This window comes from Centropristis striata, chromosome 8, assembly GCF_030273125.1.
Source record: "Centropristis striata isolate RG_2023a ecotype Rhode Island chromosome 8, C.striata_1.0, whole genome shotgun sequence".
In the NCBI taxonomy this organism is placed as follows: Eukaryota; Metazoa; Chordata; class Actinopteri; order Perciformes; family Serranidae; genus Centropristis; species Centropristis striata.
In genome coordinates this window covers 9,776,617-9,920,795 of record NC_081524.1, presented here as the reverse complement: position 1 = coordinate 9,920,795, position 144,179 = coordinate 9,776,617, and the positions used below count along the sequence as shown (strand labels likewise).

At 40.3% G+C, this 144,179-nt stretch overlaps 7 protein-coding genes across 10 annotated transcripts in view; 4 read left to right on the top strand and 3 right to left on the bottom strand.

The window, feature by feature from the left end:
* Positions 1–8,850, top strand: part of cops7a (COP9 constitutive photomorphogenic homolog subunit 7A) — a 12,704-nt gene extending 3,854 nt beyond the window's left edge. Inside the window, exons 2-8 of the mRNA XM_059339143.1 lie at positions 1,228–1,350; positions 3,535–3,610; positions 4,352–4,440; positions 5,252–5,454; positions 5,563–5,668; positions 6,620–6,789; positions 8,277–8,850. Coding sequence (XP_059195126.1) covers positions 1,228–1,350; positions 3,535–3,610; positions 4,352–4,440; positions 5,252–5,454; positions 5,563–5,668; positions 6,620–6,789; positions 8,277–8,316 — 807 coding nt within the window. The 3' untranslated portion in view covers positions 8,317–8,850. The remainder of the gene's footprint in view (positions 1–1,227; positions 1,351–3,534; positions 3,611–4,351; positions 4,441–5,251; positions 5,455–5,562; positions 5,669–6,619; positions 6,790–8,276) is intronic.
* A 1,412-nt stretch (positions 8,851–10,262) lies between these two features.
* Positions 10,263–20,412, bottom strand: pianp (PILR alpha associated neural protein). 3 transcript variants are annotated; one of them, XM_059339145.1, is made up of 6 exons: positions 20,254–20,412; positions 19,678–19,734; positions 19,071–19,477; positions 18,596–18,674; positions 12,423–12,569; positions 10,263–11,780 (listed from the first exon to the last, which is right to left on the bottom strand). In XM_059339145.1, exons 2-6 carry the CDS (start codon positions 19,686–19,688, stop codon positions 11,759–11,761), a joined length of 666 nt encoding a protein of 221 aa, XP_059195128.1. In that variant the 5' UTR covers positions 19,689–19,734; positions 20,254–20,412; the 3' UTR covers positions 10,263–11,758. The 3 variants fall into 3 exon arrangements, with proteins under 3 accessions (XP_059195128.1, XP_059195129.1, XP_059195130.1); XM_059339146.1 differs by lacking the exon at positions 20,254–20,412 and adding an exon at positions 19,984–20,157; XM_059339147.1 differs by lacking the exons at positions 10,263–11,780; positions 12,423–12,569 and adding an exon at positions 12,587–13,132 and having other exon boundaries at positions 20,254–20,409.
* Positions 20,413–20,804: 392 nt separating this feature from the next.
* si:ch211-154o6.3 (uncharacterized protein LOC563854 homolog) lies at positions 20,805–34,255 on the bottom strand. Its single transcript, XM_059339142.1, has 13 exons — positions 33,870–34,255; positions 31,401–31,519; positions 30,725–30,966; positions 24,908–25,031; positions 24,507–24,628; positions 23,841–23,927; positions 23,569–23,658; positions 23,159–23,247; positions 22,238–22,460; positions 21,994–22,116; positions 21,681–21,846; positions 21,377–21,465; positions 20,805–21,187 (listed from the first exon to the last, which is right to left on the bottom strand). Exons 1-13 carry the CDS (start codon positions 33,957–33,959, stop codon positions 21,090–21,092), a joined length of 1,662 nt encoding a protein of 553 aa, XP_059195125.1. The 5' UTR covers positions 33,960–34,255; the 3' UTR covers positions 20,805–21,089.
* Positions 34,256–36,460: 2,205 nt separating this feature from the next.
* On the top strand, positions 36,461–47,413 carry znf384b (zinc finger protein 384 b). 2 transcript variants are annotated; one of them, XM_059339820.1, is made up of 12 exons: positions 36,461–36,751; positions 37,526–37,654; positions 38,654–38,721; positions 38,827–39,043; positions 39,599–39,712; positions 42,070–42,230; positions 42,321–42,409; positions 43,108–43,332; positions 45,342–45,509; positions 45,648–45,726; positions 45,824–45,982; positions 46,127–47,413. In XM_059339820.1, exons 3-12 carry the CDS (start codon positions 38,659–38,661, stop codon positions 46,487–46,489), a joined length of 1,638 nt encoding a protein of 545 aa, XP_059195803.1. In that variant the 5' UTR covers positions 36,461–36,751; positions 37,526–37,654; positions 38,654–38,658; the 3' UTR covers positions 46,490–47,413. The 2 variants fall into 2 exon arrangements, with proteins under 2 accessions (XP_059195803.1, XP_059195804.1); XM_059339821.1 differs by lacking the exon at positions 43,108–43,332.
* A 917-nt stretch (positions 47,414–48,330) lies between these two features.
* On the top strand, positions 48,331–59,824 carry gnl1 (guanine nucleotide binding protein-like 1). Its single transcript, XM_059339857.1, has 12 exons — positions 48,331–48,538; positions 50,390–50,534; positions 51,030–51,166; positions 51,292–51,443; positions 52,972–53,043; positions 54,064–54,256; positions 54,461–54,559; positions 54,700–54,882; positions 55,366–55,544; positions 55,798–55,981; positions 56,836–56,976; positions 57,091–59,824. Exons 1-12 carry the CDS (start codon positions 48,466–48,468, stop codon positions 57,354–57,356), a joined length of 1,824 nt encoding a protein of 607 aa, XP_059195840.1. The 5' UTR covers positions 48,331–48,465; the 3' UTR covers positions 57,357–59,824.
* Positions 59,825–70,928: 11,104 nt separating this feature from the next.
* ddr1 (discoidin domain receptor tyrosine kinase 1) lies at positions 70,929–131,849 on the top strand. Its single transcript, XM_059338576.1, has 20 exons — positions 70,929–71,259; positions 89,296–89,453; positions 93,347–93,449; positions 97,797–97,872; positions 99,160–99,312; positions 100,593–100,740; positions 102,854–102,965; positions 110,048–110,234; positions 115,111–115,357; positions 117,410–117,562; positions 118,217–118,273; positions 119,357–119,523; positions 120,514–120,721; positions 121,759–121,878; positions 123,326–123,627; positions 123,716–123,843; positions 125,032–125,229; positions 125,812–126,079; positions 127,735–127,884; positions 129,723–131,849. Exons 2-20 carry the CDS (start codon positions 89,354–89,356, stop codon positions 129,861–129,863), a joined length of 3,018 nt encoding a protein of 1,005 aa, XP_059194559.1. The 5' UTR covers positions 70,929–71,259; positions 89,296–89,353; the 3' UTR covers positions 129,864–131,849.
* Positions 131,850–133,172: 1,323 nt separating this feature from the next.
* On the bottom strand, positions 133,173–141,796 carry flot1b (flotillin 1b). Its single transcript, XM_059338577.1, has 13 exons — positions 141,660–141,796; positions 140,806–140,856; positions 140,317–140,392; positions 139,937–140,027; positions 139,143–139,286; positions 138,512–138,631; positions 138,019–138,114; positions 137,139–137,291; positions 136,432–136,613; positions 136,244–136,289; positions 135,954–136,091; positions 134,796–134,960; positions 133,173–134,711 (listed from the first exon to the last, which is right to left on the bottom strand). Exons 2-13 carry the CDS (start codon positions 140,846–140,848, stop codon positions 134,682–134,684), a joined length of 1,284 nt encoding a protein of 427 aa, XP_059194560.1. The 5' UTR covers positions 140,849–140,856; positions 141,660–141,796; the 3' UTR covers positions 133,173–134,681.
* Between the last annotated feature and the right edge of the window lie 2,383 nt (positions 141,797–144,179).

The following is a 144,179-nucleotide window of genomic DNA, read 5'->3' as shown; positions in this document are numbered from 1 at the left end:
TCAGACCAAGGTACCGATTCAATAAATTGTTTTTGTTTGTTTGTTTGCTTGCTTGCTTGTTTCAGGATTCACTTTCTGGGGCTGTACAGAATAGATAAAAGCTCCTTTCATACCGTTTACATTCAAATTTTAAATGAGCTGCAAAGCTTCTTTGTCTTTTTTTTCCGCTTGTCTGTTCATTCAAATCTGGTATTTCTGTACAGTTGCAGATAAAGATTTTTGTGATCAAAACATTTACAACAACTCCAGAGAGTTATTAAGCCCAGAAGTCAACATTTATTGGAATAAAGATGCAATGCGAATATAATCATTTCCAAAATTCACAACATGTTTTTATCTAAATTCCTATTCTGTTCAATCCATATTTGTTGGCATAAAGCTTTTTTATAACATTTTCACTGCAGTCAAAAACAAAGGGAGGCATGCACCTGTATTGATGAGAAACTGATGAGGTATATAGATTAATGAAATTTGATTTAAAACAAAAAAGACTAACTCATTTAATCAGATGAACCACTTTAATTAAATTGAGGATTTGGGTTTTTGTTTTTAAGGCTGATGATGTTTTAAAATATTACGACAGACAGTCAAAGCTTCATACAAACCCCTCAATAGAAGCTTTGAATGTAAAAACAAAAAGACATTCAGTACAGCCCCACTAAATATCTGCTTTAGACTCAGGCAGCTTCCTGTTACTGCTAGGTAATTATTCTGATGTTGCCTTCAGCCCAAAGTGCATTTGCATCGTGTCTCTATGCAGGGAAGCTGTTTTGATGAATATACATGCCCTGCTTCGCATTCATTTCACTTGTTGCCGGCATTGCTGCTACCTAGTGCAGCTTCTCTCTGCCTATCTGAGTAGCTCTCCAGGTAATTTGAGGGTTAAGTGGTTCGGTCAAGAGTACTTGGCTGCGAGACGGTAAATGAAAAGGAAGTATTGTATGTTCAGTTCTTTGTATTTTCAACAAGTGGTTGGACTAGGGTCATGACAAAGACCCCTCCATCCTAGTGTTCACTGGTAGGGCTTTGAGATTGTTCAGTGTTTACGGAAGATTGTGACATGATGTCCCGAGCTGCAATTTTTCAGAGAGCCAAGGCGGTAACGGATGTAATTTCCTTGATTTTTATCTGCACTTTCTACACAACTCTCCTGCTCTTGTGTGTCTCTTATGTAGCACTTTTGTCTCACCTGCTAACCTCTTTGTCTCCCGTGTCCCCTGGCATCAGATGGAGGTGGAGCAGCTCCTGTCTCTGTCAGGCTCAGCACTGGCCCAGGCTGTCAGCTCTCTGCTGGAGACCCCAGGCCTCTACGTCTTCTCTGACATCCTGGAGCTGCCTAATGTCAGAGAGGTAAACACACCCTCGCTCGCACTTCATCTTCCTCACCCTTTGTGTCTTTCGGGACCTTTTCAGACCTGACATGAAAAAATTCCATCTTAATCACAACTAGACAGTTAATCTCACAGGTGTTAATGTATCCAAGACATGAGGAGAATCTGATCAGCCTCCACGGGAGCACATTGTTAGTGCAGAATTATCACAAGTGTATTTCCTAACCAAACTAGACCACATTTATCATCTATGCACGTGGTAATATGTATACATTTTTGTGCATCGATGACGTAATCAAAGTCACGACTCGTCTCCCAATTAACACATCTATATAGAGAGAGTTCTCGGCCACGATGCTGTTATCAGTTTCATCACTAACATATTACGTTTGTTGTATGTTGAACTTGCATGAGAATACGTAGTTAACACTCTATTTTGGAAGTGAAAGGCTGCTGTTCCAGTAGAGCAGGATTGTGCTGCACCATTGTTCAATTTTTTTAAAAGAAAAGCCCTGAAAAGGAGAGAGAGAATGGAGGTATTTACTAAGGATTTGTGTCCCTTTTTATGCACTGAACATCCAAATTTCATTTGTTTTTATTTACTAAAAGACTGCACCAATGTTTTGTGCTGGTAAATTGAGAAAAGCTGTTGAGGAAAGCATTCAGGCAACATTTCTTCAACACAAAGCTATACCTCTCAGTTTCACTCAGTGGTCTTCTGCTTCAATAAGTGTTTTTGCTGAACTGTAATGGCTCATAGCAGGTCCAGTCAGTTATTTGCTTACTGCAATAATGGAGTCAGAGATCTCCCGCATTCATTTTTATAACTCATTTGATCCCTGACCTGAACATAAATGAGAGATAATTTCACAGAATTTGTTTGCATTAAGGTCTTCTTAGTGAAAGAAAAAATCAGCTAAGCATGCCTGTATTGAGCTAATGTTATTATAACAGGGTAGTTAACCTTGGTAACAGACGTGCTGCTCTGTTGGGACGCAGCGGCACTCCAATGTCAAATACGTTGCATTTCTGGAGTTTAAGCCCAGATCTCTTCAGCCTATTGCTGCTGTTTACACCCTGAAATTATCATTTAACCTACGTTAGTAGCAATTGGGGTTAGTTTTTATTTTTATTATGCAATTAAACAGAATACGTTTGATTGAGAGAAAAACTTTCCACACTGTAATCAAAATTTCGTCAAATAAATATATGATTAAAAATGTATTATTGTGTATCTAAAACCTTTGTTTACAAATGCATATACTTTTGATTCCAAAAGTTTTGCTTGTTGGTGAGCTAAATCTTGTGGGTGGGACTTATGCTGAATGATATAAGGCATGTCTTTATTGACTTGTCTCAATCAGAATGACTGCTTGGCATTCCGCCACTGTTAGAAAGCGGGAGAGTTAGCAAAGGAAGCAGGAGTGATGCTGCCAAGCTATCACTCTGATCGAGACTGGCAAATAGATACATGTCTGACACCTTTCAGCGTAGGTCCTGACCACAAGAATCAGCCCAACAGGAAGCAAAACTTCTGGATTTCAAAACAAAACATTTGTAAACCAGAGTTTTTGATCTGCAATAATACATTTTTAATCACAAATTTATTTGAACAGTTCGCTGTCAAGCCCTCACACTGTTTGATTGCATAATAAAGACCCAAAAGTAACCCCATACAAGAAGCACTGTTGTTATCTTTCTTTGTGAAATAAAGCCACGCTTTGGATTATTTCTTCCTCTGCGCCATGACTCTCTCTTGTTGCTTGAAGTTTCCAGCATCATTGTTTTGCAATGTGCAACTGGCAGAAAACAGGTCAGAGCCAATAAAGGGAATTTATAAGCTCAGATGCATAAGATTTCCAATGGATCAGAACATTTGGAACCAGTTCTCAATTCCCATCCCTGATGGAAGTTATACCTCTATTGTTTGAATCTGTTGTCAGATCAGAAAGGATCTGGAGACAGATTCTGATGCACAGTGTGAATGTAACCCTCCTCAGATTAGTCCAAATATGTCTGAATATAACTGGTCAGGTTTTCATGTGTTCTCTCTCTCTCTTACTCTCACTGAGTCTCAGCAGGGTCGCTCCTCAGATGTACAAAGATAAAATGCAGTTGTACACTTTTCATGTAGAGAGTCTCATTACTTCTTTTTTCTGCCACATCATTTTTTCTTTCCCCTCATTTTCCCTCTACACCACAGCTGGAGAATGGCCCTCATGCACCGATGTACCAGCTCCTGAACCTCTTTGCCTATGGAACCTACTGCGACTACAAAGGTATTGCAGTGGCAGCACAGTGTAAATAAATAATAGGGTGTCCCTGCAACTCTTTTATTATGAGCTGTATTTCCTTGCTGCAAGCCAGGCACCTTGACACACAACACCCTCACCTGAGGCACTGCAGGCTAGTTATTTACCGACAAAATTACTGGTGTGCTTTTATCTGTTTTGTGCAACTTTTTATTTAGTGTTCTGATTGGCTGGTGATTGTGTGTGTTGCAGCAGTGCTGGCACAAATGAACAACAAACTAATCTTTTGTGATTTAATTTGCCGTCTGTGTGAAGCGTCGGCAAGCTTCAACAAGAAGTGGAATGTTAATTATGTCTAATTTTATGCCGAACATCAACCAATAGCCTGGAAAAAGAATTTAGCCTACTTTATTCTTCCTTTCCCTTTTGAGTCACGCCGACAGGGAGCACATTCACTTTCACAGAGCTGTGTAGTGGAGCCCTTACAGGAGCTGTCAGAGCTGCTGTCTCGGAGGGTGTGAGTCTTGTCACCAAGGGAGCATGGCAGCAGGAGACACAGTCGCTGGAGACCGACTTCCTCCAGACTCTGTTCTCTGACTGCTTAAAGAGCTCCACACTCACCTGCATGTCCCCGTTTAACATTATACATCAAAGTAATAAGTAGTGTCCTGATTTATATTTGACCGTTTGACCCTCAGAGAAATGACACTTTCACACTGTTCTCGTACTTTTTTACTGATTCTGTCTTCTTTTTATCTGCTGCTGTAGAGAGAGCAGCCTCTCTTCCCGAGTTGACCCCACCACAGAGAAACAAACTTCGCCATCTGTCCATCATCAGCCTGGCATCCAACCTCAAGGTACTGCTTCACTCTTCTCTCTGTTCACATTTCACGGAAAAGTGCACAGGAACTGTGTACGTGACTCAGAAATAAAAAAAACAAATATCATTTTTTGCAGCCACCATATTGCCAGAGGCTTCATAAAGCAAGATAATAATGATGTGTTAACAATTCTGCTTTTAGATATGGCACGTAATTCAATTTCTTCAAAAGGTTTATGTGAGGTTGGCTGTGATTTTAAGCTTGTGGCTGTTTTTATATCAGCTCATTTAGAATTACAGAAACGGACAAGCCTTTCAGTCTCAAGTTTCTTAAGAAAGAGTTACCAGCACAGACGCTGGCGCTCATAGACTTCCCACCCCTTCCCTCCATGTGCATGATAAAGTATTTAATGTTCTTTTATTAAGGCATCTCTCATTCGCACCTTTCAACCATACTGCACATCTCCTTATGCCCTTTTCTTTCTCGGCTCCTAATAAATAATTGATTCATTATTCTCACCAGCTCTGTCCCTTTTTTTTCAACTTAATCTCACTTTCTACTACCATTGCTTCTTTCACTTTTGCTCCTGTTTTTCTCTTTAATATGTCACTGCTTTCCCTGCATGTGGGCCTGATCTCTCTAATTGCCCAGTGGAGGATTGTTAAATTCAAAACACTCCTTTCATTTTCCTCTGGCAGTGACATTTAGACAAATAGGCAATTTCACTGTCACATTTTTGTCTTTTTCCATCAAACAGTTGAAGTGGAATCAAATTATCTGCCTCTATACCTTAGGTTTAAAAAAGAAGAGAATATGAAAAGTCTCTTGTCTTTTTTTCCCCCCTCAGTGCCTGCCGTACTCGTTGCTCCTGCAGCAGCTGGAGCTGAAGAATGTGCGGGAGCTTGAGGACCTGCTGATTGACGCCGTGTACTGTGACATCATCCAGGGCAAACTGGACCAGAGGAACCAGCAGGTGGAAGTAGACTGCAGCGTGGGTCGTGACCTCGGCCCCAATGAGCTCCCAAACATAGTCAACACGCTGCAGGAGTGGTCAGTTTTCACCTGTGTCTGTGCACACACTTTAGATTATTTATGTCTCAATTATCTGTTTTTCTAACTCACAATCTCAACCCTTCATACCTTTCTCCTCTCTCTCAGGTGCACAGGCTGTGAGGCAGTGCTGTGCGGTATTGAGGAGCAGGTCTCGAGGGCAAATCAATACAGAGAGAGCCAGTTAAAGGTCAAAGTCCAAGTGGAAACAGAGGTTAGTTTCATCTCTTCAGCCTATAGCTCTTTCACTCCTTAACCCAAGAAAATCTAGTAAATGTGAGTCTTCCCTCTTCAGCATCTGTTTCTCTGCTTCCAGCTTCTTGTGATCTTTTAGTTTCCTCCTGATTACATTATTTTTTTGCATCTCGTTTGAGGGTAAACTCATCCAGCAGCGTGTTCATACCTCTAACTTTAAAGTATAAAAATGCTGCTGTGTGTGTTTGCCCTCAAACCTGACTATTTGATGGAATGTTATATACATTTTACACCAAGAAATATACGCTAATAATTATTATTATATTCATAATAATTTGACCTGAATTAAGAAAGTAAACATGTAGTCACTGTTTCTGTAATCAAAAGAAAAAAAATTCACATATTTTACAAAGAAATAAAATTCCAAATTCGCTTGCCATTTGGCATTTAGAGTCAGTCTCTCCAATACAATTCAAGATCCCATCTCCTTCTTCCACACAACCTGACTATTTGTTTAAGACGGACTTTTCCAATTTAGGTTGGAGTTTCAGCGCGACTGACATTTTAGGGGCAGCACCTTCAGTAATAAGTCCTCCGTAATATAGCGGTTGGCGTGGTGCATCATTTTGAAAGGTGGAGCAAATTATACCGGCTTACTATTAGGGCTGTAAATTGTGGGTTTCACCACAACACAATATTAAAGTCAGCCGCAGCAAGACTTTGATTTGGTACAATTCAGGGGCCTGCAATTGATAAAAACAACAGGGTTATTGTCAAAATAAAAGCGTATATTAAAGACGGCGATATGTATTGATGTTTGAGCATACTTCATAGATTAAATATAATCAAAGTCAAAATATCAGTCGTTACACCCCTACTGACTATGGTATGATAGTTTATATGCTATTGTCCTGGAAGTCAGCACTGCTCGGTTATTTAACATTTTAACCGGTCTTCACTTTTCCGTCAGGTTTCAAACCTACAGAAAACGTTAAAGGCCAGCGCCGCCTCTCCATCGTCAGGCCCCGCCCCTGCCGGAGCCGCCTCCAATCAGGACGCAGACCAGCCCGCTGAGCCACGAGACCCCGCCTCCTCTCAGGAGCCACGACAACCAGGCAAAAAAAGTTCAAAGGTGAAAGGGTGAGTAAAGAATAAAACATTTTTGCCCTGGTTGTTTTAAATTTTAAGGCATTTACAGACCACTTTTTTACCCCCATTGATTGTGTTTAATCAAGCAAATATCTTGGATTTTGGGGGCACTTTTGGATTCTGGTGTTGATTGTTTGACACTGCGTGTGACATTACGCTTTGTTTTGAGTGTGCAGAGGTACGTGGCTACACCCCGGGAGGCAGAAAAGTGTTTTCCACATGAATAAAGTTTTCTGAATTTTAAGCCTTTTTAAACAAAAGCAACAAACCATTTTCATGAAAATTGCATTCACAAAGCATGACCAAACATTTCAGAAATTGAATACATAAAATATTTTTGGCCATGTAGAATAATACACTGAAATTGTTTTATTCAGAATTGTTGGAGCGCAGTTCACGCTATTTATTCCAGTAAGTCACAAAATTGGAACAAAAAGACTGCAAGAGGAGTTTTTTTCCATTAGGTTTCTGTTATTGCTGCTTCTCCTTTTGTTCTGTACAACACTTTGTTACTGTGGCCTCTGAAAGGTGCTTTATAAACAAGAATGTACCTAGTTATAAACAGAGCATTATAGACCAGTACTTCAAACACTGAATTGAAGCCATTAGTCCAATGTTCTTTTAAAGAGCAAAGTTAATTCAACACAGAACCACTGTTTCTATTTTTTCAATAAACATTTAAAAGCCAGCTGCTGGTGTAAGTGGTTTTTCCGTGTGTGTGCGTGTGTGTGCATGAAGTAGCTTTATTATCACATGCACATCAGTGTTTTGCAGCGGTGTTCTCACCCTGCTATCAGGGACTCTCTTCCTGTTCTGCTTCTATCCGGCCCAATTACCGATGGATAATTTCACATCTGTCCTGGATTGTAAAATGTCACTGGATGTACAAAATGCCCCACATGCTCTCCTTCTGAAAGAACCGCTCTCCCCTCCAGTGATCAGACGAGAGGCTCCGCTCCTCTGCTGTTTATGTTGTTGTGGCGGTGCAGAAAGCAGTGATTATTTTCTGGCTGCCTGTCGTCGTATTTCGGTGAAGCATGGAGCCCTATAATTTTCATCGCTCAGTGCTGCACTTCATTCAAATGAAGATCCACTTAATGTTTAGAAATCCAAATTAATGATAGCTTAACCTCAATCCTCGAATTAAAAATGAGTTTTGACACCATTTCTTTATAAAGCCGTTGAAGGGATGGGACTGATAGTGCAGCAGTTATTATTAGAAATAGGTTCTTTGTGAAAAATGATTGTTTAATTTGCAGAAATAGAAAATCCACAGAGATCAATTTCAGTGCAAAAATGCTAAATACTGACATAGGATTTTTTTTAACACAAAGACACTGTTGCACTGAGATTGCATCAGTAATCTGATGGTTTAGTAGTGCGAGTGAAAAGTAAACATGTAATTACAGTATTTTTGATAAATCCAACACATAGTACCAATGCAGTGTTTCATACTGGGTTTTTTTGTCTCCACTCAGGCTGCGTGGCAGTGGGAAGATCTGGTCCAAGTCCAACTGAAGACAAGACACTGAGACGTGAAGGCACTGATGGACACTCTCACTGATTAACGGACACATGTTGACGGACAAACGGATGTTCACGGACACCCTCGTCTCACACACGCATCACAATAAAACCAGGAAACTTCATTGGGATCTTTTTTTTTTTTGTCACCAAATCTCACCTTGATGGATTCAGAAACACAGAGCAGCTGATGGAAAAAGACAGGTGTGACATCCACTAATGCAGTTGTTAATAGCCTAAATGGCAGACTGTCAATGCTCTCACACACACACACACACACACACACACACACACACACACACACACACACACACCTCTAACACATTTTAACACATGAAGTCTGCAACAGGAGTCAGCTGCCTTTGACCAGAAACAGGATCAGTGTACGTGTGTATCTCTTTTGGTTTAAAAATGTTCTTTTAGATTGATTCTATGTTGCTTTGTATTTTTTTTTTCTCTCTGCTGAGTTGAGACATGTACAAAATCAGAATATAAATTGTTGGGAAATAAAGCGAAGCCCTGTACTTACCCTGACTCTCTCATTAATGTCACTGTCACTTCTTTTATTAAAACGCACTTCAAAGTGCATCTCTGGAGGGTGCACAGCTAAATGTTAACTCGCAGAAGGGGGCTACCCGTTAGGAGGTCAAGCCATTAATTAGGGCATGTCCCTAAAGAGACTAATGTATTATAGAGCCGAGGCTTCCCCTGTGCGCAACCAGCATGGCTACACACACATCCACACACACACAAAGTGCATTCATATTTCATATGCGTATGTTTTGCCCAGAGCTTCTATTTCAATGTCAAAATTGTCTGTTGAAATTGCCTGCCACCCTCCCTTGTACCTCCATCATGCAGTCAAAATTGCCTTCATCATGCCCGCCCTGTCCATCGCTCACTCTTTTGATTCTGTTTTGTCTAAATTCTGCACTCTTCATCCTTCATGACATTAATGGTGGCAATTATCTGACCAGCAGCAACATTAAAAGGGAACTAGACAGGGGGAATTATGATCCTGTTTCATTTAACCCCACATATTTCTCCCCCCCTCCTCCCTCCAACATTCCTCCCATCTCTATAAATAGTGGTGTTAATTTCATTCAGTGTGATTGAGCTTCATTGGTTCATAGTTTTTACCAGATTGGAGCTGTGATTTCTAACAGCTGTTCACCTCTCAAAGTGTTTGTTAGTGAAATGAGGGTAATGTGTAATGTGGCGATAAAGTGGCAGGTGAGTCGTGTGTGTTTATTATAAGTGTGAGCGTGTGAGTGATGAGTCCGCATACGTGAGTTCACACCTAACTTCTGCATTAGTGTTTGTTGTTTGCCCGTCGCAGTTGCAGATTGCTGCAGCGTCTGCTGCTACGTGTCTCATAACTAGACGGTCATTAAAACTTCCAAGTGGAACGAAGCCAATCAATTAGTTTGATTGATCAGTAAAATGCCCAGAGGAGATGGAAACAGTAGCGGTGCAGCAGACTGGTGGAGAATCTCAATACGCATGAGTGCCAGTTCTCCTCTGGCGCCTGTCTTGATTTTATTGACATTTGTTTGAAAAACTGTACACAGAGGAAATTCTTGCTTAGCATCGTGTTAATCTTTTTGAAGCGAGAGGAATCCATATGAGGTGAGGAGATAAGGAAAAGCTTCAAACACAAGCTGCCGCCTTATTCTTAGCCCCCTTTTCAGCTGCTCTTCACTGGTATATAAAAACATGATTGGCACATGCAGGACTTTTTAATGCCAAGCCCATGGTTCAAAATCAGTGCGAGCCGGTGGACTAAATGTTCACTTCAGGGAGAAAAAGATTAGGATACAGCGGTAGCTATTAAAATGCACAGTGTAAGCTTTGTCCTTCACATAAAGCATTGCTGATCGCACGGCTCCCAGGGGGGAATTCATTCAACATGCATAGAAATAAACAGATAGACGCAAAGCTAAAACGCCAGTGTTGAGTCTTTATTGAACTTCCATGGTACAGAAAGACCACATTTCTACAGGAATGCTACTAAAAATCACAAAGACTGGATATCCGGAGGATTGCACGAGCCACGCATGATGCCACCAGCACTATGTCTGAAGTGGAAATGTGTGTAAGTGGGGGGTCATGTCTCAAAGCTGCTTAGAAAAAGTTGCCAAACACAAACTGACATTTTGGCTTTGAAAGGTTCTATAAGACATCACTCACTGATAGATAAAATAGACATTTATAAATAATAGATTTAAAGCTACTCTCACAGGTTTTCTTACTGTATACATGCAGATTCATTGGATTGACAGAAATGATGCTGCTTGATCTACTACTTTCCTTTGGTGAAACCAAGACAGTCGATATAAGTGACTTGAAACATGATATGAAGGGAAATTATGGTGGTTTTGTTTTCCAGATTGAAATACTTGGCTGTCAGGTGGAAAAAAAATCCTTGTTGTGGTAACATCAGTCCTTTGATCAGTTCACAGATGCTCATTTCCATCAGGACATAAATCTGTCTTTGTTGTGTACCATCCAAAACCTTTGGGAATCATTGATTTTCAACAGGAATGCCTCTTCCATCCATTCCCGCTCTGAATATTTTATCTCCACCATTGGAAGTACTCTATGCTTAACACACAGTCCAGCAAGAACAGAGGATGCTCACAAAGGCTTGACAAAGAGGTGAACGTCAGCCAGATAATTAAGAAAACAAATCATGAGGAAAAACTGAAACAAAACAGACTCCTCTACACGCTGCGGAGGAAAAAAGCCACACTATTTGCATTTCAGGCGCCCAAAGCGGGGAATAAACAGCAGTTTTTGGAGCGTGACATGTTAAACACATTGCCTGTTGGCTACAGCCGTGCCAAACAGCTTTGTGAAATACCCCGTTCAGTGTTTGGAGATGCTGAGAATGGCTCTTTAACCATTTGTGAACCAGATACAAGCTTGCTGAACTAAACTCAATTTGAGTGTGTTTTCATGAAAGAACAGTCTGCTGGATTAGAATGAATACTGAACTGCTTCACATGTGCAGCTGAATCACTGGAAACAGCTGTGGAAGCACAGGTAGGGTATTTTAGGGGTAATGGGATGTTGCAGGTCTGTTAAACTGCTTGTTTGTGAATTAGTCATGGCGGGTCCAGGCGCGGAGCTCGGGGCCATACAGGGGATAGAAAACGGAGCAGGTTACAGTGACGCAGAGCCACATGAAAGAAATTTATACCAAGCACAGAGGAAGGGAGGAAGGAAGGAAGGAGGGAGCAGCAGGGAGATGTGTTTGGGTTTTTCAGACCTCGGGGAAGCCAGGGAGTTTTGTGATGGCTGCATACCTGGGACCCCTGGATTCATTTCACAGTTTCAGAGAAAATAAAACGGCGCTGCGGGCACACCCCCTGGTCCTGTTGATGTTCCTCCTCAGGCCCCGCAGAAATGTTTACCATATGGAAAAACAGTCACCTCAGAGGTTCACAACTGGGATCCTGACACAGCAAGAGACAGAGAAGAAGAAGAAGAAGAAGAGTGAGAGAAAAAAAACAAGAGTTGGGGAGTGTTTAGGGAAGCTTTGGGAGTTCTGATGATGGGAGGAAAGACAGAAGAGGAGAGGAGAAGTGGAGCAGGGGGGCCTGAAGCTGGAAAAGTGGTGTAGACGCAAACGGAAAGCAGCATCGCAGGGGACTGAGAGGGCGGCGCGGGGTAGGGGGGGGAGACGGAAGAGAAGGAGGAAGAGGAGGAAGGTGGAGGAAAAGCTGATGGGGGGGAGGAAGTGAGAGGGAGCACTGGAGTACAGCACTATAATTATCCTGATTGAGATTAACTTTAAATACCCTCGAATAAAAGCATCATTTCATGGACGGCGGCTGGGCCCATTATGACTCATCTGGAGAGGGAGTTTAAAACACTGATACATCTTTCAGCAGCACCAACACTCCAGGCCTGAATACTCCTCAGAGAGTGCCACTACTGTCCAGTTATATATTTCATCCTTATAATGCTTCTGCACACACACACACACACACGTGGGGAAGCAAACTTGAATCCAGAGGTGCACATTAACTCACACATGCACATCAGACACACACACACACTTATGACTGTGCAGAGGTGGTGAGGCGACTCATTACCTCTCCCTGTCGGTGAAGGAGGAGGAGGTGCTGTGCAACGTCTGCCGGCTGTCCTCCGAAGCGAGGGAGCGAGGGAGAGCGAGGGAGAGTGGGGGGGCCACGCCACGGGAAAGCGGGGGTGGATGCTGGGAACAGCTGCGATCGTAACTGGGAGAGAAGGATAGTGACACAGATAGATGAAGAAGGAGATGGAGAAGGGAGAGGGGGAGGCAAGAAAATTAGGGGAGATAGTGGAAAAGGGTTAAGAGTGGAACGGGGGAGGAAGGAGGGGAGGGACAGACGAGGGGAGGAAAGATGCAGACAGAGGAATGGGAAAGGATGGGAATTAAAGAAAAAAGAGACCAAGAAGAAGAGGGACAGGAATAGAAACAGAGATGAAAGGACTCAAAGAAAGTTGAGAGAGACAGATAAGAGTAAAAGAAGGTTGCAGAGGAAGAGACAGAGAGCAGGACATGATAGAGAAGGGTGAAATTAAAGGAGATAGACGGAGACAAAGATAAGGAGGAAAATAGCAGAATAAAGAGAAAAGACAGAGGGGGGACAGACAGAGAAACAAAGTCAGAGAGCATCAAGAACAGCCGAGCCATTTAGCATCAGCGAACACATTACTCTGCCACTGTGAGAGAGAATTAGTGCACTCATCGGACTCATTAAAACGCTGTCAGAGGGGAGAGGGAGGCAGAGCGAGAAATGGGGGAAGGAGACAGGCACTGTGGGGAGGGGGGGGGGGGGGGGGGGGGAGTCAGAAGGCGGGAGGTGGAAAGGATGCAACAAGGCAAAGAAATGGACAGAAGGGTGACACATCAAAGAGGGCACATGCCATTATTGCAGTAAGGAGGGTGAGGACACATATAGATGTAACTGTCGATATTGGCCTTTCACAGACATATCACATCTATCTGTATCAGCATGTTGTCTGGTAGCTGCTTGGGTGGATTTCAATTCTGAAAAGAAAATCAATCGAAATTAACTTGTAGGTTCAATTATCAAAATTAGATGCAGGATCAGCGAAATGGGAAATTTGATCACACAGTCTCAGTGTGGTACGTTCCAGAAAAATAGTCCACTCATGACACACTTTTTTTTTTTTATAATTTGAAAAAGCGCATGACAGTTGTCAGAGCCTACAACCAGTGACCTGTTGATCTTTACCAGACTAAACAGTCTAACAATGGTAACAATTTTGGAGAAGCTATACTATTATAGAGGTGCATCTCAATAAATTAGAATATCATAGAAAAGTTTATTTATGTCAGTAATTAAATTCAAAAAGTGGAAACAACACATTATATAGATCCATTACACACAGAATGAAACATTTTGTGTCTTAATTTATTTAATTTCTTCTAATTATGATGGCTTACATTTAATGAAGACCTAAAAGTCAGTGTCTCAAAACATTTAATATTACAAAAGACAAATTTTAAAAAGTATGTTTGATATGGAAATGTTGGCCTCTGAAAAGTATGTCCTCTTTATGGCCTCTATATGCACTCAATACTTGGTTGAGGTTATTTGACTTGAACTACTGGAAATGGACTTTTCCATCATATTCTAAAGTATTGAGATGCACCTGTATGTAACAACATATTATATTATGGCTATTTTTTAGCATTTTTTTGGATACTAAAGTGTGACCTTTTTTGACCTTTTTGTGACGTATATAGTTTGGTGTTTTTTTTTATATTTTTCGACACAATATACTATTATATGTATCAACATAATATAATATGGCAAATTCTAGCATTTTCTGGGCATACTATAGTATGTTGGTTTTTTTATTTTTGTGGACATACTATACGATTATATGTAACAAGAACAAATATGGCAGTTTAGCACTTTTTGGCATACAAAAGTATGACCTTTTTTCACATTTTTCAACATACCATAGTATTATATCTATCAACAAACTATAATATGGCCATTTTTTTTTACATACTATAGTGTGGCGTTTTTTGTTGTTGTTGTTGTTGTTGTTGTTGTTGTTGTTTTACATTTTTCTACATACTATGCTACTTTATGTAACAACAGACTGTAATTGGGCCTTTTTCAGCATTTTTGGGGCATATTACACTATGACCTTTTTTCGACATGTTTCAACATACTATAGTATGGCGGTGTTTTTTTTTTCAATAGTTCCCTTAATATGTGTCGATATGAAAACTTGTTTAGAGAATATATGGTGCAGAAAATGATGCTTAGGATGCTTTAGAAACAGTACTAGCTATTTATTTTTATTTAATTTATCCTTTATTTAAATTGTCAGCAATTGACTGATACTGAACATATACTCATGTTTATTTAGCTGTTTATTTACTGTTTTCCAAGGAAAAAGAAATAAAAGCTGCAAAAAGTCACTTGTTTAAGAAAACAGCCTGTTGAGTACATTTGTGGAGTCATATATGTGTAAAATTGATGCATAATCCAGTAAGAAAAGGTCTATTTTCATTCCAGCTCAAAAATTCACAAAGTCAGTCACCATATCGGTAAGTGGTGAATATTTCCCCACTAAGATCGGTACCATATCGGGCTCAAAATCCCATATCAGTCGGGCTCAAGATGACACAGCTGAGAGTCACAGGTTCAGGCTCTTAAGAATACTTTGACGCACAACAAAGCTGTTCTCGCAGCCATAAAAAAGCCATCCTGCACCCTCATCTTCCCTCAGTAACACCTGTCCTCCTCTGCCTGACTCCTCTCCATATGCACACACACACAAACATGCACACAAACATCGTCACGCTTGACAACATTAGCCACACTGACGATTTTAAGGCTGGGAAAATCACTGAGCACATATGCTGCTCTTCTATAATCATAATGAACTGGACGGTGGCCAATTTCCACTATAGGCTATCATTTCAGTCCATCTGTACCCCCCCTCCCGCCCTCTCTCCATCTAACACATGGTGTTATTTACACATTTATGACACTGAAGCACGAGCCAGTCTATAGAGAGGTTCTGCTGCCATGTCTCCAGCCTCGCATCCCTGTGATTCTCACTTTTGTAAGGCCACTTTGGATCCACCAGCAGCAGCGTGGGTCTTCCTTCCACGGCAGGGGCTGGTGGAGTAAGTTATCGAAACAACAGCGAGGGCCAGTCTCAGAAACAGAGAGAAAAGAGGGCTTTATCGTGTATCAGCTCACAGCAAGCTGGAGGATTATCTGTGGATCAGCAGTCGGACTGGCGGTGCTGGGAGAGATAGGAGACTGGTGAGGGAGATAAGAGGAGCACCAGCTGTGCAAAGACAGGCTGCGTTAGAGCAAGGCAATGATGATAACTGGAAGGAAGCGTAGAACCCGAAAGAAGACGGGGGACACAGGTATTCGGAGAAAGAAGGAAAAAAAAACCTGCGAGGCAAAGGGAAAGGAGGCCCAAGTGGGAGGAGAAAGGCAGGGAGGGTTAGGGAGAGAGCGGGGGGAGATAATGTAGGAGTGTGGGAGCAAAACTGAGATTAAGAGAGAGTATGAAAAAGAGATATGAAGGAGAACAAATTATACAGATTCAGGCAATGAAATGATAAATTATGATACAATGGAAATGTGGGTAAGATGAGCAGATAAGAGGATTACAGTGAGGGGGAGGGGAGTAAAAGTATAAATGGGTGAGACAAGAAGTGAGAGAGATTGACAAAAAAAGAGTGTGAGATGCCGGAAGAGAAGGAGAGAGGAATCCCTGGGGTCAAATAAACTAGGTGTTATTGGTTTGATCAGCAGAGCGTGGAAGTGCTCCACTACATCACATAGATGACTCTCCATTTCCAGCTAATGGCCAATGTGTGCGGCGAGCACTTCCTACAAGGCCTGAACACATACAGAACCCCCACCCCTGTGTTAACATGCTCCGAGAGCCTTAATGGCCGACACCAGTGAAGCCATGTTATTGCTCCAGTCTGTGAGGCAGCAGATCTGTTTGTGCTCCCAGTTCCTCCCTAATGGCATAAGTGAATGTTTAATCATTGCAACTCTAATGGCACTAAATGGCACATCTGTGCCAAATGTGACTTTCAGGACAACAAGTGTTGTTAATAAAGTCATTAGTACGCAATTAGTCAGCTCTCACTTTAGGCAAGAACCCGTACACATATGACGTAATAGTGAATAACAGGCGCGCAGACATGACAGACAGACCTGCATGCACCTGCAAGCACATCTGCAACTGTCAAGGTCTCATCTGCACTAAACATCGACACATCTGGCCTCTACACGCCTGGAATAACCCAGAAATTTTCATCTTAACTCATCAGTGCGTAGAAAGGAGGCACATCTCCAATATCCAGTACAAAAATAGGAAATGATTGACTCTTTTATTCCCAATTTTCAAGATGCGGTAAACTCCAACAGCCCTGACTAATCTCCAAATCAGTTGTTCCTAACATATTTTACTACACACCTCTTCAGCGTTTGGATATGTCCACAGATTATAACCAAGTCAAAAAAACACTGATTAGTGCCCTATAAAATTGTCTTAGTATTAAAGAAGTACAATTATCCAGATAAAAACACGATTCATACACCTCTTCCAAAGTCAATTTAAAGCACTTTTCAAGCTTTAAAAGCTGTGGTAAAAAACAAAACAAATTTGTATACAGTGCATGCTGTATATATAGTATTCTAATTATTTCATCTCATCACATAAAATGTTATTGTGCGATTGACCACCAAAAGTATGTTTTGTGACATTCTACAGAAAGGTGACAGATTTAAGGAAAAACACAACAAAGTTTCATGTTTCAAAATGCGTCATCTGTTTATAAGTATACTTGGCATCTTATATAACCTCAATTTAAAGCAGTTTCAAGCACTTCAGTCAAAATCCAAGCACTTGAAAACACCACATTAAATTCAAGTGTTCAGCACCTGTAGTAACCCAGGAAAAAGCAACGACTGGACTGAAGTGTGAACAAAGAAACCTGATTTTGTGTCACAGATTTATGTTTGTTGTGCTTTCCTATCTAATTTATAATCTCATGTCCCTTTAGGGGGGTCCTGACCCTTCAGTGAACCTCTGCTCCTAATAAATTCACAGGTGACCTCAACACGTCTCTGCTTAAAATGAGGCATGTTATTCTAAAAACATCAATTTTCTCACAACAAATGTAATGCAGTTTTCATTTAACCTCAAACTCTGTCTTAAAGAGCCATATTTAGAAATCCAAAATGCCGTTATATAAAGGGAGGCATCTTGTATTGAAGCTCACGCTGGTCTGCATCTCGCTGTGTGTTCTTAAAATAATAAATTGTGTAATCCACAACTTTTACCACAAAAAAAGAAAACCCTTTGAATCAGGAGAACCAGTACTGCCCTCCTGCTGCGGGACAGGTGTTCAGGTTCAGACACGGAAAATTTGCTGATCATTCACTCTAATTCAGCGATGCCCACTTCATATTTATGTGGCCACACACACACACACACACACACACACACACACACACACACACAAGTTTGCTCAGCTATCCTTCAAAGTACATTGCAGTGATGTCCATTCATTGTGATCAGCTTAACTCAAACCATAACCTTAACCATAACCAGTTCATCCCGAACCTTAACCTCACCAGGACATCAAAAAATGACATTTTGCTGCATTAGGATTATGCTTTGGTTTACTACTGGCCTAGCGAGGTGGGTGTTTATATTGAAAAGAGGACATGACATTGACATACATTAATTTCCTTGTGACTAACTCTAATCCTTACTCATAACCGCAAACCTCAGCCTCACGTTAAACCAAGTCTTTACAATGTAATATAATGATTTATCCTAATGGGAATTTTCAATTGTCCCCTTAACGAAGGCGAGTCCCCACAACGTGACTGTGCAAACAGATAGTCCCCATAACATGAGTAATATATGCGCACCGCACACACATGCACACACATTAGGTGGACTCGGGGGAAGAGCAGGGAGACCAAATGTTTAAAAACAAAACTGCCTACTAAGGTGTCCTTTTAGTAGAGAAAACGTGATATAGTGCCCCACAGGGTGTCCTTGTATGGAGAAAGCATGATACAGTGCCCTCTAGGGTGCCTTCTAGTGTAAAAATAAATAAATAAATAAATTAAAAAAAAAAACATTTTGAAAACGAAGAAAAGGCAATCCATATAGGCTGATTCATGCAAGAAAACTTTTTTCACACACACTATATTTTGCAGGAGAAAGTTTAGGTTCCTACCACAGTTTGGCTGTAATGACGACTGCCGTCAGGATGAGCACCGAAGAGATGGTCACGGTGACGTAGAACTGAGGGTCCACTGTAACACACACACACACACACACACACACACACACACACACACACACACATACTCGTGCAATTACTCTCAGACCATGTGCATGTATAATTGTATCCAGAACAAAAGCAATGAGTGAAGCCAGCTGAAACATGACATTGGCCTCCAACTATAACACCACTCCGATGACGGCTCCTCTGTATCTTGCATTTTGACAGCGGCCAATTCCTCCCTGAGAGTGATGAGAACTTTATTAGGCATTCCCCGCCACAGACACAGCCGGCTGCACACAGCAGCCTTCACCGTGGTGACAGCTAATTCCCTGGAGGACTTGTGGTATGTGTGTGTGTTCACATGGACTGCAGCTCGTGGCCACCTTTATTTAGAAATCCTTCATGTGCATCTCCTGATGCCCACCTTCCTCAGGCTCTGTCTCCTCCGCCTCCGTCCCTCCATCCTCCACTCCCTCGCGGTCCTTAGACTCCAGCGGCGACTCCTCTCGGGGCTGCATGCTCGCAGGCCAGTCTGACCTGGCGGTGCTGGCCTCCTGCGGGCTGCCATGCTGGTGCAGTTGGTCAGTCTCCTGGCTGGAGAGAAAGTGGTAGGTCTCATCCTCCAGAGGCTGCGTGGGACCCCACACCACCGCCCACAGAGGCGTAGGAGTGACCTGGGCCGTGACGGACAGCTGGACAGACAGGGCGTCCACCTGCTCCTCTCCCTCACTGTCGTCACGGTTGCAGGTGGAGGGCAGTGACACCAGAGCAAGCAGGAGGAGGGAGACGAGGCAGCGGAGGGCAGTCAGTCGTGCGACAGGAGAGATGGAGCTGGAAGAGAAGTGGAGGAGAAAGAATGAGAGGTGGTGAAGTGGCAGAGAAGTTATCTGAGAAAATGCCTTGTCCACAGGCGTCCTGCACGACCTCATCAGCTCAGAAATTGATTCTCGTGCCAGCCATCACTCAGAATGACATTTTATGCATCTGCACCCCATACATCCCTCCTTCACCTCAGTTACTATCCATCTTACCATCTCTCCATCGCTTCGCTCTGTTCACTGAGACTCCGCTCCTCCGATCATCTCTCTCTGTAAGATAGGACAGACAGGCAGGAGAGAGGGAGAGAAAGGGGAGGGTCCAGCTTTTCTCTTTTTATGTTGTCAGATAAAAAAACAACATGTAAACATAGACAACAACAGGAGTACTGGCAGAACGCCAACTCAATAAAAAGCATCCACAAACTCCCCTGGGCTTTTTAAATTTAATGCTCAATTATGCGCCACATGTTTATACAGAAAACACATCTGCATTCAAAAATAACCCCCAGAAGTACATACTCGTGTCCGCTCTGCTCCCTCACACACGTTTACAGTGCACACACCTGAGCACGGTACATTAATCATCATTAAAAGCGTCACGCGTGGAGCCAATACTCTATGTGACACTTTGAGCAAAGAGAGGCAACTTCCCATCCACAGCTGCTGCCTAAATGCCACAGAAATGTCACTTAGAGACACACGAGCACGCCGGGAGACGGACACAAACACACACACGCACAGACACACACACACACACGCGCTCCGACACATATCAGTTATCATGCCTACCTCTGGCAGTGGAGAGAGGGAATGAGAGAGGGAGACAGAGAGAAAGGGGGAGATACAGAGAGCAAGTGAGAGGAAAAAAAGCATCGGTTGCCTTAGCGACTGAGACATGTAGAGTCTGCGAGAGTAAGAGAGGAGAGAGAGAGCGATGTAGGGAGGGCAAGAGACTGTAGGAAAGAGATTTAAATGCTAATTATGTGTTTTGTTTTTTTTATAATAAAAAAACTGGTTCAATTAAATGGACGCAGAGGAAAAGAAATGAATTTGACGAGGCAAACAGAAAATGATACTGAAGACGACATTGGTAAGCTCATTTTAGAGGCGGGAGGTTAAAAAAAAACTCTTCAATTATGTTTACAAAAACAGGCAAGGACACCCCAGAGAGATAGAGAGAAATACAGACAGCAAAGAGGAGGTGGAGGAGGAGGAGGAGAAAGGAATGAGGGGAATAAAGATGGAAAAAAATTTAATTTACTCAGGTTGAAGCCGGTAGAGCCGGGCGATGAACTGGTGTTTGAAGAAGAGGCAGGGTCAGATTGAAAGGGGTGTAAAAAAGAGACAACAAGAGATGCAAATTTGGAGGTGAGAGTCACAGGATGACAGCTTTATTTCATGTGGATATAATATTTACATAGAAAACAATCAGCCTATCACTCACGCATACATATACACATACTTGCTGTCTGCATCCATACAACCCCCCCCCCCCCCTCCTTATGACTCTGACACTCAGTCTGTCACACTTCACTCCCCTGCACCCTCCCTCGCTGTCACTCCCTCCCTCTCATTTCCTCTTCATGGCTCCAGGCCGTGATGTCCTCAGCATGAGAAACCAGCACTCACTGGAGAACGCAGCGAAACCAGGAGCCGGACCCTCCATCCTCTGTGGACCGGCTGTCTTTTCCTTCACCGTTGTCATCATCATCATCGTCATAATCTAAAAATTTGACAAGGAGGTCATGAGGATTCGTCACAACATGCATCAGAGTGGAAATTAACATGGTAGTGAAGTCTGCAATTACATGGTTACTCATTAAGCGTGCCAGTCAGTAAATGAAGACATGAAAATGTGTGAAATTGCAGTGTGTGTGTGTGTGTGTGTGTGTGTTTGTGTGTGTTTGTGTACCGTCAGTCTCCTCGTCATCTTCTGTGTCTCCCTCTGACTCCAGCAGACAGGACTCCAGCCGGCTGTCTCTCCTCACTGTGACATCACCCCTTCCACATGCACACACACCATTAATTAAACACCTAATATCAATAGAGGTGTGTGTCAAAATCAGTTATATTCATTAGCACCGTATAAATCCCAGTATAGCTTTAGAATTAGCTGTGCAGTTGACCTTGGAAGAAATATGCAAATAAGAAATATAATTGAGTAGTTTAGATTAAAAATCTTCTTCTTTTTTTAACTGAGTAGTGTTGATATGTACCTCTGCTTTCCAGATCTGGGGAGCTGCTCCCATACAATGAGGTTGTGACCTCCAGTGACCCACCGGTGGTCTCCGCTCCCTGTAGTCCAAGCGGCAAAACAGAGGATTCTGGGAGCATCGGGCCAGGTCAGAGAGGCCAAGTACCGACACTGAGGCAGCGAGAATACTAGAGGGAGTAGAGAGATGAAAGGAGTTGAGGTCAACAGAGGAAAACAAAGTGCTTTCGATTTGGTCTTAAGTCCTTATTGTGCTTTCACTCTCTCAGAGTGGAGCGAGTTACTCGTGGTTGCACATGGTTTACTCTGCGACTCACAATTTAGCGAGGTCTCTCCATTCGCCAGATCATAGCAGGAGCCAATTAGGAGGCCTCCTGTCTGGTGAACACAATCTGTTACTCCGGTGATGCTGTTGTGATTGGTCAGTCTGGACATGGCTCCTGTGATAATTGGACAGATGTTAGGTGGAAGAATTATGCAAATGTTCCTTCAGCTACCTTCCTTTTTTCCATCATCCTGACACACACAAACACACTCTGCACATCCAATTCCAGAGCTCACCGGTCCTCCAGTGCAGGATCTTGAGCCAGGCTCGACCGTAAGCCAGGAACACTCTGTCTCCCCGCGGGCTGAGGGTCAGGCGCCCCTCCGGACCCCCTCCGCAGCCCGTGACCTGTCCGTCCCAGTGATGCAGCAGCCTCAGGGGGTCTCGAGCCGAACACCGGTTCTCCCACACAGACACCCCTCCCTCGGCCGAGGCACTGAACACCAGCGGACCCTGAGACTGTGGAGGGCACAGAAGGCATGGTTGTCATGGTGATCTGAGTCTTTACCCAGTGCGTGTGTGTGTATTTGTGTGTGTGTGTGTCTGTGCGTGTGTGTGTGTGTGTGTGTGTGTGTGTGTGTGTGTGAGATAGATACACAGAAAAAGAGAGAGAGCGTATGTATGTTTGTGTAAATGGAAGTGTGTGAACAGTTTGAAAACGTACGTTTCTGAGCCGCTGTTGGTTATAAATGGATTTTGCGCTTTGCATGATAAACAACAAAGAGGATGACAATGATGTGCTACGCTTTAATGCTTTAGGCATATTTTGATGATTGCAAATTGAAAAAAAAATGCTCATATGCAGCTCTGGATTTCAATATTCATAAAAAGCCTTTTTGCTCAAAATATGTACAGTATGATTTCTAAAATTGGCTGAGCTCCACAGCTTACATCTCAACAAATATCTTTGATTTGGAAGCAATAAACAAGGAAAGCTTCTGTGAGGATAAATGTAGCTGTTTGATTACCTGAGGAAGGGCTTTTTCACAAATTACTAATCACAACATCTAAAAACCACTTTAGACAGCTTCTTCAGAGAGAGAGGCATTTGTTTGTGTGTCAGCCTTTAAAAATAGGCTGAACATGAGAATGAAAACAGCTTGAGCGCCCTGAGTGTGGACAGCACATCGTGGCACATAGGTGAGTGACCCACCCACCTGGATGGAGGTGACTGCTTCCCGGTGAGCGTTGATTGACTGGCAGTTATCGAAAGTGTGCCAGCTCCAGGCTTGAACTTTCCCTCCGTCTGAGGGGTGACAGAGTGTGAGGTTAACATGTGCCGACAGGCGGCTGGCAGTCATTATTGTTGGTCACGGTCGACCCACCTGAGCCTGACTGCCTAATCTGTGTGCCTCCATCTCTCTGATTCAGCCCGATAGCCCTGCGCTCCCCTCACTAACTCCCTGGCAGATGATGCTGACATATTAGTAAAGATGAAGTCTCCTCCAAAGCACAAACATGTACAAGAATAGATATAGATACAGATACGATGTGAAGCTACTATGTCTAACTCCAATTATTCTGTTCGCTGTGTCACTAGCTCTTATACTTCTACACAAAAACACACCTGATCCGGTGATGATGTAGCCGTCTTCCTCTGGCACAAAGCAGAGCGCAGTCACAGCGTTGAACGTGTAGATAGACTTTACACACTGCCCTGGAGGTGATGGGAAAATTCTAATTTAATTGGCAGGACACAGACCACCAGTCACACAGGCATACATTGATTACGATGCACTCACACACAAACACGTTTCCCAGACAGAGCCCCGAGGCCCTGTCTACCTTAATATATATATATGTATATGTATCTGTGTGTGCTTGTGTGGTTAAGCGTACCAATGCTCAAGGCCCAGATCTTCACATAGCAGTCTGCAGAGCCACTCAAAATAAACCTCTCCTTGTCGGACAAAGACAGGGACCAGGCTGTGGAGAGGGCAAACACAGACAGAAGAGCGGGAGGGGACAGAGAAGGAGGGGGGGGGGGGGGGGGGAGGAATGGGGATCAGAAAAAGAGAGAGAGAGAGAGAGAGAGAGAGAGAGAGAAGAGGACACAAAGATTAAGCTGACAAGAAGCTGTAAATAAGTGATGATGTACAAAAAGAGGACCGATTGCAAGACAGAGGTAAAGAGACATGTTTCTTTTTTTCTTTTTAAAGAAACAAATAATTATGTGTAGGTACACAGTGTGACTATAAGTTGCACTGAGCTGAATCATCTATCGCTGCACTTCTCCACTTGGTATTTTAAGTTGAGGAAGCAGGTGGGGAGGGAGTGTAGGAGGAGAGCCGGAGAGGGCGTTGGAGTTCAAGTGATGGAAGGCTGCCTGCTTCAGACAGACAGTGAACTCTCTAAAGTGTCTGCTGAGGTTATCTCTCACTGGGGTTGATCTGATGAACTGCTCCTATAATTACCAGACTGCAGGACACGGGTATTACTCAGCTGCAGACGGCGCTCATGTTAGGATATGGATGTGTGTGTGTGTGTGTGTGTGTGTGCCCTCACCCAGCCTCTTGCAGTACTCAGGGGGAGGCGCAGACAGACAGGTGACCCCCCCAGTGTGACCCCCCAAGTTCTTGTGCTCCGTTGCAGTGGGAACATGCCACACCTTAACTGTCGTGTCTCGGCTGGGGAGAGAGAGAGAAAAGGTGGGGGGTGGGTGTGAGATGGACGAAGTGAGAAAGAGAGGATGCCGGAAGGTAGAAAGAGAGTGTGAGAAGGTGAAAACAAGCAAAGTTAAAAGCCGTTCGACATAAATCGCGAGAGATTTGCGCCGAGCCATCAGGGCAGGGGGAAGAAAAACAAATATGTCAGACAGCGAGAGAGAGGAGAGGGAGCATATTAAGTGATAAATTAGGTGAAATGTTCACTTTGCGCATCCATTATGCAAATCAGGCCTGCTTTACCTTCCAGAAACCACCAGGTTGTCAACAGCAACCACACAGGTGACTATGTCGTTGTGACCCTCCAACAGCCTCAAGCGAAACTTTGCCTTCTCCCAAGACGATTTGAGGGATGCAAATTCAGCCTCTGTAAAGGAAATGATTTGTCCAATTAGCAGTGTTGACTCATCAGCACCCCAGCTTGTTAATCTACACAGTTCTTCATTATGGATTTGTCTGCCACGGCGAAGCGTGGGGCTGATTTAGCTCCAAGGATGCAAAACGTGGGTCCTGTCTGCAGGGAAGCAAGTGCAGCCTGTTGGTTTTAACACTGGCAGCCACCCTCGGGGCAAACACGCATAATCTGATTTTAGATGTTAACAAAAAATTAGGGCAATGCATTGTGCTCCTAACTGCCTGTGATACGTTCCCCAGTTATCTTGTGAAATTAGATATTTTACAGAGGAAAACTATATGTGCCATATCGTGGTCCAAGGTCAGCACTCACACCGACTCTTTTCCATGGTTACTGTCTACTCCCTGGATGTAATATCTTCACAATGCTCTCATAGTGTATAATGCTGTATATAAAACAGACCCTGTGACCTTATTCATATTTGCTGTCATCTGCATACATATAATACCACAGAGAAGCATTTTATAAAAGGGTAAAAAACTTCAAATGAAATTTATAAGCTTTAGTTTGCAGATGTCCACAGGTATGGATGAGATTAATACAAATAAAAGTCTCTTTATCTGTGTCTGTTTTTATCAAAAAAGAGCTTAAGGCTGCAGATACTATCAAGATATGTTAGAGCTAGAATACTGGGGACTCTCCTCTGAAATCCATTTAAATTGTACTGTTAGTTCCACCTGGTATGTGTCTCTATTAATTATAATTTACCTAATTAACCGAAGCATTACAAAAATGTCTTGGGACACTTTAGGTATGGGAGTTGGTTTTGCTGGTCCTCCTATATTTCTTTAGGTTGTAATTGTTGCTGTTAGAGATGCATGATTAACTATCAGGCAATAATGGGAATATGTTATCTTATCGGCATGAGTCATGAGAAGAAAGGTAATTATTGGCTATGGGGATTTGCTGAAAGAAGGCCATACGTGCATCCCTAATTATTATATAATATTCCAATTATTCGGAGATACACTTTTGTCTTGCAGGCTTGAATCTGGCGTGCAACTCTTCTGTGTGGAGTTTGCATGTTCTCTCCGGTTTCCTCCCACAGTCCAAAGACATGCAGCTTAGGTTTGATTGGTGACTCTAAATTGCCCGTAGGAGTGAATGAGAGCTGGGATGGTCGTCTGTCTCTATGTGTCAGCCCTGTGATAGCGTGTCCAGGGTGTACTCTGCATCTCACTGAATGTCAACCGGGATTGGCTCCAGCCCCCCGCAACCCGAGTTTGGATAAGAGGTTAAAGATAATGAACGAATGAGTTCTGATTATTAAATTATGGCTGGTAAAGAGTCAGATTTCTTTTCATTTACTTAACAACCTCATACCTGTGTACATACATGTGTCGGAACCAATCTCAATATGGTGTACGCTCTAAAAATATTGTACAGATGCTGGTGCCAAGAGTGAGAACTGAGTTAAGTACACTGCATAAAAAGGTGTGTCTAAAAACAAGATAAAAACACTAAATCTGAGGGAAATTATCTTGCTGCATGGACAGATAATTTCACTTGACAATATTTCTTAAATTAAGATTAAGTTAAATCTAGAAATATGCATGTTGTACGCTTAAAATAAGAAATTAACTCTTAAAACAAAATAAATTAGAGCTGCAAGCAGCGATGAACTGGCCTGGGCAGAATGCACTGCAAATTATTTGTTTCTTACCAAGATAAAAAAAAAACCTTTCGAGTATTAGAAAATGTTTCTTGTTTTAAGAGTTAATTTCTTATTTTAAGCGTTCTGTTAGAGCATGGAGGCCTTAGAGCCTTCCCCCGCTCACCCGGGTTCTTTTTTCTAAACTTGGTCTTACAAACCACTCAGAATAAATGAATAAAGTGAACCATTTATTGAAAGAATAATAGCCAAATGGAATGCTCAGCGCTGGACTCTGCAATGTGATCTCGATGGCACCACAAGACAGAGTGATTACAAATTTTACAGTCCTCTTCTTGGGTTGGGCACACCCGGTCCATTTGGGTGGGCTTTTTAACGCAATTGGTCAATTTTTTTATGGGATGCTTTCGGTTGCCCCCCTTAACCGTGCATCTGGGGATTTGACATCTCCTTGACCTTTCAAATCTATATGTGTGTTTGTTTTCTGCTGAAGCTTTCATCCTATCTCTCCTCCCTATCCTGCTTCCCATCACAGCCCAGGCCTGAGGTGAACTCCTACACATGCCTTCTGTTTGAACTTAAGTAACCCGGTCATAATTTAGAAACTCAGCCAATCTGAATATATTCTTTATTCCTACAATACCCTCTGTTGACGTGATTTAATCACTTCATAAAAAAATATAGTGATGTGTTAAACCTGCCAGGGGCTAGGCAAGCAGCAGGTCAATGTCTTGGCCTTCAGTGTCTTGTGCCGCGCCCTCCGGCACCTCCAGCCGATTCACCACTGACTTGCCACCTCCCTACCAAAGCAGGCCTGCAGTATGTGTAAGCGTGTGTGTGTGCAGCACAGCTTAATGCACAGAGTGTGTCAGCGTGTACATATAATTCTCCTAACTCAGCGATAACCTCAGCTACGTGTAGATCAGCCCTATATCTGTAAATGTGTTAACATTATCTTCGCAAGTATAAGCAGCAAACTGAAAAAGGGGCGGGGAGTGATCTTCATCAGATGTCTTCACCTCGGTCTGAGGCCATCTTTCTCCAAACTGTGACAAGAAAGCTGGGCCTAAGCCCAAAACGCTGTTTTTGTGGAGGACAGACCCCAATTGGTTTGAGCAAGAAAAGATAGAACTATTGCTATTTACAGTGTTTTAAATTCTGCAGTATCTCAGGTTGTTTTATTTGTTTTTTTTATTCCACAACAATATATATATTTAAGTAACGACTAAAGGTCCTCTGAATTAGTTTTTAGAGTGCACCTTGGTGCAATCTTCTCCTTCATCTATTTAGGTACAACACGTCTTAACTATGACAGCACTCATGCCACCTGAGCTGGCTGTCAATATATCTAACACCATACGATGTAGGACAGGGTGTTAAGTTCATGTGTGGAAGCATTCAAGGCTGTGACTGGTAGTTTAACAAATTTCCTAAATTCCCATCTATTAATTTGAAACTAAGGTGCAAAACTCCTCCCCACCCAGCTGAGAGAATGAATACACAGCATGGCCACCGAGTCAGAGCCAGTTGTCTTACTGTAGTGTGTTGTTTGTATTAAAGGTGTGTCTATGAGCTACTAAACTTAAACAAGATAACACATTGTGAAAACCACACCACACTGTCTCAGGCCTGAAGAACTACAGTGGAAAAAAACAAAACAAAACAAAAAAACACATTGGCTATTCTGTCTTCTTATCATTATTCAAATATAATACTAGTGAAGGGGAAAGTTACATTTTCTCTGCACAGCATTATAATTATCCAAATGTAACAATATCCCCCTGTTGACATGATCTCATCATGTTAATCAAACACAGGTCAACACAAACTGTATGTATGCACAAATGTGTAAGCAGTTACTTCGTTGCAGTTGAGCAGCAAACTTTCTTCATTGCACAGGCGTTTAGAAATCCATAAACAGTTTTAATGTGTAAGTATAATATAATATAATAATAATATATATATATTTTTGGTATCGCTTTATATTAAGGTCCTTGTAATAACCATTAATTAACAAGTAATAAGGCCCTTATAAGTCCTTACAAGATGCTTATTAACATTATTGTCTGTTTGTAAGCTTATATAAGTGTTAATAATGGCATTACAAACACCCTTTATGTCTTTGCCATGCCTTTATTAATCTTATTTTGTTTGCTTATTGATATTAGAATATACTTTATTGCTCATCTATTATAAGTTAACTATAAGTTAACTATGCTTTTTGCAACTACCGGATCTAAAGCGAGAACAATGCCTTATTACTTCTTAAAATCTTCATTACTCCACTGATTACAATTCTATAGTAAACATTTTCTCTAATAAGACCGACGTGATGTAAATACATTCTATATGTAGCCTTCGGCAAATTCACCAACTATAATCCCTCCGTAAAAACCCAATCTCACAAGCTTTCCCAACTTCAAAACTGCAACTTCAACTGCATGCCACGGCTGGCCCCGATACCACCAAACAACACAAACCCTGCCCACATCCTCCAAGCATACACTTAATGTCAATCATAAAGTCTGCTTTAACAGCAATAATGGCTTCTGGCGATTTTACTCTATCTACATTATAATTCTGCTTTTCTGTTCTTAATATTAACTTATTGTTTATTCTTAACACTCCAAATACAAGCAAATGATGTGTGCAAATGTGACTTACATCAGTCACTAATCCACTGTTTATCTTCCTATCAGTTATATTTATAAAAAAATATTAGGCCTATAAATTAGTGTTGCACTACCATTAGTTATTCTACTAGGCTTTTTTAAATTAATGGGTAGAAACCCAAACTAAACATTACAACAACAGTACTAACACATTTAGCAGTTTTCAACAAATCAATGTTTAAGTCACCACATACAAAAACACCTGTTTTCATATAATTTAGAGATAATATTGTTAAAATGATGGAGGCAGGAGCCCGGTGCAGTGCAAATGCAACTATTTCTTTCTTTCAAACTTAATTTCAATTGTTACACAGTCCAGTGAATTATCAAGCTAATTTTTTTTTATATTGTTGAAGGTAACCTTTATTTTAGTTAAGTTATAGGACTTGAAACTGTCTGAACTGATCACAACAAATCAACAAATCAATTTAAAGGACAAAGAAATCTCTTTCCTTGGCCAATGTGACTGCTTCATATAAGTTGGCTACTGATGCTCACTCAGTGTTGTTGTGATGGCTGGCTTTGTATGTAATTGTTTATGATCACTGTGTTTAAACGTTGTAACTTGTCTCTTTTTAAGCTGCTTTCTTGGCCAGGTCACTCTTGGAAAAGAGATTTTTTAATCTCAATGAGGCTTTTACCTGGTGAAATAAAGGAAATATATATATATCCTTTATTTAACCAGGTGGGTATTGTTACAGTAGGTGGAGCTTGCACCTTTAAAGTCGTTTTTGATGCACCAATAAACACAGAGAAGTAGAAAAGCAAAAAAGCCAAACATGAAGTAGCCGGTGTGGATGTTATGACTTGTAGTCGATAAAAGCCTTTATCTATGCATTGTGTATCTGACACATTGACATGTCTGATTTGACAAATTGTGTCAAAATACTTTTATTTGAATTCTTCTCTATAAAAGCCAAAATATGTTTGTGAGGTTTTGTTTTCATGTACTTCACAGAGAAAAATAAAAGAACATTTGAAGAGTCAGAACTGTTCTTTGTTTTTTATTGTTTTAACAATAGTCTGTTGGCTTTGGTTTGGTCAGATCTATGAAATATTGAATCACTACATCTCGGCTTTTCTTTTACCTCGGGCATGAATAAACTTCAGGTTATGAACTTCTTTTTTGGACGACAAAAAAATGTGGAATATCAGTATCGGTTGGGGGAAAAATCCATACTGTGCATCCCTGTATAATACATGAGCTTTTTAAAAAAACTTGGCAAATATTAATGGTGACAAGCTATTTTCAAGCTTCAGATTCAGGGTGTCCTACTTCACATATCTCCATTATGACTGTACTTTTAACTGTTTTGTGAATAAACTGAACTGATAATAGTAATTCTCTTAATTATTCCCACCTTCTTGCTGCAGTTGCTGCTCCGTGTCAGAGTCAGGGCAGCTTCTTGATTGGTCTCGGCACTGATCTGACACCTTGGCCGGCTCTGTCCTTTCCCGCTGTCTGCCTATCTCTGCTCCCCCTCCTGTTACCCTCTGCCTGGCAGCCGGCGCTGGCGTTGCTTGAGCTTTGGACTCCTCTTCTCCCCTAAGGATCTTGGAGGCTGGAGGCGTTTGTGATGGAAGGGCCTCAGGGGCATCCTCCCTATGCCAGTGCAGAAAAGCAAGAGCTGAATGAATAATCAAGATGCGAACGCCACACGGCGTCCTGTGCGACAGGGAGAGTACCTATAAAGAATCTTCAAGTTCCACACAAACAAATACTTCACTTCTTAATGAGCTGCTAGTCTGTATTAGAAAGAGTGTTTAATTCAATCTGATGTTAATAAGCTGCTTCCAATTATCTGCCCTGAGGGCCTTTAATAGGGAGGATGGCATCCCTGAATGATGTTTACATGACACATTATGAACAGTGAAAAGTTCCCATTTTACTAAAGCGTGACAGTATTTGACCTCCAGTGCGTTTCGATACACATATAAAAAAGATCAAAGGCTTCAAAGTGAATGTTGTTGCTTTTGAAGAATTATGTTTCTCTCCATCTGCCCCCTCTTGCTGCTACCTCTCCCTCACTTCCTTACACTTGTCTTTTCATCTTCTCCTTTTTTCCGTATCCCACAATCCCCAGAGTTTGCTGCGGGCTAGAAAGCTGCAGCTGAAGCTCAGCCAATCTGGAACGCAGCTCCTCCTTCCTGGAGATCTGAGAGGGAAGAAGGCACAAGATTGGTTGTAACCCAAGCCACTAAATCCACAAGTTGTTTATATGCACAACCAACATACTGAGCCTGTCTTGATTTATTAAGCTGCAACTGGCAACATGCGCCGTACTCCTGTCTGATTGTGAGTTATGAAAGATGCATGAATGAATGAATCGGGTTTGTCAACTTGATATAAAGTGGCTGTTTTCTCCTTTAAAGGAGCACTCCGCCAGATTTGCACAGAGAAGTCCTGCAGTTAGAGTAGCTCATTAAATATATGATGTGTTTTGTGGCTCTGGTGCAGCTTTGTTTCAGGGAAACTTTGCCAATTTTCAGCCATCTTTGTGTCATTGCAGTGTGGGAAGTAGAAGCAGATGATCAGTGTTTGGCTTCCCTCCATGTTGTCAGCGCCCGAGGCTCTCCGCTCAGTTACTGGCAAAAGTCCGCCAGATTACTTTTTGTAATGGTGATTTCATCAGTGTTGACTCCGCTTTTTCATTTATTTATTTTGCAGAAATATCTGACCAATTAGTAGGCAGGGAGGTGAAACAAGACAGGACTGAGTTGCATTGTGGGAAATGAGGGAGCCAATGTTTGACCCTTAGTGGAGACTAAGAAGTTATATTCTATATTGTTGGGTAGTTTAGTTTGTAAAAAAATACATCATATTTCATAAAAGTCTTATATGTTTTCGATGTGAAACTTCAATTGGACGAATGCAGTTAGGTGAAAAGTAAAATATTAACCTCTAAAATGTAGTGGTATTAAGTAGCATAAACTGGAAATACTCATGCTACGTACAAATACAGCAAAATTGTCCTTAAGGACAGTACATCTCTGTAAAAGTACTTAGTTATTTTTCACCACTTTAAAATCCATGTATTTTCCCCCAAACATGTGAAATCTGTCTTTATGTTATTCTAAAATGAAGAAAATCTATTGTTAAAAAGTAATGTATAACACTTCAAAAAAGTTTCAATAAAATAATAATTTATACATATCTTTCTTTTTTTTCAAACATGTAGCTACAACCCCACTTCAATGGAAACAAAGTCTTAATGGACTTCAAATTTACACACTTCAAGTGCACAAATGCAGACACAATAATAATAATAATAAAAATAATTAAACAATTTAAAACGAGGTACGAAGACACTATTTTCCAGAGGTACATGGATGAGGGAGATGTTGGGTAGCACCAAGTGTTATGAGGATACTGTGTTTATTTATTTTGATCTTTTTTGACACTGGTTGTCATTTTGTGTTGTTGTTTCTTTTCCTTGTGTTGTTGTTTCTTCTCCTTTCGTATGTATGTGTGCGTGTGTTTGTATGTATGCATATGTGGGCACGTGTATGTATGTATGTATGTATAATTACGCTGTACTGGTAAATTATATTTATGTTTTTGTAATACAAGACATGTTTAGACAAGGATTTTAACTTGTCATATTTAAGGAGAGGGGGTGGGAGTTTATAAGTTTTACTTCTTCTCACTCCTTTTTGAATATGTATTCTACATGTCATGTTAAATAATTTGTCTGACTCTTTTATTATTATTATTATTATTTTGTTTTCATATTCGAAATAAACTTAAATCATTCATTCAATCAATCAATCAATCAATCAATTAATATGTTTAATATACCTTTCTAGGGGATACTTAGGGGAACTTCTACACAGAATTGGATCATGGGAACTACACCAGTAACCTTCACCACCAAATGATCCTCAGCTGTTCATGCCTGCAGCAACACTGTGTGCATTTATTTCCCTGTTTCCAATTAGGTGCTGTAAGGGCAGTGCAGTAAAGTAAAAACTCTGTTGTATGGCATGGCCATAACTTACAGAATTCACATACTGAGGCTCTCCAGAAGTTCCTGATCATTATTTTTGTCCTGATGCTCAACGTGAAAGCCTCTTATCTCCCAAACTCCTCGGGCAACAGCTGTCAAATTATTCATTCTAACCATTATCCTTAATTCATGTTAATCACGTAGTTTTTCTTCTTCTTCGCCATATCAACACTGCTATTCCTACTTTAAGATGCCTGACTTCATAACTGTGGAGCCTCACAGAGCACCATTAAAACATCTTTATTTAAACACGTGGCTGCTGTGTGTCAAATCTGATTTAGTGTAACACTTTCATGGTGTATGAATATGAAGCTAGTGAATGTTCTCTACCCTGTGTCAGCTGGCGGAGATGGATATTTGTTCTAATGTTTCTTATTCAGACTGATTGCTCTCATAACCTGTTGTTACACCTGAGGGAAATCTATTCAGGATTTGCAAAAGTCGCACAGATTACATACACATTGGGACAAAAAAAAAGGCAGATGAAGTGTTTCTGTACCTTGAATCTCTCCTCTGAGGTCAGACTGATTTTTATTTCCAGATTTCCAATCTGTCTCAACTTCTTCTGCAGCTTCCTCACCTCCCCCATCTGAAACTCTGGGCTTGTCTAAAGAGCCGCGGGCTAACTAACGTTATAAACTGCCTGGCAGACTCAAAGAAAGTATCAAAGAAGCAACATTTGCCTCTTAATGAAAAGTCCAGAGAGGTTTGAATGGATAAAAACAGAGCAGACGGTTCGGCGGTGTTGGAGAGACGTGTCGCCGGATGTTGACGATACATTAGACGTGTATAACTGTCCTTACAGCGACACCATGTGGCAGGGTACAGTACTGCAGAGAAAAACGGTTAACAATAAACATAATTATACCGTTCATTTACCGTTTCTACCGGTAAATGTACGCTATTGTGTACGGTTTTATATGATTAATATAGTTCATTCACGAAACAAAAGTCTAAATGAGTAAAAGTCGCTCTGTCAACTGACAACGATGCTGCCTTCAAGTGCTTCTCCCTCAAGTCGTAAATGAGAGTGAGAATCAACACAATAAAACAAAGCAATAATGGCTGTTTTTCGGTGCGATTAGGAAGCAAGGTGAACAGGAGAAAAAGTGTCATAGGGAAGCCGTTTATGCTTCAATAATTTACATTTTATTGCCACCCTCTGACTTGTGCATTAATAATTTAATATTTATAGTTATAGTTTATAACAGTAAGTCGTTTTGAGTCCGTATATTTTCTTTTGTCTGTATGTTTTGCTAATTTTTTTCCTAGTACAATGCTTAACACCATGTGTGAGATTTTCTTAACCATACACCAGTGATGGGTATATTATATTTATTTATTCATAAGAAACTAGTAGTTTATTGTGCACATTTAGAGGGACTATATTGCACTGTCTAATCCAAAATGGAACTAAATGTGCAGCAAATAAATGCACCATTTACTCGAGTGAAAAATAAGAAAAATCAACACATTTGAGAAGCTGGACGCATTTATTGTTTGGCTTTTTTTTTTTTTAATTGTTTTATAGTTATATCATACAGTGAATAAAATGCTATATACATGCACATACATAAAAGTAATAACAACAATAACATAAAATAAATTAATAAAATGTATCAATATATCAATAAACTGAGTAATAATTGCAGATCTAGTCATCAGTATCAAGGTATCACAAGCCAAAGGAATGGAAACTATTCTCTTACTGGCTCTGTCTCCGGGGCCCCTCCGTCTAATCCCTCAGATTTAAGGCTGGATTACCATTGGGGGAAACAACCCTGGGGCTCCAGAGCCTCAGGGACCCAAAGGCCAAAACTAAAATGGTCTGGGAGATCTGGGGCTCCCTGGCGGGGGTATCCAGCCCTGCATGGACCCCTGGGTTTATGTGTGAGGGGGATAAGGACTAACAGAATTAAGATTCATTTGAGAGTCTGAAGGAAGCCATTTTAAGGTGCAAATTAGTGATTTCAGGGCACATGAGTAAGCATCATATGAATCCAATGCATTTTAAAGTTAGTAGTTTACCTATTATTATAATTCTGTTTCTATTATTATGTATTAACTATTTTTTTGTTTCCTCTCTTTAAAATAAAATATTCTATTTTAAGAGCATTTTTTTATGTTTGTCAATGTGGAGCTAATTCTAGATACTTCGGAGGCTATTGTAATAGAACTGTATTGTATATTCTAAGCATATAATTTGTTTATATAATATTGGTTTTATGTAATAATGTAAACAAAATTTCCTCTAAAATGTAGTGGTCTTGAAGTAACGTGGCAAAAAAATTGTAAATACTCAAGTAAAGTATAAGTATGCTAAATTGTACTTTAGTACAGTACTTAAGTTAATATACGTAATTACGTTCCATGAATTGTAATTTTGGGGAACTAATTATATTTGTAAAATTCTCATGACCCTGACATTTACAGCACTCTTACTTCTGAGAGCACATGAACGCAGCATACTGGCTGCTGCGCGTACAACTTGAAGCTCAAATATAACACACTGAAGATATTTTTCACTTATTTTGTTCTTGCCCTTTCCCAACTAAATTATGGGAAGATATTTGTAACCTGATTTATTTTTCGATTTAACCTAATTTGTCCCTGTGCTTTGGTTTCACTGACTTTCCTTTTGCAAAAGAAAAAAAATACTATATCATCAAGAAAAACAATAATCATCAATCTTATGATACAGTTAGCCAAATTGCATATCCATAAATGTCGTTACGTTAATCAAAAACCTATCTTTCTTATCTTTAAAAATGAAAACAAAGAATATATTGAGTCTGTTTAGAAATCTACCAACATGAAAGCTATAAAAACTTGGAATTTATGTACACTTTACAATGTTTTTGTATGAGGGCTTGCCTGTGTCTGTATTGTTGAAACCCCCTGACGGCGTTTTATTGGTGTATTGTCTTGTATTGCACCATGTTGCTTCAATAAAGTTAAAAAAAAAAAAAAAAAAAAAAAAAGCTCAAATATAAAAAAGTAAAAGCAAAAAAATAAAATAGACAGATGTGGTCAAAATCCCTATTTATTTATAATTTAACTGATGTAGTAAAGATAAATAAAAAACAGCGGGCAGAGAACATGTTCAATTTTAAGGATTTATTTTAATTAACTGCCCCTCAGTTACAGGAAGTGACGTCAACACACACACTCCTTTTGTCTGACGACTTTATCCGGAGGAAGTGAAGCGAGGCAGCTGCTTCACCGGAGGGAAAAAAAACTAAAAAAAAAAAAAAAAAAAAAAAAAGCGAAGAGGCAAAAAAACTTCACTGGTTTGCAGGAATTTGGACAGATTTGGAAACTGTGTCCAAATTGTCCCGAGCTCCGGGAGTTCCGCGGAGGGAGACGGACTCGTCGCCGCCGGTAAACGCCACTATTCTCCATGCAGTCGGTAGTAATTTTTGGTAGATTTGCATGACTCTGCTGCCTCCTCTCCACCCGTCCACAGCCGGAAGTCTGTGAGGATGGTCTATTGGTTTTTTTCCTTCGCTACAGTTTTTTTTTATCCTTTGGTTTTTTTTTTTTGCTTTGCTTGTTATTTTTTTCCCAAGCAGCTGCAGGAGGGCACCACATACACACTGTGTTGTCTGCGAGCTAACTGTATGTTAATCAGCACGTCGGGCCTGATTAACTACAAGATGCAAGGAGCCGAAATGGAGTCCTTCTGTTGAGCTACGGCTTATTGTAAACAGTGCATTTATCTAAGAGTGGCTCTGCATCAAACTTAGGTTTAGGTTTGCTGTTATTGTAGTCTATTCAGCGTGATGTGGGTCTGTTGAGCCAACTTCTAGCTAAAAGGCTGAATATGCTGTAAATAGCCTACTACAAAATTGAGATCAGTTATTGTATGTTGGTGCTAAAAACACATTAAATCCACATATTACTGTTGAAGTCCACTAAAGTTCAACATTACATTATTTAATCGATGTAAGTAGGAACATGTAGGCTTACGAATTTGCCAATCCAAAGGCTATCTTAATCTCAGAGATCAGCATGTTATTTTTGTTTTTCAAACCACATGGATGGCTCTCTTCCCACCGCGCCTCCTCTTAATTAATCAGTTATTACACCTTTATAATCCCTCAGGTCGTTCAGTCTACACTTTTATGTTTACTTGTTTATTTGTTTTGATTGGAGGTTTGCCAGTAGGATCCTGCAGGAGTGCATGACCACCCAGGCAAAGTGAGCAACTGCCCCAAGAGCCCCGCACCTCCAGGGGCCCACAACAACACAACCCCAGCTTCACTGTGTGGCAATTAGTTTCTGGTAAGATATTTTGGCATTTTATAGAAGAAAAACAGTGAGCCAGCATGCACAATATCAGGAGCATGAAAATGAATCAGCTAAATGGAATTCAGCCATTATCATTTTACTGTAATTCTGTCTGGGAATATTAACTGTCAGTTTAATCAGCATCATGACACGTTATAGGCCTGACAGGTATACTTTTCTGAATATTTCTGCATTAATAACAAATGACTAAACCTATGTTATATATTGTGTTGACTTGTGTACTTACATTATCCCAAATGTTCCAACAATTTTCAAACCCAGTTAAATCTGTAATTTTAATTAAGCAAATGGTGCGTTTAATTTAGTAGCCATTAACACTTTGCACATGCATCAGTGGTGCTGTTGTCTGCCAGAACCTGCTATTAATGGACTTTTTAATCCAGTTTCAAGCCCCATTTTTATGATGTACTTTTTTTTAGATTGTGGTTGTTTCTCCCTATATATTTTGACCGGGTGAAGGATTTTAGTCATCGGATGTCTGGATCTTAAGTTATCAGAGAAAAAAGCCAAGCTGAAGCTTAGCTGGCAGCTCCTGCAGGATGTAATTTTTCACCTAAATAGCTTCAGATTCAGAACATTGATTTTTAAAGGTAAACTGCTTTATCCAATGTTTTAACCGGTTATAATCAGCTCCTCTGTGTGTTTCCGAGAGGAGGAGACCTCTGTGGATGATTCCCAGTAAAATCCTCCTGAAAGATGAACACTAAAGAAATCATAACCAAGGCCATGTCAATCAAGTTGGGAATGATATAACAGGTTACACTTCTTTGTAAATGTTGTGGTTAAGGGTGTGGGATGTTTTTAGCACTTTAGTTTACATAAGGGTAATATAAATAAAGTTGGATCGTGCCTTGCGCTGTTGGTTATGTTTTTGCATTATGTTTAAGACCTACTTATGACTGAAAAGTAATTAGTTGTAATACTTCATACTTCATACTGTAATTAACTGTTGCTGCTTGTGTGTCATTGCAGAAATAATGGAAGACGCACATTTTAATTCATCGTATTTCTGGTCTCCCATCCCCACTGTACCAGGACAGGTGAGTCTAGGCAAAATAATATGTCGTTTCTTCAGGATTTACATGAAGAAGAAGCCTCTTCTGAGAGTCTAGTCTGCTTAGTAAAAATGTCCTCTCTCCTGACAGATTGAAAGTGCCATGTACCTGAACAAGGTGAAAGAGCAACAGGAAAAGAATGCTTCCTTCTCTTCTTCGTCCCACTACCAAACAGCTCTTCTCACCATCCCAACTCCTGGGGCAAAGACAGATGGAGGTGGGCAGGCTGGTAGTGGGGCACACCTCCACCCTGCTCACAGCACCCAGAACATGCTGTCCGTCCCCTCCACAGGCATCATGACAGCAGGTGAGTCTATCTCGGCGTGCAGAAGCCTCTGGATCTCTCTCAGCTTGACACTAATACATCCACAATACAGGACATGATGATCAAAGTACAACCTAAAACATTGAAGGTTTAGGACGGATTAAGTTTTAAATCTTGAACCATAAAAAAACAGCGATGCATTAAATTATTTCGTTCATGAGAACAAATTAAAATTCTAGTTACCTCTAAGCAGCTCTCTGGGCTAAGAGCACACATTGCCAGTTGAGCAACTGTGGGTAAAATGAACACCTGTGAGTCTTCATTTGCACAACAACCTTAGGGCTTTCTTTCAAATAATGTAACAGTATTGCTTTGCTGTCACACTCTTTTGTCTCAACACTTCCAGCTTTACATTTTTAAAACAGAATACCAGGGAATTCTAGAGAAACACTGAACCTCAAGGACAGACTGTAATCATGGGGAGAGCACCTTCCACAAGGATACACTTTGTTTTCTTGGATCTTTGGATCTATTCTAATGTGTGATTTATGTGTGGTTTATTCATTTATTTTGTCTCCTTCGTCACTTTCTATGAAGCGGGTCTGGTCATCACAACTCCTCAGGGAACTCTAGTGTCTCCCACCTCCTCTCAGTCGTTTGTCTCTGGTCATCCAGCAGCAACCATGATTGTTTCAGCACTCCATTCAGCAGGTAAAACACACACAATGACACACAAATCATGTGATGTATGTAGCACATGGACCTAAAATATAATGCTTGAATAAGATTGCTTTAGTCGATTAGAAATTTGACTTTTTGCTCAAAAACCTATGAGCTCTATTTGTCAACAAAATCATAAGTCTAAGTCAACTCAGGATTTCTTCCTCTGTCTTCTCTTATTAAATTGAAGTAAGTCAATTTAAACATCAACGTTTCTTTAAGGCATGTGACACCTGTAGTTTGTTTGGCCCCGGTCTGATTCAGTTCATGAGTTTGTTCCCCATGGTTTGGTTTCTTTTTACACAGAAAAAAACCCAAATAAACCAAAATGCATCACTACATACAGGTAAATCTCAATAAATTAGAATATCATAGAAAAGTTCATTTATGTCAGTAATAAAATTCAAAAAGTGGAAATAACACATTATATAGATCCAGTACACACAGAATGAAACATTTCACATCTTAATTTATTAAATTTCTTCTAATTATATTGATTAAAGCTTACATTAAATGAAGACCTAAAATTCAGTGTCTCAAAACATTTAATATTGCAAAATACCAATTTTAAAAAGTATGTTTAATATGGAAATGTTGGCCTCTGAAAAGTATGTCCATCTCTATGACTCAATACTTGGTTGGGGCTATTGAACTTGAATTACTGGAAATTGACTTTTCGATCATATTCTAAAGTATTGAGATGCACCTGTACATCATAAAAAATGTTCACTCTGTTTATTGATCAGATGTGTCAGGGGTGGGATTAAAAAATGAAATACAGGAAAAAGCTCTGGATGAGTGCATATTTCTGTGAGAGAACCATTGCTCTCCAGCCAGCATTTATTACTACTGCATGAGCTGCAAGAGTATGCAAAGTACGCCTGGCTACAGGAACTGTTTAACTCAAACTTGCGGCAGAGTAGAAAGATAGATAGATAGATAGATAGATAGATAGATAGATGTACTTTATTTATCCCAAGCTGGGAAATTACAGTGTAGCAACAGCATTACACACAGAGACAATAACAACACAATTAAATAATTAAATAAAAAGAACAACCTAGGCATACTTCAAGCAATAAAATATAAAAATACAATAAAATGTAATGTAAAAATACAAATAAAGTGTCTAAAGAAGGAGTATGTATTAAGGAGTAGAATTCCAGTGCAGAATAAATATGAATATGCAGTATAAAAATGTTGGTGCTATGAAACAAATAAGGTGCAATGAACAGTGTGCATAAAAAACACATAAAGTGCATAACGACGGTATGTAATGAACAGAGTACAGCTGGTAGTTGGGTCGAATTGACATCAGTTTATGTTCTCAACAAGCAAACCAAACTGAAGCATACTATAGTTTGTTTATAACCAGACTGAGGCCAGCTTGACGAGGTGTTCCCTGTCAGGTTACAAATTCGCTTTTCAGTTAATTTAGTTCGGTTGTTTGTGTCTGCACACAACTGCAACTGCTATGTTCCCACCTGCCCAAACGAAACACGCCAAGTGCTAAACTAAACACTCGAGGGCTCGATTCAAATGAGCTAACCAAGGCAGGTGTGGGAAAAAAAAAAATGCCCTCATATGCATGTGACGCCTCGACTACTTTTAAGAATGTAAACTGTCAACACTATATTATAGCATCACTAATGGCCATATCCTGACTGAAAGTAGCATTTTCACAAATGTCAGTGTTTACTGTGTTTTGTAGGAATACATATTTGCTTATGTGGGACTAACCTTTTCAATCAGCGGAATGAAAAATAAATTGCATCTTAAGTCGACATCACATTCTTCTTTTAGTGATTTGGAACATTATCCGACGTGTTTGTGTCTGTGAGTGTCCTCACTTTGCTTTGAGAAAGAAAATAAATGTAGATTTTGTTCGGTTTGATCTTAATGATATCTCTGAGTTATGAACCCAATTGAGCACTTCTCTTTAAAGCACAGATTGCTCTCAGGAGTTAGAAAGCAATAAAACCAGAAAATGAGCAGCTAATGATTTAATTTCTCTTAAGGCGTTGTCAGAATCGTATGGTTCTTCGCCTTGAAGTGAAAGAGAATAAATAAAAATGAAAGAAAAAACATCTTCCCCATGCAGGAGATGCTGTCACAGATTTCTTATAAAATATTGGGACATGTCTGCTTTTTTATTTATCCAAAATTGTTCATACTTAACTGTTAAGTAAGAAAAAGCCACATTTTTCAACATGATGTCCTCAATCATTCAAGTCAGTTCCTGTAGCATATTTTTATTTTTGGTTTGATGACAGCTTACTGCCAGATGTAGAAAACTGTTAATTTACAGACAAGCTTCTCTTAACCTGCTGCTGTTGATGATGGTGTAGTAGACAAAAAAGAAGGGGACGGGCCGCCCCATGTGGTCGTGATGCCAACACCCTCCAAACGAGGCAGAAAGAAAAAGGCGACAACGCTGGCCAGGGTGGGACCTGTGGGCGGACCAACAAATGAAACTCTGATACTGGCTCATCTGACAGCTGGCGGCCAGGTAAGAAAGTACAGATGTAGAAAGGGAAATCTAATAATAAAACGGATCATAAAAGGTTGACCAAATAGCTTTGACTTTTGTCTTTGACAGCTGGCATCTGTGCATCATCCTGGAGACCCATATGAACTGTCAAACGAAGAGGAAGACCACGGCCCCAAAGACAGCACTAAGACATACAGGTACGCTGCCAAACAACACAACAGCACCTGCCGTGTCTCCCCATTTCTCCTCGCTGTAGCTGTGGAATGCAAACACACCTGTTCCTCTGTGTCCTCTCAAAATCAAGATAGAGATGTTGAGCTTTCATAGATAAACTACGCGCTGCTGATCTGCCACACACACACACATACACCTCTTCTAAACACACTTCACTGCATGTTGTGGCAGAACATGCCTGCTTTATAGTGGACGGTTGATTCCTTCTCTTAATGTATTTGAGATACAAATACATCAGTGCTTCATAGACTCTCTCTGCGGTCTGGACATGAATGGCAACCTTTCCTCTTTGTCTTTATATAGCATGCTCTTTGAGTTGTAAACTCTCAAACACGCTTGTGTCCTGCTCTTTCACTTTTTATAGTATCTGCGTACCTTTCCCTGTCAGTTTTCACTGATTTCTCCCTTGGCATCTTTCCCTGTGTTTACCCCTCCCCCTTCTATCTGTCATTAATTTATCTTATATTATTCATTTTCCTTTTTATTGTGAGTTTCATTTTCTGTCATCTTGTTTTTTTTTCTGTGGGTCAATGCTTCATTCCTCTGTCTCCACCTTTTTATGTCCTTTTTTCCCCCCTTTCTCCATCATCTTCTTCTGTCCCTCTCCTTCCTTCTTGTTCTTCCATCCTGCCCTCCCATTTCTGTGTCTCTCCGCCTGTAGGTGCCGGATGTGTGCGGCGACCTTCCTCAGTAAGTCTGACATGCAGATCCACTCCAAGTCGCACACAGAGGCCAAACCTCACAAGTGTCCTCACTGCGCCAAGTCATTCGCCAACTCCAGCTACCTGGCCCAGCACATCCGCATCCACAGCGGGGCCAAGCCTTACACCTGCTCCTACTGCCAGAAATCTTTCAGGCAGCTCAGTCATTTACAGCAGCACACACGGTACTGCAGACCCCTCCTCCCCTGTTACTGAGCACGTACCATATTCCCCTGTCCTCTTAACTTGTCCTGCCAAGTCCCCTTTTCAAAGCCCAGACTCCGATCGTCTTCCTCCTCCTGGGGAAGACGTTGGAGTGGTGTGCAGAAGCATATTTCTCTGCCATGTAAAAGTTGGCTCTTATGCTACCAGTTCCATCCAGAAGTGACCTTTTCAGGAAATTAGAATTCAAATAACGACTTAAGAATATTTTCCATAAGTTATACAGTAAATCAGAATGGCCATTTGCAATGCATGGATCTCTGTTATATTAATAGATATAATGATTTTTTTTATGAAGCATTTTTACCTCTTTTTTTTTTCATTTTTGTGTGCACACGCTTGCTTCTCTCTGTATTTGTTTGCTTTGCATTTTCATTGTGTTTTCCCACTTTACATGTTTCTTTTGTCTGCATGTTCTGTCATTTCTCCTGCCAGTGCTTCAACAGAAACACACACATTTAGAAAAAACATCTTGAAATTAAAGCAGACCTTGCGTCCATTGTGCTTCCCCATACAACCCATTGTGTTATTGTTTGGTATACTTCCTTATCAGCGCTTTTTCTTACATTCTCCATTGAATGGCAATGTGCGACAGATAGAAAAACCATTATTCTGCTCTGCTTTCCTGCCCTCTGCTTAATTTGTAGTCATGTGTTGCTGTTCTTTTTGGCTGTCATCAAATAAACTTACAGTCATTTCTGGAGGAAATTTGATCTAAATGGATGCATTTTTTCGAAACCTTCAAATTACAATGATTACATATAATATTATATGTTCTTCTGTTTAAATCCAAATCATACAGGGCACAAGGATATATGTAAAAGGACAGAGAAAACTATTCACTCTTTTGCTTGCATTTGGATGTGTGATGTTGTGATAACATGTGAATTTAAAGGAATAAATGAATAATAAGGCCGCGTTCAGACCAGATCAGGCAGTGCAGCAAAAACACAAGTAATCCTGTTCATCTGAGAAAAAACGAAACTGTGTGCTTCCTGCAACGAGCTCCAGCACAACTCTGTCTTTTCTTGTCTAGCTGCTGTGAAATGAACTTGGCTGCCTTCAAGTGCCTTTGGAAATGTCTGGATTATAAAAACGCTGTCGCTAACTGTACACAAAATGACCGCTGCTGATCATAAATTAACCAGCATCGCTAACTGTGCACAGTGTCCGATGCTTGTTGTAAACTTGTTGCTAAGTGAACACATTGCTACTGCAGCACATACATGCTGTACTGCTACAGAGCTAACTGTTTAGCCTATTAGCACTGTGCTACTGGGCATGTCGTTCCGCGGTGCCGGATCGGCTATGAAAGGGCAGAATATCACGCCTTCACAGGATCACTATCAATGCCCTAAGGCGAAGAGCCGCCACAGATCTTTCAAGCAATATAGCGGGACATTTGCGGGACCGCACTATGAAAGGGGCTTATGTTTCTTGTCGCTTGTGACTACTCGCTACTTTGCCAGCTTTTAAAAAGGGTGCGTGTTGTTGTGGCGTCGAGTACTACGTCACATCCCGCTTACCATTCTCTCCAATCAGAAAACAGGCTTTTTCAGGGGAGAAAAATGGCCCTGCTCTTTGACAGGGCCAAAAAAGGCCAGTCAAACAGCCGCTCGGGAAGGCTCACATTCAAATTAGGGGCGTTTCGCCAAGTGAGACCCGCCTCATTCTGGGTATTCGACTATAGCGGCTATTAGGGGTGACACTCGCCAAAACTGCACAACCCTGTAGCTGATCACTGCACCGCCGGATCTGTTGTGAACGTGGCCAAAGTGAAAGTGTTTTTGTTAACAGTTGCCAAATCTTTAATTTTTCCAGTCTTTTGACTTGTCTGGAGTTGCCTTCCTGGCAGGTTTTGATAAATTTAGGGAATCACTTTGCAATACAGTATTATGTGTTTGTTTCTTTCCTCAGTCTACTTTTACAATCCTGTTTCTTTCTCTCTCCCCCTTCTGTCTGCCTTCATCAGGAACCACACAGAGTCAAAGCCTCATAAGTGTCCCCATTGTACCAAGTCATTTGCCAACTCCAGCTACCTGGCCCAACATGTCCGTATCCACACGGGAGTGAAACCCTACACCTGCGCCTTCTGCCAAAAGTGCTTCAGACAGCTCAGTCATCTTCAGCAGCACAACAGGTAAATGAGTCACTGGTCTTGGGTTTCTCAAGTGCCTCTGTGTCTTTCTGCGGTCAGGTTAGATCACCATGAAAGTGATAGGAGTCTGTGTATGTATACAGTATGTCTGTATGTGTTTGTCCATGTTTTTTTATTCAGGATTCACACCGGAGATCGGCCGTACAAGTGCATCCACCCAGGCTGTGAGAAATCCTTTACGCAACTCTCAAATTTACAGGTATGAAAGAGTTTTTCTCTGGTACAGAGAGTGCATGTAATATGTTGGTTATTACCTGTTAAACTTTTGGGGTTTTTCAATAACCATGTCTTCTCAGTCCCACCGACGTCAACACAACAAGGACAAGCCCTACAAGTGCACCAACTGCAATAAAGGATACGTAGATTCAGCGAGCCTCGAGGTGCACATGTCCACACACACAGTCAAGCACGCAAGGATCTACTCATGTGGTCTCTGCAATCGCACTTATACCTCAGTAAGACAAATGTCCATTTCTGAAGAGCATTTCTACATGAAACACTATGATTCGCCGCACTGGCAACAGACGCCTGGCAGCTATTTTACACAGTGTAGTCATGTGTCCACTGTCTCCCCTCTACCTATCCTCCCCTCATCTCAGGAGACGTATCTGGTGAAACACATGGAGAAACACAACCCAGATCAGCTGACTTCACCAGCAGCACAGGCGGCACAACAGAACCAGAACCAAAGCCAGGCTCAGGCTGGAGCTCAGAGCCGGGTAGAGAGCGCAGATGGAGGATCGGGCCGAGGCGGGAGCGGAGGAGCGAGCAACCAGCAGGGACAGAGCAATTACGCCCAGACAGAAACCATCGCCTGTCCCTTTGACCTGCACCAGTTTAAGACAGTGTCTGCCAGTGACATCCAGTACAAACCTGTCACTGTGGGTGACATTGCTTCTCACAAGGACCTCTGTCTCACTGTGTCGGCATCCTCCATTCAAGTGGAGCACCTCAACTCTTAGAGGTGATCACAGGAGGCAGGTTGGGGTGGGGGAAGTAAAATAAATTCAAGAAATTGAGGACAGAGAGTCAAAGGATAAAAGCAATACTATGGTGATACCAGAACTTTGGAACACTTGACTGTGCCTGAACGATGGTTTGTGACGGGCGGGACAAACGATATGGTGACACAGTATACTGGAGACTATAATTTTGTTTTATTTTTTTAGTTTGTCTTTTTTCTTTCTGCCTTGTTTGATTTGTTTTCCTTTTGCTTAGCTGTCCTGTCTGGGTAGGAAGTGCATGTAAAGGCTGCAATAAAGTGTGTTTCAGTCCATCACACTGATGGTTTTATGATAGGAAGAGAGTCAAAGTGTTTCTCTTCATTGATGTTTTATCACCTCCTGCTCTTCCCTACAAATACAATCTTGGCCATAGCAATTTATGGTCTCCTTGTTGATAAAATTGGTAGTTGACTGTGAAGGTAAATTTTTATACTTTCATACAGAGACTTTCAGTTTTTACATCAGTGTTATTACCTCTACAATGCTGTAAAATACATGCCCGTAATTCTTTTAACCTTAAAAGGGACGTAGAGGTCATTTCCTTTTCGGGAAAGAGAAAATATCAATCAAGTATATATAGATATACAATATATATACTACCAGTTTATAAAGGATGATTGTGTGTTTAAAGGATGTGGTAATCCATATAACCTATTTAGACCCATTCGCAGGCCTTCACATGACAAGTGATGGTTCACGTTTCATGTAATCCTATTGTACTGCTTTGTGTGTATGCCCTTAAAGTAATGTTATCCAAATGTGTTCTTGCTATTATACTTCCACGATAATAATGTTTATGATACTTCTTTATAGACATACTGACACATCTGAAATTTGTCTCTTTTTTTCCGGCATATGATACAATAAATCCTCTGAAATGTTTCTCATTGGTGTTTTTTTCCTTATGTCTAATGCCAAATTAATAATTTCCTTATGTACAATAGTGGCTTCATGATAGGACATTGATGTAGGGCTGTTTCAATTTGTCAGAAAATAATGGAAATGCCCATAACAATTTCCCAAAGCTGAAGTTGACCTTTTAAATTTCAGGCTAAAAGCCAAAGATTCAATATCAGATATTCACAAGGTGTGTTTTTTTTTTGTTTGCCATTTTGGCTTAGGAAAATAAAATTTAAAAAAGCAGTTGAACAATAGGTTGTTTCAGCCCTACATTCCTTACATGTAAATATATTTTTTGTCAAGAAACAATGTATTACCAGGATATTGCACACATATATTTAACACCTGAGATGCTCCCGGACCCGTGGATGGTTATTTTTAATTATGTGCTAATACTCGAGACAAAAGTAAAAAAATAAAAAAAGTGTATTTGGCAAATGTTGAGACTTGCAATTTCACCACATTTTAGATGATTGATTTTCGTTTTTTATTTATGTATAGACTAGAAATCATATTTTCTATATATTTTTCAGTATTTGGTAATATCGTCAAGAATATCGTTATCACAAAAATACCCTGAAATATTGTGATATTGTTTTGGGGCCAGCCCTACTACTGTGCATCCAGGTATATGTTTTGTTTTTAGCATGTCTGCTCTGCAGGAATGTGAAAATTTGTGAGGTGTTTACAAAAATGGACTGTACCATTAAGGAGGAGGGATACTTACTGTCAGTTTTAACAACATTACCTTGCTACATGTGTATTAACGTGCTCAGAGTGAATCTATTTACCCATCATAAAGTCACCTCTAAATAATATAATCCAGAAGATTGTATACTCGGGCAGTTAGCAAACGCTGAAAAGTGGTCTCGTCCACCATTCTCTGCGGTCTGCAGTGGATATGGCGTCACTGAAAAGTGTAGGAGTCGAGAAACTTCACCCATGTAAATAACGTCAAGAAGAAAGCAGTGTGACAAGCTGTAGATAGCAATACGCAGTACAGCTGTATATATTAACCAGCTTGCTTTATAACTATGCCCCGGAAAAAGCCATTTAGCAACAAACAGAAGAAGAAACAGCTACAAGTCAAACGGGAGAGAAAGAGAGGTAACTACATTTGCCGTTAGCGTTACCATGCTAACGTTAGCAGTTAGCTAACGGTTCTTGCTCCACGGCTAAATGTAGCAGTTAGCAGTTAGTTAAACGTCTAAAGTCCAGGAGATTTGGTTCAAATTTGTCAACTTCCTCTGCATTCATTTCTGTCTGTGTTTAGCATCTTTCAGTCTGTCCTTACATCACATGCATGGCTCCTTTTTCTCTACACAAACTTGGCTATCAGTCAGATTTTTCATTTTATTTTAAATAACTAAGTATAAAGCTGCCATGAACCCAAAATTCAAACAAAAGACACAGGTTTCTATGGAAATGTACCTTTTTTTTAACCCTTTATACACACAAAAACAGCAGAAAAAATAATAAAACTACAAAACAGTCAATTTGCATGTAAATTGAAAATAGTAATAGTTATCATTGTAGAAAGAAAATTCACATTTTAAAAATGTTCTAGAAACATATATGGCACACTGAAAGCTCCTATGATTGCACCTTCAACTGGCATTCTCAGCTTGTTTACATATCATATAGAAATAAAGTTATTACTGTAAATAAAACGTGTATTTCCAATAAATAGATACTCCAGAGGGTTAAGCAGCAAACCGTCTGTGTCTGTGTTGGGTTAGTAAGGTTTTTATTTAAAACAGCAGACCACTTATTAAGCCTGTAAAATAAACCTCCACGTTTCTTTTACTTAGCTGTTCTAACGAGCAGTGTGACATAACTTGCCTTCAGACTAAATGGCTGTAAATAGTACAACATTCACTGGCTTGCAAGTTTGTTACAAATAGGTCAAATAATGGCTTAAAGCTGATCATTTTGATTCATAGTCCTTAATAATACAAGTTTCAAATTAGCAAAGGCCATGAGGTAGTGTATTTTCACTTGCTGATCAGTTTCAAAACAGCATTTATGAGTGAACAGATGTTGGCTCAAAGATTTCAGTTTAATTCGTAAAACATGTTTTGTGCTACTGGAAATCTGAAGTTAAAGAACTGTTAATTTGAAGGAATAATATGTCACACATAGCCTGGCTATGTCACACACATACCTTAAAATGTATTTAGGCCTTCATGGGTTCAACCATGCCATGACTTATAAGAAAGTAATTCAAACCCAAGGCAGTCTGTTAAGTGTTAAAGGGACAGTTCATCCAAAAATCACAAATTTGTTTTTGTGTTGTTTGTTTTTCCTCTTCCTCGTAGTGCTATTTATCATCTAGATTATTTTGGCTTGACTTACTGTGTGTTGGAGATGCCGACCATAGGGATGTCTTCTCTCTAATATAATATAACTATATGTCACTTTGCTTGTGGTACTCAAAGCGTCAAAAGAACATTTGAAAAACTCAACAGCGTTGTCTCTTTCCAGAAATTTAGAGGCCCAGGTTACTCAAGGTAATCCTCAGACGTTGTGAAGAAAATAATTAGGGCCCGAGCAGGCAACGACCTGCGAGGTCCCTATTGTATTTCGAATGATTATTTATTTGTACATGAAACTGCTCACAGCAATGTCTGTGGATTATCTTAAATAACAAGGGCATGATATCTGGAACATTGTAATTTGACATTGCTGCTTGGTTTTTCAAATGTATGTTTTTGTGCTTTGATCACCACCAAGTCAAGTACTATTTTGAATAAACTTCCTTTGTTTACTCTCAAACATCCAATGTCAATCAAGCGATGTCTTCTCATACATTTCTCACATTTCGTCCTGGTTTGGGACTTACCTTCGGCGCACCTGATTTAAAGCATATCTGTGACAGCCAATATGAGTGAAAAAAGTAGATATATGATGTAGGATGTGTGTCTATGTTTGACTGTGATCCCTGACCTTGACTCCCAGGTGACACGGGATCAGGGCCGAGCAGCCGCAATGCCAGCGTGGAGCGAGGAGATCGACAGTCGGACACCTCAGACAGTGAGACCACAGATGTTAGGAGAATAAATCAACAGCCCTTCGGCAGAGAAGGTAGATACGATCCCAATAGGTGAGTTGTCAGTATCATCACTAATACTTCTTTTAAATCATTTTCATTACAAGAATGGTATTGTGAAAGATGTAAGATTTTTCTGTGACAGATGCATGTTGTGCATTATGTGTCTGTTCTTTGACAGTCCATGGTGCCTCAAATGCATTGGTTGGGGCAGCAGGAGGATGCTTGAATGGATAGTAAAGTGGCTACTCTAAGGAAAAAGAGGCCTGTTCTTTAGACTGTTTTTTAGCAATTCTAAATTGTTGGAAAGCTTGTTCTTAATTGCTCTAAATTTGCTGTAGAAAATACTATACTGTTTATTGTCAATGTTCTGATCTAACTTTGACTGACATGTATGATGATGTATATGATACATTTGTTTCTTCAGTGTGTGTTGTCAGATCTAGAGCAGGTGAATGCATGTTCTGAAAATGATTTAAAATATAATTTTTTTAGCTATAGCAACCCAAGGCTAGGCTTTCCCTATTGATGGCACCCTACTGTCTTCAGGTTCCGACTGCACTTTGAGAAAGAGAGTAAAGAGGACGTCGAAAAGAGGAAGAAGTTGGCCAGGGAGAAAGTACTGCAGCCAGTCTCGGATAAAGAACATGAGACCAGCATAGAAGACCTCTACCCCTCAGAGAAAGGTCTGGCTGTGTTTCTTTTAATGCTTTCCACATGACGGACTCAAAATAAGACAAACAGATGAGCAGAGTAGGTTAATGGAGTGGGTCACTGCTTGACACACTGAAATTTAATTATTCACTGCCAGGTCTTGGTTTCCCACGACGGCCGTCCTGGAGTTATGAGATGACACGAGAGAACCTGCTGAGGAAAGAGGAGAAGTCGTACAGAGAATACCTGGATGACCTGCACTCCAGAAACCCAGCTGGCTCTCTCAGCCACTTTGAGCACAATCTGGAGGTAAGTTACTTAATTTGCACACGCTTGAGGGTTTTTAAACCATAAAAGTGCTTAACCTAAGCCTGTTCTTGACTTATTTCCCTCAATCATTTTTGCTGGTTGTGTGTACATGCATGTATCTTTTGTAAAAGCGCACCAGAGACCATTTTATTAATAGTTTCGTTTTATATATTTAGGATTTAACTAGAATATTGTTTTCATGTAACAATTCTAATGTCTGCATATTCTTAAAAAATAATTTGCTCTTTGAAGTCGTATTGCATTGTTATGCTATTATTTTTATTTTTTTATGGTCAGTAAAATCATTTATTGAACTCATTTCTGGGACAATATATTGTCTCACAAAAATAGTTATCATGACAGGGCTGACTGGATCAGAAACTAATTTTCTCTTCTTTACTTTTTGAATGATACAGCTTAAGTTTTTGTTTTCCAAGTTCCGACATTGTGTCAGCAAGCTAAACTCAGACAAAAGTGAAATTTTTACCAGACTTGTTGTCATTTTGCACATTGCCAAAAACACAACAGGTGCTAATGTATATTAAATGCCCTAGTTCATATAATTTGTCTGCCTATGTCCTAGAAGAAATCTTCATTTTATTCTATGAACTAAATCACCCAGTAATAAAGGTCAGACCTTAACAAATTTCTGGTGATCTTAGATTAGTTGCATTATTAATGTTCTCGAATGTACACTCTTGCTTTTGACCCTCTTTGCCCTCAGTATTAATTGTTTTCTTCAGTGGAGAGCAGTAGGTTTATCATGCAGCCAAAGAACCCTTTTTATTATATGAGATCCAGGTTTTAAAAGCTCAGACTGCCAGCACCTTTTCTGTGCAAAATGAGTATTTATAAATCCTGTTAAACCCTTTGACAACAGAAACCAGGATGAAGTAATCCTTCTTTTATGAGTTGCCTGTAAACTGATGATTACCCTGCAGACTTGCCTTGCCACTATCCTCTTAACACAACTGTTCAGGCTGTTTTGCAGCATATAACTCCAGGACCCACCATGAACTGAATATTTAATTGTGGCAACTTTGGATCATGTGGGAATCTGTAAGAATTTTAGTACAAGCCTGTGTATTGTCTGGTATTTTCCACTGGGGACTAAGTACCATTGCATGCTGTAATATTGCTCAGTTTTGCTCAGGCTGCGAAAATGGTAACACTATTTTTCAAAATCAGAAACCCTGCAGATCATTTAATTTCAAAGCGTGGGCTGAGCTCAGGAGGCACATCAGAGCAGAAGCAGCTTGAGCAGCTGGTGGTGTAATAAGTGACTCTCAGTAATCTAGAGATGATGGCTTTTTAAGTGGAGCTGAGGATCAAAATGATGCCTGTTTGACTGAATATTATTATTAAAGTATTAAAATGGAGCATTACATTAAATAGAATAATAAAAAATCTTATTAATGTAGATGAAAAAAATCCTAATCTTTTACTATTCTTTCCTGATGAGCTGTAATGCCGGATAAGAACAAAAATTGTGAATTCACACACGCACTTGTTTTTTCTTTTTCTTTAGACATGGAGGCAGTTATGGAGAGTGTTGGAGATGTCAGACGTCATCCTGCTCATCGTGGACATCAGGCACCCGGTAGGTGATCTTGTAAACGAAAGCCTGCAGGACGGATCAGACCACTAGATGGAGACACAGTCAACATCCATCTCAATATTTTTTATATTTATCTGACACACATTTTCACAATTTGGTCATCTAAAGTAAGTGTTTACATTATAAGAGACTTTATTTTTTATACTGGCAGGACACATGTATAATGCTGTTAAAGGAAAGTGTCAATGCAAATTAAAAGTGATAACAAGATGGAGAAGAAGATGGTTATTACTGAACACAGAAGCAGATTTGGAGGCAAAGTCAATGAAGACATTGAGAAAATTATCAAATCTGGTACATGTACTTAAACACAAACTTGATTATTACTAAGTCCATGCTTTTAGAAGAAGTAGTATTTATTTATTGATTTATTCTAACCAGTTTATTAATTTGATTTCAGTACACAGTATCAGTAATATGATAATCAAGATATTCCTCTTTGCAAAAAAAAAAAATCACTACAGTAATATAAATGCAGTGATCATCAAGGGATGATAAGATAGACAAGATTAAAAAGTTGTTAGCACAAAGTCACATTTTTAGCTTATTTGAAGATAAATACATTTAAACATGGTTAAACATATTATATGGAAAAGGCTGTTCAGGTGAGCAGTCTCCCATATTTCACATCAACCATTTGTCAAGTGTCACATTAACTGTTATTTATATATGTATATTTTTGTAGTATTGTTGATAAAAGTAGGACAAGAACAGTTTCTGCCTTAAAGGTTGGTCTGTGTAATTTACGACTCATGATTTAATTCCAAGTTAAAATTAAACACGTTTTTCTCCAGCCCCTGACATACTTCTAACTTTTATGCCAGATATAATTAATCTGATGTGAATTCACTTCCTCAATTTAGAGTTTCCAGTATTAATGTTAAGCTAAAAGAAGCACAACTTGTCTCATTCCTATTAATAAGGATGTGATCTAGTGGTTTATTTGTTGAATAGGCTATAATTACTATTTTAATAAGAGCTATTCTTATTCAAACCACTCAGGTGCTGCAGTTCCCTCCAGCTCTGTACCACTACATCACAGGAGATCTGCAGAAGCAGGTGGTCCTCGTGTTGAACAAAGCCGACCTGTGTCCTCCCCCACTGGTGATCGCCTGGAAACACTACATGACCTCCCAGTTCCCCCACCTGCAAATAGTCTGCTTTACCTCCCACCCGGGACAGCCCTACAGCACAGGTGAGGAGTGAGAGAATGAGAGAGAGTAGGGGCAGGGAGACAGTGATGAGAAATGAAGAGGACTGAAAATATAACATCAGACAGACATTGAAATTGAAATAAACCTGCCACTCAGTGAATTTATATGAGTGCAATATCACCAGAATAACCCGACAGGCTCTCGTTGCGATGAGAATAACCATCTGTCTGTCTGCTGACTTGTAGTGCTTCAGAAGAAGCGGATGAGAAGGAAGGCTGACTGGAGTCACGCTGGCGGTCCTTTAGATATCCTGAAGGCCTGTCAGGACATCACAGCAGGGAAAGGTGGGTGTCTGTCCCTTCGTACTCTATCATGCTCATGATTAAGCCATAATAACTCTGTCAGCTGTCAACTCTGCAAACTTGACTCTTAGCGTATTCACATTTGTGCTGATCCTTTAAATGTTACCTCTTGTGTTTCAAAGTTGACCTATCCAGCTGGGAGCAGAAGATTAAGAGAGATGCTGTTGCTGAGCGACTGGATGGCGAACCGCCTGACGAAGGAGCAGAGTCGGTGCTGATGGAGCACCATACTGACAGCACTATGGAGATGAGCAGCCCATCCCAGGAGCTGTACAAAGATGGGGTTCTCACACTGGGCTGCATAGGTATGCATCTGAGTTTTCACTGAGAAATTGAATTTCTTTAAATTATTCCAGAACAAAATCTTGCAAAGAAAAGCAGTTTCTATCAAACTTCTCAGCTGAATTTAATAGAAACTTTGTTGTGATGTTATGTTTTCTGTTCGGTGTGTTTGTGTGTGGATTTAAATCACGGGGCGGATATAGAAAATGTTTTTCACTTTAGTTTACATTGTGAGATAGGGAAAATGTGCTGCTTTCATGTGCTGTAAGAATAGTCAGAAAAATGAAAATGTGGATGCCCCCATAATCTGAACGTTGCATTACAAGATAGGGTATGCCTCTGTGGAGGTCTTAGTCTCTGAGTGCCCTTCTTTTTTTTTTTAAATTGCATCAAAACAATAAACACCTTTCTCTCCAATCCTGGACAATTTCAGGCAAAACTGAATTAGGAATTTAATTTGTAGATATTAAAGACTGATCCTAAACCCATCCTTTTCTTTCCCACAGGCTTTCCAAATGTTGGTAAGTCCTCAGTTATAAACAGCCTGGTGGGGAGGAAGGTGGTGAGTGTGTCTCGAACCCCAGGCCACACCAAATACTTCCAGACCTACTACCTCACCCCGACAGTGAAACTCTGTGACTGCCCTGGACTGGTTTTTCCCTCCCGTGTCAATAAACAGTTGCAGGTAAGACCAACATTTTTCTGTACTTGAGGTCAAACGTAACTTTTATTTATAAACTTTGTCTTGAAGAGCTCACTCGCACACCTTTGGGAAGATGGATTATTGATTTTATACATTCCCATTTGTTCTCTTCAAATGCTAATTTTTGCAAGCTATGTCTATGCCGTTTAAAATAAATTGGGCTCTCTTTGATTATTCTCATTGATCTTTTTCTTTCTCCCTCTTGTCTTTTATTTTGGCCAATTATTTTCTCTAGATTCTGGCGGGCATATACCCGGTGTCTCAGCTGCAGGAGCCCTACAGCTCAGTTGGTTATCTGTGTGAAAGGACTCCATTCCTCTCAGTGCTGAAGCTCAAACATCCCAGTTTGCTGGATCAGAAACCTCATGAAAAACAGGATCCTGAAGAGCACAGCTGGACTGCCTGGGATGTGTGTGAGGGTAAGTGTATTGCTGGTGCCAGCCACCTTTCAGGTAGTTGTTTTTTGGGGGGATCATGTCTGCACAGTTACTTACATACCACACCACAACCTCAGCTCCCCCAAAATATTGAGCTGCACCTGGATCCACAACGGATACAGATCACTGTGGAGCCACAGACTTAATACAAACCAGTAAAATGGTTGGAAAGCAAACTAAAATAAGAAACTGGAGGAAGCCTTTTTTGAGGAATGTTGGCAGAAGTCGAGTCATACAAACACATTTCTTTAACCTGTAAGGACAGGACTGATAAATATATGATAAAGTGAGGAGACTACTTGGAATGCATGAATAATGTGGGCAGATCATTAGGTAGAGCAAACACAATGTACATAATAGGCACATATGCAGCACAAATACACAATCTGTATGTGTCTGGTAATTAATTTGTTGTTCATGTTAATATAGGGATATAAATTAGATTTTTCTGTGTTAATTTTTAATACATTTTTATATTTTACTTGTTTATTTAATAATCATTAAATTTTTTTCCTTACATTTTTTTTAATATAAAAAAAAGATAGTAATAATAATTAAATAAAAGACTAATTACAAATAGTCAGCTCCTCTAAATTGGCAGCCAAGTTATGTCCAATTCTCCATCAAATATAAATTCACAAGTTAATGCAAAAACAAACACCACAACATGAAAAACAACATGACTTTGAGTCAGTGATGCGCAAGATGTGGTGTCTGTAAAAAAAAAAAAAAAAAAGGACAGATTTTTCCTTTAATTATGGCCAACACCATGTTGTGTTGTACTGTCACTAACACCTGTCATGTCTCTCTCTTCCATCTGTCTCTGCGTTCTTTAGCATGGGCAGACAGGAGAGGCTATAAGACCGCAAAAGCAGCTCGCCACGATGTTTACCGAGCAGCTAACAGTCTCCTGCGGTTGGCAATTGATGGCAGATTGTGCCTCTGCCTCAGACCACCTGGCTACAGCTGCCTGAGAGGTAAAAGAGTCTCTCTTCCATGAGTCATCATTTCAGCTTCAAGTGTATTTGGAAGGTTAAAACAGCAGGTGGTGGGTGGAATTAATTCATATTTGGGTTATTTCTGGTCTACAGAGCACTGGGAAAATCACCCAGACCTGCCGGAGATTATGGCTCTGCAAGGGAGGATGACAGAGGAGGAAGGAACAGGGGAGAGGGACGATGATGACGACGGAGAGTCCAGCACCGAGCCAGAGGAAGAGAGAGACCGGGACGCAGACGATGATGAGGATGGAGATGATGAAGATGAAGGGTTTGGACATCCAAGACGGGAAGAAGATAAGTCATCTGGCTTCACTGTCAACATGTACAATGTCCTTCGGGAAAATGAATGCGAGTAATAATAAGCAGGAAGTTGCAACTTCTGCCCGTTAATCCCAGTGCACTTTTCATTCCTTTTCCCCCCTAAATCTGCATTCCTTCTTATTTTTTTCTTGCATCTCCCCTTCTCATGCCATCACCTTCTCTGTACATTAACATGAACTATTCTAATTAATCCTCCCCATTCCCTTCTCTCTATAATATACAGAGCATATTCATGTACTCCATGCTGTGCCTCTGCTCTGCTTGTTCTTTAGTGTTGCTTCTAGGAATGGGTTTGGTTTGAATTTTTTTTTTTTTCTTTTTTGCATGTAGTTCCTCAGAAGCGAATGAACAAAATAACTTCCCTCAGTCTGGAATAATCAACCAACTGGTTTTCAATCTCTTTATTGATAAGTGACTTCACAGCTGAGATGCCAAAGTTCAGGAAATAGATGATAAAACAAATCAGATGCACTGTCGATATGATGTCATTCACTGGAGAAGCCATTTGGCTCTCAGAGCAGCTGGAGATTTAAGACCATGACTCTTAATCTTCTTTATAGACCATAGTTTGTCACAACTTTGGTTAAAGGGTGTGGGGATGGGATATGGGAGATGCTAAAACCATAAAAGTGGAATGAATTAAAACCAACATTTTTACACACACAGTTCTGCAGTTACCAGTATTACGGTTTTCATTTACATGAACTTGGTTTTGATTAAGATAATACTGTGTCCAAGAGTGATATTTTATTTGGTGTGGTTCTACATAGTCAGCAGGAAATTTCTGAAAATGTTTGGGATGGGGGGAGGGGAGGGGGTTGTTGAATCCTGTATTGCTGGATGACGCTGTTTCAGGAATTTAACTTGTAGTGTTTTAACTACTACAAAAATGATCCTAAGATGCTGATGGAAATCTACAGTATTTAGTGCAGGGTTTTGGTTACATTCATTCAGCAGGTTTATATGCTAATGGCAGTACAGGGGGTTTGATCCAACAGAGACTGCTTAACAATCAGCTACAGGAATAGGACATTTTGGGGAAACTGCTCTCTTCCTGAGAGTTAGATGAGAAGATTGATGCCACTCCTGTAATGGAGATGAAAAGTTAGCTTAGCACAAGGACTGGAAATGGGAGGAAGCAGCTCGCCAATCTCTGTCCAAAGGCAGCAAAGAATTCCTACACGGCCACTAATTACCACATTATTATCTTGTTTGTGTAAGCTGTACAAAAACTAAAGTGTACAAATGATACATTGTGGTTTTAGACTCCAGGAAGTTACAGCCCCCGGCAAAGAAAAAGTCCAGCACAAACTCCTAGGAAAACCACAATACATGATTTTACGCTTGGTTTGCTTTGTATGGAATAAACGAATGAGATGTAATGTGTTAATTAGTGCGTTTTAAACAGTGTTCCAAATTGTTTAAAACACATGAATTAAAATATGGTGTTTTCAAGGTTTAAAGAGTTTGAAACTGTTTTATAATTTTAAATTTAGGTCATATAGGATGTCAGGCCTACGTAGGAACAGGTGAAACATTTCTAAATATGATATTATATTTTTGAATTAGTCACCCTTTTGTAGAATGCTGCCATGGGACAAAATTTGGGTTGTTTATGATGCAATAACATTTGATTTAATGTGATGAAGATTTGATCAGTGTTGGAAAAGCTCGAAAAGGCTTTAATTTCACTTTTGGCGGAACCCTATTTAAAGGTGTTTCTATATTTACCGTTCAGATCTTCTCACCTAACTCTACATAGGAGTAAATAAGTTTGTATTTACCTGAATGTCAGACTATTCCTTTAACCACACAGAAAGAGAGACTGGCCATCTTAGCTTCCATCTGTCCATCATTATAAATATCATTACACACTCCATCTGTGCTGTTTTAAGAACTATAACTTCAACAGTGTTCAATGTCAAGGTCAGAACTTGTGATGCTGTTCGGACACCTGCACACCATACATAACATCAGTAAAAATCTTCAGTTGAAATTAGAAAAACTGACATCTTTGCTGTTTGACCGGTCTCTCTATCTCTCTCTCTCTCTCTCTTTCTCTCTCGCTCTCTCGCTCTCTCTCTCTCTCTCTCTCTCTCTCTCTCTCTCTTACTTACTGTGTGATGGCCCCGCTACAATCCTGAGTGCTGTATTATTGTGTGCTGTTGTCGTTCCTCATTTGTGTGTACACTGAGGGAACAGCACCGTGCTGTGTTACTGTGTAATGCATCACACTGCAGACACATGCAGTCATTTCTACCATTGGTACAGTGTAAAACACTTCTTCAACACCACCATGCTGTTTGAAACACGACAGACTTTAAGTTGTGTTGATGTGAATTTTATTTTATTTTTTGGAAATAATAACACTGACAGCGTCTGGAGAGTGTAGTGTGAAGGCTTGAGGTGTGTTCAGGCTATTTGCTGCATTCCTCATTTCATTCCTAGTACGCCTAATGATGACTGGACTGCTTTCTGCAATAAAAGAAAATAATCCTCTAAACCATATGTGACCGTTTTTTGTATTTTTTTTAAAGACATCTTTAATATATCTGCATGTTGTCAGGGAAATATTGTTCAGTAATGAACCCTATATGACTTCCTGTTTCATGAAAAATACACACACCATGCCAACTGCCACTTATTTCAAATGCACAAGTGAGAACAGATGACGTGTGAACTTTCCTTCAAATTTGAGAGGAGATTTGTGATCAAAGTGGACAGCTTGGACATGTTTGGATGAGCTTTGTCAGACTAATTAGACTGTGCACTGCCTGAATGCCAAATAGACAGATATAAATGAATTCCGTGGAGATCTTAGTGCTTTATGGTTTAAGTTGTCTTGTAATTAGTTAGGGGACTTCCTTTTACCAAAGACAGATAATTACTACGATGAGATTTGCTGATACTGCTGCACCATATTCCGATCTAATTAAAGTCCTCCCAACTACTTAATCGTTAAATTTCCAGATGGGTAATATTTGAAGCAGATAGCATGAAATGAAGTAAAATGTACCCAACCACAAAATCATTAAGGTATAATTGAAGTCATTAGCAAGCTTGAGCTCTTTTGGAATAATTATAGGTAAATTGAGCCATTTAATTACATGTAAAACTAATGTTATACTAAATATGTGTGTATATTGAGGCACTGTAATATGATCACTGAGGACCAGGTACTAACCTGCTTTTTGCCTAATGCATTATGGGATTTCAACCTAACCTGTGTGGGAGGTATAGAAAAGGAGGGATGCACAGTCCAAAATTAAAACCTACTAGCTTCTGTAGCTAAAACTCTATTCTAGTGCAATCATCTCAACATTTATTTTACGGCTTAATTTACTAGTTACCTTGAAGAGTGAGATTATTTATACAAAGTATGACTCAACAAAAACTATGTATTTTTATGGACTAAATCAGCACTACCTTAACCATCTCCAACATTAGGGATGTTAACATATTAGTGCAATAATCATTTTAATCCGGATATATAATGAATATTCTGAAATGCCTCATTTTGCCTAATGAGGACTTTTACATTTGGTACTTTAAGTATAATTTGAAAGAAAATACATTTGTACTTTTAAAGTAAAATTTCTGAATGCGGTAACAATACTTTTGTATTCAGTAGTGGAGGATGTCTTCGGATCCTTTACTTTTTAGTAAAAGTACTAATATCACTGTACGAATACTCCATTACAGAGGAAATAAAAAATGCAAATAAACCTCTGACCTATTAAAAATAATTCTTGAAATTACTTCTAAATAGTTGAATGAATATAAATAGCTGCCAATTTATTATCAATTGACTACAGCTGTGCTCTTAAATAAAGTTTTCAGTAATTTAATCTACATTAAACAGTTATCTTATAAACAATATTTTAAATGTTCTTTATATGTTTTGCATGTAAAAATCGTAAGTAAAGTATCTAATAACTTGCGTATCTAATAACTTAAGCTGTAAAATAATTGTAATGGAGTAAAAAATACAATATTCCCCTCAATTGTCGTGGAGTAGACGTGTAAAGTGGCAGGAAAAGAACAATGAGAGTTTGTAGTTTGTGACATTCACCGCGCGGGTTATTATTTTTTCTTAAGTAAAAGATCTGAGATCTTCTTCCTCCAATGACCAGAGTATAATATATTGTAGAAAATGATTAAAAAGGATTGCATTATTGTTATTATTCTAATCGATGCTTGAAGCACACTGCATGTGATTTATCTTCCCTCATAAGAGGTGCCTGATCCTTCAAGAGGAGAATCAACAGCCTCTTGAAAAGATGCAGCTGTGGGATAAACTGCTAGTTGCTTTTATTATAATGGTGTTTGTTTACCAAAGCACTTCCAAATTTCATTTTCATTCCCTCTGTGTGTCTTACATGACTACATTTAATAAAGCCGGCTATGCTTCAGTGGATGAGAGTGGCTCAAACAATAAAACACACCTCCAAGCGTTGTCCACTGCACCGCTGCTTTTATTAACTGCAAAACATATGGAATAAATTATCACCTCTCCCAGCCTCTAATGAAACCATTTTCATAGTCATGTGTTAAAAACATGAAACATACCCTTGAGATTAATGTCTCATATGAGTGCTGTCTGTCCCTATCATTAACGGATGACAGTGTTTGTCAAATTATTCACACTCTTGACGCCTATCCAATCCTCTTGTCAGAGGAAATCTGGCTGCTGCTATTATCTCATTATGTTTATCGTGACCCATTGGGCACCATTCATGAACGAGCTGAGACGGTATGACGATAATCACCACTGAGGAGTGCCATAAATCATTATTTACGGGATGGAAGTGGGTGGAAATCCCCTCATCTTGCATAATTTGGATTCGGTGCCAACTTGTATGGTGCTCACAGATGCTATTTGCTGACTAGATAAACTCAGAGGAGGGAAAAGAGGAATCATCTGGAATTGTTTCCGATTGGCAGCCGGAGCCATGAGCTGCTTAATTTCCCCAGCTAGAGCTCTAACTATGTTGTGGCCCTCAAACCTGTATGGCAGTAATTACAGCCAGACAAAGACCCAGATTTACTGGAGCATGACACCATAAATTTAAAAACTGTTAATTAAATTCTGCTGTGTTAAATATCTTCGCTGCCAGTATTGGTCACGCCAAAAATGCCCATGTGGTTTGAATATGATCTTTCCCTTTTTTTTTCCTTCTTGGAAAGCTTTCTCATGACGCAATCAGGTTGTTGTGGGGACTCTTGCCCTCTGTCCCCTCCACCTCCCCCCCTCTCTCTCTTTTATTTGGCCCGTTCCTGCTCCCTGTGTGACCCCGGCTAACATGTGGGTGAGACCGGGGCGTAATGAATTGGTTTCATATGAGAGCCGGAGCATAAGCAGAGCAGAAAAATTCATTAGTCTGGTTTTATACGGTCCCCTGGGCGCCGCAGACACGCACACTCACTCACATACACTCACACACACACGCAGGTGAGATAGGGGGTGAGGGTGGGAGTTTGTAAAAAAGCAATCAGGATGAGAGAGCAACAATAGCCGCAAGTGTGTGAGCGTTTCCTTTAAAGACGAAAACTAAACTCAAATGTCCCAGTTGGCTTTATAGAAACAACCAAACTGCAGTTTAAGTCTCATTATAGTAAATTATAGTTCTACATCTCAGCTGGCAGGTACACCTCTGTGGTCACTAGAGGGCTATCAAAGCCAGCATTAGTGTGAGTCTGTCTCTGCTGCAGTTAATAGTCAGGTGCACCACAGGCTTTTCATTAGTGCTGCTAATGGTGTGAGTGTGCAGTATATCTGATGCATGATATTACAGCCATGTTCAGTGTTATCATGTACGTTTAGAGGTGGGGTCACAAACTATCATAAAGGTCACATGTTCAGAACTTTTAGTCAATTAAAAGTAATAGTACACAAGTTAAAGATTAATTCTTTTCTGACAGTTAAAATGTCCTCTGTGACTGGTTTGTTATATATGACATGACTGGATTGTTAACATTTATGTAACAATGTAACATAAGCAGGATTAAACTGTTGCAGCTGGTCCAGGTGGGGCTAGTTTAAACAACTTTAAATTAAAGCTGTTTAACGTATTCATTTTAAACTATATAATCATCTCAGTTTATTATACATTTGATAGTATCAACAGTACCAGAGCTATGAGAAGAAAATCTGATTTTCAACCCAAGAAATAATACTTATAAAGCAATAATGCCATCTAGAATATGTAAACCTACACGAAAAGAAAAACACTAAAGAATAGTAATTTTAATTTTAAAATGTGTGTATTATTGTTTTTTTTTCTTAAAAAAAGAGAAAAAAAAAGATCCTTAACAGTCATGGGGGATGTAATCTTTCTTTGTAAATTATAGAATAATTTGTTCTGATATGTTTTATCTTTAATATATTGTATTTTATATGACTGTCATATGTTTTCATGTAAAATCTTAATCTGAAAAGAAAACAAAATAGTAACATCAGCTGTTATATAAATGTAGTGGAGAACAATGTACAATATTATATTTTGTAATATTTGTGTCACGTTCACACAGATCACAGATCAGCTTCCACAGCGGCAGTGAACATTGTTGTTGTTTACTCTTCAAGTGCTTCTGGAATTTTGACCTCTCCACACAATTTCTCTCTCAATGTACCTTGTTAGGAGGTGAAGTTGTGTCAGAAATCCTCATTCTGCTGTGTTACACTTTTCACTCATACAGAGACCACACACACACACACACACACACACACACACACACACACACACACACACACACACACACACACACACATACACACTCTGATTTACAGCTTGGGCAGTTGTCCCTCCGGTCAGCGTCCTGGTGCTCCAGCAGCGCTGTGGGAGGTGACGAGGCCTCGGCCCTGAAGATTGAATGTCCTCCTCAGCTTCTTCTCATGTTGGTTTCCTCTACCATCATCTGCTGTAGTGAAAGGTAAAAAAGTAAATTTACTCAAATACTATAGGTAACTACAATCTGACGCCACTTGTACTATAGTTGAATATCTCCTTTTTATGCCATTACATTTCAGATTTTATGTGTATTGTCGTTTTATTTATCTTATGTTTCTTTTACTCCATGTTTTATCTGTACTTTCCCCTCCAGCTTTTGTAGAATGATTCATCATTATGTAATCTAATATTGCCTAATTATGTCCCTTTTTTCTGCAGAACAAGCACTTTTTCGTAACTCGAAAGGGCTCTGGGATCTTCTTCAATTATTGATAATCTGGCAAGGCCACAGATTCTTAAAAAATGTGAGAATCTGAGGGATTTTTCTCTGTCAGGCCAGATGTGTTGACAATACAAGTGCTGGGTGGTTTAAACAAATCATCATCACAAAATGACTCAGCCAGGTGAGGACCACACCTATACTTTGTGATAATGATTCCATAAACTGAGGAAAAAAGCAGGTGATCAACGCTTGGCAAACTGTCCCAGCAGCATGTCAGCATGAGGTAAACTCAGAAACAATATTTGCCACAGCGAGCGTTCAACACGATGTGTACAGAGCAGCTTTCCCATATTCCTCCTGCAGAGGGTCGCAGTATGGCAGCTGGGTTTGTTTGTTCAGAGGACTTGTGCTTGAGTGTGGAAAGGGCCTGCTCTCTGTTTGACATAGAGCTCTCCAAAACACAAAGCACTGCCAATGCAAACTCAAAGGGATTCAGAATTTTATAGTTCATTTATACTGTAAATAGTCTCGGCTTTATGTATTTTAATTGTTACATTGTGGTGTTTCTCTGCCTGCTGGTGCATGAATGAGACCTCTCTGGCTTGTGTGTTTGTCTGTGACCCTGTTTGTGAGTTGGAGCCCATGTGTCAATAGGTATTTTTAGCACCACCTCTCACTGGATTGCAATGGCACCCATTCGCACCCCTCTGAGTCCCCCGCCCTCCCCTCCACCTCCTCCACCACCCTCCTCATCCACCCACCCCGTCCTCAGCAGCTTCCAATCCGCCACAGCATTCACTCTCACTGGAAGGAGCCAGCAACAGTCTGCCTGAAAGTTTTTTCTTGTTTGTTTTTTAAAGTGAGGCAGTTTGAGAGCCAACAGTGGAGACGGGAAGCAGATCAGACTTGGGTTACCATGGCGATAAAGTCCTCAGGCACGGCGTTTAAAATTGCTCCAGTATATTAGCTGAGTTTTGTTTCTCCCCTGGGTTTCGTCCAATTTGAATATTAATTAAAATAATTAAAGGATAGCTATAATTATATGTCTTAACACTCACACACAGATTGTGGGAACATGACATGGCTGTTTGCGGCAGCGATCAGCCAAGTTAAACTACTGTTTGAGCTAAAGACCAGGGGGTGTGGAAAGGCTAAACATGTAATTGGTAAAGACTGTCGGTTGGAGGTCCAGACAAAGAAGATCAGAGCACATCCGATGGTGGTTATACTGCGTGGTTCCCAAAGCTCTATTGTTAGCAACGCAGAGAGATTGGAGAAGAAAAGGAGGCCATTCATTCAGTGGTTGGCTCAGACAGGTGAGGAGGGAAGGGGTGAGGAAAAGGGAAGTCAAATCCTAGAGGGGCACAGTTTGAACAGAGGGCGACAGTTGTAGAGGAGCCTCCCAAATGCCATAGCACAGGCTGAAGTCCGCCTCACTGTCAGATGTGTGTGTTCATGTATACAGAGGGGATTTCTGACGGGGGGAGAGAAACCTGACACCCAAAAAGATCCTGCATCCCCCCCCTCCTCCCTCCTCCACCTCCAGCCACGAGGAAGAGGAGGCACAAGTGCGCTGCTACAGCTGAGAGGGTCTCCAGGGACTCCTGACTGTGTGAGGGGTCATCTCAAGCCCCCCTCCTCCCCACACCGACACCCGACAGTCCCACCCCACCTCATCCTCTCTCTCTCTCTCCCTCTCTCTCTCTCTCTCTCTCTCCACATTCCCCTGACAACACTGAGCTCATCACACTTCACACACATCCAGCTGCGTGATCACAAGGACACTACAGGCAGGATCGGATTTATCCAGGAGATACTCGAGTCCGCACGACGTCCGCCAGGAAATGTATCTCTTCAGTGTGAAAGTACTTTCCTGTGGTTTCAAAAGAGTGAAAAGAATGCTTGAATACAGTATTATTTCCTTTTAAAAGATCATTAAATCACAAAAAACAAACATGAGAAAAGTTTTATTGGAATGAGTCATGAATGATAATGAATCAAGTGTGAATCATCACTTTAAATGAAGACCATGAGGCACTAGAAGCCTTTTCTAACATGACTAGTATTACCTAGGGGCCTCTAGTAATTTGTTATAACTGTGGAGGTCGTCTGTGATCGTAATCCTGCACAATATGCCATGTCCGTAATTTTTCAAGTGAAAATTCCCCCACAATTACCAACTAAATTTAGCCCAAACACAGAGGTCATAATATAATATAATACTAGTCTCATGCAAATAGGGCTTAGAATGCTGTGCTTTTTTCTGATCAAATTGTGCAATTAATTCGTTATTTGTTTATTTTTGACCGCCCATAGTATTAGTATGACATCTTTTATAATAACATTAGCTTAAAATTGTATTTCTCATGCCCATCTTTCTAATTGCCTGCCAGTCAAAACATCATTTATCATCACATCATAAGCTGTCAGTGTTGACCTGGTAATGGCCACAGAGCTGCTCTGGTTTTAAAGACATCTTGCCTGTTGGGTCCCAGCCATAAGATTATGCTATTTGAGGAGCCTAGGTATTGAAAAGATTGTAAGAAGAATTTTCTAATGAAGATATATGAGCAATACGAAAACAGAAGAAAAAAAACAGGGCACAAACAGAGACGACAGAAAAGGTAGAGAGCTCTGTGGAAAGTGAGAGGAGCTGACACGACCGTTTTCCTCACTGAACACCTAAAAGGAGAGTAAAAAGAGAGCTCCGTGGCTGTGGCAACCACCCTGACCCCCACCCAGGAACCTCCCCCTGAGGCAGGCGCTGACCCTGCGACCCCTGACACCTCCAGCGCTCCCAGATCCTCTCCAGGGGCCAATCAAATACAACTCGCTCCAGGCCTGTGACACTGATACTGACAGAGCACAGACAAGTCGCAGTAAACAGACATTGGGGGGGAACACAGGGCTGCATGTAGAGCTGGACATTTACACAGACACACACTCTCACACATACACACATGTATGTTTAAATCAAACCTCAACCTCAGGTCACACTTGCTTGTGAAAAAAGAAGGTATTTTGTGGTAAAAGGAGCTGAGGGGCTCTCCGGAGGTTTCGTTGACCATTGCAAATTGGAGACATTTATTGGTTTTGGGTATTCCCAGTGAAAAAGAGGCTGGTGGAGAAGTTTCAGGGGGTAGTATGCCTGGTATGTGGTTTTACGCCCGGTTCCCAACATACTGCAAGCTTCGCATTCTGCAACTGATCTGTGTTGTCTGAACCCTGCAGCCCTGCACAGCTGTCAGACCACGACAGAGGGTGGACAGGCTGTGTGTGTGTGTGTGTGTGTGTCTTGTTCCATGCCTTTGAGTTGAACACTTCCATTTCTAACTCAGATGTGTGTGTTTTTTGAGTATAGTGATGCAAGAGAGGTGATAAATTCAGGCTGCGTATTCAAAATGACAGGCAATAGATCATCTGTCATCCCTCCTGTATAGAAATGTTGGATGAAAATGTTAATTTCCTGCTGAAAGCAGGGACGTTTTTTAAAAAGTAAAGACTTTCTTTAACTTTTAACACACTTTTCATTCGGTTGAAATCCTTCTTTCTTCTTCTTGACAGACTATTGATGTTTCGGACAACTCATTCTTCTTCATTCTCCTTATCTTTCCTTACCTATCACGCAGAGTGCTTTCTTGTCCTCGCTGACTCATAAAGTGCTACACAACTTGAACTTCTCTCTTTCTATCTCTGTTTGTCCCTCTCTCTCTCTCTCTCTCTGAGTGAATTCCTCACAGGATCAGACCTGCTTTTTATGCTCCACTGGTTTTCACTCAAAGCGAGAATGAGTAGAGAGGGAGGAGGGAAAAAAGAGGGGCTTAGTGACAACAAACTAAAACTCTACAGAGAAACTGAGCATATTTTTTGAAAAAAGAAGAATAGCAATATACAATGAGAATGTAAAGGGAAAGTGAGATATACAAAGAATAGGAGGGAGGAGACACAGGATAGAGAGGAAATAATAGTGAAAAAGGTCATAATTTCTGCCAGGGGATTTGCAGTTGCCCAGACAACGAACAAAAGCAGAGCCAGTTGGACGATGTGCACAACAGAAAAGGCTGAAAAGAGAAAGGAAAGGCTCTGTGGAGAGAGACAGAGAGACAGAGAGAGAGAGAGAGAGAGACACACACACACAGAGACAGAGAGAGAGAGAGAACAAGAGCTGAGAACGACTGTGCTCATCAGTAGGATAATTTCTGGGAATCAGTTAACGTCATGGATAATAACTCTCAAACATTCACAATGATCTCTTTATCATCCCTTTAACTTCGTCTTAAAATCAGCACTCTTTTTATTTGTTTACACTATTGAGAAAATGAGGTTTAGAAAAAAATCAGCACCATTATGAAAAAGGCTCAAGAGAACCAGAAAACATTAATAAATCATGATCACATCGCGGCTAAAGAGAGAGAAAAACTCTGCTCGCAAGATTAGTTTTTATGTATAGGACTGAAGGAGGGAGGCTTAACCATTAAACACAAAGAGAAAGAGAGAGAGAGAGAGAGAAATGAGTGCTTTGGTTTGGTGTAGCTCTGAATTGAAAAGTGGTGAGAGAATGTTAATGATATGCAGAGAGAATGAGGCCAGGCCAGATGAAAGTCCAGCTAAAGTCTTATTAAAGAGAGAAGGAGAGAGGGAGGGAAGAAAGGAGAGGGGGTGAAGGGGTGAGGATGGGAAAGTGGAGGGGGTGGGTTTGTGTAAAGATTGCCTTAATGGAGCAGAAACAGAAGGAAAGTCGGGATTAAGAGAATAAATCAATAAAATCTAATAAAATTGACTGACAAATTGGAAATATGGTGATTTTGTGTGCATGCAGAGCAACTTATGCAGCTTTTGTACTTTAATGTTCTATTTCTGGTCACATTTTAGCAGTCATAAAAATGAATACATGGGAAAAACATGCATGAATAAATATGGATTTGCAGTAGCTGCGACTACAAATGTGCATGCATCCAATGAATTTTGCATTGACACACACACACAACCTCACAAACACTTGACATCCACGCCAAATTTCAGCTATAAAGGGTGTAAACTGGACACTTTTTGTGGACAAACCAACCGACAGATTGAGTTATGGAGCTGCTGGTTGCAGGTAAAAACATGCATTAACACACACTCATGTTAGTTCTGGGGAAAAATGCATGGGATCAGTAGTGGAAGATGTTTTTAGATCATTAATTTAAGTAAAAGTAGCAACATTAAACTTTAAAAACACTCCAGTACAAGTGAAAGTCCTGCATTCAAAATCTACCTGAAGTATATTGTAGAAGTGTTATTAAAAATGTACTTCAAGTATCAAGTACTCCACATGCAGAATATCAGCTTTTTAGTATGCAAAATGAAATGTACAGCAGTCAAAATGTACTTAGTTACTTTCCAACACTGCATGGCCCTTTGCTGACTTTATTTCAGTCAAAAACATTTCACTTATCGACAAAACCGCCTCATTTCAAGAGATTCACAAAACAATCTGTACATGTGCAAATTGAAACACGCACACAAAAGTGAACATTAGGCAGCAGAGAGTATCAGTGTTCCTTCTCCCCTGTTTATCCAAGGCGGAGCTCAGACTTTGTTAAATGACCTTTATTGTCCCTGGCTGCTGATTGAGCGCCAGCTAAAGTTTCCCTCCTCTCAGTCAGGCAAGTACCAACACATACTGTAACTCCTGCACAGCCTTTATTCCTCCAGCCTGTGTGTCTCTGACTGTTTCAACTTTTGATGTACACCAGCATAAACATACACACACATGTGGCTCTTTTAAAACATGAATTCCCATTCCACTCCTGCTTTGCCTCAGGGTCCCATATCAACAGCTCTCCCTGTTCCAGCTCCAGTGCTGTTTTACAGCAAAGCCTTCAATCTGAGTCATTATAGCCCAGGGGCAGTAATGGTATACAGTTACACCACCAATACTCTGTAATAAAGTTTCCTTTAGAGGTAAATACCGAGGTACAGAGCTGTGTCTCCACATTAAATGACCCAGGCCAGATGCAGAGAGGCAGAACAGATCATTTAAGTGAGTTTACAAGTTTATATTATCAAAGAATCCGTTTTAAAACAGCAAAGCGACTTTTTCTTACATGCAAAGGGTTAACAAGGTGAAAGCAGTCTGCGTGCTGCTGTATCATATGTCATATTCCCCAAATCTCAGCGTTCCTGTAACAAAGAAACTCCCATCGCCCCCAAACGGCTTCACGTTGAATTTAATTCTACAGTGTTGTTAGGGTCACAGCTCCCGCCCACAGGCAGCTCTGATTGGACGCTGCTCCTGCTGGAATATTCAATCAGACACCTTGCTCGGGGCTGTGATTGGACACAGCCGGTGCAGTTATGTAAATGAGCACCTGGTGGCGCCTGCTGGCCCGGCTGCTGAGCCCGGACTGAGGTTAGAGCTGACGGGGCTCAGATTCATAGAGGGGCCGAGGAGCAGGGACCCTGGACGGTTTCTCGCTCTCTTTTCTTTTATATTCTCCCTCATTGTGGACAAGTTTTTAAAACAACAAGAGTGTTCAGTGAGAGTCAGGCTGCGGGTTTAATATAATAAAATACCAGCCGGTGCGTTCAGCAGTTTTCGGATAAATTGTTGTTTTCCGAGTTTGGACAGAGGTCGTTCACTGAGCGCAACAACTGCTCCACAGCAGCGTTTGGATTATTCAGCGGACTTGTGTTGTTCAGGACAAAACACACTTTGTCTGACAGAGACTTCGTGTAAAAGTTTGGACTGCTGTCAACGCGCACTTCTCTGTGTCTTTTTAGGTAAGTACGGAACTCCTTTTAAACGCTCCGCGCGTTTCTCCTCCGTAGTCCATAATAAGCGGCTATAATAATATTACAGCGGATATTTCCAGCTGTCTGTCTGTGTGTATGTCTGTCTGTGTGTATGTCTGTGTGTCTGTCTGTGGCTTGGCGTCTACAAGTCTCGGTGTGAGGCGGGCACGGCAGCTCTGGACGCCGGCCACCGACTGCTGGGAAGCGCTTATGAGGTGTAAGTTGCGCCCGGGGTCTCTGCACGTTTGCGTGGCAGATACATAGTGGCATTTATACTGCGTAGCTGAAATATTCTGACAGTGTACATCATGGTCCAGACTCAGTTCAAACTGATCAACATCTTGCTAAATGTATACCCTTGGCAGCAGAGGAAACATTGTTCAAAGTCCTCACTTGTGCCAGACCGTTGCTTCCACACATTTATCTTTTGTTTCTTCCATCCTGCTCGGGATCATCCCTAATCTTTCCCCAGTCTGATGGGCACAAACCAATATGGGGTTGGTTGTCATCAGTCATGCCTCTCTTCGCAGTCTGCTAAACTCATTCACCTCATTCACAGAAACACACACCAGCCTCACAAGTCAAACAAAAGTGTTACTTATTGACATTCTGGGCTTTAAATCTTGATGAATGGGTGTGTAAAATGTCCAATGTTTAGACCTCCAAGCATCCAGGTGTTGGTCATCACACCCATCATTAACCCTGTGGCCTCACAGCACCACAGGTGACCTCCAATGAGACCATCCTGCTCTGGTTTCATTCACCTCTGGCCTTAGATGTTGCTGTTCTTCCTTTTGGGAGCTAATCAGTTACCAGAACTGAACCTGGAAACATAGCAGGGTGGTTCAAGGCTGGAGAACCAGTGTTGATACAGAAAACATTGTCAAACTCTGAGGAGCTGCCAAAAGGTTTGGACTTTGAACTGAATGCACATTTTGAGTTTTTTATGAGTCAGATGAAAGAGATAGTGAGAGTGAATCAATCATGAGGTTTAATAAATGCAACGCGTCTTCCCTGTGAACGGGATGGTGCAGGAATCAATAAAAAGTTCTGCTGAGAAACTGCATATTTTCAGCTTTTCTGCCTCAGTTTGTTTGTGTCAGGAATAGATAGAGGTGAAAATGTGGGCGTTATTGCATGTGTTTCTGTTGCCAGCTTGTTCCTGTGTGTTTGTGCATGCCTTAGTGCCTGCAGAGAGGCGGAGGTGGCCTGATGGAGGAGTTAACAATGGGCTTCAGTAGGTGTGCAGTGCAGCGGGCAGTCACCTTTCCCACCACATGAAATTCTGTAGTTTGCTGGCTGGGGGGACTGAGCAGGCAGTCCAGAGGAGGTGTAGCATTGTTAGACTGTTAGGAGGAGGAGGCGGGGGTGCCTGTGCTATTTGCCAATAGACAGAGAGGCAATAAAAGGCAATTTTCTCTCTCCCCATCCCTCCCTCTCTGACTCCGTAGCAAAGGCAGGGGCATAAAGTGAGGAGGGTACACAGTCCCTCACGACAAACACAGGTCTGCTGGATTTCTGTCTAATGGGCATCTGGCTGCTGAGTCTCCCACAGCATCCCACGGGACCCGTTGGCCCTGCATAGCTGCTTTTTTCTCAGCTGTGCAGTCCAGCAGAGGAGACGCAGAATATATGAAATAGTTGGATAGATCAGTTATGTGAGTATAATTACGCATGCACACACAGTTTTTTTTGTATTGATTTGTCTCTTGGCAGGCTTAGGAGTCAATGACATTAATTGCATAATATCATTTGTGAAGACTTATGCACAGAGCAAAGTAATTTGTCTGCCACTGTCTGTGCGTTTGTTTTGTTTCAGTCTGAAGACATTTTTAGACTCCGCAACAAAAGTCTTGAAATGTTTTTCTCTACAAGACAAGAAACAATTACGTTTTTTTCTTCAGCTTTGTCTTATGTTGTTGTGTGACTCTACATACACACAAACAGAGAAGCAGGATTTGGTCTCCACAATGGGAACACTGGTGTGTGTAGTGTGGTTGATCATTGACCTCAGTCTGTTGTCTGCTATCTGCGTCATTGTTTTGGTGCTTTGTGACTTTGTCTTTGTGTTTCTGGTTGTTGACCATTCTGAAAAGACTCTTAGCAGGTGGATACGAATTCAGAACCAAAAGGCAGATCCTGCACAATAACTGAATTGCATGTCCTGCACAGTCGCCTGATCTTTATGGTGATGTGGCCAATGTGGCTAGTTAACCACAAGAAAGAGCACAATGATGATAATGGTGCTGTCATCCATAAGAACGGCCTTTTATGTGACTTCTCTCACGATAAGCATACATTAGGCTGAAACTCCACTAAATTCTGTGTTTGCTCTTAATTGGCTCCCGACAGACCAAGCAAGAGCAGTGAAAAAAATTCATCTAAGTTCACGGACACGCCACGCTTACTTTCCTCCACTCTCTGTGGTCCCCTTCAAATGGGAAATAAAACCAATTGAAAGCAGGACTCAACTGTCCACCCTGTTTTTCTAAACCAATTTCCCATCAAGTCTAGACAGCTGGACTTTTCAATTGCATTTGGCGAATGTGTGGTCACATGGAGAGCGAGCTCGACGAGACTGTCAGAGGAACCAATTCATCGAGTAATGGGTGGTGACACTTCAAAGCGTGATCTGGGCTGTTCTCAGGCTTTAGTTGTCACTAAGTTCTCAAATCTTTATTTGATTTCCTCTCAGTGAATCTCCAACTCCAAAGTCCTAGCTTCTCTCAGATTAGCCCTCCATCCCACCCTGACATCCTGCATACCTTTGATCCTCTAATTGATCATTCTGACAATCTGTCTCGCTCTCTCTACATCTAACATGGAGCACACACTCTCCCTCTTCATCTTCTATCTCCCTATTTCCTTTGAAGCAGCACTAGATGTTTCATTTATCCTCCTCCCCCTCCTTCCTCCCCTCATCCATCTCACCCTCAGCCAACCTTCTCCTCTCGTCCCTGTGAGTCTCCTCATTTATCTGTTTGCTCTTCCCGTCGACGGTGCCCTGCTTAGATAACAATGTTGCTGCTTGGATGCAAGTGAACTGGGGTTATATTTTGGCTGCTGAGGCTTCTTCAAAGAAATTGTCACACTTTCTTATCAGGGTATCTCAGGACCTTAGCTTGATGCCTCCTGTCTCTGCAAGACTGACTATGTCCCAAACTTAATAGTGAGGTGCTAATGTCTGTCTGTCTGTCTGTCTGTCTGTCTGTCTGTCTGTCTGTCTGTCTGTCTGTCTTTCTTCACACTTGGCGTTTGTATTTCCAAGGACAGACATTGTTAAATTTAAGACTTGCTTTATGTTTTACTATTCACTACTACTTTGACTGGGGCCACAGGCAGTTGCCTCCCTTGCCTAATGACAAAGTCTACCCCTGGTGTTGTTTCCTGTGAACCAGAGTGTATTCACTGCTTTTTCTGACTGTGATTGGGTGCCATTTGGGTGTGTGACACACCTATGTCATGGCAGGTGTATTGTTTAGGACCCAAAGAAGCACAGTGTTCGAGTTTGAAGTTCTTAAGAGGCATGTTTTGAACTGGCACTGCACTGAAATAATACAATTCATTAGGACAAAAGTTTAAAAAATGTAGAAGTTGGCAAAAAACTGCTTCGTAATGTGCAATTTCTCAACAGTGTTACATGTTTTATGACTCTTTAATAATAAAATACTCTCACTAAAAGAGAACTGCACTGATTGCACTGCATTGCACTCCTGTAACGTTGTCAGACTTTGTTGGACAGTTTAAAACAAAAGGATCAAATCTGACGCAGCAACTATCTTTTTTTTATGCATTCTTACTTGTCAAAACCTGGCAAATGAGTGGTTTGCTCTGAGATTTGGGTGTGTGATACACAATGCTGGACATTGGTACTTTGGTAAGTTTTGACTGAAACAACCCAGTAAGAAGTACTACTTTACTGAAATGTCTCTGCATCCTGTTTCCTGTCCGTTTTGTACCCAGATCTAGAAAAAAAGACTTTTTATTGGGTTTTTCGTTGCAGCCAATCACTGTCAGCGCTGCTTCGATTCAGTGCAATGCATCATTGGCCCACCACTGCAGCAGCCAGAACCCCTACAGTCTGCAGTCGAGAGCAGTTTATTTGATGGAGCTGACAGTTCAGTGTGTAATGTATTAAGTAAGTGAGTAAAAATCATTTGGATGAGGAGGAGGAGTGGCGTTTTACACAACTGAATGCTTCCACTCACAGAATGGGTGAAAATAAACAAGGTATCAAATGAGGTACTTTATCTGTACATTTATTGGTACAGGTAGGCCTGTCACGATAATTACTATATTGACTAATCGTTCAATATATAAAAATAGACACGATAGTTTTTACTTGACTCAATATATTGTGTGTACATGCGTGACTTTTTGTGCTTTTTTGTGTTGTGTTTAGAGTAATCCTGCAAATGTTTGACAGGCAGTACGAATTGCTGAAAAAAACCTATATTTCCCAAGTAGCCATTCCAGCTGTTTCTATGTTATTTTAATAATATAATAACAATATAATACATAATGGTTATCTCATTGCAAGCCTGAAAGTCTATTTTATTTGTTTTGGTTGTAGTTTATTTATTTGTTTTGTTTATCTAGGATATTTTAATTATATATTTTTTCCACATTTCAATTCCAATGTTTAATATTCTCAAGATTACTTGAGACTTAAACTTATTATGCTTTAATTTCGTTATAAAACTAAAACAACATCGATACAACAATACTATAATTTATCGTGATAGTTCCTCGCAAAATATATCGTCCTAAAAAATGTGTTATCGTGACAGGCCTAGGTACTGGTATCTACATTTTTACCCAGCTCTGGTTATACTGGGAGCAGCTGAGCCTTGAGCAGCTACTCTCAAACACTTATGAGGAGCAGATCACAGAGGTCTGATAGGTCTCCCTCTGAAGCCTCTGAAGTCTTTATGAAACTTTTATCACATGCAGCAGATCATCTCATCACCGGTAAACACACTTTGATGTGAAAAATTAGTCGATTTGCCCTTCAAACGTTACGATGTTGAGTTAAGTCAATGATCTGATGAGTGCTGGGTTTTAATGGTGAATCCTGTGGGCTGAAACCAACCGTGAATCACGTACTGTTCTTTCACACGTCTCGCCAACAACTGAAAGTCGAAGTTATTGCTTCTGGAAAAAAAAAGACGAACCTTATGAAAGATGGAAACTCTCAGACTTAAAAGCCAGTGTGTGCTCTGTTCTCTCCCCTTCTCCTTCTTTCTTTCTTTTCAGTGTTTTTTTTTCATCTCTGCTCAAATCCTCACACCCTGGTGATGTTTTCTTCTTGAGTTGCGAGCACACACCGTGCCTCTCGCGGCTCAGTATATCACTAATAATTACTAATGGCTCCTGGCAAAGTAAGTGCTTTTGAAACCATCGGAATATGGAAGAAAATTGTGTTGAACATCAAAGGTGGCTTTCTCTTTTAATATTATGTCTTCTCTTCGTGTGGTGAATTTGAAATGTAGTGACATCCGCGCTGAGTGGGGCGGACATGCCTGTCCCTCCCTCCCAGGGGTTTGGAGGGGCATATTAGCATCAGGAAACTGTTGTGTGATGTGTAATTTAGCTCTTTATAGGAGGCTCTTTTTCTGCTGAGAGGGAGGAGGAGGACTGAAAGCGTGATAGAGGTAACGGCCTGTGCCTGAGGCTTTTAACAGCGTGTGTGTTTTGAGAGTGTGGCTAGAGTTTCTGCAAAGCCCAGACTTTAGATTAATCAGGTTACAACACTTTCTGGATCCAAATTTTCTTTTCTGTGAGTGCACTTTTTTTTTTTATTTGCCCGCTGCAGTAGCTAAACATAAAACGGCTCAAAAAGACGTCTGAAAATCTCTTTCTCTCTGCTCAGCTGTCATTCATTAGAAATGAGAAGAAGACATCTGTGAGAGGGCTGGGTTCAGTCTGACTGTTTTTTCTCACTTTGACTCAAAGTGCTGAGTGTTGCTGAACTCATTCCTGTCTGACCTGGTCTCTCTTTCTGCTTCGTTCTGTTTCTCTCCAGGCCATCCCTCCTTCTTTCCCTCCCTCCCTTCTCCTGTTCCCTCTCTCTGTTTCAATAGCTGCTCGTTGGATGAATAATTCTCACCCTCCTGCGGGCAAAGAGTTGCTTTTGTCCCACGGTCGCTTTGTCATCCCCAGCCTCATGGTTTGGATATTGGAGGGAATTTTCCTCCACCATGGCATTCTTCTCCCTGTCTGTCCCTGTTCCTGTATCTCGGTCCGTGGCCGTTTTCTCTCTGCTCATTGTGAGAGTAGCACTGTGCTGTCACATGCCTCTCCTTTCTCCTTTCAGCCCATCCTCCCCTCTCCTTCTCACTTGTTCTCTGACAGGTGGCAGTGGGACTGTGCAAATTAAACTCAGGGAATTGGGCTGCGGCTTCCCATCACACTGCAGCCCTAAAAACGGCCTCGGTGACGTCTTCGATGTCACACCAGAACCATCCGTACACTCTGCTGCCACATATCTGCGAGATTCTCATTATCATTTTTACACCCACACTTTAACTCAGGTCAGACTCCGAACTAATCTTCCCTCGCTGTAGTGGTGAAGGCTCGTTTTCATGCAGCAGCATGAAACTCCAACTTCAAACTTTTTAATGTACGTGAGAAAGGTCTCTCATTAAATCACTTTCACAAGAAAGTGAAATGCCACTCCTTTCATTCCAGACACATTATACAGAGAAAAAAGAGCTGAGAACAGTTAAACTACATGTTCTGACATGTATGAAGCTTCAAGCCCTGAGAACTAAAACTGTGTTCCAGTTTCTGTCAGTCAAAAACCAGTCGCCCCCGAAAAAACTTCTAATACACTGTCTTCTACTGTCGTGCATAAAGAAAGGGCTTCGCTCTGTGATTCACACGATGCAGCTAATGAACTGCCGACTCTGTGCAGATCTCGCTGATTGCTCGAGGTGCTAACAAGGCCTTCACTTGGTGGGATTTTTTTTTTGGTGTTGCATTCACAGTTCTTTCCTTGTCACATTTTAGCCGTCTCAGAACATCTTATTTTGTTTTGTTCTAGTACAGTCTTTTCAGACAGCGTTTCAGCCAGACAACCTCCTTCTGCATTGTTACTGTTATTTATCTGATTAGGCTTCTTTCCTTCTGATTGCCTCTGCAGATGCCATAATATTGGAGCACAATGATACAACTATAATTATAAAAACAATCCAAACCTAATCTTGTGTTTGTACTGCAGGCCTGAAGCTACATAAACACTTTCTGGATCTACCTGGGTGTGTTTTTTTTTATATCTGACTCATGATTGTCAGTGCAAGTGTCAACAGTTTCTCAACAAGCTTTTCATTGGCACATGGACTGAACAAATCAGCTGCCTTGAATGAATAAATGTACAAACAACTGCTCTCAGATCACTGGAACATCGTGGTGCAGACTGCAAAAGAGGTTCTGGATCAACTGTCTTCTGCAGACAACGAATTAGACACATAGACACAAACAGTGGTTTGCTAAGGCAAGACCTGAATGTTTTATACATTTATTATTGTGACTCATTTGCAGTATTTAGCCTGTTGAAAGCTAAAAATAAGTAAAGACCAAACAAACTCATGAACTGCATTTTAGTTTAAGAATTTAAACAATCTGATAGACATGTTCATGCTATGTCCCAAACTTAATAGTGAGCAACAATTGATTTAAAGCCACTATAAATATTCAGAATTTCGACTTAAGATGTATAGTAATTACTTTATTTTACTGTTTTAACAGCTCTACATGATTATTTCATAATTAAGTAGCTTCTGTATATTGTGCTGTTTTGGGATTATTATTATTATTATTATTATTATTATATATTATTATGCTCATATTCATGTTTAAATTTTTCACTTTATTTACCCTAAATATGTTTTTGCTTCAATCGGCAGACTGCTGCTAAATAAGCAGGGAGCTCTGGGCACCGGCAACACAGAGGGAAGCCAAGCGCTTATATACTACCCACACTGTAATGACACAAAGTTTCCCTTTTATAGATTTGTCACCACTATATAAACTGCTCAGGACATTTTAAAGTTAAAATAAACTTTGCCAACGATTTCCCATGAACTACATAATTGAGGCACAGTTTCTAAGTTAGCAAATAAACATCTCTGGCCAATCTTATTATTAATCATATATCCTGTCTGCAATAAGCTAAAGCTGCTCATGTATTTTTCTAGCTCTACCAGGTACAACTGAGCTGCAGCAAACACGTTCACTATGACAGATGCATCATGCAGCCTCCTACAGGCTCAGCCCTCCATCTAGAGGTGCTCTCATATTGATATTGATATTGGAAATGCCTCTGATTCAGCCTGAAATGCTGGATCAGGTATCGACGAGCACACAAGTCTATGCACTGATCCAATATCACAATGTCATGTGTCGTGCCAGATTATTAATGCTACAAAGGAACAGCAACAACACGTGTCAGTCATACCGTGCAGGTGCAAGTCTAAACAGAGATGAGAGAGAAGTGAGAAACCTGGATCTGGAAAAAACAAGTTCTCTGTTGAGAGTTTCACATGTTATTTATTCCTTTACGTTCTTCTTTTTTTTTTTTTAGTTCTGGCTGACTGTCAAACTAGATAGTAAAAGAACGTTTGTTTTTTTAAATCTCAGCCAGGTCATAGAACAATAATGGCAATCATATCACATCCATACATCCATGTCAATTAGAATAGAATATTTTATTTATCATTATGCAATGCATAACAAAATTAAGTGCAATACTCAGTGCAGGAGTATACAAATATGTACTATGTAAAAACACATAGTATAAAACATAAATAAAACAGATATTGTAAAACACAATTGTAACAATTACTTCCTAGGCAGCGCACACATGCACAAAATGAAGCTTACCTTTTTTTTTTACTTGCATCTAAGCCGAAAGAAAGACCAGACAAATTCTGCTGAAGCGACAGAGGTTCTTTTAGCAGGGCTGAAATGTGTTCGTATGCGGATACCTGGGATGTATGCAATGAAAGTACCTCATTTTTCACATCTGAATACTGACAGACATGTATTGAAGAGGAAGTCTAAAGTTTAGATAACTGTAGTCGTGTACAGCTGTAAAAAAAATAATTGGATCAGTACTCGTGTCTGCCGATCTGCAAGTTCAGGTATTGGAATATTTGAACTCCAACTTGATCTTAAATAACCAGCTTTTAAAACCGTGTTCTTGTGTGGTCTCACTTTCATGTGCATTTTTAGTAGAAGTGGGTGAAAAAATCGATAAAACATAGTATTGTTATATTTTGTGTGGCAATATCATATCGATTCAAGGCCGCTAAGTGTCTATATTTTTTAACATATTAATGGAAAATATGAAGTGAATTCTATGGTTCTTAGAATCAGTAAGGCTTCTTGTTTAATTTAAAGGTAAAGTAACTTAATTCCACATTTCCTAGTTGCTGAAAGGGTTGCGCAATTAATTTTGCAAAAGTTGCAACTTGCATTGTTAAAATGCTGCAATTATTGTCGTCCATACATGTTTGATATCAGTTCAGTTCAGTTTGACTGAATACTTTGTTGGTCAGTTGCTTATTCACTCAATTCTTGATTTAATTTAATTTTGTGGACACAAAATGCAGCTAAACAGTTAAATCACAATATATTGTATCGCAATACCATATCGCAAAATGGTTAAAATCACAATAATATTGCATCGTGACTCAAGTATCGGGGCAAAATCGTATCATAGGGCCTCTGCTGATTCCCACCTCTATTATAATCTATATTTTCAGGGTACTATATCCAGTTTATGTTAGTTTTCAACTTGTCTCGGTGTGTGGCTGTGATGTATGCCACCCCCACAAATTGAGTTACTTTCTCCCTTAATGTTTCTTGGGGCCCAACAAAAAAAAGTACAGAAAACCAAAAGAAAAATGTGTTCATGGCTACAACTTTGATGTAATGCTTTGTGTGTCCCCCCCACATTCAAATAGGGTTGTGCGGCTGCTACTGATGAAGGGCATTCTTCATTTGCCAGACCAACCTGTGGTAATCAGTCACCATTTGTCTCTGTCCGCCATGCAGATATGCTGAGCAATGCTGCAACTGGTGTGGACTGAGGGGCCAAGTGGACTCGCTTCCAAGCACAGAGCAGGCAGTGAAGGGAGAAGATGGAAGGTTCCCGCTTTAGTTATGATCGATTTCAGCTTTGTGTAGCTGCATGCTAATGAACCTGACTTTATTACATTCATTTTTTTTCCTTGCCGTTTTTGCACCACCCTCGAGTCTTGGCTCCTGAGCCTCTGCGTTAAACTAACACCGGTGTTAGCTTGTGAATTAGATTTGTGATAAGGTGTGTTGCTGCACCGCGCTGCCCTGCTTTGTCTGTGCCACCAGGAGGTTATTTGAAATTGGGTGTTTTGTGGGTGAAAGCTGAGCTGGTTCAGTGAGTCATATGATGTTCAGCACAACTTGACTATTCCTGGAAACAGGTTTTTTTCATTTACAATCCCCTTACCATGCTTCCTTCAGTGTTTCATCGTGATTCATCACCTCCTTCAGTTATCCTTTAGTCACATGCTCCACTTTCTCCTCTTCTTGTTGCTGCTGTTTAATTTGTTTTTCTGACTCTGCCACCGTCTCTGCCTTCTCCTTCAGCTCTCATTACCCTGTTTAAGTGACTCATTCATTCTTCTCTCCTGCTTCCTCGACCTCTGGTAAAGCTCAAGAAGATCAGATTCCTCAGTAGTGACTGGCACTTCCTTGTATAGATGAATATTGTGACACACAGCTGTGCAATTTGATGACCAAGGATGACCAGGACTATGACCAATAGTCGGGCATATCACCAGCGCCCTGATGTATTATGCATCATTTGTTAATGTCAGTGTAGGTAATTACTAGAAGGGTACCGCCTGTATTTTCAGTTTTAAGAGCAAAGTCTCCAGCCTTCATCTTCACTGACTTAGAGGGGAATAGATTTGTGTTTTCCAAGCCTTGAGTGAAGGAAATATAACTGAGTTATATTTTAATATTCAGCCTAACTAAGCTGAAGGAATTTCTTGATGTAGAAGATGAAAAAAGGAACCCCGTGGACACATTTGTGCAGCCAAACCCTCGCCAGCCTGTCGGCCCCTTGTAGTGGGTCTTCAGTAAAAATAAGGAAACAGTGGCCCCACAGGGATCAGCACTAAATACACACCGTCCCCGAGTCACACCGAAACAAGCCTGTTTACAGGAAAGCCGTGAAATGACCTTGTTTCTGCGGCTGGCAAAGCCTCACCCTTCAAAGTGTTGGGAAGTTTGAAGATTAATTTGTGCTTCCTTCTCTCCAGTACTCAGAGGGTAGTGGTGCGTACGACCTCACCAGCGTCCTCACACACAGGCGGAAATCCAAAACAAAGAGCTCGATACTTTCTGTCTCCCAGCTGCCATTAGTCATGTCTAACAGCAGCAGTGTGTTACTCTATGTCTCTGTCATTGGAGACTCCACACAATGTCGAGAAAGACATAACAGCCAAGAAACAAGACTTTTAACATATAAACTTAAATTCATCTATTTTATAACCCTTGGCCATGTTTTATTTATTCCATTACATTTTAGATACATTTTGTAGCTTTTATGCAACAGTTATTTTCCTGTACAGTCATTGAAAAAAATGGTAGACCACCATTGTTTTCTTCAGTTTCTTGTTCATTGTAATGGATTTTGCCATTTCCCATGGTTTTCTTGATAATGATTTTGGTTATTATCAAGAAAACCATGGAAAATGTCTAGATATCAGCTCTTAAATCAAACTCTTATGAGCTATTTTTGTTGTTATCATTATCATTTGTCCAAACAAATGTACCTTTAGTTGTACCAGGTATTACAATGAACAAGAAACTGAAGAAAACAAGGGTGGTCTAATATTTTTTTTCATGACTGTATATTATAATAGAGGTGGGCATAGCCACTGGGATGTCACCAGTGGTGGAAAAAGTATTCAGATCTCTCACTGAATTAAAAGTACTAATACCACACTGTAAAATTACTCCACTACAAGTAAAAGTCCTAGATTCAAAACTTACTTCGGTAAAAGTACAAAAGTAGCATCATAATGTACTTAAAGCAGCAAAAGTAAAAGTACTCGTTAGGCAGAATGAACCCACTAAGATTTTATATATGACAAATATATTACTTGATTATTATTATTGATGCATTTATGTAAGCAGGGTTTTAATTTCTCAAGATAGGGCTCATTTTAACTACTTAATAAACTTTTATGAGGTTTTTTATTTAAAAGAATGTCTAATCACTCTAAATGAATCACCTTTTTGGGTTAAATCTCCACCTGAAAAGGAACTAAAGTCGGCAGCTACATGTAGTGGAGTAAAAAGTATAAAGTTACATAAAATGAAAATACTCAAGTAGAGTACCTCAGAATTGTACTTAAGTAAATGTACTTATTTAAATCCCACCACTGGAGGTCACCCATCTGTTTGTGGACTACAGTTGACCTTGATTTTGGCATTTTTGTCGGTCACTATCTTGCTTTTTTTGTAACCAGAAGTGCCCATAATTGGGCATAATGGGGCGACGCTGGTTTTACCTTGCACATATCTGCTGTAAAACATCCTTATAATAGGTGATCCATCATAGTAAGCATGCAGTTTTTGTCAGTACTTTTCATCACATTTTAATGCAGGTGAGATAGGAGGGGATTTAAACAGGCTGTTAAAGGACTGATAAATCCTGAAGTTTGTGAATGATGAATGTATAGTTAAATCTCCTTATACTGATAAATGAACTCATGGGCCCGTGGTTTACTATTATTTTCAAATTGTGCAGCATATTCCTCCAAGTCAATGTGTCTAAGATAACAGACACTGATTTCAGACCACTTCAGACATCCTCCTCCTTCCACTCAGGAGCACCATTATCGAGGGTCAAGAGGTGGAATCTGTTGTCAGCTATAAATAACTCAGTTCAATCAGCGATAACAATCCCACTTTTGAATGGAACACTGAAATGGCTTTCAGGAGAGGTCAACAACGACTTCTCTGCCCAGGAAAACTCACAAAGTTTCAAGAAGTCTCACTTCTACAACTCCTACATTGGATCAAGTTGAACCTGTTTCCTCATCTGTTGGTTAGGCAGTGTTAATATTAAACCCAAGAATGCATTGGTTAAATAGGGAATACAGGCAGCAAATTGATGTGTGTCCAGCAGAATGTGTTCTGTATAACAGTCAGGTGGTGGAGAGGAAAAATAATCTCATCCTGTGTGACGCCACATCAGGAGTTTGAGCCCCGACCCTCAGGCAGCGGCCGCAGATTCCCATGAGTCAAGACAAGCAGATACAAACACACTGTCATCCCATAAAGTCAGGGAAAATATTCATAGGGATATTAAAGCCTACTTGTAGGATGATGTTCATGTTGATCTCTTATTATGTTGTTGCCACTGGATGATTCCATTGATGTTTTATTATCTTGATTACAATGCTTTGCTGGTCGTGTTTATGTGACTAACAGATGACAGGATACTATTAGTCATCATGTATTGTTCTTATTGCTGTTCCGATGATTATGCTCCTCTATTGATGTTGTGCTGCTGAGTCTCTTACTCTGACTAATGTATTTCATGTTTGTTTTATGTTGCACTCTTGGCTGCTAAACCCTCTGGCCTTTGGGGACAAATACATTGGAAGGGTTTGTTTTAACAGTAGTCAGACAATGGACCCCTTTTAAAAGATTTAAAGCACATGGTCTAAAGTGCACAGCACAAGTGCATTTGGGGCGTGTCCAAATCCACTTTTGCTAGTTCAGCGGTGCTTAATCTGAGTGCAAAGTAAGGCACTGGGGGCAAAGAGGTTGTATTTAGTCTCTTCATTAATCATCATCATAATCCAATCAGGCTGTCATCTCCCATTCTCTTTAAAAGTGTCTCTCTATCTCTAGGAGAGATACTGGATCTGTCAGGATCTATAACCTTAATTAATGTTCATCTACTCATCAGGATGGTCACACACAGTTCATTTTTATAGATTGAGCTTGTGTGTGTGCAGGGGTTAAAGTGACACCTTCAATTAATAAGTAAATAAACAAACTTTTGTTTAGCTGGTATTTATTCTGCAGCGGTGCACCCAAGTCCATTCTAACATGCTCACAGTAGTCATGTTTCCATCAAGGAATTTCTAGGAATTTGGATGAGAGAAGCTCGATGGAAACACTGAAATTTGATGTGCATAAAAGTTTTTACGCTCGCTTGAGGTGTTTTTTTTTTTGTTTTGTTTTTTTAAATAGTTAATATACTAAACAGGAGATGGAAACACAGTTTCTGGAGAAGTTCTGATGTAGCGAGGATTTAACTCTCATGACTGATCAGCTGTTTCTGCTCTGCCGGTCAAGACGAGCTGACATGAAAGAACAATTATAAGTTGCCCAATTGAATCCAATTCCATTTCCTCTTGTCGGTGGCCAAAGTTGTCCGATTGGCAACCTGTTTTTTGTTGAGTTTTTTCTCTTTCTCACACAATCTGTGCTTCTTCTACTGTTTACTAACGGTTTAGCCTACAGCGATACATTACACTGCCATCTTCTGACCAAAGTATGTTTATGCAGCTTTGTTTATTCGCTCTAAACCAGTTGATGGATACATCCCTAATTCACATTTTCTTCAATGTGACATTTCAAAATTTGCTTCGACTTTAGTGGAAAAACGGCTAATGCCAAAGCTGCAATGCTAATGTTTTGCAGGTTAAGTTCTGTTACCAAAACATTCAGCATAGTAACATTTGTTTATCATCAATTTATAGACAAAGTACAGCTGAGGCTGATGGAATGTCATTAGTTTTTTAACAATTCATGACATCATCTTATAGTCGATTAGATGTTTCAGTCTGAAGGTCCGACTGACAGGTTGATACTGCCTTTCCTCAAACAACTCTCAACCAACATCAGTAGGTTTGGCTGCCAAGAATGATGTTGTTCCAAAGTCATAATGAAGAAATAACAAATCATCGTTAAAGGCGCGTAAGTTTCTGCCGTTTTTAAATATGACTGTTCAGCAGCTCTCTTGAGTCTCGGATGCTGATTATGTAACTGTAACAAAATAAATGAGAACTTAATAATGATTATGATTGATCACCCTCTTACTATAGCTTTCAAGTCTCTGCAAGTCGATTTTATACTGTACCACTGGCACAGTCCTAACTTACGGCTGTCTGGAATGTGATAAATCAGAAAAAGCCGATATTCTCAGCAGTGATGTAAAGCTTACACAGTTTGCAGTTAATGGGCTCAAACATGCAAAACCACCTGAATAATCCTTCGGGCCACTACTGACATATGGACCGGCTTCATTGTACGACTGGAAAGAATAACGAATGCAAACATTTGGTTCCTACACGAGGGTCTCTCTAGAAAAGACGCTAACCAGTGCCAAAGCAGTCCTGCCAGTTTTACACTGAAGCAATCTAATTATAGAGACTCTGGCAAACTGTCTTTAATGATGCAATGGCTGCTAACTGAAAACATTCTCCTGTGTGTCTCTCTGCTCTTGACTCCGTCTCTCCCTCTTGTCAGTTGTGTTTTGTTGTGTGGGACAGAAACAGCAGCTGCTCATAAGTATTCATTAGCCCGGCGTATGGATTAGCTGAGACAAAATGTGAGAGTGTAGATTGGACTCCACACTGTGCTGCCTCCTCCAGAACACAGCAGGTCCTTCTGCCTCTCCCTGAGCTCTAACCACAGCTGTTCAACACCACTTGACTTTTCAAACAACAATGTTCTCGCATGGCTGTGGCAACTTTTGTTCGTGCTCGCCAAAAGCATTTGTCTTCTCTTGTTTAAAACGCCTTCATCTCTTTGTGGCACGTTTCATTTAAGCTTGTTCCCCCCTCCATTGACAAAACAGTTACGAGACGCTGTCAAGGATGTTTGTTGATACCTCGGTGGTTGTTATGGTGATTTGTGGCCTCAGTCATCAGATACTCTGCTTTGATTTTTTTTTGCACACGCAGCTTCGTCCAGTGAGTCTCACATTTAATTTAATTCATTCTGTCATCTGGCATACTCACACACATACTTACTCATTTGGACAACTTGCTAGTTTTTCGTCAATGAGAAAAAAGAGATTTCAGCCTCTCTTTCTCTCCCCGCTTGGAACACATGCACCATGTATCGGTTGCGTTGTGTCTCCCGTTCAGGACAGCTGCACCGGCTCCCTGAGATCTCCTCTGTGCCCATACGCGCCCCACGCACCAATGCATACACACACACCACGCCAGGCCATAAGTCACCCTCTCTACACCACCTCCCTCCTCCCAAACACACACACATGTACCCATGTCATCGCTGCTCTTGTTCCACCGTCTCCACCCTGTTGCGCCTGAGCTAACTCCACTATTCACTCTGTTTCCATACATTCCCCCTCCTCCCCGGCTCCCTCAACGACTCCCCCCGCCACCCCCCTCTCCCTACGATCTTCTGTCACTACAGCTGTGTGTCAGCTGTCGGCCTGTCCCAGTCTAGTCAGAGATGAAGCCGAAACACAGAGGGTCTACAGGGAAGACAGCCTGGCCTCTCTGTCTCTCCCAGCTGTCACTCCCACTTCAGACTTCCACTTATCATGAGGTTTCTTTCCTCCCTCTGGCTTCACCACTGGAAGTCCTCCTCGAACACTTTCTTAAAAAGTAAAATATGCACGAGAGATAGAGCAGTGAAATGTGCTTATTTTTTTTATGTATGATTCACATATTCTACATCACATCTCACATATGCTATATATCTAGAGTTATCCATGTTCTCATACCGTTTTTTTCCTTCCACACACTGATTCCATTACTGGAGCTGGTGTCTCGGCTGATTCGACACAAGTGAGTTCAAGCAGCTATAAGGAACTTTAATTTTGTGTTGAGATGAGCAGCACCTGATGGAAAAAAAGCAAGTGCTGCTAGAAAACCTCCAGAAAATACTGTACCGATTGCTCAACTGCCAGTTTATCACAGTAGCTACACTAAGCTAAAATAAATGCCGTCTAATACAGCAGTCCAGCAATAAATCCTCCTCTCAAGAAGATTATAATGTTCAGCTATTATTAAAACCCTTGTTGATTCAACTTCATGATCATTTGGAGGCTTTAGTTTGTGGTTTCATTGAAGTGTCCACTGAGAGATGTTTCTAATATTTTTTATCCATCCCGTTTATAATGAAGAAGATAAACTAATAACACTCCTCTATAGATCCCAGCACCAAATGACTCCAGCCTCCCAAATGGTCATAAAGTTGTATTAATAAATAAACCGTCAACTGAGTGTTTTAGTAAGTAAGTTTCACTCACTGAACAATGCAACATCAGCAATTAATTTACTTTGCACTAACCTAACACAGACCATGTTTGCATCCCCATTAATTCAAAATACTTTGACATCTGTCCTTCTCTCTCACTCCTCGGCTTTCATTTCTCCGATGCTGCAGCTTTTATCTGTTTGTTATTTATTCCAAACAAGCACTTCAACCGGGCGCTCTAAATATGCTCTCAGCTATTAAGAGAGCGCGGGTTTGAAATCCGTTCGGAACACAGAAGGAATAAGAAATTCTCTGGGAGTAAATGGGGCCGGCTAATTATACCATCTTCAATTACCGAGCTGTTTGTACCCTTTCTGAAGGCAGCAAAGTATTATTGTATCACGACATTCTGCTGCCAGAGAGAAAAACAAATTAGTGTGTGAAAGTGGCCTTTGTTATATGGCTCTGCACTGCTCCTCTGGGGGGGTTGGCCCATTGCTGAGCTCGGCATTCAAGACACAGAGAAACAAATGGCTGTGAGACAGGCTACGTGCTTTGGACTAAGAGGATTTGATTGAGGGAGTTGAGATATTGATGAAGATGCTGAGCCTGTGTGCTCGGCAGCCTCAGGGCTAGATCTCTATGTGCATGTGTAATGTATATGTGGGCGGGAAAATGAAATAATTTGTGGTTTCATGGTGGTTGCTGCAGTTTGTGCAATACAAGATGAGAATCCTAAAGTGGATGTTATTCTAAATATCTGTTTTCCTGCACCAGGTATGCCTGTGGACATCAGCGGGTCCCCGGACAGGTAACCAGGTGTGTTGCTGCTGTCATGGCCTTGCCAACCCTGCGACTGTTCCCTGCCACGGTGGTCACAGTGCTGGTGGCGCTGGTGGCGTCTTCAGGGGACCATGAGTGGCACTTTAACCCAGGTAGGTTCCCGTAAACACACATGCTACTAAAACATCTAAAATGCTGCTGGATAAATTGTCCCCCAAAGTTTTTTTTTATTGTTTTCTCCCCAAAGAACTGTCTCATCCGGAACAGCTTGGCAGTTGGCACATTTCAAGGTTGTTTTTTATTCCCACAAACTCAGACATGATTGAATTTTAAAGCCGTCGTCTCTCTCCTTCTCCTCTCCTCCTCGTGTCCACGGTCGCAGCAATCATCCGTCCTGCTGCTCCGACATTCTCCTCACATTCTCAGATCAGTAAGGCTCATTCTCTGCCCGCTATCAACAGGCTATCCTGTGTCCTCTCCCTGTCTGCCAGCCAGTCGTGTGTAATAGGAGAACGAGATAGCCGCGCGGTCTCCCCCCTTCTGGCTCGCCAGGACCGCTAATGCACAGGCAGCTCATGAAAGTGTCAGTCAAAATGTCAGGGAAGGGAGCGCATGAGGGGTTAGTGAATGAAAGCCAACCAGGTGTAACTAAAGGAGACGGCGTGGTCGACTTTCTGACTGCAGCAGCTACACTCTCAATGAAACTCAGGCTGCAAATGGAGATTATTATTTTAACTATGTGTTTATTAATCATTATGAATGAAAAATCCTTATATTGGAGAAAATTAATCCATCAAATGTTTGGAGTTTCTGCTTTATAAATGACTTAAATGATTATCCTAATTAGAACTGAAACAATCAGTTGATTAATCAGTTGGAGGGGAAAAAACGTGTCTGCCACTACTTTGATGGAAGGTTTAAAGGAAGGAGCGTTTGAATATCAATTAACTCACCCTGTGCTACCTTGAAATCGTGAAGAAAAACGTTTTTCTCGCATGCCTCCAGGGTGGACGGAAAATCCCCACACAAAAGTCCTTGATGAACTGAATTAAATGGTGGCTGCATTCAACAACATCAAAACCATTTTAAAAACTCCTGCAGTATAATCCAAGTCTCATTTATCCAGTTGTGTGCTAAATCCGTACTGTTTCAAACACAAACTGCCTCAGGCTTGCTCAGTTAGGCTTCTTGAACTTATTTATAAATGGATGTTTTGATCTATTTTTCTTGTTGTAAAAAGTGGCCCCCATTTATTGAAATTCATGAAGAAGAGGGCCGCAGGTTCAAATCTGGCCTGCGGCTGTTCTGTTTGGAGTTAGCATGTTCTCCCCGTGTCACGTGGGTTCTCACCGGGTACTCCGGCACATGCACTTAGGTTTAATTGGTAACTCTAAGTTGCCTGTAGGAGTGAATGAGAGTGTGATTGTCTGTCTCTATGTGTCAGCCCTGTGATAGTCTGGAGACCAGGGTGGACCCGCCTCTCTCCCAGTATCAGCTGGGCTCAGCTCCAGCCGCCTGCGACCCGAGTTTGGATTCAAGGATAATGAATGAATGAATGAATGAATGAATCATGGGGCAATGACAGAAAATAGAATTCTAGGTAACACGGGGTGAGCAACTGATATATGACTAGGCCTGTCACAATAACAAATTTATTAGGACGATATATTTTCCCAGAAACTATCACCATAAACGATAGTATCGCTGTATTAATGTCATTTTAGTTTTCTAACAATATTCAGGCATAATAAGTACATCCTTTTCCACAGCAATTTTTAAATCGCAAGATTATTAAACATTGAAATTAAAATGTGAAAAAGAAATGTTAAAGTATCCTGGATAAATAAAACATAAATAAATAAACTACAACTAAATAAAATACAGACTTTTAGGCTCTGTTAACAAAAAATGCACTGAGATAAACATGTATTATCAATATTTTAATATTAAAATAACATAAAAAGCTGGAATGTCTGCTTGGGATTTTTTTCCCGGCAATTCGTACTGCCTGTCAAACATTTGCAGCATTACTTTAAACACAACACAAAAAAGCACAAAAAGTCACACATGTAAACGACAATATATTGAGTCCAGAAAAAAACTATGATGTCCACTTTTAAATATCGAATCCAGCCCCCTGCGACCCAAGTTCGGATAAGTGGTCAAGGATAATGAATAAATGAATGAATGAATGAATGAATGAATGAATTATGGAGGCATGACAGAAAAACTGTCTTCTTCAGGAATTCAAGGTAACATGGGGTGAGAAATTTACATATAACAGGTCATTTCAAGGTTGAAGTATCCCTTTAAGTCATTTCAGGCATGCCAGCAATGTAATGCGTAGATATTCTGCTGAACGATTATTGTAGCTTAGATTGATGGGAAACAGTTGGAGATTGATGAACTGACTGTGGTACACAACACACACACATGAACGCAGAGTTTGTCCTGTTGTAAAAACTGAATCAATCTTGAAGCAGGAAGGTTAAGTGCACGGGCTTCACAGGCTTTATGAAAAATGAAAAAAAAGTCAAGTGAAAGCAAAGGACACAGAGCGACAGACGGAGAGGTGAGAAGATTGCAGATGTCGGGGTGTTGACTGGTGATGTGTGATGATGATGATGTAATAAAATGGGCACCTGTCTGCAGGGCGTGAATCAACTGTGTGTGTCTGTGTATGTGTGTGTGAGTCTGTGTGTGTCTGTGTATATCAGTATGTGTGTCTGTGTATGTGTGTGTGTGAGTCTATGTATGTGTGTGTGTATATATGTGTGTGTGTGTGTGTGTGTCTGTGTCTGTGTGTATGTTTGTCTATGTATATGTGTGTGTGTGTGTGCGTCTGTATATATGTGTGTGTGTGTGTGTGTGTGTGTGTCTGTATATGTGTGTGTGTGTGTGTGTACATGTATGTGTGTGTGTGTGTGTGTGTGTGTGTGAGTCTATGTGTGTGTGTGTGTGTGTGTGTCTGTATATGTGTGTGTGTGTGTGTGTGTGTGTACATGTATGTGTGTGTGTGTGTGTGTGTGTGTGAGTCTATGTATGTGTGTGTGTGTGTGTGTGTGCAGCCATTGGGGTTTTTAGGGTTTGTCATTCAGCCCAACATTCCTGTGCGCTGACTCAATGACAGAAACTGAGTTAGACACCCGGCCCACCCCGCCTCTTTCTGTCACCCTCAGCTTCCCCTCCATATCACTGTCAGTACCCCTTTCCACTTTATCACTACCTCACCCCCCCTCAGCCTCTCACCCCCCCTCTCCACCATCTCATGACTGACTTCAGAGCAGATAGCTGTGTCGTTGGGTAATCCCTGCCTGGGACCACGCTATCTGGATCATTTGATAATGCTGCTGCTGGACCGGGGTCAGCGCCGATATCTGAGACCTGTCTGTGTTCTTTTTAGTCGCCCTTGGTTTCTTTCTCCCTTTTGTTCTCTTCCCGCAAATCTCCGAGCAGTAGTAACTGGAACCGGGGCTGTGCATGATCGCCGGAGCCCTGAGGAGGTGGCTTTGTGTGGGATGGAGAGCTAGAGGGAAAGACTAAAGCAGAACAAAACAGGAAAGGTGTAATCAAAGAAGACATGTCACAGTATCTCACCGGGGGCGCTGGATACATATAGCCTCAGATGAATTTTAATGACTATCTTTGATGTTGTCACTTTTGACAGGACAAAGGGGAATAAGTGCTCCAAAACTCTGCCATTACATTTTAAATAAAGTCATTAGAAACGACTCGACCCAAAAAGATTCTGCAACAATAACAGTCATTTATTGTTCACTTTGGCATTTCTCCTCTCTGTCTGTGTGGCTTATGAAGCATGAAGTCCGGAAGTTTTTCCCAGAGATGACATAACAACATTATGCTCCGTGACCAATGATGGCTGCTGACACTCTAATGGAAATATTAAGTTTCCCTTGGACATGTGCTCCATACGGATGAGAATGATGCTCATTTCTCTCTCTCTCTCTCTCTCTCTCTCTCCAACTTTCTCTTATCTCTCCCTCCTTCTCTCCTCTCTCTTTTCCCCCCAATCTTCCCCCTTCAGCTCAGTGTCGTTACGCCCTGGGTATGGAGGATGGCACCATCCCAGACTCTGACATCACCGCCTCCAGTGCCTGGTCTGACTCCACTGAGGCCAAACACGGAAGGTAGGAAATGTGTGTTACTAATTGCATCACTAAAGACCGAAGTCAGAAGAAAAGCTTGACGCTCTAAACTTCACCTGCTGGTAAATTAACTTAAATACTGTCATGGAAAAAATTATTAGACCACCCTTGTTTTCTTCAATTTTGTACATTTGTTTGGACAAATATGATAATAACAACAAAAATTGCTGAAAATATTTTAATTTAAGGGCTAATATCTAGCCATTTTCCATGGTTTTCTTGAAAATAACCGAAATCATTACCAAGAAAACCATTGAAAATGGCTAGATATCAGCTCTTAAATTAAATTTTTATGAGCTATTTTTGTTGTTATCATTATATTTGTCCAAACAAATGTACCTTTAGTAGTACCGAGCATTTAAATGAACAAGAAAATAAAGAAAACAAAGGTGGTCTAATATTTTTTTCCATGACTCTATATGTTCTTGGGAGCATTGTTCAGAGTGCTATTTCTTCCATCTTGTACATGTTCTTTTGTGCAGCAGCTAGTATTTATCATTCACTAAATACATTACTCTCACCACAGTAATTAAGTGGGTTTCCCTGTGCACTTCCTGTATGTTGTGTGGTTTCAGCATAGAAACCTTCTGCTTAAGAGTAACTCAACACCAGGCTGATCACTCCCAGCAACACTGCTGCTCTGTTGCACCTGTAACCCAACAGTGATGGATTTCTGTGTTGTTTTGTTCCAATTAGACCTCTGCTTCTCACAACCTGCTGGCAGGTTTGAAAAAGATGTTTTCTTTAAAAAAAAAAAAAAAACGATTATCAAAATTGCATCATTTATCAAAACCACCAACTGTAAAAACAGAAACTACCAATGGATATTAATATTTCTGCTGGTCCTTGAATGAATCATGCATAACAAATGCTTCCATCAGGAAAAATAACCAGACTGAAACTTAAAATAGTGATATTTTATCAAAGTCACTTTTGTCTCAAATTGCATCATGTAACCACACACACACACACACACACACACACACACACACACATACACATACACACACACTTAATTCTGCACTCCTCAGTGCATCTGTGGAGCCATGAATTACTTGGCTGAGAAAATTAAACTGAACTGATTAGAGAGGACAATCGAGGTTGTAAAAATGTAAATAGTTCAATATCTATAGCATGTACATTTTCTTTTCAATATTAGTAACACTTGTGGGAAAATTATATATATATATATATATATATATATATATATATATATATATATATAGTCATGGAAAAAAATATTATACCATTGTTTTCTCCTTGCTTTCTTGTTCATTTAATGCCAGGTTCAACTAAAGGTACATTTGTTTGTACAAATATAATGATAACAAAAATAGCTCATAGTTTAGTTTAAGAGCTAATATCTAGCCATTTTCCATTTTTTTCTTGATAATGATTTTGGTTATTATCAAGAAAACCATGGAAAATGGCTAGATATCAGCTCTTAAATTAAACTCTTATGAGCTATTTTTGTTGTTATCATTATATTTGTCCAAACAAATGTACCTTTAGTTCTACCAGGCATTAAAATGAACAATAAATTAAAGAAAACAATGATCTAATTTTATTAGAGAAAGAAATTCTTAAAGAAATTCTCCTTACATCTAGCCATGATTGTGCTGTTTCTATAGAAATGCAGGACCTCTATGTGAAAAATGAGGCCATGTTGAGTACAATGTGGCAGAAGCAAAAAAAAAAAAGAAAAACTCCCTGGAACTGCTTAGTGGTTTAGAGAGTTAGGATCAAATTATCTTTAAAGGTCAATAGCAGTTATTGGATGTGTGCAGCACAGTTATAGATTTCAGAAATTATTATTCTTACCATTCCCGACAGTCGTTCTTTTGTTGTTTTGAGATAAGTCAGTGCAGACTTTTCAAAACAGCTTGCAATTAAACGGCATTACTGTGCAATGACAAGGTAACATTGATATAAATTAGTGCAGACTTGATGTTCACTGAGATGGATTACACAATTACAGATTTAAGAGTGTGTTACTTTATGTTCACACCATACAGAAATAAAAACTGAACCAATATATAACATTGTGAAAGTACAGTCGGATTTCCAAAGCTTAGACTTAAAACATTAACTGTGATGTAAAGTGAATGGTATAGGCATTAATTCAACTTAAACCTGCAAAACCACAGTTATAGCACTTAGCATTTGTCTTGAGTCCTTTGAATCTTAAGGCAATTCACTCTGTTGAATCTGAAGTGATCCTTTAAAACACCAAATTCACACAACAAACGAACAGCTTGAGGCCGTGATAGACCAACAACTCGTGTTCTTCAAGGTAAAATTCCTGTTTTTCTCAATGGAGTCTGGTGGCTTTGAACAGAACATCACAACTTCAGTTCCCTCTCTGTAAACTTAAACAGAGCTGAAGGAAAATACCCTAAATATATACTTATATTTACTTTATTTATAACACATTCTAGTACAGGAACACATGCACATGTCGCTGTGGAAGGGACGTGTTTGTCTGCATGTCTTTTTTTTTTCAGTCTGTTGGCACCACACTTAAGTAATTTGTCCGAGGTTTATTAGATTATGATAGAAGATGATAGTGTGTGTCTTTGTAAAACCCACTGGGTAATTATATTACCACCATTCCTGTCTGGCAGTGAGGTCATATACATGAGAGCCAAGTTAGGCCTGCAACATGGTAAAGCCATGCAGTCGGGGAACGTGTGTGTGTGTGTGTGTGTGTGTGTGTGTGTGTGTGTGTGTGTGTGTGTGTGTGTGTGTGTGTGTGTGTGTGTGTGTGTGTGTGTGTGTGTGTGTGTGTGTGTGTGTGTGTGTGTGTGTGTGTGTGTGTGTGTGTGTGTGTGTGTGTGTGTGTGTGTGTGTGTGTGTGTGTGTGTGTGTGTGTGTGTGTGTGTGTGTGTGTGTGTGTGTGTGTGTGTGTGTGTGTGTGTGTTCATTTGTCTCCCTTGGTCTGTCAGGGCTGGGTCTCTTGGCTGAGTGTCTAACCATGTGGAAACGATTATTAGCCCAAACTGTTTTTTAAGAGACATCGGGGACACGCTGAGAGAGAAAACAGCGGACATAGAAAAAAAAAGCAAACAAGTGAAGGTGGATCACTGTGACGGCGTGCTGAAAGCTGCAGAGAACTTAATTTGAAAACAGGGTTTGAGGGAAGGTGTTGGGTTAAGGGAGGGATTCAGGGCTGGTGGCTGTAATTACTCTCAGGCAGTGAAATATCAACATATTGGTGTGAGGGAGTGGAGAAAAAGTTGGATAGGAAAAAGAGAACTGAGAACAAGGGCTGAGTGAGGAATTGTTGGCAGGTATTTAGGTAGGAAGCAGAAGACAGAGAGAGAGAGAGAGAGAAATAGGAGAAAAATGAGGTTGTTGGCAGAGCAGCAGGCTGTAATGTTAATCCTGCTGGCTGGTGCATGGTGGACCGAACTCTGCCCAGCCACATTCCTCCTCTCTCCCTCCTCATCCTCTGCTCCCTGCTTCATCACGGGACACTTTGTGGAACTCTAATGTGTTGATATCATCTCGCGGTTTCCGGCTGTATGATCTCACCCACCGAGGGGACTGATTGAAATACAAGCGCCACTGTCAGCGTGACCGAGTTGATATAGTGATTTGTTTTGGCGGTCAAAGCAGCAGCCTTTTATTCTGAGAGAAGCCCCACAGTGGTCAGAGCGTGGTTGTGGCCTGGCGTCCGCTCCAAAAGCTCCTCGTACAAGCTGATCCGACTTCAAGGACACACCGAGCCAAGTTTGTGGTCTCCATGTGGCCAGTATGTGGTGGCAGTATGGACTTTTCTTCTCAGGTTGGATTGACGAAGGTCACGCTGAGTGAAAATCTTTTAGTGCTGCGTGTGTGTGGTCATGGCAGGCCCAAGAAACCGCGAGTAAAGACTCGGTCCTGACGTTCTGCACCAGATCTTGTTGTAGGGTTTGAAGAGCTAGTAATTTTCACTCCTTTCATCTCGATTCCTCCCTTCATCTGTTCTCTGTATTTCCCAGCAGTCTCTCTACTGCCTGCTGCGTGCCTTCAGCTACAGCCAGGCTTTCTTCCTTCAGTCAGCATTGCCCAATTTATATATGAATGTTTGGCCGCTGTTGAATCAATATGTATGTTGGTAGAGGAGGGTCAGGCGGTTTGTGTTGGATAGTGTTTGTATTTAATTCTCAGTTGTACCTCTGCAAGCTGCCGGCTCTTGATGTAGTCAGGGTTGTTGTGGATGTGTTTGTATCTCTGCATATGAATGTTTGGGTATAGGACTGGGATTTCGTGAACTTTTCAGTTCTTACTTTTACTTTTTATTTTTTGTTTTGCTGTGCAACATTAATAAGCCTCTGTTTGTCACAGGTTGAGTACTGGAGAGGGCGACGGAGCGTGGTGTCCTGCCGGAGCCGTTTTCCCCAGTGGATCCGAATATCTTCAGGTGAGGCTGTCTGTCTGTTTTCTCTGCTCTGGTTTGCCTTTGACATTTGGAAGCAGTGCTCAGCACAACCACTGTTTATTAAAAGAAAAGCACAATGTCTTTGTTGTTAATTGTTTTTTTTTTATGATTATGAAGCTGATATGAGATGTTGATGATTTCATAAAAGCTTTAATCTTCTCAAGGCCTCACTTTAGAGTGATTCTACAACAGATAATGAGTTGTAAGGCACTAAAGTTGTGCGTTTTTTGGGAAGTACACCTATTTGCATTCATGCTGAGTTATATTAGAAGATTGATACCTCTGTCATATCTTCCTACTAAATCTGAATCTAGAGCCAGCAGGCGCTTAGCATGGCTTAGCGTAAAGACTAAACAGGATGATGTTCTTATCAAAAAAACATAAGCTCCTCAAGTCAACCAGAGAAAAGTAAGGCAAGTTTAACTCCCAACAGCTCACTCCACTTGAGGAGATTCGAGCGCTTCAGCTCCTCCGACAGACAAACCGAAACTCGTACAAAATGAATAAATATTAAAAAAAGTCTAGAAAGACTTTAAAAGGACTTTGGAGTATGTTTTCTCTTTTTGGTGGGTATGGAGGTTTTTGCCCGGACAGCAAAACTTTTCAGATATCTCATGTATACATTTTTTAAAAAACTTTATGACTCTGAGATTCAGATTATCGAAACAAACCTCCAGTCTGTCATAAAGTTTTGATAAAACCCCGTGGTATTAACAGGGCAGTGCAGTTGCAGAACACAACATGTTGTTCAATGCACCACCGCTTCTGTTTAAATAAATAAATAATAAACTTTTGTTAGTAGTCTTGTAGTTCCCTCTATAACGAAGCACATAATAACCATCACTTTCTCTGGTTCACTGAAGTTGCAACCAGTAAATTCATTTGACTGGATCGTAAGAATTAATGGATTGAGTTTTTATTTAATTAACAGTGTGATGACAGCATGCATACTGAAGTGGCCAGAAATGACTTCTATTGGGTTAGCATGCCAACACAGCCCGGACTACAGATTTATTGCGCCGGCAGGAAGGAATAAATAATTAAACAGCAGAAACTAGAATGCGCCTCGCCAGTTTGCAGCCTCCTCTTAAAGGGCACGGCCGGAGATAGCACTGGGACATGCATTTTTCCCAAAATGTCAACCTCTAAATCTAGCCCACATTCAGCTTTTTTGTTTATTTTTCTCTATCTTGTTACTGTATCTCAATCTGTGTCTGTGTATTTTTGTGCGATGTGTGTTTTGATGATGTGTGTTCCTGTGTCCTGCAGATAGACCTGCACCAACTCCACTTCCTGGCTCTGGTTGGAACACAGGGCCGCCACGCTGACGGGCACGGCCGGGAGTTTGCCCGCAGTTATCGGCTCCGTTATTCTCGAGACGGAGTGAAATGGCTCACCTGGAAGGACCGCTGGAGCCACGAGGTGAGCAGGGTCTTTTTGTTTTGTTCACTACAACAGAGCCGGAGACCCCCTCACGTGTTCCCTAATGAAGAGAAGTGACAATTTGAATGTCATTAAATGAGCTTTGGGGGAATCGATGAACTTACAGTTGAGGTTGATGCTCCATTATTGATACGTAACAGCTCAATATCCTGCCCTGTTTAATATAAATGTCTGTGTTAAACACAGAGGGCCTGTGATATTTATCTGCATTTGATTTATTTATGATTTATTCACAAGTGGAGCAGTTTGGCATTGTGCCAGCTAAACTTTGTTGGTAACTTCTCTGTTCAGGCAAAAAGCAGCCTTCAGCCTCAGATTTCATCACAGTTAATATCTTACCTTGAGCTGGTAAAGGCACGATTGGCCCGATTTTGTTCGGTCAATGTCCAGTATTTTCTTGGGTTCTGCACTTGTACTAGGCCTGTCATGATAGCACATTTTTTAGGACGATATATTTTCTCAGAAACTATCACGATAAACTATAGTATTGTTGTATCGATGTCGTTTTAGTTATTTAACGAAATTAGACCATAATAAGTACATCCTTTTCCACAATAATTCATTTTTTAATCTTGAGATTATTAAACATTGGAATTGAAATGTGGAAAAGAAATATTAAAATATCCTAGATAAATAAAACAAATCAATAAACTACAACCAAAACAAATAAAATAGACTTTCAGGCTATGTTAACAAAAAATGCACTGAGATAAATATTCTGTATTATATTATTTTATTATTAAAATAACATATAAACAGCTGGAATGGCTGCTTGGGAAATATAGTTTTTTTTTGGTCAAACATTTGCAGCATTACTTTAAAATCAATATATTGTCGTATCAACTTTTATATATTGAACGATAAGTCGATATAGTGTTTATCGTGACAGGCCTAACCAATACTACATAATCGTATAAGAATTTGGATCCAGTTGCTAATATTTCGGCGAATAAAACGTAGGAATCATTATCTTACAAATTGCAAGAAAATGTAAATCTTTGGGTGAAAGCTGCTCTTACAAAAACTGCCACAGGCTAATATTCAAGTAAATCACAAAAACTAAAAATCAGTCCTTCTTCACACCTTTGTGTATTAAAGAAAAAGTGAATTCATATGAGCTCTACTTAGATTAATAGAAATGGAAGACACATACTGAATAAAAAGTCAGAGCCCCGAGGCAAGGCTCATTCTACCTCTCAGATAACAGGGGAGACGAGCAATGTACTGTGTGATTGGATATTTGCACTCCTCTCCCTTAGGTGGTGTCAGGAAATGAGAACACCTATGATGTTGTGCTGAAAGACCTGGGACCTCCCATCGTGGCCCGCATGGTGCGCTTCTACCCGCTGGCTGACCGGGTTATGAGCGTTTGCCTTCGGGTGGAGCTCTACGGTTGTGTCTGGAACGGTGAGTGTTTGTGTGGAAGCGAGAGAGGCACGAAGAGACTGCAGAGTAAAGAACATCCCTGTCTTTGTTGTTACTTTAGTATTCATTTGGTCTGTATATTCTGAGGCATGTCCACCAGATAAATCAGAGCACATTTCATATGGGGAAGGTAACTCACTTCACCATCATCCTAGATTTACTCCTGTATCAGCCAGTAAAAGCAGGATTTGTTCGATGGTAATGATTACGAGTGGGTGTTTTTTCGCCATACATCCCATGCATTGATATGAGGCCTCGCATCAAATTAACAGCCCCACTGAGGGTTTCTTGAATAAAAAGAAGCCACATGGTGATAAATTGTATTGGTCTCCATGTTTCCCAAAGCACAACACTGACTAGTTTAGTATTTATGACTGGCTCACCTCGTCTCTGCCCCATCCACCTCCCTCAGACCGCAACAGACTGCCTGTAAATCAGATCCTGTCACGGAGGCTAAAAGCCCCCAGATCCCGCTCTGCGTCCTCGGAAGAAACCATCTTTCAAAAAAATTCTCTAATGTGGATTCAGTGCAGCACAATCCCACAAGTCAGAGATTATACGGGATCTACAGAATGTCAAGTTTTATGCACATTCTGCGTCGCATCTCATCCCGTATCAGATATTGTGGCGGCACAGTGTCTCTTCTTTATTGTTTTACATTCAGTTTGGGCGCATTAGGGCTGGGCTATACATCCATATGATTATTTATCTTTCAAAAGAATTGTATCATGATGAAGTCATACAGATTACATCAAGATATTGTGTTGCACAATTAAGTTGTCGATGATAAGAAACACATGTTAAGGGCCCATTTACGCCCAACGTAAAATAAGTATAAAAGTCCACTTGAAACCCAAATGTTGGTTAAAATAAATTGTAAGTTGTGTTTTCCAACAGCGTTTCATTTGTTCAGCTTCATTATACAACTCAAGAATTCATCTTAGCTACACCACGGTGTAAGCTAATGTTGTAATCTGATTATTCTTTATTTATGTGCATGCATGCAAAGATAATCTGTGTATAGCTGGAAATATTTATTTTATTTTTCTCTATAATTTCACTTGAAACTGTTACGTTCATTTTGCATTAAAGTTCATAATTACACTTTTTATTTGGCAAGTATTTAATTCACACAGGAGTATATAAAACATTTTTTTTTTTTTTTTGTTTTTTTTGACAGATAGGTCATATCGTGATATACAGTCATGGAAAAATTATTAGACCACCCTTGTTTTTCTTCATTTTCTTGTTCATTTTAATGTCTGGTACAACTAAAGGTAAATTTTTTGGACAAATATAATGATAACAACAAAAATAGCTTAATTTAAGAGCTGTTATCTAGCCATTTTTCATGGTTTTCTTGGTAATGATTTTGGTTATTATCAAGAAAACCATGGAAAATGTCTAGATATCAACTCTTAAATTAAACTCTTATGAGCTATTTTTGTTGTTATCATTACATTTGTCCAAACAAATGCACCTTTATTTGTACCAGGCATTAAAATGAACAATAAAGTGAAGAAAATGGGTGATAATACAACATATAATTTTTTCCATGACTGTACATCGTTATCGGGATGAAATTACCTATGTCAGCATAAAAAGACTTTGACCATATCGCCCAGCCCTCGGACCCACATTTCTCACACATCCAAGTGCATAACCACATCCATAGACACTCCTTTATGGTCAAACTGAGCATACTGTGGCACACATACTGTAAATCCTATGTGAAGCGCTGTTTATTATGTGTAGCAGAGCAGCGGGCTGCAGCCCGTGTTGCTGACGTCACCTCTGCTCTCAGGGAGCGAGCTGATTAGCTGTGTGTTGGAGCGGAGAGGCTTGAGTTTCACCGGTTAATGGTGGCGGGGACTGAGTGGGCCTGAGCAGCGGACCTCTTCGTTTGTTTTACTACTTAAAATCCAGCTGTAGCCGTTTCCCCCGTGGCATTGATTACTGTTTAATGTTGGCTCTTGATGGAAATGGAAAGTTTCACATGCAGTTTGTGCAGGTCTGTTTCTGCAGGAAACACAACAAAATGTTTTGCCTTTTACAATCACATGAATATTTTTTTACATATTTCTCTGTCGCTCAGATGGGCTGAAGGCTTACACGGCTCCCATGGGTCACGTCATGCACCTGTCTGGCCCATCTGGCATGCCTGTCTATCTAAATGACTCCACCTACGATGGGAGTACTGAGCAGGGGTAAGATATTCAGCCGCTCCAGGCTTTTTAACATTTTCATTTCTATGTATGAGTAAGTATCTCATCTCCATACATTCCCATAAACAGCTCCTCTTGGATTACGTTTTCATGGAAATGTATGATGAAACTGACTCGACCTTGAGTACAAACACGTCTTCTGCAAATATCACAAGATCACAACTACAAGTACAGCCCAACTAATATGAGATTTTTAAGGTCGATACCAATTTTAGAGGGAAAATAGTTTGGATTGTTAAAGAATATTCTACAGCATTAAACATTATATCAACAAATTCCAGACACGAAAGCTGAGAAAATAAAGAATAAATCAAAATAAAATAAATTGCTAGTAAATTGCCGTCTGTTTGAATTAATAAAATAAATTTAATTAATAAAAATGAATTCAATAATTAAATTAAATCTAATTAAATTAATTTTTTAAATTAAAAAAAAAACATTTTTTAAATCCCCACAAGCATTGTTTTCTGCATCAAATGCTCAGTAATCAGACTTTATTGACCCCTGGAGGGAAATTTAGTTTCGCTCCAGTAATTAATAAAGTCAATAAAAACGTTTTTTCAGGACTTCCGGTTATGGCGGCCACCTAGGGAGACGTGCTTCGCGCTGCTCTGCCTTAGCCACTAACATTTCTACTAAAAATACTCGCAATTATAACATTATTTGGTAATATAGGGTGAGCGTGGAATTTGTAATGCCGAAGGCTGCTAGTGCAAGTAAAGGAAAAGGCAAACCGTCAAAGCAGCCGAAGTTACCGGACTACCGTGTTAGCAGCGACACACAGAAAGCTAACGAGGACATGGCGGAGGACGAGGCCAGCGGAGGGGAGACACTGGGAGGTGCGACGGCGGATGCGGTGCTGGCTGCTATAAGCTCCATGAAAACGGAGTTCACTTCAAGATTTGATGGAGTTATGGCGGCGATAGAAAATATGAGGAAGGAGATAAATGAATGCACAGAGCGAGTGACGCAGGCCGAGTTGCGGATATCAACCGCCGAGGACGACGTAGCTGGTTTGCAGACTAAAGTCCATGCACTGGAGTCAAAAAATAAGACTTTGGAGGACAAGCTTCTGGACTTGGAAACCAGATCCCGCTTAAATAACTTGAGACTGGTGGGTCTGCCGGAGGGTGCTGAGGGACGAGACCCATGCTCTTTTTTGGAGAAGTGGATACCGGAGGTAATGGATGCTGCGGCTACTATTGAACGGGCACACCGAATCGGACCAGCGAGGGACCCAAAGGCGCCACCGAGAACACTTATAATGAAGTTTCTCAACTTCAAGGACAAGCGGGCAGTTATGGAAGCTGTAAGGGCTAAGAAGGAGATCCGCTACAAGGAACATCAAGTACGGTTTTACTCTGACTTGGCTACGGGGATACACCAGCTGAGGAAGAACTTCGACCCAATCCGCCAGGAGCTGCGCAACTTGGGGATCCGACATGGAGTGATTCACCCCGCCAGGCTGCGGATAACACATAAAGACCGGACTTATACTTTTCAAACGCCAGCAGAAGCTCGGGAGTTTGTCAGGAAGATCCAGGAGGACACCGGCGGGAGTTAAAAACAAATGGTTGATCGCGTGGATACGGTAATATAATACCTGAATTATGGTGCTGAAAATCACTATCACAAATTTGGCTTAACGTGTGTTCTGAAGGCGTATTAGTATTCTGAAGGTAATTTCAGTTAACAATATATATATTTTTATATATGCATACGTTTCCACTTTATGATGAGGCTGTATAATGACTCAGGTAGGCACATGAAAAAAAAACGCACATACTAAGATACGTTGGGCTTTTGAACATGCATATTAAACGTAAAATACATTTGATTTATGGGGCATGCTTAATAAATAAAAAACGGTTGGTTGTAGATTAAAAATAAACACGCCACTTATGTTGCAGGCGAGTGTTAATTACTGTTATAATATAGCGGCAGAGTTGTTGTTTTTTCTAGTTTGTTATTTTTCTAAGGATAATTGAGTGGTTTGACTGATCCTCATTAAGTGTGGAACAGACGACAGCGATATCGGGAGTCAAGATGCTTTCAGGGGGGCTCTCACGAAAGTGGGAAAGGGGAAGTAATACATGTTCAGTGTGTGGGATTCGTGTTCAAGAATCCATGTTTGTTATGCTCCTCCGTAAGTTTTCTTTTATATTGCAAGGTAATCTATTATTGTCTCTTATTAAAGATGTCTCAAGGAGTAAACCTTAATTTTGTCTCTTGGAACTGCAGAGGTCTACAACAATTTAGAAAAGTTAAACAAGTCATAAATAAAATAAAGGAAATGGACTCCAAAATAGTGTTTCTACAAGAAACGCATCTCTTAGAAAAGGATACTATTAGGATACGGAGGAGATGGCAGGGTAGTGTATATACAGCATCATTCTCATCTCAGGCCAGAGGAGTTATGACCCTCATCCATAAGACTGTCCCATTTCAAGTTAAAAATGTTATTAAGGATACATTTGGAAGACATTTAATTATCCAGGGCTCTCTACTGTCAGAAAACTTAAACTTGGTAAATGTATATGGCCCTAATACTGACGATCCTAGTTATTTTGTAAATCTGTTCCTTACTCTCTCAACATTTGCAGGACATTATGTAATAGCAGGTGATTTTAACTGTACTTTGAATCCTAGTATGGACAGATCTACAGGACTAGATCCATCTCACAATAGGTGTAGAGCAGTAATTCATCGCTTTATTAAAGAATATAGCCTGTTAGATATTTGGAGAGAACTTAGACCACATGCCAAAACGTACTCTTGTTACTCAAACACATTTAAATCATATTCTCGTATTGATTATTTTTTAGTTTCTTCACAATTGCGGTCCAAAATTCATGACAGCTTCTATGATAATATTGTGATCTCAGATCACGCCCCATGTTGTATAGTATATGTTGATAAAAAATTGACAAAAGACCCAGCCAGATGGCACTTTCATCACAAATGGTTGCAAGATGAAGAATTTGTGAAATATATAGGAAAACAGATAGAAGAGTTTTTTGAACATAACACTACACAAACCTCTGCTAGTATAAAGTGGGAAGCTTTTAAAGCTTTCCTAAGAGGACATATTATCAGTTATACAGGTTCAAAATCAAAAAAGGCACGTGAGGAGAGAGTACAATTGGAATATAAAATAAAGACTCTCCAGGAAAAAGTTTATGAGAAAAGTGACCCACAAATGGAAAGCGAATTACTGATTTTGAGGGCTGAATATGATAAGCTGTCTGCTTCCAGAGCTGCCTCTAGTCTTCTAAGACTAAAGCAATCCTTCTTTGAACACGGTGACAAATCGGGTAAACTATTGGCATGGCAGATTAGACAACTGGAAACCAAAACATCAATTACAACCATTATATCTAATGGGGAAGATATAGTGGACCCTATAGAAATAAATGATGCCTTTAGAGGTTACTATAAAGAATTATATAATACCAAAAACGAGATTAATGTGCAAAATCTGAATAGTTTTTTGGATGAACTATCTATACCTAATTTACCTAACGAAGATAAAGAAGATCTGGAAAGGGAAATTACTAAAGAGGAAATAGGGCGTGCCATCGATAATATGAAGTCAGGAAAAAGTGCAGGACCAGATGGTCTCCCAATTGATCTATATAAAAAATTCAAAAAGAAGTTGCTAATACCTCTTTTCGAAATGTTTCTGGAGGCATTTCAGAAAGGCAGTTTTCCACCCTCTATGAATAGTGCTTTGATTACTTTATTGCCAAAACCAGGTAAACCTTCTAACAAGTGTGAAAACATGAGACCAATAAGTTTGTTAAATTCTGACCTTAAGATATTATGTAAACTGTTGGCAACACGCTTACAAAAGTTACTGCCAAATATTATTAATAGAGATCAAAATGGTTTTATAACAGGAAGGCAGGGTTTTCATAATGTAAGAAGAGTATTGAACATTATTCATACAAACAAAGAAATGTCGGATGCAGCACTCTTATCATTAGATGCGGAAAAGGCCTTCGATAGGGTCGAATGGCCTTATCTTTTCAATGTTTTAGAAAGGTTTGGAATTGGAAGTAATTTCATAAAATGGGTTAGGGTGTTATATAAAAATTCTACTGCAGAAATCTTGACAAATAGAAATATTTCAAAACCAATAAAAATAAGTAAAGGGTGCCGGCAAGGTTGCCCATTATCTCCTTTATTGTTCATACTAGCAATTGAACCTCTCGCAATCGGAGTGCGTTCACATCAGCAATTTTGTGGTATAACAGTGGGGCCGACAGAACATAGAATATCCTTATATGCTGATGATGTTATTTTATTCATATCAAATCTAAATCAATCGATACCGGCAGTGTTACAGCTAATCAAATCGTTTGGAGATGTTTCGGGATATAAGGTGAATAACACAAAATCTTCTATATTACTACTCAACTCAAATGAAAGAAAGAATCCAATTCCAAGCGTAATTCAATTTAATGTTGTAGATCAGTTTAAGTATCTGGGAGTACAGATTTTGCCAAGATTGGAAAACATGGTTGAAGCCAATTACGAACCTTTGATGATGGAAATTAATGAATCAATCGATAGATGGATGTCACTACCAGTATCTATGATTGGGAGAATTCATATTCTAAAAATGAATATACTGCCAAAGCTACTCTATTTATTTCAAAATATTCCTCTGCCACCTCCTCCAGATTTTTTCTTAAAAACTAAAAATATGTTTGTGAGATTTATATGGAAGAACAGGAGGGCAAGACTTCGTTTGTCTTTGTTATATTTGCCGTATGACAGAGGGGGCTTAAAGTGTCCAAACCTATTGTGGTATTACTGGGCTGCGCAGCTGAGGTCTGTTATGTTCTATTTTTCAACAAATGAGCCTCCACATTGGACTGAAATGGAGTCTCACGGTCTAGCATTGCCTCTTCCCTCATACATGTACTCAGACACAGTAAAAAGATTAAAGAAACAAACTAAAAACCCAATTGTAAAGCATATGTTAAAGATATGGTATGATGTTCAAAAATACTTAAAGGAACAGCATACATTATCTCAATATAGTCCAGTATGGGGTAATCGTTCTTTTGTACCAGGGAGAGCGGATGCAGCGTTTAAATTGTGGCACTCTAAGGGACTTAAAATGGTCCAAGATCTTTACTCGACAGACTCAGATAATATGATGTCATTCGAGGAGTTGTGCTTTAAATTTGGCCTCAACAGGAAACATTTTTTCAAATACCTTCAGCTTAGAAGCTTTGTTAAAGTAAATCAAAATAATTCACTTACTAGACCCCCACATTCATCCTTGGAGAAAATTATGATAAAGAACAGTTTAAAAAAGGGTATCATATCAGAAATTTACAGGTTGCTGACATCTTATTCATCAGAAAACGCACAGTATAAATTGAATGCATGGAAGGAAGACTTGCAGTTAGAAATTTCGGATGAGGATTGGGAAGCAGCCTGTGCTAAGGCTCACACTATGTCCATAAGTACACATCTTAAACTTATACAGTACAAATGGTTAATGCGGACATATGTGACACCGATGGATTTAAATAGATATAATAAAAATATACCAGATGTATGCACGAAATGTATGGAATCCAGAGGAACTTTGTTTCACTGCATTTGGCAATGCAGAAAGATTAAAATATTCTGGGAAGAGGTAAGAGCTATAGTCGAGAAGATTATTTCAAAACAAATTCTACTGGACCCTAAACTTTTTTTGTTTGGCTTATACCCAGAGAAACATAACTACAGTAGGAGTGAGCGGACATTTATAGACCTCAGCTTGCTTTATGCTAAGAAATGTGTTGCATTATTGTGGATAAAGATTTATAAACCAAGTACAACTCAATGGATAAGACAGATGTTAGCAAGCCTTCCTTTAGAGAGAATAACTTACATATTAAAGGCTAAACGGCATGTATTTGAGGACATATGGAGCCCTTTCATTAACTACATTAAAGACTTAGATTTAACGGATGAAGAAGTGGATAACTAGTCTTCGTGGACAATGCAGATTCCGGTCTTGTCAGATTCATATTGCTTTTCTATATATGTATTTTAATTCACACTAATTACAAACGATACTCAATTGTATATAGATTACCATTTTCTTTAACAGGAGGAGCATACTTGTTCGAAGTGTTATGTTTTGTTTGTTTTTATTTTTCTGTCTATGTAAATGCAGCTATTTGAAAATATGGAAGTGAATGACGATAAATGAATGTAAAAGCTGTATGTCAAAGTGTTATAAACTGAAAATAAAATAAAAATATTGTGGAAAAAAAAAAAAAAACGTTTTTTCAGATCTGCATACAACATAAAGGCTGATCCTAATAGACAAATGTCTGTGATATAGGCCAGATGTTCTGGTCAACAATGTGGAGTGATCAGTAGAATACCAAAGTCTCCTCAGCTCTGATCACATCTGTGAGCTGGAGTGGAGTCTCAGCCAAATCCTTCCTTGACGGTTTATTCTGGTTTCTGCCTAATTGAAAGGGAATGACACTATTTTCTTTAAGTTGCTCTGGGACTTGAGGCGTGTTTCCTGGTCATAATGTTTTGGCAGGGAGTAAAGTATTTCGCTAGTGGGTGAGCTAACACATTTGATTTAATCCAGACTTACTTGCAGAAGATGTGTGTACTGTGTGTGTGTGTGTGTGTGTGTGTGTGTGTGTGTGTGTGTGTGTGTGTGTGTGTGTGTGTGTGTGTGTGTGTGTGTGTGTGTGTGTGTGTGTGTGTGTGTGTGTGTGTGTGTGTGTGTGTGTGTGTGTGTGTGTGTGTGTGTGTGTGTGTGTGTGTGTGTGTGTGTGTGTGTGTGTTTGCATGCACATCTATGTATATATGCTTATTTATGCATCTCTGCATGCAGCACATGAATACAATTGTAAATAGAAAGTGACATACAGTTCTGTGTGTGTGTGTGTGTGTGTGTGCGTGCCTGTTTGCATGCACATCTATGTATATATGCTTATTTATGCATCTCTGCATGCAGCACATGAATACAATTGTAAATAGAAAGTGACATACAGTTCTGTTTGTGTGTGTGTGTGTGTGTGTGTGTGTAGGATGCAGTTTGGAGGCCTGGGTCAGCTGTGTGACGGCGTCCTGGGAGGAGACGACTTCATTCAAACTAAAGAGCTAAGGGTGTGGCCTGGGTATGACTACCTGGGCTGGAGCCGGGAAGCCCTTGGGCAAGGCAGCGTGGACATTGAGTTCCACTTTGAGGAACCGCGAGTCTTTCACAACATGCAGGTAGGCAGTGAAAGTCTGTGTGATGGTGCATGTGTTGTTGTGTGTGAATGAACGTGAGCGGGTCATGCAGGACTGGAATCTCAGACAGCACGTAGCTGCTTGTAAATCAGAGATGTCATTGTGGCTGAAAGCCCCGGTCTGTGTCCCCAGAGATCTTTGTAAAATATGCTCCAACAGTTCGAGTTCAAGGTACTGCAGCAGTTTGTCAGCGAGCCAAAGAGGATGCAGAATGTCCAGTTTTATGCACACACGGCCCCTTTTCTCATCCCGTGTCAGATCTGATGACGGTGTCTTTCTTGTGCTGTTGTGTGTAAATGAATGTGTTATGCAGGACGTTGTTGTCCCAGTGGAATCTCCCCGTCTGTACAACAATGACTCAAGAATAGTACACAAGTCCTCCCTGTGGCCTGGTGGTTAAGACACATACTAGACAACTGCATTGGGATTGTGTTCCCATGGGTCCCGTGGGATCCCAATCCCAATGCAGCCCTCTAATTGAAAGGACTTATTTTAGAGGCCATATTTGAGTGAGTGTCTTGGAAATACGAAGGAGAACCTGACAGACGCTTTCATCCAGGACCAAAGAACGTTAAGCTTTTTACAGTCATGTTGTCAGCCAGACAAGTGTTGTTTCATTCAAACTTTTCCTATACAGTCATGGAAAAAAATTATTATACCATTGTTTTCTTCAATTTCTTGTTCATTTTAATGCCTGGTACAACTAAAGTTACATTTGTTTGGACAAATATAATGATAACAACAAAAATAGCTGCTACGAGTTTAATTTAAGAGCTGATATCTAGCCATTTTCCATAGTTTTCATAATAATAACCAAAATCATTGTCAAGAAAACCATGGAAAATGGCTAGATATCAGCTCTTAAATTCAACTCGTAGCAGCTATTTTTGTTGTTATCATTATATTTGTCCAAACAAATGTATCTTTAGTTGTACCAGGCATTAAATGAGACAAGAAAGAAACAAGAAAGCAAGGAGAAAACAAGTGTGATCTAATAATTTTTTTTCCATGACTGTATTTGATGCATGGAATTTGAAACTTTGTCGCAAAGCAGTGAAGTCATTTTTGGTTGTATGTTATGTTGTAATAATAAAAAAGAAAATCAAAGTGTTTAATGCAGAGGAAGAGAAAAGCATGGAGACCTTTATTGTCATTGTATAGAATTTGGATTGGATTTTATAAAAAAGTCCCACGCAGCACTAGAACACGTATCGTACCTTTATAAGTAAAACTTCTCTGATTCAACTCCAGCTGAGTTGCACATCATTTCCACTCTCCCCTTATTGTCTGTATCCATCAACTATGCACGAAAGGCCAAAAAGGCCAACACCTCTGCTTAAAGAATAATAAGGTTAACAGTGCAGTCTGTCTCAATCCACCACTTGTTCCCTCTTTAGCAGAGATGATTAGATTATAGAGCACCTTGATGCATAAATCTGCATATTAAATAGGTAAAACTGACTTAGCTCTGTCATATCTCCTTACTGTTTTGAAATTGGATCACGTAAATGATTTACGTCTGGTACGTGAAGACAATTCTGCAGACAAAGACCTGTTTGTTTGTGAACACCTCGATTCGGTTAATTAATCGCCTCATCAGCAAGCATGTCATTGTGATTATGGCAGGACATTTTGGCTGATTGTTTCTTTTTCGCATCTGATGAAACTCCTCAGTAATTGGTGCAGCTCCAACCAGTACGACCTCTAAAAAACGAACTCCAGCAGCAGAGTTATGCTTCTGCCATCCCGCCAGTAAAGCAGCTTTTTGACTGGAATAGCTCTGCAGCCATTTAATTAGTTTTAATGTGCCGTTGTTTATCATGGGACAGCTCGTCTGTGCTCGGCTCTCCGGGTGCCACTGAGTTGCTTCACAGTCTGTTTGTGCGTCTGTGTGGCTTCTGGGGTTATTTTGTGGAGCAACAGGGGGGGACAATAATATGAAGCAACCCAGTTTGAGTTATAACTGTGTTGTCTCGTTGGATGCCGATCGGAATGTCGGTTAGGGTGGGATTCACCCTATACATGTGCATATTAAACAGCAAGAATCCCCAGTCAGTGTTGTGAAGTGACAAGTAATCTTTTAGAGGTTTGGTTTTGACTGCGAGCCAACATTTCTGAGTGTTCTCTCTCAGCTCTTTTTCTCCACGTTTCATTATTATTCTGGTGTTTCTCAGTTACCTTTTCAAATCTGTCCCAGCGGTATTCCCAGTGTTTTTCCTAGGCTTATCCTGTTTTTCCCTCTCTCTTCCCAAGTGAGTTTCCCTCACTAACCTCAGCTGACATACGTCGTTATTCTGGCCTGGCAGAGCGGATGTGTCAGACACACAGGTCAAATAAATAAAGAGTTGGAACCTGAACCCAATACCGGCCTGACTTGTCTCTGTTGTCCCTTAACCTGCACCTAATCACTCTCCCAGAGGGAAATCTGTCCTTTCACCTTTGGTTAGTCATAACCAGCACTTCCTACAGGACTTTTAACTCAGATTTTTCTTTGTGAAGCTCCAGTTCTCTCCTTGGGGAGTTAATTTAAATCTTTTCTTTGTAAGAAGACAAGGCAACGCAACAAAGAGATCAGAGGGAGCTCATGAATGTAGGTTAGATTTATGATGAAACAAGCGGAACATAATGAATGCAGTGTTGTGCTCTCAAATTAAGCTTTGTGCAGGTCATTGGAGCTGTTTTCCCTAAAGGAGTAGTGTATTACTTTGGTTCTGTTGACTTATCAAACCCTCCACCACTACCAGCATACAAAACATACCCCACATTTTGTCCAGATAGAATCAGTTACACATCCACTCAGCATCTGGTGCAGCTGTTCTTCCTGCGTCTTGTGTGTGTGTGTGTGTGTGTGTGTGTGTGTGTGTGTGTGTGTGTGTGTGTGTGTGTGTGTGTGTGTGCGTGCATTAACATGTGGATTAGGTTAGAGTGTCTGGCCTTGCAGTAGGTGTGAGGTTAATAGCTAACCTGTCAGAGCAGCCTTCGTGTCAACTCCTCTACCTTGAAGCAAGAAAACCTCCCACCATCTCCTCCTCCTCCATCTCTCACATCTATAATTTTGACCTCTCGCTCACTCATTTAAACACGCTCCGTCTTCCTCCACGACCCTTCCTCTTCTCCTCAAGCTCCTCTTCCTCCTTCCAGCCACAATGACGTCTCATATATTAGATCAGCTTTTATGGATTCCTCTTCTCTTTGGCCTTTCCCTGCTTGTAAGATATATCATCTGCTGCTCTCCTCTATCGGTCTTCTGTCATAAACCTTATTTTCTTGCATCCCTTCTTTTCCCTCCCGTGTTCTAATTTAGTTAATTTGTAGTCCTGCTCAGCTCTAAAGTCGTGCCAAAGCAATTACGCTTGAACAGGACGAGAATGTGTCATTAATTTTGCGTTAACCGAATCTCTCCGAGCCTCTCCTCAAATAATTTATAATTAAGGCCACAATTTTTCCTGAATTTCTCATATGTTTGTATGAGGGTCGAGCTAATTCAGGTGTGTAGATAAGTTGGATTATGAGACAATGGGCCCCTGGACGCTGACATGCCTCGCCAACTCTTTCCTCACTAGAGCAAGACAAATGGACTTAATAATTGCTTAGCCTCTTTTTATTGTTGTCGTTAAGTATCTCTCTGTTCTCATTTTGTGTCTTTTGGTAACGTTATAAGTCACTGTGTAATAGTTTTGGTCTTTTTTTTTTGTGTCTGTGCTTGTTTTGCCCTTTTCTGTGAGTCTCTTTGTGTCTTTGCTGCATTTCTGGAGTCTTTGAGTTCGTCTTTGTGGGCATTTTGCTTTCCCTGGTTGTTATGTGTCTCTTTGTAGTTACTTTGTGTCTCTTTGTAATTGTTGTTTTACCCCCTTTTTTTGAATGTGAATGTTTTTGTGTCTCTTTGCATCTGTTTGGTATCTCTTTGTACACTCACCAGCCACTTTATTGGGTGTGTCCCTAATAGTGACACTCTGTTTTTCTGCTGCTGTAGCCCATCTGCTTCAAGGTTGGACGTGTTGTGCGTTCAGAGTCTGCATGCCTTGGTTGTAACAAGTGGTTATTTTCTCTCATTCTCTGTAAACCCTAGAAATGGTTGTGCATGAAAATCATCAGTTTCTGAAATACTCGGATCCGCTAACAACCATGCCACGTTCAAAATAACTTAAATCACTTTTCTTCCCCATTCCGATGCTCATTTTGAACTTCAGCAGGCTATCTCCACCATGTCTACAAACCTAAATGCATTGAGTTGCCTCCATGTGATTGGCTTATTAGATATTTGTGTTGACGAGCAGTTGCACAGGTGTACCTAATAAAGTGGCCAGTGAGTGTAGCCTCTTTGTAGTATTTTCATGTGTCTTTGTGATTGCATGTTACTTGTTTCTGATTTACAGGGGCATCTCAATAAATTAGAATATTATGGAAAAGTCCATTTCCAGTAGTTCAAGTCAAATAGCTCCAACCAAGTATTGAGGGCATATAGATGGACATACTTTTAAGAGAACATTCACATATTAAACATACTTTTAGAAATTGGTCTTTTGTAATATAGACCCTGAATATAGACATATATATAGACACTGAATTTTAGGTCTTCATTAAATGTAAGCCATAATCATTACGTATAATTAGAAGAAATTAAATGATAAATGATAAATAAATTCATTCTGTGTGTAATGGATCTATATAATGTGCTATTTCCACTTTTAGAATTGAATGACTTACATAAATAAACTTTTCTATGTTGTTCTAATTTATTGAGATGCACCTGTATATGATATTGGGCCCCTGGGTCTCTGCACAGTGGACCCATTCAGTAATCTATCGTTGTTGATGACAAAGAACATCTTTCTATGTCATTGTCTTCTTCCTCTAGGTGCACAGTAACAACCGCCACACTCAGGGCGTGAGAGTCTTCAACAAGGTGGAGTGTCTCTTTAAGCCGGGCATCCTCCAGCCTTGGTCCACTGAACTCACTCTGCCTGTGCCCCTCGAGGATCTGAAGGACCCCTCCTCACGACCCATCTCCCTCCCACTGGGCGGCCGATTGGCTCAGATCCTCCGCTGCAAATTCTACTTCGCTGACCGCTGGCTGCTCATCAGCGAGATATCCTTCCTCTCTGGTAGGAATTAAGGCGATCAGTTTGTTCATATAAGAGATATGTGTGTCAGTTTTTCTTCTACAGGAGCTTTGCACTTGCATCGCACATATCCTAGCAACTATATGTGGCACTGTTCTGGAGATCCAGTAGAGATTTGGCTTTGTCCAAACAATAGCTAAAAATAGACGGTCGCATCAGGAAAGGAGACACCTGAAAAGGATTGTTGTACTATGGGTGTAAGTCCAATCAGCATTCTTTAAATGCTCAAAGTAAAAGTCAAGTGACACTCAGAAATCTGAGCTAGATTTGTTTCCAGACTTCTAGTGACAGAATCACGTTCAGAATAAAGTGTCAATCCTTGATCTGTGCCTGTAATCAGTCTAAGGTGTCAGATATTTCACAGTCAAGGACTTATAAAACAGAAAAACAATGCTGTTGTGCTCTGCAAAAAACATGAGAAGGGACTACAGCCAACATAGATGAATCAGTTATTAATAATACCCCCTAATTAGTTTTGTGTATCAGAATGATAAAGTGTTCACTGAAAAAAATGTCCCTCCATCTGTTCTCTTATCTTCACCATCTACCTGTTTACAGGCTGGAACAGATCCACGCAGCGAGCACATGGGGGGGATTCTATGTTTTGTAAAGACCGGGTTTATTCATATCTGATTTGAAGTCTCATAGAGGAGTCCTCTGTTGCTCTCAAACTGAGATCGCTGTTACTAATTAAACTGTCCTTCCTCTTCAAAAAGGATGTCAGTTTTAGCGTGATAAGAATGGGCAAAGTGCTCAGTAATCGCACCATACGCAGGTAGATAAAATGAATTGACCCCGAGGTGGTCTGGCATGTCTCTGGCTGCTGGACTCACGCCAGACTGGTAATAACTTACACGTAGGAACCGTCGCACCAGGAGCTATACACCGGTCTCCTTCAAGGTCCTGACACCAGCAGAAAGCTTTACGGCTGCAATCTGGAGTCGACAACAACAAAACTACCAAATCTTGCAGCCTGATGTTCTTTTAAGAGACAGGGCTGACTTAGATTTGATCCTCTGATATCACAACGTAATCGGTTTGTTCTAGCAACAATTGCACTGACTAAACTTTGCTAATTTGCATACATTTACATAAAGGTTGAGACTTCTTGTTTTGTTTTGTTGAGATATTAGATTCAAAGGTTATTACAGGGGGATTTTTGGACAGCTGTTTTTATCACTCTGTTAATCAGAAAAAGCTGTCACCAACTATGAAAAATCCACTTTTGCTGTTTTGCTTTTTTCTTTTGCTTTAATGTTTTTAGGAATAGATGTAATGTTAATCAGGCTATGAATAATATATGTCTCTGTGAGATCCTTCAGAATATAGAGAGGAATTTAACGGTAAAGTTTGGTGAATGTAAGTGCTGCTGAAGTGAAGTGGAGATTTCTGGCTCAATTTGAAAAAAATAAAACTAATTTTGAGAAAAAAGCCTTTTAAGACACTACAAGGGAAAAGGGTGAAATATAAAACGTATCATAAAAAATCCTGGTTGATTTCTCACATTAAGGCAATTATTTTTTGTTTTGTTACAAGTTTAATGAAATGTTATGTTAAAATATGCAAATGTGGACAAATCGTAGTAAAACAAACAGTTGTATTTTGGATGTTTTTATTCCACTAGTCTGAAAAGAGACAATATGCAGGCAAAATAACTAAGAAAAACAGATATTTTTGCCTTTTAATGTCACACGACAACACAGAGATGTCAGTATTTAACACTTACACAAAACAGTGAAGGTAAATTTAAAAAAAAGTAAATAGTTTGCAATTGAACATCACACAATCATTCAGATTAGTCAGTAAGGAACGCATCAGTTCCAAGTAAAAAAACAACATAATTAACATAATTTTTTTAAGATGAATGCTGGTTATGTTTGTGTGGAAACATAACCAGCTGTGACCACAACCACTATTTCCCAACAGTCGAGGACGACCAGACGGTGCGTTGTGCCATATGAAAAAACCCCTAAACATATAAAACATGATTCATTCATTCAATTAAATCGTCTTTCTCCTTTTCCCCTTATCCAGAGCCATTTGAGGAGGATGTCACAGACACTGATTCATTTCCTCCTAATCTTCCCAAGATTCCTACCACAAGTTCTTCTCAACCTGTCAACCACACCTCCTCCTCTCCCACGTCCAGCCGCGGCTCCTCCAACACCACCGCAGCCGGCCCATCTGGTGAGTCCTGCTGTTCCTCCTCTTCGTCCTCATTCCTCCCACATCTTCTTGAATTCACCATCTTTCTCTCCAACCAACCATTCTTTCTCACTTGTCCCCTCTCATCACCCACCACGCTGCTGCTTCATCTACATTACTGCTCTCTCCTGCCTCTCTAATTCCCCTGATCTCTCCCTCATCACCTCTAGTCCCCGTGCCCGTCTCTTTCTCCGCAGTTGTGATGAGTGTGAGCATGTCGGCAGTGTGTCTAAGCCATGTGTTAAAGCGGAGCCAGAGGCAGGCAGTGCCAAAGGAGGCCCATGTTTGACTAGCCTCCCTCTTTATCACGAGCTCTGAAATCCTTTGGCTTTGAGCCAAACATTTGCTGAACCTAAGTCAACGCCAGAGGCTTATCTTACAGATTTCATTGTGCTTAAAGGGCACGAGAAAACTGGCTCAAAATTAAAGGTCAAATGTTTTAATTTAAAATTCTCTTTTTTTCCTCAGTCTAGCTATTTAAAAATTGGTGTGAACTTTTAGTGAGTTTGATTTGCATGGATTAAATGAGCCTGAATCCTGCTATCCATGACTTCCTCTCTTCATCACCCTCTTCTGAGTCTCTTCACCCGCTCTCTTCTCACACATTCCTCCTTTGTCCATCCCTCGCTCCTCCAGAAGCCCCCACCGCCACCTCCTTCATGATGGACACCACTGGTAACTGGACGCTGTCAGGTGAGAGTGCAGAAAGACAGAGAGGATTAACCAAGGGATGGGAGCTAGCTCCATCCGCTCTGGCCCTCCTCCAGCATCTTAAAACTGTCCCACTGCTCAGCAGAGAGGATGAAGTATAATGGAGGAGGGGCTGCAGGGGCAGGCTTTGGCTCCGGGCTCTGTCCCCGGAGTTTGAAGATATACAGCTGTAGGAAAAACACTAACAGAGCTATAGTACATTATATTTATGTACAATAACAACTTGGCTTCCTGCGGTCTTTCAAACTGCATGTTTTTTTTGTTGTTTTTTTTCCCGGGGAACTGGCTCTGTTCTACACAGCTAAACAATAACAGGCTTTTAAAAAAGCTGGAAGTGGTTTTCTGTGGCGTGTATGCTGCTTTGTCCTTGTTACTGGTTGTGGTTGAACTGCTTTGTTTGGGGTTATTTATTACTCGCATGGTGTTGAAGTGACAGAGAGAGAGAGAGAAAGGGGTTATTTTCTGTCATAAATGTGGGCATAATTGTGTGTTTGCAGGTGTATATTTGTATATACACGTAAAAACATCATAGATGGCATGTGGGACTCTGATTTTATCTGTTGTTGCAAACAAATTCCTGTTCAGTCAAAGTGGTTTTAGGAGTTTTGTAAAGTTCCATCCCTCATTCAAATACCATGCCACATCTGACCTTCAAGGGGGGAAACATAACTGGATGATTCTGATTAATATTTAACTACAAAGCTGAAGCAAAACAGTTTTCACATTCTGCTCTCAGAGCAGCGGGCAACGAGAAGCCCTGCGGTACAAGCTGACGTACTGGATGCATACAAACTCAGACCATCCCCATCAGAGGTTTAGTTAGCCTGATGCAACCATGTTGGTGCGTGTGACCCTGGTGAGTGCGTGACTGCGCTGAAAGAGCTAATGCTCACAGACTGAAGAGTGCATTAACTCACGCCAGCGTACCATACCCGCAGAGGGAAACAAAGGACTGTGTTGCATAGTATTCTATACACATCACATCAGACCTACAAATAACACCAGACAATCAAGCTCTACACGTACAAACCGCTAACGATTCCGCCTCTATTTTCTCTCGTCTAGATGCAGAATTTGGTGCCAACACTCCCAGGGCGGGGCTTCCTGTCGCCAAAGATGACAGCAGTAATACAGCTATTCTGATTGGCTGCCTGGTGGGCATCATCCTCCTGTTGCTGGCTGTGATAGCTGTCATCCTGTGGAGGCAGTACTGGAAGAAATTACTGGGCAAGGTGAGTCAACATTGAAGACATTCACTTTTAAGGTATCCACTAAAATAACCCAGTTCCGAGTGGTATTTAAACTTCTCCAGTCAAACATCTAGCGGCAAAGTGCTGTCCCATTCTTCTTCATACCATCACGTGCCCTTGCAGCTTCTCTCACTCAAGCACAACCAGATGACTTCAGATCAGCCTATAAAGGTTCAGAGCTTAAGGCCTTAGCTGGGACATTGAGACTGAGCCTTGGTTTTAGGAGCTAACTTTTGGAGCATCTATCTGTCTTACCACGCTTGGACAAAGAAGGTCAATTAAATTTCTATCCGTGTTGCTCAAAGCTCCACATCTTACTTTGTTTTCCCAGAAACATTGTCCCAGTTACTGTGGATAATCCATAGATGTCTCTGTGAGCAGCTTTCATTGCAACCACTTTCTCCAGAATAAATAACCCCCAGTGAGAAAAAATTTTTTGTGCGCATTGGCTGAACTGTCCCTTTAACCAAGTTTAAATGATGGATAGCAGGCTGAGATAACAGCTGCCGGTCTTTTGGCAGAGTACCACTGGATCTCCATCCATCTGGAGGTGTTGTGGGAATCCTTTTACATTTACTTCAGATTGTTCGAAGATTAGAAGCCGTTTCCGCAGTTTAATCACCATCTGCTTGAGGGATTCAAATGATGCATTTGCGATCAGTTGCCAGTTCAGTAGATAGGTAAAACTAATGCAGTCCAGTACAATAGTCCTGCAATGAATCCTACTCTTAATGAAGGCTATGGTGTTAAGTTTGGGCTGTTTTAAAGACATGCTGAGTGGTAGTTTTGTATTATACTCGAGGTGTAAGTCCTAATATTTAGCCTCAGTGATATAAAAATGTTGGAGTCAATAGAGGGTTTATTTGTATTGGACTGCATGGGTTTTTGCTGTTCATATTAAACTGGCAACTGAGTGTATATTGCCTGTGTCCTGTATTTCCTTCATTACCTGTGAATCCTCTGCCCCCCCAGGCCCAGGGTAGTCTATCCAGTGATGAGCTGCGGGTTCACCTGTCAGTCCCCTCGGACAACGTGGTCATCAACAACACGCACAGCTACTCGAGCCGCTACCAGCGCATCCACACCTTCCCAGATGACCGCGACCACGACAGAGAGGGAGAAGGAGAGTACCAAGAGCCCAGCGCTCTGCTACGGCCACGGGATCACAGAGACAGCACAGGTAAGATACAAACACACATTTATATCATGGAGCGCATTTCTAAGTATGGCAGGGTCTGTTGTTGCTTATGGAGCTGAGTGGTTCAGTCAAAAAAAATCATTAAATTTAGTAGCGTGACACAGAACATGAGTAGCGTGACACGCCACAAGCTGATTGGCAGTAAAACACACCACATGCTAAATACATGTCGACAGAGATTGATCTATAGTCAACCACACACCATTGGCACAGAGTCAGTGGAAAACAATGTGAAACAAATGCCACTTTCCATATGTACAGAATTAACATTTCTGTAAACATATATGCGGTTTGTACACTCTGTTTCGTTTGCATGCCTGTCTTCATGCTTTTGCAACCTCCGTCGGTTGATCGTATCAATAAGCAAACTCATGTCCAAAGGGGAAGCAGCGGGAGAAAAAATGTGGCATGCATATCAAGAACACAATGGTATTGCAATGTATTTCACCACTCCAAACAAAACTAAATCAAACCAAACACCCCACGAGGAAGAGTGCCTCCACGAAGATACACAGCACAGAGGGGAACACAAAAGAGCTATTGTTCTGAGAAAAAGGGAAGAAAAAGAAAAGAGGGAGGAGAAAAAGAGGAGTAAAGAGAGAAATAGCATTCCTTCACTTGCATTGCACCACAGGAGGTCTGCATGCCGTCTTTACGAGGCGCCTGTGTGAGTTTGAAATAACACGAGTAACAGAAACATTATTTCACCCACTGGTTTTTGTTGTGTTTGCCGGAGTTGTGTTAACTTTGCCTGTTCTTGCTATGCTCATCTGTTCTGTGGACCCTCCTCCCCCCCCCCCCCCCCCCCCCCCCTCCTCCTCCTCCTCCCCTGGTTTCACAACGGAAATGCTAACAGTGTCATGCTAATGGTTGTTATTGTGTTTCGTTGTATGTGTGTGTGTATTTCGTGCCATTTTTGTACAATCCATATGATCCATACCATGGTTCCTGCGTGTACCCCGCCTCGTCCCGTGCGTGCGTCTTTGTTTGTGTGTGTTTGTGTGTATGTGCCCTCCCAGCCTTGCTGTTAAACAACCCAGCCTATCACCTGCTCCTGTCAGATCACAGAAATCGCTCGAGACCCCTAGTCGTCCCCGGCACCACTCAGGCTCAGGAAAAGAGTCTCAATGTGCCCCAGGGTAAGAGAGCTCAGACTGGGCCGACACAGTCAGAAGGACGCTCTAACTCTCTCTTACCTACCTACCTACCTACCTACATACCTCTCTTTTCAGGGCCGGGGGCTCCCACGGTCCCCGCACGAAGAAATGCTTCTGGGATATGATTATTCTCTTTTGCATGCGTCTAACCTTCATCATCTCTTCTGTTACTCACATAATTAGTCACTCTCATTCACTCACCACTCAAAATGACTTTGTTTGAAGGACAGTTTGGTATTTGGGGAATTGTAAAAATGTTCAAACTTACCCAAAGACTGACAAACTCATTGTTTGGCCAGTGTGGCTCTGTTGATGTCTAGACTGAAATATCCCGACAACTGTTGGGTGGGGACATTACACTTTTTTTCAGAAATTGGTGATGCCAATAGGATCGCTCCTACTGACTGTAGTGATCCCCTGACTTTTCATCCAGCTCCACCATCAGGTCAAAGTTTTATACAGCAGGCTTTAAAAGTCAAAAAATAACCAATGCTGTACCCAGAGTACCCTGGTGTCAACAACTTTTATTCAATATTTTTCAAAATGCAGCATCACTCAAACAATAAAATGCAATATCACTGTTCCACTGTGTGGAAGTGTGTGCATTGGGGTGGAAAGTTTCTATCATAATCTACATTATCATGTAAGATTGGTGTATTAACTTAGTATTCAGCCGCTCTCCTCACAAGTCTTAGACTCGGGTGCACTGTCACAGCCTCCTGATCGTTTTGAATGTTAAGTTGTTGCACCTTTGTGCCTAAAATTTGATTTGCAAGAACAGCAGTAGATTCTAATTTAGTTTAAAGGTAAATAGAATAGACCAATACTTGTCCCATAAAGATTGATTCTAATAAAAAAGTATTCAGCTCATCCACAACAAGAAGTGCAGTTATGTGTTTTCCTGATTTTTATACCTGCTGCAATATCCAACAGATGTCCAGGGATTTAGCAGGAAAAATAGCAATAATAGGCCCTGCAAGGCAGATCACCAGAATGTGTTCCAGCCAAGGTCTTTTAGTTGTCCTCTAACCTTAAACTCGAAACTATCTCGTAAAGCCAGCCGTAGATTTTGTCCTGTTTATGGTTTCAGATTTTATTTTTTATCCCTCTCTGTAACTCTCGGGCTCTTTATTGTCGTGTTTTTTATTGTATTTGGTTTATTTTTTAAAGCTTCTCTCTTCTGCACATAATCTTGTGAAGTTATGTCTTTGGAAAGTCCTTTGCAAAGAGGCTTTTTGTCGTTACTGTCCAATAATAACCCCCCAAATCCAAACTATCCCTTCACAACATGTCGTCAGACTTTGTGATAGCACGTGATAGCATCTGATTCTTCCACTCACAGACGTCTTAAAGGAAAACAAAGCTGTTTTTAATCACACAGTTGTTCTAATCTCTCCATTTCATCCACCCTGTCTGTCTCGTCCTCCAGCCTGTGGTTTGGACATGGACATGGAGAAGGGCTTCCCCCCGACTCAGGAGGAGCCGCCCCCCTACCCTGGCTCCCCTCCTTACCCCTCCCTGTCTCCCCCCGTGTCTCCTCCACTGCCTCCCAGCGTCCCTCATTACGCCGAGGCAGACATCGTGAGCCTGCAGGGTGTCAGTGGGAACAACACCTACGCCGTGCCCGCCTTGGCCTCCTCCAGCCCCGGGGCCGACGCCGCCCCGCTGCCGGAGCTGCCGCGCCAGTGTCTCATCTTCAAGGAGAAGCTGGGAGAAGGGCAGTTTGGAGAGGTGAGGAGTGACCTGGAAAAGATTTGTTTGTGTAGAGGGTTGGAGGGTTGAATGTGCTTCAACAATGTCTGTATTTGTTTGGTGAAAGGTGCACCTGTGTGAAATCGAGAATCCTCAGGACCTTCCCAACTTGGAGTTCCCCTTCAATGTGAGAAAAGGACGCCCTCTTCTGGTAGCAGTGAAGATCCTGCGCCCCGACGCCTCCAAGAATGCCAGGTCTGTCACATCGTACGCTGCCAAGCCTGGCTTCAGTGTGGTTCACAGTTTTTCTCTCAACTTTCTGCAGCTTATCAACTCTCCTCCCATTTCATATGTGTTGCCTGAACTGCAGCGTTGCCACTACTCATTGAATTTCTGGAATGTCAGGGTATAAGGCTGGGCGATACGGCAGAATAAATATCACAATTTTTTTTTGACCTAATACCATGATATCGATACTGCGATAATATTGTAGTGTTGGGCATTGGTGAGTTCACAAAATGCAAGTATACAAGAACAATAATAATGACATTTTAGATGAATAATCATCAGTAAATATGGATATAATGACTATGTGGATTAACGTATAGCAGCTTGTCACTGTACTGTTATGCTGCCCTTAAAACCTGTAAAGGCAACACTTTTTGATATATCTAAAATCTAAGATTTCTCAAACACGATATAACATTGATTTATTGCCCAACCCTATCGGTGTTTGGCAGACATAGAAGTCAGGAAATTTCATAGCCTTCCTTGAAAAGTCAGGTAGTGCCAGAGAATTCTTGGAAATAGATTTTTTTTGTAATGTTTCATTCCACACAATGTTTGTTTTAGATTAAAAGTCTTTCTGCTGAAGTTTTACTTTAGGTGATATTTACAAGGAAGAATGTGGACTCAGAGCACCGAGCTTCTAATTTTGTATCAACTTAACCCTCCCTTATAGCCAATGTGTTGGTAATCAACTCCATGGCATTATTCACATGTTAAGGAGCAGAAACAGGGCAGAGATTTCTTTAACCCGTCAAATATTTTCTCCCTGATTCGGTCCCCGATCTCCTGAGAAATAAATATCACTGCCTCTGTGGTTTTCTCTGTTTTCACCAGCTGCTTGTTTACTTTAGCTCTGTGCCCTATTTGGGCTGGGCAGGCAGAGCTCCTATCTCATGTGAGCTCATGTGCTGAGAGTGGCTCTCCACAGGTTTATATGGGAGAGCCGGAGCAACACAAACATATTGACCAGCAAAACAGATCGATGAGGTGTAAAGCCAGTGAGAGCTGTATGCGGCGGTGTTGATTTAGGTTTTTTAATTTTTTTATTTTTTTAATGTTATCTCAAATAAGCACGTTTCACTCTTTATCCTCCCTGTGCATTATTATCCCTTCAACATTCTGATGCGTTTTTACTCTTCCTCCTCATCTTGGTAGGAATGACTTCCTGAAAGAAGTGAAGATTCTGTCTCGCCTGAAGGACCCGAACATCATCCGTCTGCTGGGAGTTTGTGTGAGCAGTGATCCCCTCTGTATGGTCACTGAGTACATGGAATGTGGAGACTTGAACCAGTATCTGTCCCACCGAGTGCTTCTGGACAAAACAGGGCCTTCACATAACACCCCGACCATCAGGTAAACCAGAAATGTGCACACACAATCGCACATGTACACAAAAACAAAAAACATAGTTAAAGTCTTTGCGGCTTCTCACCGGTTTTAACAGATGACATCACATCACCCTGATTTTAGGTTCTTTGCACTGGCTCCCTGTTCGTTTTAGGATTGATTTTTAGATTTTACTGATCACTTTCAAAGCTCTTTTAGGTCTGGCTTCTAGCTATTTAACAGAATTACTAACTCCATACGAGCCGACCCGCGTCCTTAGATCCTCGGGTGGCGCCCTTCTGATCGTTCCTGTCTATCTCACCACTCCTTTTTACTTCTTCACTTTTTACTTTTTTACTCCTTTTACCTTTTATTTTCTGTGTATCTGAGAACGTCTTGTGATTAATGCTGCTCTGTCTCTTATTGTTTTTCTTTTCACGTAAGAATTGTTTTTAGCCTCATGGCATCATTCTCGCTGTGATTAACTGCTCTCTGTCAAAGCACTTTGTGAACTGCTGTTTTTTTCAAAAGGCGCTATATAAATAAAATTATTGTTATTATTATTTACATATTTATTATTCCCTCTCTCTCTGTCAACTTTTCTCCCAGTTATCCGGCACTTATCTCCATGGCCAGCCAGATTGCGTCAGGAATGAAGTTCCTCTCCTCCCTCAACTTTGTGCACCGGGATCTTGCAACCCGTAACTGCCTGGTGGGGGGTGAGAGGGGTGAGAGCGGAGAGGATCGGGGCGGTGAGCGTCACATCAAGATAGCGGACTTCGGCATGAGCAGGAACTTGTATGCTGGAGACTACTACAGGATCCAGGGCAGAGCTGTGCTGCCAATACGCTGGATGGCCTGGGAGTGTATACTCATGGTGAGAGGAATGATTGTGTGTGTTTGTGTGCATCTGATGCCATGTGATGGTTGCAATACTAAAGGTTATATAATGATTTTTTTTGGGTTTTGCAGAGTACAAAATGTGCTCGTTGGTCTATCTGCCAATGGCTTGAAAACTAAAGACAGCCGCCAACCGCCTTAAAACTGCATAAGAAGAGAACAAACACATTCACTGTCCAATTTGTTGAGTACCTCATTGTGCTGCTGTCATAAAAAAGCCAATCTCTCCTCACTCTCTTATCTGTGAGGCGCCACTTCTCTCGTAATTTTCTTTTAACTGTACTTCCACCCAACTCTTCATTTTTCCTTTTTATGTTGATCTATTTCTGCAATGTGCAGCTGGCACCAGTGTGCAGAGTTGATACCAAACAAACAGAGTTAGATCAGCTTCTGTGCTGTAATGAGGAGTTTTGGTGAAGTGGGCCTGTTTCAGCAACCCACCAAGGGCAGCTGACCTCATTAATTATAATTGCTAAGGTAGATTTTTGCTCTTATTTGGAAAATGGCAGGTGTTATTTTGGTTGGACCCCTGGGTTGTATTTTTTTTTTTAAAGTCCAGGAGTGTTTTTGAGTAGCAAAGAGGTGGTGAAATTTAGATTGGAAAAACATCAATTATACCATTTAAAAAAAAATACCATGTCCATTTTCAAAAATCCACTTCCAGAGTGAATATGTTGCACAGTTCACATGAGTTTCTCTCCTTTTCTCTTCACTTCAGTACGGAAAGATTTCCTGATTTGTATATGCAACAACAGGAGCTTGTTTACTGTAAACTATGGTAGTCTGTGTCTTTGTGTAGCACGAAATACAACTTAGAAGTTCACAGAGACATGTGGTACAGGGGAAAAAATGTTTAACCCCTTCTGTCCCTTTTAAGAAAATATAAAGGGTAAAAAAATAAATCTGATGAAGTTCTATAATAATATAAACACATGTAAAGGAAATCAAGTAAGTGTTGCATCACTTCCCAACAATTTTCCATCCTATGATAATGATGAAGTCATTTTTATACATACAGTAATGGAAAAAAAATATTAGACCATTGTTTCTTCTTGTTTCTTCTTCAGTTTCTTGTTCATTTTAATGCCTGGTCCAACTAAAGATACATTTGTTTGGACAAATATAACGATAACAAAAAAAATAGCTGGTAAGAGTTTAATTTAAGATATGATATTTAGCCATTTCCATGGTTTTGTTGATAATAACCAAAATCATTATCAAGAAAACCATGGAAAATGTCTAGATATCAGCTCTTAAATTAAACTCTTATGAGCTATTTTGTTGTTATCATTACATTTGTCCAAACAAATGTACCTTTAGTTGTAGCAGACATTAAAATGAACAAGAAATTGGAGAAAACAAGGGTGGTAGTATTTCTTTCCATGACTGTATATTTTATGGAGGATATGATGAATTATGAAACACAGTTTTGGTTGTTTATAGCACATAACATTCAATTTGATGTGATGAAGAAGCAAAAAAAATCAGTATATTGTACATGCTGTGAATAAATGTAGAATGTACCACATCTGTTAGGTGTTGGAAAAGTGTTAAAATGCTTGGAAAGTGCTTCAATTTAAATAGAAGCAGTGCAGGAACCCTGATAACGACTGTGTGGTTGAATGTTTCCAGGGTAAGTTCACCACGGCCAGCGATGTGTGGGCGTTCGGGGTCACTCTGTGGGAGATGCTGAGCGTTTGTCAGGAGCAGCCGTACTCCAACCTCACAGATGAACAAGTCATCGACAACGCTGGGGAGTTCTTCAGAGACCAGGGCAGACAGGTACAACACAGTCTTTCACTATCAGTCCTCAGCTGTTCATTGAGATAATAACGGCAACTTTGTTCTTACTGATTCAGGATCTCATTTTCTTCCCTGAAATTATTTGACACCATAATGTAAAAAGATACTGCTGAATGCAAAGTAGCAACCAGGGAACAAATTAATCATGTACTGTGTGGAGGTTTATGATACCAGAAGCCCTCTAGTGGCTAATCTCTGAGCCACACATATTACTCATCTGTTTGAGCATTTATTCGAGTAAAGTTAAAATCAATTCAAGACTCTTGTTTGTCTGCAAATCACCAAACTCCAGCAGTAATGCAGAAACAAAAATTATAGGTAAGGTAAAACTTTAATGTCCCCAAGGGGCAATTTGGTTCACAGACAGTAGTATAAGAAAAAGTATAACATCCACACAAGTGCAATAGTGCACAAAACACAGTTCCCAAATATGGCTCACTGTTAAATGGAGTAGAATTATAAGAAGCATAACATCCTGACATAATTGCTTGTTTAGAGCAGCAATAGCTTATACTCTGATTGATTAAAAGCAGGAGGCAAACTCTTTTAAACCATCAAGAAATCTGACATCTCTGATGATAAATGATTGGCTTTTATTTATAAATCCACTTTGGACTTTGTGTTTACACCTATGTAGAAACCTCAGCCAACATGGCCTGCATTCTCAGGACTTCATACAGATGCAGGTCCCGAGAGTCAGAACTGAGCTGGGCAAAAAGTCTTTTAAATTTTCTGCCCCATCTACCTGGAACGATGTGCAGAAGGACTTGAAATTGACACATCTTGTAACTCTGGGGGAATTCAAGTCAATTTTAAAGGACAGAGAAATAAGCTCAATTGGATCTTGTGATTGCACTGTGTAATCCTGCAATCCCACTTGTTTTTCTTCTAGTGTGTGACTTTATTTAATTTGTGTCTTTTGTGTTTGAGGAGATAAGGCGCGCAGAGTCAGTAACGTCTTTTAAATCACTTCTTAAAACCCACTTTTATAGACTTACTTTTATGTAATGCTTTCTCTCTCACCACTCCTTTGACTTCTTCACCTTTTATTTGTTTACTCCTTTTACCTTTAATTTTCTGTGTATCTGAGAATGTCTTGTGATTGTTCCTGCTCTGTCTCTTATTGTTTTTTTTAATGTAAGAATTGTTTTTAGCCTTAGGGCATCATTCTCGTTGTAATTAACTGCTCTCTTTCGAAGCACTTCGTAAGCTGCTGTTTTTAAAAGGTGCTATATAAATTAAGTCATTATTGTTATTATTATTATTATTTGGTGTAACCATTTTGCTTTTGTGCTGCTGTCTTGGCCAGGTCACTCTTGTAAAAGAGGCTTTGATTGATTGATTGTCTTTATTTCGAACATGCAGGCAATAAAAAAAACAAGTTTAAATATTAATAGATGAATAAATAAAAACAAAACAAAAAAGCAAAAAAATTTCACACTTTCTGCAAGCTCGAAAGGGGGTAGGAAGAAGTAAAAAAAACATATCTAGTCCTACCCCTTAACGGGTCAGTATATACATACATATATGAATAATCAGTATAGTCACATACAAATATTATAAATAATTATATATATACACATACTATATACTATACTATATATACTATACTATACTATGCTTTAAATCTCAATTCGTTTTTTAACCTGGTTAAATAAAGGATATTGATATTGTGATAAAATAAGTGTTCATTTAGTTTTTTTCTCATATTTACCTGTCAGAGTTTAAATCTGGTGGCCTTTGTCATGTGTGAAAAGTCACTTATCAAATGTTCCCCACCTCCATAACACCGTTCTCCCTCTCTGACTCTCTTGCAGGTGTATCTGAGCAAGCCGGCCGTGTGTCCGCAGGGTCTCTACGAGCTCATGTTGAGCTGCTGGAACAGAGACTGCAAGCTCCGCCCGTCCTTCGCCGACATCCACTCCTTTCTCACCGAGGACGCCATGAACATGGTGTAGAGAGAGAAAGAGGACAAGGAGAACGGCGTCTCTAGAGAGTGGGAAACCTCTCGTACATTTATGCATCCTTGCTACAGGGGGAAGGTGTGGTGGAGGTGCTGCACAGCAGAGGGAGGGGAGAGTGGGTTGCTCGCTTTTTATATTTGTACTTTTTTGGGTGGTCGGGGCTGAGACACCGCTGGTTCGGTTTATTTCCACGTCAGACCCCCCAAACCCAAAGGCAAAACTAACTCCAGCTTTAGACAGCTCCGAGCTATACTTCACATGTTTGTTTGGTGGTGGGTGCAGTCTGCATAGGAACTTTCTCTCTTCTCAGATACTTTAACATACAAAGAGGGTTTGTGTGACTGCTGATTAAATGCTGTAGAGTAAATGACACAGGAAACCGCAGTAAACTCGAACATTATTAAGTTTCATGACTTTTATATATCCATCTCAAATGCTACTTGCAGGGTAACAGGTTACACATGACACAGACTTCTCTGAACAGCACACCTATATTCAGACATGAAAGTGCACACACACACACACACACACACACAGGGATTGTCTTAGTATTTATGGTATGTATAGCCTACTGTACACATTTAATCAGTCTAAATCAGTAGGATTACTCCACGCCTCAGCCCCTTTTGCCCATCTAAGACACACATTATGCTAATCCACGAGTCTATGAAAGGATTTTGATCAACATAGTTGATGGCTGTTGAGAGCGAACCTCAACCCCAAAACCTTACACAGTGACCCACATCCACAGCTGTAACTCAAAGTTGTTGTGGACTAATGTGAACTGATGTGGACCAGACAACAGCAGCCCCCCTTACGATTGCAATTAATTCAAGTTTGCTCTCAACCGCCGACGCCTCCCCATTGTTGCTGAAAAGTCCAAGCAGTAAGAACTGAACTGTACCCTGGTGCCGAATGGACTTCTCAAACCAGAGGAAACAGGCACAGAAGTGGGTCCGAGACGTGACCCACAACCTGGAACAGCTTTATCAAGAAGAGAGACAATACTGCCAGCCGGGGTAGTAGACCGGACATCTTCAGATGCGCCTGTTCAGGTGTTTCGGCATTTTTTTTTTGTATCTGGCTGCGACCCAGACACAAAGGATTGACGTATAAAAAAATTCCACAACCAGCTGCACTTTAAATCCTACATGCATATCCCTGGCCACGATGAAACTCTTGTCTGTGAGGGGCCTGATATGATTCCTATCGATGTGGATGCTAATGCATTTTACTTGCAGTGATATCAGATATTTGCCAAGGGAGATCAAAATTCAGGACAGCGTGTCTGCCTTATTAAATCCTCCCCCTACAAGACGTTGCCAAACCATGAGATGTAAAATATTATTTAAAAAATATGGAATGGCACCATCAATTCATCTCATTTTAAATGTATGAGAAAACTTTTGTTGGGTGTTGAGATTTGTTTACTCATCGAATATCAAACTTTTCACTCGTAAATGCATTACTGTACTCTAAAAACAAACAGTTAAGGCATTACTCCAACAGGGAAGTGTGAATGTCAACATCAACCTCTGCATTATCCCATTTTATTACATTAAGCTGACTGCGGTAGAATCAATGCTATCTACCTTACTGATTGTAAAGCACTGTAAATCAGTCTGGAGATCATAAAGTAACACGTTTACTGATTTGTGAATGGTTGTGCCATTTGAGTCATTTTTGATACACTGTAGTTCAACTAAACCCATATTTTTATATATACTGTATGTACTTAGACACTCCTTTGATGTCTGATTTCGTCCTTTTGTGTCTTTGAGGTTGAGCATAATAGTATGTACATATTTTAAGGACAGAATTGTAATTTCCTTTACTAATATATGGAAAACTCTTTGTTACATTTGGGGTCTTCTGTATCTCTGTAGAACGCTTGCTACCTTGATGCCATTGTAATTCATCGTTGTCTATTTTTGTAGATGTTTTAATAAAGTTAACCTTTTCAAATAAACTGAGATGTGATCCAGGGCTGTGACTAACATTTATTTACAATACTGATAAGTAGTTTAATCAATAAAACATTAGAATGAAGAAAATCTCTTCAGGATTTCCAGAGCCCAGTCTTCAAATTGCTGTTTTATCCAAACAACAGTCCAAAATCCAAAGATACTTATGTTATGCAACAAATCTTCACTTTTGTCTGGAGTCACTACACCAGTCAAATTAAAGCACTTCTCAAGCTTTTCCAGCATCTTACAGCTTTTGGGAAATTGCATAACTATATACAGTACACTGAGTATCAAACTGTTTTTATGGACCATAAACAGCCCGAGTTGAGTTTTGTCACAACCAGCGATGGAAAAAGTTTTCAGATCTCATACTTATGAGTAACCGCATCCAAATGTACTCACCCAGAGTGGACCCACTCAGATTGTTATACAGGTGCATCTCAATAAATTAGAATATCAGAAATGTTTTTTTCTGCAGTAATTCAATTCAAAAAGTGGAAATAACACATTATATACAGTAGTGTTCAAAATAATAGCAGTCCAATGTGACTAACCAGATTAATTCAGGTTTTTAGTATATTTTTTATTGCTACGTGGCAAACAAGGTACCAGTAGGTGCAGTAGATTCTCAGAAAACCAAGACTGCTTTTACTTTTAACACTACTGTAGATTCATTACACACAGAATGAAAGTGTCTTTGAATATTTCAAAAGACCAATTTTAGTATGCAAGTATGCTTAATCTGGGAATGTTGCCCTCTGAAAAGTACGTCCATCTATATGACCCAATACTTGGTTGGGGCTATTTAACTTGAACTACTGTAGATAGACTTTTCTATGGTATTAGAATTTATTGAGATGCACCTGTATATATTCTAAATATATTATATTTTTTGTATTGATGCATTTATGTAAGCAGCATTTTAATTTTCTCCAGATATGGCTCATTTTCACTATTTCCTTATATTCTGTTATGAGGTCTGAAGTCTAATGACTTTAAATTTGTCTTGTTTTTTTATGTTAAATCTTGACCTGAAAAGTAACTTAAGCTGGCAGCTTAATGTAGTGAAATACAATATTTGCCTCAAAATGTAGTGGAGTAGAGTTTACATAACGTTGCATAAAATGGAAATACTCAGGTAAAGTAAAAATTTTTACTTAAATATAGCACTTGAGTAAATGTAGTTGGTTACATTCTCCCCCTGGTGACAACATTCTACTCTTAAATTGCAAATTAACTAATTTTCTGTCAATCGATTGGTAGTTTAAATGTAACTGCAGCCGATTGAACTCAGTATTTTGATGTTGGAATAAAAAAACAACAACAGACTAACAGGTTTCAGTGATTAAACAATATTTTATTGTCTACATCTTTAGAACATTTCACTACAGATAAATCTTGAATATTTTACTTGTATACAACTTCAAAGCTATGCAATAATCACTTATGTCAACTTAAACTACAGCCATGCAGCAACACGTTTTTTTTAGGAAAGTGAAAGATTAGTCACAAGAACGTTAAACACCAATAGACTGATTTGGCTTTCATCTACGGCCGTCGCTAGTGATGGCCATTGGCTTAGGATCAGCTGGATATGAGGAAATGTTCCCTGACAGAGAAGTATAAGAGGCTTAAGTAAAGAAGTCAACTTGACTGAAGAGTTTGGACCAGGCACTTGGCGGTAACAAAATGCATATGGCTTTGCAGCTGGAAAACTTTTGACTGTTTGAGAAGAGTGGAAAAAAAAGAGAGCTCCTGATCAGAGGTGCATGGCAACATGCACGAGCTAAAAAAATGTCACAATCTATAATACTCAGTTTCACATTACAATGGAAAGTCAGTACATCAAATAAACAGACGATCAAAAGCAAACTATGTCCCGTATACCAGTTTGAAGTTCAGGCAGCTATCACAGCGAAGCAGCAGGCAGGTTAGTTAGTTAGTTAGTTAGTTAGTAAGTGACAGTCATTACTTTTTTTTTGCCATTTATAAAGGCCAAAACCCCAGCAGCAAAAGTCGGCAATGTTTTTAACACCAAAACATACTTTCATTGCTTTCAACAGAAAACCTCTTTAGCTCGTTCCCATTCAACCACTTCCTTCCCCTTCATTCTGAACCACAAAGAAAATCCTTCCACTGAGATGACTTGGGGCCCAGTAACTCAGTCAGTCACAGTAAAGCGACATGTAGAGTAAACTACCAACACCCTCACTGTGTCACTTAATAACGGACAAGTGGAGAACATGAAGCTAGGTTAAGTCAACTCTATGGAACTACAGTGACAATATGCCCACTCACAAAACTATGAGGTGATGCTGTGATAAAGAGCTCAGCACCATTTCATGAATTGAAAGGCACGAAACTACAGCCACCACATTAAAAAGTGAAAAACAAATAATAACAATTGATTGACCAAGTCCCGATGCAGGGAGAATGAGGCTGATTGAGTTAAAAAATTTAAAATTGCATACTAAAAGGTCATGTATAAAACAACAAAGACAGGAATTCCTATTTAGAGGCTTTTGTCTCTTTCTGGTAAAAAATAAAATAAAATAGCTTGCATCCATCACAGCTGCTTCTGCTGTCACCCACAGCAGAATGCACAACAGCTCAGATCAGGGACATGAAAAGAAACCACAGAACGGAGGACAAAAGAAATGTTTTGATGGAGGAGGAAGTGAAAAAGAGACGCACAGGTAAAACACACGCATGCACACAGACGATCAGACAAGACTACGGTGCTGCAGAGTCGTTACAGTGGTTATAGGCACAAGGAGGAGACGTGGAGCTCCTAGTCTGAACATCGTTGACACCTCATCCCATTACTTCTACTCTCCCTTTCTTCTTAATGCACCCTGGTGGGCGTGGCTCCGGCCTGCAAAGTCAATGAGAGAAGCATGAGACGATTACCACGAGGACTACTTTCTGTCTCTCATCCGTCCGTCGCGCTCCAGCTTACCAGGGCGATGTTGACTCCGGTGAGTTTCTCCACAGCGGCAGGCAGCCTGGTCATGATGTCCAGCACCTCTCCAGTCAGTTTGGCTGCTCCCACCTCTGAGCCGCCACTGGACACCATGGTGATCTTCTGAGCCGCCGACAGGGGCTTGCTGATCTCCTCCGCCATCTGCACGATAGGAGAAGAAAGGAATTAATGAAGTGGGTTTGAATTAAAGAGGGGGGTTTGAATAGGATCACAGTGAAGATTCAACATTTGAAGATATTATAATCAACCCAATATAAGATATGTGATTGGATAGAACAGAGTAAAGCTATGTGACAAACTTTTGACTTTTTAAGACTGAAAATGTGAAGAAATTGACAAAAATTGGGATTTATATGGAAACATGGACATTTTTTCTTAAGCTGAGAAGGCTGTGCGTGATATTAAGAGCCACACGACATCACAGCAACAAGGTAGACGTTGTAACATGTTTTTGTTTGAAATCTTTTTTTTTTTTTTTTTTTTAAGCGCTTTTTTGAGGTTGCTTAATGACAAAATAATAATATAATAATCAAAACATTTTTATTCCGGAAGCTGTGTTCGTGGATGGATGCAATAAGAGTATGCAATGTAGGAAATATTTTGATCATAAAGAGTGCAAAAATAAACTAAAATAACAATAAGTCCAATTTCACAGACACACACTTGAAACACTGGACTCAAGTGATCTCCATTTTACTAACTGTGACACTGCTGCATCAACAAGCTGGAACTCTGTTGAATTAGGTCAGTTATTTTAAAGGTTATGAATACTTATGCAATCACTTATTTTACCTTATATATATATATATATATATATTTGATATTAAAGAGGGTTTTTTTGCAAATTCTTTTTAAGGCCAAATTATATTGACCAGGGTTTCATGTGTAAAAGCAACAAAAGGGTGAAACATCCAAGGGATACTTTTGCAAGCCACTGTGTGTATATATATATATATATATATATATATATAAAATAAATTTAAAATAAAGAAAGGACCCTCCATGACTGATGACTCTAGCAAGTGGAAAGGCAAACAGAAACCTAATTAGAAAAACAGATCAAATTAGGCCAAATGAGCTATAATAATAACATTTATCTTCATCTATTCATTCATCCATGAGTGTCAGACTGACCAGTGGCAGTTTCTCCAGCAGCATGTCCACCATGGCTCCGTCTTTGTACTGCTGGAAGGCTTCCGCTTTCTTGGCCATCTGCTCAGCATCAGCACGGCCCTTCGCCTCCACGGCAAAAGCCTCAGCCTCGCCCCTCATCTATACACACACACACACACACACAAATATACAGGGTTAAGAACTGTGATAGAAGTGTGAGGACTGAAGTAATGGCATTGGATATATTGAAAATACAGTTGGAGGAAAGGCGGAAATGAAATGGGAGTATCTCTGAAAAACAGGAAACTCACTCTGATGGACTCGGCCTCTGCCTCAGCCTCCATGATAAGCTGCAGGCTGCACAGAGTGAAGAAAAAATTCAAAATCGTTTAACTGTTTTAAGTGATTTCATATTTCATTGGAGCAAATCGCTTGATTTTTTTATGTGTTTATAGATGTTTATATCTCATCAGAACTACAACAGTATTATGGCACTCACCGGTGAGCCTCAGCCAGCCTCTCCAGTCTGTATTTCTCAGCTTCTGCAGGCTTCTTCACCTTGGCCTCCAGCTCCTTCTCCTTACGGATGATCTCCTGCTCCTGCAGTGTGATCTGCTGTGTCCGCTCCACCACCTGAACCTGCATCTTCTCCTCCTCGATGCGCTGCTTGGTCTTGGCCACCTGATGAAGGGAAACAAAGAAAAGAGTAAATTCCAACACTGAAAAATAATCAGGCATCATCAAAAATCTGGATTAGCCGTATTGGTCCAAAGCCAGCGAGACTTCAGACATACACTCATTGAAGTAAACATATTGGCCTCCCCCACAGGTCAGCTGAGTTTTCAGCACATTTTGAAAAACCCGTTCTGTGTTTATTTGTATTTTAGTCTGTTTTGTTAATTTCTGTTCAAGTTTTAAGATTTTTACTTGCTGTTGTCATGCTGTGTACTATTATACATTGTCTGTTTGTTGTATTGCTTCATTGTTTACTGTAGTATGTTACTGGTGAAGCATTTCGGACCTCTGTTTTGAAAAATTCTGTATAAATAAAAGTTTACTTACTTGCTTCCAAGCCCAACCAGCCAGTCTAATCAAATCTTTGAATGATATGTGCACAAGCTAAACAGTTACTTACCAGCCAAAATTTCACCAGAATAAGTCACACAGAACACTTAAGGCCCGACAACATCAGACTGTGAACTGTACCTGAAGCTGATAGGCCATTTCTGACTCGGCCTTCTTGGTGTTGACCTCAACATCATAGGCTGCCTTCTTCAGCTCGTAGTCTCTCTGGGACTTTGCCATCTCAATCTCATTCTTGTACTGAGCTGAAACCTTCTCCTGCATCGCATGGGCCTCCTGTATGAAGAACATAGACGGACAGAGAGTGTTTGGCATTTGTTTTCAGACTATCCATATGCACATAGGGATTACAGATTTTCTTGGTACGATTATTGTCAGAGAAATAATCACAATATTACGATTATCACGATTATTTTTGCATTCATTAATTTCACACTACTATGAATAAGTTAAATCACATGAACCCTCCTTACGTATGCTCTCATAACAAAATAATATAGCAACAATGTAAAGTAACCAAAATGTACAAGAAAAATTATAATAATCCCAGGTTGAATGTCATACATACAAAATGTTTAAGCTATTAAAATCATTTTAATAATTTGTTTGTCTAATCCTATGTGGCCAGATAAAAATATGTATCTCTTATTTTGGTCCTTTTTTTTTAATTTTTAAATTACATTGCCAAAAATAAATTAGTAATACATGAAAGGGACATCCCATAGTGTTTTTACTGCCTTTTGCTCAATACAGAAACAAAACTGATTTGAAATGATAATTGTTCACTGACTGAGGACCTTTAGAAGATTACATTACATTAAATTATATTTTCGTTCCGGACGAGTTGATGTACCAACATGGTTCAAGCATAATCTTTTCCGGAAACTGCCGGTATTTTGAATTTTTTTTATTGTTTAATGCCACGATTAATCGTGAAAACGGGTAATCGGGACATCCCTATATGCACACACGCTAAATGACAGGGAAAGAATCTTTATTTTACCCTCATGACTGCATCTCGTTTGTACTGGGCCTCTCCGATCCTGGCATCCTTCTGAACCTGGGCTGTTCTGGCTTTACCCAGGGAGTGAAGGTAGTCCTGGTGAGAGACAGAGACAGAGACAGAGACAGAGACAGAGACAGAGAGAGGGGAAAAATCAGTTACAGACAACCATGAGGCAACACAGCTCGGGCAGTAAAAAGGAAGCAAGTGCACTAGGCAAACAAATACATGGTGTGGTGTAGAAACCACTGAAGCACTTAGATGTAATTCATCACTAATGTAAAGAGCAGCTGGAGGTCTGCTGAGTCACAGACAATGAGTCAATATCAATCACTCGAGTGCATTACTGAGGAAATTTTATGAGACTAAAAGCTTCCATATAAGAAAAACTTTCAGGCTCACAGAGACACTTCAGACTCCTGCTGCTCCACTAATTATGTGCTTTTGTCATTAGCAGTGTCAGAAAATTAACCCAAAATAGACAAAAAAGTACCTGATCATCATGAACGTCTTTGAGGGTGTAGCTGACGACGCCAATCCCCATGTTGACCAGATCAGAGGAGGCCACCTTGAAGACCTGCTCGGAGAACTTCTTGCGGTCCTGGTAGATCTCCTGTACACGAAGAGAGAGATATTCATAACAGGATACTGGCATTTCATTTTTCATTTTATTAAGGATCCCCATTAGCTGATGCCATAGCAATCAGCTAGTCTTCCTGGGGTCCGTAACACATACAACATACAATACAATCACAATTAAGAACTATACAAAAACAAAAATATCAAATAAAAACAAAACAAGTACATACAATATAAAATAGACAAACCCACACAATAGTTGACAATATAATAAAATTACTAAACCTACCCAAAAATGTAATACAGCTGAGTTATTCTAAACAGATCATTCCCACAACACACCCAACAGATGAATTACTGTCTTAGATAGACTTTAAGTTTCCTTTTAAAAACTGATTTACTGTAGATACAGCAGAGATACTGAGGCAGATAATTCACATAGAGGTTATTAAGTCAGTGATGAGTCATAAACATAAAGCCTCTGAACAATCTTCTATGGGCAGAAATGGTCAAGCAAATCTATTTTATAAGGTCAGCCAACAAACCTCCACAGTCAAATGGGCAATGATGGCTCTCTGGTGTCCCTCCAGTGTTTCCAGTGCAATCTGGGCAATCTCACTCTCCGACTTGCCCATAAACATTTGGCAGGCAGTGGCCAACATCTCTTTGTTCTGGCCCTGGATCTTCACCTGGAAAGAAATGTGAAAAAAGTATGTAAAAATCTGGCATTATCTCACTTACAATTTAGTCAGTAACATGACAATTTAAAGATGCGACAGCCAGATGTTCTTTTTCTTTCTGTTTTTCACTCAAAATAATGAAACTTCCTTGACAAATAACCAACAAATCACTAAATTCTTTCCCTATGGGGGTGTCCCACTGACCCTCTCCATCCAGCATGGGACTTCTCAAGTGTCATCTTCCTTTTGCTTGTTTACCAACATTAAATAACCTTGAAACTGAACTGAAAACATATGCTGTGGGCTTATATATAGTAATGATAAGCTGTTTGCTGTGGGAAACACATTGCACTAATTAATTTGTGTTTGTTCCTGCAATTGTGTATTTTTAGATTAATCACAAACCAGCTACTTATTCTCATCCAATCATACTGTAAATCCTCCATTCAGTGATACAGACAGCCTCTGCTCTGTTTGTGCAAAAGTCTATTTCTGTAGACAGGTGCTGCTTTTAAATGGCAGCTGATCATCTTCCCTGCCTTTGGTGCCTATCCAAAATATTTTTAATCTATTAAATTAACTTTTTTGCGGAAACACGCATAGTTTTTGACCCCATTTAAAAAAAAAGCTTTATAATATTTCAGCCATTCAAAACATACCTGTGCAATGCCAGTGACAGAGATCGGGACGCCATGACGGGTGTAGACTTTGTCACTCTTCACATTTAGAGTCAGGGTGTTGAGCGTGATTCTGAGAGGAAATGGGATCACATAAATGGCACAGATGAGATATTATAACAAGAAGTAAGAATGACAAGCCACAGGACAGAGAGAGAGAGAGAGAGAGAGAGAGAGAGAGAGAGAGAGAGAGAGAGAGAGAGAGAGAGAGAGAGATTAGGTCAATTATAATCCACAAAAACCACTCCTCCTCACTGACAATGACAAGCAGCTCAGTAATGGATGCCATGTTTCTTCTATCAACATTTATTTGACTTGCTTGCTGACTAACACATAGATATAGAGACTGAAAATAGGATCACCTCTGGATCTGCTGAATACATGGGAGGACAAACACTCTCCCTCCAGCAATCATTAGAGGAGGAGAACGGCCAAAGCCTGGAATGAAAGAACACAGAACACAAACATTACACTGCCATTCAGTTACACACGGCTAGTTACTCATAAAGCTGGACTAGAATGTTGTTTATCTTACAACCTCTTGTAAAAACAATTTGGGTAATGCTATTCATTCATGACAGCTAGAGAGCACACGTCACAGCAAGCTGGAAAACTACTTCAAACTGAGTGTTGCTCAATATCAACTTATCACAAGACATGTGGTGATTAATCACATGACACAAGTTTACTGATGATCTACTGTAAACAAAGCTTGTCTTGTTTGATTACTTGATATTATGACATATTACAATGGAGGCTGTGAGGTTTCATTACCCAACCAACTTCTAAACTTAATGTGAGAAATAACAATTCATCTTTATTCTTTAGGCAAGCTAAATCAAGTATCTTACCAGACACCACCATGGCTTCATTGGGTCCACACGTGTAGAACATCTTGACTCCTAAAATTGAGGCAAAATAATATTAAAACAAAGCAAGCTATTGTCAAAGTATGAACATACCAAAGTTTGTTAATAAAAACACATCATCATGTTTTCTTGGATATCAATGTTGTGAATTGTGTCAAAGAAATTACTGGAAATCTAATATTTACTGCATTGTAGAGAACACACACCACCACCTGCTGAATACATCCATAAACAATATCACAGCTCAGTTTTCACTATTTTCTGTGGTTAACCTTAAATACATCTTACACCTAAGGTACCACCATGACATAAGACTGATGTTAACATTCATAATATGTTCATATTTAAGGCATAATATTGTCAAGAATTTACTATTGAATGGTGTAAAAACAATCGAGTACATGGTAGTAACTCACAGGCTATAAGTGACACATGTCTATGTCAATCATGGAAGCCAGACCCTCAATTATGTGTCTGTATTTCCCAGGCTGCTCCTCCCCCTGATAACAACCCCAAGACAGGGGAATAAGGTCGCTTTAGCTACTTAAAACCTATTCCCTTTAACGATCCATGTATCGTCAAACATTATTTAGAGCTGCTAACACCCCGATGCTTCAAAACTACCGTCAGACGTACAGTAAATTAAATGTAAAACCGAATAGCGGTCGGTAGCGAAAGCTAGCTCGCATGCTAACCTTAGCTAGCTGTTAAAAGACAGCAGAATCGGGTCTGGGTCGATAACGTCACTCCGCCTGTGGAAAACAGTCCTCCTGCATTTAGCACATTATGCAGCTCAATTACGTAATAATATGAACTGATCGTCTGGTTTAACTTACCGATATATGGTTAATACAAAAAGGAATCCTTTTTCTTAATTGGAAAAATCTATGTCAGTTTTCTGTTGCTACGGTCAGACGGAGAGTCGTTTCCCGTCAACTGGAATGGCAAAAATTCTGTTTGGAGGGGGAAGTGCTCCGTGACCACGCCCATACCAGGACAACAATGACGTCTGTCTGTCGCCATCTAGTGGTCGACACAGAAAACTGCACTTTCATCATCATCATTATATTAACTCTATGGGCTATTTGGTCCATTTTTGAATCCTCTCCATGTCTTTTCGTGTCTTTATAAGTCTTTTGTGTCTTTTTTGGTCATTTTGTGTCTTTTATTGGTCATTTTTGTCTTCTCATTTTGTGTCTTTTTTGGTCATTTTGTCTTCTCATTTTGTGTATTTTTTGGTCATTTTGTGTCTTTTTTTTAAAGTAATTTTGTGTCTTTTTTTGTTATTTTGTGTATTATTTGTTTATTTTGTGTCTTTTGTAGTCCTTTAGTCCTACATAAAATCTGATTCTGATTCTTTTTTTTTTACTATCAAAACACTATCATGCTCAATAAAAAAAATTAAATGTTGCAAATGTGAACAAAGGAAATGCAAATGCAAATATAACATATAAGAGGGTTACATCCAGTTCTATCATTTTATACAAAATATATTTGAGCTTGTTGTCCAGTTTTACTTGGTATATCATCATCAAACTGAAACTGGCCTCATGGAGTTTACAGCCAGAACTTTAGAGGTAAATTTACAGTAGGACTCCATGCTGCTTTGTTTTTACGTCATGATGTCATAAAGAAGTAATGCTTTGGTGCTTTTGGTGACTCCAGAGGGTTGGGTCAGATTTCCTACTGATTAGCCAACAAATTACGTGACACTTTTTATCATTCATAACGTAATCCATTGATCACAAATAAATGTAATCTAATAGGAATAGCTTTGTTTTACTTCTTTGTGCGTGGGACTTTTCAATGTCTTAAAACATTTTCATTGCAAATTATTTGCTTTTTGCATGTCCAGAATTTATAATCGGGCTACTCTTACAAATAGTTCTAGCACAAACTACAGGTGGTCTTTATGTATTCCACAACATGGAGGAGTATCTGTCTTTAACTCAAGAGGAGCACTGACTCGTAATGTTCATGTGCATGTAATTTATACAAATTTGTGATATAATCTGCACAGCATATGACGTCCTCTGTCCTCTGAATAACTATGTTACAGTATAGACATTTGCTATAACAAAAATAATACAGAGAATGCAAAAAAATTATGACAGAAATTGATATCAAGCAGCCTCCAGCAGCCGCAAAACAGTTTGAACATCACAGACTAGTGAACTGCATTAAAGTGTTTGGAAAGGACAAAATACTTAGAAACATCTCTCAATATGATGTAGTCCAAAACATCACCTTAAGCCATGACCTCAGTAATAATCATATGATTAACAATGTCAACAAAACCATAACAGTGCTGTTGTATTGGATTGCATTACATGGTAGCTGCTGTACCTAATAAAGATGCCACTGAATGTATACAGCAAATATAAGATTAATGTTGAGGTATGAAACATCTTATCTGAGCTGTTTGGTATCCTTTGAAAATGTTGTTTTCCATTGACCTCGGTCTCTTTGCATTGCCCGAGGCATCAGCTACCAGCTGTCTCAGCAATTCTGTAACCCTGCCTGAGCCTACATTCTTATATAACACATTCTACTGCTTATTTGTGTATTGAATGTTGGATTTAATATAGGAGATACAGCTTTTAGCAGACAGAGAACACACCACACAAAACATGTCCAGAAAGCAGATTATTAGGTTTATGTTGTGATTTTTTAAAAGTAGCTGCCCTACATTAACTGTCTGAGATGACATTTTTTAATATCATCATCAATAATCACCTAGGAAAAATAAAAGCATATTAAAAGTCAACTCATCACTTATGTGTCTCAACTATACTTCTATACATGACTGATCAAAATGGAATAAATGCAAAAAATCAGACTTTTTGTGTAAATTAAAATCATCCAGCAGCAGAGATTAGTTTATATTCTGTAATCCACTGTTAAACCTTGAATCTGATTATATCACAGACAGATGGGAGCTGTGACGAGATATGCCTGGCTCACCCAATCTATCCACCCTGACCAGGCATCAACCATCGAACCCAGACTCTTTACAACAAGTGTCCTTGGGTTAATTTCATCAGAGAAACTGTAGCTGATTAATATCAGAAATATTCCAACTCTTACAGTATGGCATTGCTTCTGGCAGGCCTTGGGCAGTAAAGAGTAACTTTTATGCTGCTTAATGCATACAGATATGCCCAACAAGCTTTATTATAAAGCTGTGTCAGCTCACTTGTTCTGGAAAAAGCACACAAATCTCAACACCCCCAAATTGATAATGTCATGGTTGGAAGTGCAGGTAGCAAGGGAGGGACCCAAACACGATAAAAACAGACTGACTGGTGCAGTTTATTGGTTTATTGTGTAAAAATGCTGATAAATGCTAATGGCAG

Coding starts and splice junctions, on each gene's coding strand:
- flot1b (XM_059338577.1), bottom strand. CDS start 140,848: ATGTTCTACACGTGTGGACCCAATGAAGCCATGGTGGTGTCTG. Junction 136,290..136,431: donor AGGCTGGCTGAGGCTCACCG/GTGAGTGCCATA, acceptor CACTCTGTGCAG/CCTGCAGCTTATCATGGAGG. Junction 134,712..134,795: donor CCGGAGTCAACATCGCCCTG/GTAAGCTGGAGC, acceptor TTGACTTTGCAG/GCCGGAGCCACGCCCACCAG.
- si:ch211-154o6.3 (XM_059339142.1), bottom strand. CDS start 33,959: ATGGGGGAGGTGAGGAAGCTGCAGAAGAAGTTGAGACAGATTGGAAAT. Junction 23,659..23,840: donor GATCTGGGCCTTGAGCATTG/GTACGCTTAACC, acceptor CATCACCTCCAG/GGCAGTGTGTAAAGTCTATC. Junction 21,466..21,680: donor CCCAGATCTGGAAAGCAGAG/GTACATATCAAC, acceptor TGCATGTGGAAG/GGGTGATGTCACAGTGAGGA.
- pianp (XM_059339145.1), bottom strand. Junction 12,570..18,595: donor GTCATTACAGCCAAACTGTG/GTAGGAACCTAA, acceptor CTTCTCTCCCAG/TTACGATCGCAGCTGTTCCC. Junction 11,781..12,422: donor TCCTTCACCGACAGGGAGAG/GTAATGAGTCGC, acceptor TTGCTGTGTCAG/GATCCCAGTTGTGAACCTCT.
- gnl1 (XM_059339857.1), top strand. CDS start 48,466: ATGCCCCGGAAAAAGCCATTTAGCAACAAACAGAAGAAGAAACAGCTA. Junction 51,444..52,971: donor ACTTTGAGCACAATCTGGAG/GTAAGTTACTTA, acceptor CTTTTTCTTTAG/ACATGGAGGCAGTTATGGAG. Junction 56,977..57,090: donor TGGCTACAGCTGCCTGAGAG/GTAAAAGAGTCT, acceptor TCTGGTCTACAG/AGCACTGGGAAAATCACCCA.
- ddr1 (XM_059338576.1), top strand. CDS start 89,354: ATGGCCTTGCCAACCCTGCGACTGTTCCCTGCCACGGTGGTCACAGTG. Junction 115,358..117,409: donor CGAGATATCCTTCCTCTCTG/GTAGGAATTAAG, acceptor CCCCTTATCCAG/AGCCATTTGAGGAGGATGTC. Junction 126,080..127,734: donor CCTGGGAGTGTATACTCATG/GTGAGAGGAATG, acceptor GAATGTTTCCAG/GGTAAGTTCACCACGGCCAG.
- znf384b (XM_059339820.1), top strand. CDS start 38,659: ATGGAAGACGCACATTTTAATTCATCGTATTTCTGGTCTCCCATCCCC. Junction 42,410..43,107: donor GACAGCACTAAGACATACAG/GTACGCTGCCAA, acceptor CTCCGCCTGTAG/GTGCCGGATGTGTGCGGCGA. Junction 45,983..46,126: donor GCAATCGCACTTATACCTCA/GTAAGACAAATG, acceptor CCCTCATCTCAG/GAGACGTATCTGGTGAAACA.